General features: G+C 48.4%; 3 protein-coding genes, 1 long non-coding RNA gene and 2 pseudogenes across 13 annotated transcripts in view; 2 read left to right on the top strand and 4 right to left on the bottom strand.

Moving 5' to 3' along the window:
• The window catches only part of LOC117081758, a 10,641-nt gene extending 4,465 nt beyond the window's left edge, over positions 1–6,176 (top strand). Inside the window, exon 3 of the long non-coding RNA XR_004436268.1 lies at positions 5,538–6,176. This is a non-coding gene — a long non-coding RNA (uncharacterized LOC117081758). The remainder of the gene's footprint in view (positions 1–5,537) is intronic.
• Positions 6,177–7,901: 1,725 nt separating this feature from the next.
• NCR3LG1 (natural killer cell cytotoxicity receptor 3 ligand 1) lies at positions 7,902–34,572 on the top strand. The gene is given in 7 exon segments (XM_033205330.1): positions 7,902–8,231; positions 12,763–13,113; positions 24,368–24,706; positions 26,226–26,323; positions 29,338–29,346; positions 29,348–29,634; positions 29,636–34,572. Coding segments are annotated over 7 exon segments (1,374 nt in total). The 5' UTR covers positions 7,902–8,161; the 3' UTR covers positions 29,856–34,572.
• A 9,389-nt stretch (positions 34,573–43,961) lies between these two features.
• Positions 43,962–46,885, bottom strand: KCNJ11 (potassium inwardly rectifying channel subfamily J member 11). Its single transcript, XM_033205753.1, has one exon. It carries the CDS (start codon positions 45,648–45,650, stop codon positions 44,478–44,480), a length of 1,173 nt encoding a protein of 390 aa, XP_033061644.1. The 5' UTR covers positions 45,651–46,885; the 3' UTR covers positions 43,962–44,477.
• On the bottom strand, positions 46,139–48,391 carry LOC117081291 (annotated as a pseudogene).
• A 2,068-nt stretch (positions 48,392–50,459) lies between these two features.
• Positions 50,460–134,208, bottom strand: ABCC8 (ATP binding cassette subfamily C member 8). Of its 10 annotated transcripts, none has more exons than XR_004436249.1 (39): positions 133,963–134,164; positions 132,215–132,356; positions 127,425–127,546; positions 120,377–120,543; positions 118,509–118,751; positions 117,411–117,599; positions 110,055–110,219; positions 105,605–105,760; positions 100,273–100,407; positions 99,823–99,985; positions 89,299–89,339; positions 87,917–88,062; positions 85,665–85,770; positions 85,389–85,571; positions 85,006–85,081; positions 84,183–84,288; positions 74,010–74,045; positions 72,370–72,405; positions 71,566–71,664; positions 70,437–70,521; positions 69,715–69,795; positions 67,905–68,042; positions 65,765–65,890; positions 64,748–64,847; positions 64,280–64,521; positions 64,014–64,180; positions 62,892–62,961; positions 61,911–62,068; positions 60,053–60,145; positions 55,916–56,018; positions 55,252–55,365; positions 54,770–54,890; positions 54,493–54,623; positions 53,437–53,515; positions 53,195–53,303; positions 52,760–53,056; positions 51,849–51,982; positions 51,272–51,334; positions 50,460–50,703 (listed from the first exon to the last, which is right to left on the bottom strand). XR_004436249.1 is itself a non-coding variant. In XM_033208003.1 (39 exons), exons 1-39 carry the CDS (start codon positions 134,108–134,110, stop codon positions 50,566–50,568), a joined length of 4,815 nt encoding a protein of 1,604 aa, XP_033063894.1. In that variant the 5' UTR covers positions 134,111–134,208; the 3' UTR covers positions 50,460–50,565. The 10 variants fall into 10 exon arrangements, 8 of the variants coding, with proteins under 8 accessions (XP_033063894.1, XP_033063895.1, XP_033063897.1 ...); XM_033208003.1 differs by having other exon boundaries at positions 52,760–52,863; positions 133,963–134,208; XM_033208004.1 differs by having other exon boundaries at positions 52,760–52,863; positions 74,010–74,042.
• LOC117081716 lies at positions 92,725–93,587 on the bottom strand (annotated as a pseudogene).
• Positions 134,209–142,077: the final 7,869 nt, after the last annotated feature.

The following is a 142,077-nucleotide window of genomic DNA, read 5'->3' as shown; positions in this document are numbered from 1 at the left end:
CAAGTTCTTTCCTTTCTATATGCACTCCCCCATTTTCCCACTTTTGTATTGATTTTCCCACTATTGTATTTCTAATGCACCTTCTTAATCACTGGAGAAAGCTTTTGAGGCATGTAAGAGGTCCTAGCACCATTTTTAGTCTCAAAGTTTCATAGCCACTGGCTTTATGGGACTCTATTATCAGGCCTTGCAAACAAATTTGTCTCTTCCCTCACAATCCTAAGCTATTCATCTTTTCTCTAAGGGAGCCTTTTGTATTACTAATTAAGACTAGGAGACTATATTAAAACAGAGGTATCTTCTAAAAGATTTATATAAATGATAAAACAGAGGCTAAGTATTTTTGTAAGGACAGCAATTTGAAGTCAGTTAATGCCTAGAGTGACTGTTTCATTCTTCTGCTATGGCTCTGGTGACTTCCTGATAATTCTATCCGAGCCCCTGTATCCAGTTCCAGGACCTAAGAATGGAAGAGCTCTGGAGGCTGAAGGTAGAAGACAGAGCCCCCTTTCAGTGACAGTGAAAGGGGGGTTAATCTTTCCTGAAGCTGTTAGTCTGGTATCTATTAGCACACATGAAAATTAGAAACTTGCAGCTTTAGAAATAGTATCTGTGTAGTAAATGCTGTCTGTGTACCAATTTGTATAGCTTTTAATAGAAAGATCTTTTTGGATGGAAAATGTGTGTAAGCTTGTGACTAAAATAGTTCTGGATGGAAGACCATTCAGTATCTTCTGAAAAAAAAATTGTCCTCTGGAACTAAAACATGAAAAAAAAAAAAAAACCCTATCCATTATTGTTTTTTTTTTTTTTAATGAAGAAAACCAGTGCTGCATAATCCACATTTTACCAGTATTAATTATGTCTTAAAGCCATTTAACAATGATGGTTTACATATCCTATTTTAAAGTCAGGATTTTAAAGAGTTTTGTTATTACTAATTATTGGGAGAATATTGAAAAATTTTCAATTTAAATGTTGAATTAAAAATGTAACCTTTTGGCCGGGCGCGGTGGCTCAAGCCTGTAATCCCAGCACTTTGGGAGGCCGAGACGGGCGGATCACGAGGTCAGGAGATCGAGACCATCCTGGCTAATACGGTGAAACCCTGTCTCTACTTAAAAATACAAAAAACTAGCCGGGCGACGAGGCGGGCGCCTCTAGTCCCAGCCACTCGGGAGGCTGAGGCAGGAGAATGGCATAAACCCGGGAGGCGGAGCTTGCAGTGAGCTGAGATCCGGCCACTGCACTCCAGCCTGGGTGGCAGAGCAAGACTCCGTCTCAAAAAAAAAAAAAAAAAAAAATGTAACCTTTTCTGCTGGGCGTGATGGCTCACGCCTGTAATCCCAGCACTTTGGGAGGCCAAGATGGATGGATCACGAGGTCAGGAGTTCAAGACCAGCCTGGCCAAGATGGTGAAACCCCATCTCTACTAAAAATACAAAAATTAGCTGGGCATGGTGGTGGGCATCTGTAATCCCAGCTACTCAGGAGGCTGAGGCAGGAGAATCGCTTGAGGCCGGGAGGCAGAGGTTGCGGTGAGCCAATACTGTGCCACTGTACTATAGCCTGGGTGGCAGAGCGAGACTCCGTCTCAAAAAAAAGTAACTTTTTATAAATATGGGGCTAAAAACGTTGTTATTTTTAAATTTTGGAAAACGTTTTGCTAGCTTGAAGATTACTTAGATTTATTTTTTCTTATTTAGATATTTGGCCTATTTTTAAAACTATAAATAAATAATTGGACTTTGATAGAATCAGAAAAACAGGACTTTATACCATTTTCGTTACATTTGAATTCATTTTATAAATATATGTTGTAAAAATTCTTCCAGTGCAATATTTTTTGGAAAATATTGTTCTAGTCATTGTTTGTATAGGTTTATTTGTAATTATATTAAAAGTAAAATTAGAAAAATATGTAATATTTGTTGTAATTTTCGGGGGAAGAAGATTTGACAATGTTAATAGAATGGATTATTTGTAAAACACCAACATTAGACAGTCATAGAGCCTGAGTAAGGGCCTTAGATATTATCTTCCAATGAAGGAACTCGTTCTCCAGCATAGCTAGTAAGTGGTTATCCACCTCCTGCTTCAAGTCTTCCAGTGATAGCATTGAAGTGGAAAATCACAGTGGTTTCCAGGCTTGTCTGCATATTGAAATCACCTAAGAGATATAAAAAATATTGGTACCTGGGTCCCATCTCCAGGTGATTCTAATATGCAGACAAGTTTGGGAACCAGTGGTAAATCATGTAGAAAAGCACCTCACTCTTTTTCAACATTAGAGAATCCATAATGGAGAGGAAACCTGGCTGATGTTATGTAGAGTCTAATAAGCATTTAGATGTCATTGAGAGCATTTATAGCCACACTCCCTACCCTCCAGTGTTGTATGATAAATAAATATTTCCATTTAAATTCAAGAACCATTTAATAAGATAGCACATTGACAGAGTCCATGATGTTGGTACAGTGGAAAGTCCTGGACTGGGTGTTAGGAGTTTTAGCTGCCCAACTTTAAATAATTTTAGCCTTACAAAAAATTTGCAAAAATAGTATAAAGAATTCCCATATGCCCTTCACCTAGATTCCTTAAATATTAACATGTTATATAACTACAGTAAAGGTATTACAATCAGGAAATTAACATTCATACAATTCTATAAACTAATCTGCAAATTTTGCCAGTTACTCTACTATAAATTTTTTCTGGGCTAAGATTCAATCTGGGATCACACATTGCATTTATTTTTGTATGTGTTTGTTATTTTGAAAAAAATCATTGCAACAATAGTATAATGAATTTGTGAACCCCGAAAATTTGAAACAGGTCTCAGTTAATTTAGAAAGTTTATTTTGCCAAGGTTGAGGACATGGCCATGACACAGCCTCAGAAAGTCCTGACGACATGTGCCCAAGGTGGTCGGGGCACAGCTTGGTTTTATACATTTAGGGAGATCCGAGACATCAATCAATATATGTAAGAAGTACATTGGTTTGGCCTGGAAAGGCAAGACAACTTGAAGCAAAGGCAGGAAGGCTGTAAGTGCGGTGGGAGCTTCCAGGTCACGGGTGATACACAAAGAGTTACATTCTTTTGAGTTTCTGATTTAGAGTTTCTACCTTTCCAAAGGAGGCAAGTCAGATATGCATCTATCTCAGTGAGCAGAGGAGTGACTGAATAACAACAGGAAGCAGGTTTGCCCTAAGCAGTTTTTCAGCTTGAGTTTTCCTTAGTGATTTTGGGGGCCCAAAATATTTTCCTTTCACAAATTCTAGTATACCTCGCTTTCACTCTTTCTGTCCAATTCTTTGAAGCATTTCAGAATTAAGCTGCAAACATTGTGATCCCTTACCCTAAATATGTGAGTGAGCATCTCTTATGAACAAAGTTTTTTTTCTCATAACCATCATATAATTATCCAATTTGGGAAATTTAACAGTTACAATGCTATTAATCTAACATATAGTCCATATTCAAATTTTACCAATTGTCTCAATACTGTCCTTTATAATAATTTGTTCATGATCCAGGATTTGTGTGTTGGATTTTGTTGTCAGGTCTCTTTAATTTCCTTTGATCTGGAATGGCTCCTCAGTTTTATTTTGTCTTTCATGACATTGCCATTTTTTGAGTACAGGTCATTTGTTTTATAGAATGGCTCTCAATCTGCATTTGTCTAGACAGGTCTTTCTCACAGTGTGGTCTGTGACTGGTGCTGGTCTACGCCTGGCTGTTACCTAAGGGTGAGGAGGCCAACCGACATTACTCATGATATTGGAAACTTTTATAGCAATTCAAAAATAATTTTATGTCTGTTGAATCTAAGAATAAAAATTGAGGGCTTGTATTTTTATGTCTTTTTATTTCATTTCTCTAGTAATTCATTTTTATTTTACAAAATGACAGTTCTTCATGGGTTGGACACTTATTTTTTATTTGTATTTACTTTCATTTTTTAGAATTTGAAAAAAAAAAATAGAGACAGGATCTTGCTATGTTGGCCAGTTTGGTCTTGAACTGTTGCCCTCAAGCAGTCCTCCTGTCTCTGCCTCCCAAAGTGGATGAGCCACCATGCCTGGCCAGGTTGGACACTTTTAAAAAGAGTCCTTTAGCACAGCTACTTGGAACAACACTGGTCTAGAATGAGGTGTGTTTTGTTTTTGGTTTTTTGTTTTGTTTTGTTGTTGTTGTTGTTGTTGTTTTGAGACAGAGTCTCTGTCACTCAGGCTGGAGTGCAGTGGTGCAATCATGGCTTACTGCAGCCACAACCTCCTGGTCTCAAGCTATCCTCCCTCCCACCTCAGCCTCTCAAATACCTGGGACTACAGGTGACACCACCACACCCAGCTAATATCTTGATTTTTTTTTTTTTTTTTGTGGAGATGGGGTCTCACTATGTTGCCTAGGCTGATTTCAAACTCCTGAGCTCATGTAATCCTCCTGTCTTGGCTTCCCAAAGTGCTGGAATTACAGGCATGAGCCACCACACCTGGCCTAGACAGATTTTTGAAGCTAAGGACTGTGTTTTAGCCATCTCTGAGTTTGTCACTCCTAAATTGTGCCTGGCAGAGTTCAACAAATGGTTGCTGAGGGGCTACTTGAAATGCCCCATTCCGGCCGGGCGCGGTGGCTCAAGCCTGTAATTCCAGCACTTTGGGAGGCCGAGACGGGTGGATCACGAGGTCAGGAGATCGAGACCATGCTGGCTAACACGGTGAAACCCCGTCTCTACTAAAAAAAAAAAATACAAAAAACTAGCCGGGCGAGGTGGCAGGCGCCTGTAATCCCAGCTACTCAGGAGGCTGAGGCAGGAGAATGGTGTGAACCTGGGAGGCGGAGTTTGCAGTGAGCTGAGATCCGGCCACTGCGCTCCAGCCTGGGCGACAGAGCCAGACTCAGTCTCAAAAAAAAAAAAAAAAAAAAAGAAATGCCCCATTCCTTTACTAGAAAGGCTTTCCTTTTCTTTCTTTTTTTTTTTTTTTGAGACAGAGTCTTACTCTTGTCACTCAGGCTAGAGTGCAATGGCATTGATCTCGGCTCACTGCAACCTCTGCTTCCTGGGTTCAAGTGATTCTCCTGCTTCAGCCTCCCAAGTAGCTGGGATTACAGGCGTCGGCCACCACACCTGGCCAAGTTTTGTATTTTTAGTAGAGACGTGGTTTCACCATGTTGGCCAGGCTGGTCTCAAACTCCTGACCTCAGGTGATCCTTCTGCCTCAGCCTCCCAAAGTGCTGGGATTACAGGCATGAGCCACCACACCCAGCAGAAAGCTTTTCTTATACTGAGCCAAAATCTCTCTCCAACTTGCTTTTGCCTTCAAGAACATCACCTAACGTGTACTCACATATGTAGGTGTTTGCTTTTCAGACTTACAAGATTGGTACCATGTCTTAAACCCCCAGGCTTCTCCAAGCAAAACGGTCTCAGCTCCTTTACTCATTTGTAGTGATTAGGATTAGGTTCCGCTGAAAATGAGAACATTTTAAATAAGAGTAGCATACTGACTTTGCTTCTTATGTTCCACAGGTCCAGAAGTGTCATTCTAAAGCTGGTAGAGGTTTCACGAGTCATCAGGGACCCAGAACCCTTCTCTTTTGCTGTCCCCTTGTCCTAGTGCATGGTTTCCACATTGTGGTGCAAGATGTCTGCTCAAGCTCTAGGCATTACATCTGCTATCCTGCTGTCATAAAAAGGAAGGGGAAAAGAAGATCATTTTCCTTCCCTTTAAGGACATTTCCCAGAAGTCACACAGAACATTTCCATTTATATTACTTTGGCCAGAACTTGGTCATATGGCCACATTTAGCTCCAGAGTGGTTAGGAAATGCAGTCTTTTATTTTGGAGATCCCTGTGCCCAGGAAAACATTGGAGGCCTTTTTCAAGGAAAAAGGGGAAAACAGATATTGGTTGACAAATAGCAGTCTCTGCCATACTGTCCCTGGATACATGTCTTTGGGTGAATGTCCCTTATTTACCATTCTGATTGCTTGTTGGATATTTTCAATATGTGTTACAATATGGTTCCAAAATTGTATGTGATATTCCAACAGCAAGTTGGATGCAATGTGTCATATAAATCCTCAGTGTCAACCAGCATTTGAATACCGTGTCTCAATGCTATGCACCAATAAAGAACATAGAAAGTCAGAGGTTTCCATAAATAATTCCTGAGGATATATGCTTATTTTGTTTGAGAAGCATCGTGAGGCATCTGCTGTGTGCTTTAGGGTTGAATGAAAAGTTGGCAAAAGTATTAAAAGACATGTTCAGGCTGGGCATGGTGGCTCGTGTCTGTGATCCCAGCACTTTGGGAGGCCGAAGTGGGTGGATCACTTGAGGTCAGGAGTTCAAGACTAGCCTGGTCAACACGGTGAAACCCTGTCTCTACTAAAAATACAAAAATTAGCCGGGCGGGGTGCCTGTAATCCCTGCTACTTGGGAGGCTGAGGCACAAGAATCTCTTGAACCGGGGAGGCAGAGGTTGCAGTGAGCTAAGATCGCACCACTGCACTCCAGCCTGGGCAATAGAACGAGACTCTGTCACACACACACACACACACACACACACACACACACACACACACAGACATGTTCAGATAGATGTGATATTAGTAAAAACGAAAACACAGGTAATGACTTTTCATTCTAACGAAATATAAATGGAGAAACCTGCCAGTTTTACCCTTTAGAGTAAAAAAGGTACCAAAAAATTACTAAAACAGTAAAATTACCAAAAGAGTAATTTGATAATTTGATAATTACACATAATTTCGTGTATGTCTCACAACTTTGTGAATCACTATTCTGGGCATGTATAAGGAGTCATCATATACTTCCATTGGGAATGTTATTTAATGATGTCACTAATACCAGACAAGGATGTCTCCTCAGGTAAGGCTCCTTGGAGGAGGTAGAGGTTGAGAAGAGGTATAATTTAGGTTTTTAAAATTCAATAGCCAGACTTAACCTTGCACATCTCTACCTGTTACAACGGTGGTCCGGAAAGCTGCAATCTGAAGGCCCCTCAGCTAGTTGCTGCCACTGTGGGCACTCTGCGCATCTCTCACTTCTGGGCTCTTTATGCATGTACTCTGTTCTGCAGGTAAGTGAGGATGTGACTATTTGCTTAGTCAGTGACAGTATCTCTAACCCTGCAAAGGAAGCTTTTTCTCAGTTTTAGAGACGTGTAAACAGGCTGGGGATATGAGATCACTTACCCACTGTCCTATAATCAGCAGATGGCATGACTGGCATTGGAGTTTAGGTCTGTGCTTTTCTGTACATTACATCCTTTTTAATGATGCGAAGGAAAAATGCAGTAGGGTCAATGAGACAAACGGAATGTAGGTTGCTGGGGAAAGAATGCAGGTTGTGCGTTACAAATGCACACACATTTACAGTGCCACTTGGGTTCTGAACTTTGCGGTTAAATTGATTTACAAACTGGCTAGAGGTGGTAAAACTTAATCAGCGAATGAAAATATTTGGGTTTGCTTCAGGAGGTCGCAAACCACTTCTTGGTTAGTAGAAATGGGAAATTAAGGGCCACCTTCAGGCATTTAACTGAATTGTCCTGGGGATTTAATTTGGCTTTCGACTCAAGTAATGCTAAGGTTTTGTTGCTTTTGGTTTTTAAAGTAATGTAAGTTTATCGTGCCAACGGTAAGATATCTCTCTGGACGCGTGCACCTGCTCTCGCAATCACTGACTGCGGTCAGCATCCTCCTTAGAGCAGCGCCCCGGGCCACTTAGATCCCTGCCTCAATTTACTAAGCGAACTCAGAGGATGCCCAGAGTCCTGGACTGCAGAGCCGCTCGCGAGAAGCACCGGGGCTGTAACCGCGCAACCTCGTGCCGTGGGCGGGGACGAGGGAGGCTTCCCCGGCCGGTGCGCGCCCTGGCGCGAAAGAGCGGCGCGGGCGGGGCTGGTCACGCGCTTGGCTTCCTGCAGTGCGAACCCTGGAAATCCAGGCGACTTCGCATTTGCCGAAGGGACCCGAAGAAGTGGGATGTGCAAAAGCGCCGGCTGGAAATCCCGGCTGTGTCTCCGTCAACTCTTTACGCAACAGAGGGCTCCCTCGGCCCTTGGTTCTTACCGGGCCGCTTGCTCCCACTCGGCGAAAAAAATTCCAGAGCGGCTGCCGTGGCGATGGCGTGGAGGGCTGCCTCCAACGCGTGCGTGGCGCTCCTGCTTCCGTGGTGCGCACTGATGACAGCAGGTAGGGGGCAGCTGGGGTGGGCTGGGGTGGGGGCGGCTGGGGTGGGCTGGGGCGGAGACGCCTGGCGCCAGAGGGTCCTCGCGGTCGGCTCCCTAGCGCCCCTCCAGGGGACCGCGACGTCCTGGGGGCTCGGGGCTCTGTTTTCTTTCTTTTCTTTCTTTCTTTCTTTCTTTCTTTCTTTCTTTTTTTTTTTTTGAGACGGGGTGTTGCTCTCGCCCAGGCTGGAGTACGGTGGCGCGACCTCGGCTGACTGCAAGCTCCGCCTCCCGGGTTCACGCCATTCTCCTGCCTCAGCCTCCCGAGTAGCTGGGACTACGGGCGCCCGCTACCACGACCGGCTAATTTTTTGTAGTTTTAGTAGAGACGGGGTTTCACCGTGTTAGCCAAGATGGTCTCGATCTCCTTGACCTCGTGATCCACCCACGTCGGCCTTAAAAAGTGCTGGGATTACAGGCGGGAGCCACCGCGCCGGGCCTGGAGGCTCTATTTTCAAGCGCCCCTCCTTTGGGAGATGCGGAGTCCCAGATGCAACAGGTTTATATTGAAGGCCTGCCCTGTGCAGGGTCGGCACCTGTGCGAGCGGAAACGATGCTTCCTTGGATGTCGCGCGCTCGGTGCCTCGGTAATCCGCGCCTCTTTTGCATCATCCGAGGGGTCAGAGCAGAGAAGAAAATCAGGGAATGGGGAAAATAGGAAAATGATTCACCCGCGTATCAGTGGGTCCTCCTGGCTTTGCTAAGTAAGGTCTTTACTGAGAGAGGGAGGGGAGTGTTTTGATCTTGAGGTGACCTTCAAAAGTTCTCTTACTTTTTTGGGAACTCGTATGGGAGTGTTCTGCGTTAACTTAAACAGGAGACTAAAAGGCTGAAACGCGTATGTAGAGATATTTAAACTCATTTCTAGCTAGAAGAATGGCAATTAAACAACAAGATGCTGCTTGACCCTTACTAGGCTGGCCACAATAGGCTCCTGGGTGCCAGGTGCTGGAGGGGGAATGTAGGAATCCCGGAGGCGCGCTCTGGGCGCGTGTGGACCTCACCGTGGAGCGCTGGGCGGCAGCTTCACACCACGCCCTTGCTGCTTGCAGAGCAGCGTGAACGGATGTTGAAGGCAAAGAGCCAAGCAGTGGACATACAGTGTAATACTATTTCCACAGTTTGAGAAACAGAAGATACAGCCTTAAAGAGAACAAAAATGTATGTTAAACACCTTAGAATGGCTGCCCAATGGGAGAGGGAAATGAAAATAAAAACGAGTGAATAGCATTTCTATACATTTGCAATGAGCAATGTGAAAATAAGACATTTCCGAGTGAAGTGTGGGCGGCAACGAAAGCCAAATTTGCGCCGGACTCGGCGCTGGTGGCTGGAAGCGCTTCCACGCTCTCAATCTGGGTCTCCTCGAGCTCGAAGTGGCGCCTGGGGGCTCCCGCCGCGCCCACCCGGTCCTGGGCCTGGCGCCCCCTCCTCAGGAGCCTCGGGTCCCAGCCACTTTCGTCCGGTCCCCGTCCCCGCGGATGCTGGCGGTGGTGGAGAAGGGCCACGCGGTCTCTGGGAAGCGGAGAGGGAGGAACGCCGTTTGGCTGTGCGGCGGCGCTTTAGTGGCAGCAGCAGCAGCTCCTGGGAGGAAGCTAGTTAGGGCTCGTCCAGCCACGAGGAGCGAGGCGGCCGCTGCATGACGGTCGGACCCCAGAACCAGGCGTTGGTGCTGGACTTCGGCACCGGAAGAGACTGTGAAATTGAAAACCACCGGAAGCTTTCGCCTAACAAATCATTTCCGCCCACAAGAAATCCCTACACCTTAGAATGGAACATCTATTTCCCGGGCTGCTATTCTGTGTGGAAGCAAATTTAAAGTGGTACAAGAAAAAAAAAATCCAATCAGACAAAGGAATTCGTCAGATTTTAATGCAAGATATTCTAGCTCGTCTTTGTATGAGACTGTCTTTAAAGGTTGCTGATATAGAAAATGTTTTAAAGAACGTTAGGTTTTATTTCAGAAATGAAGTTCAAAAGAGCAATTTGTAAAGCTGTAGTTAACAATCCTCCCTGGTTGGAGGGCTCTAGAACGGGAGATTCTCTATGCAGGTTATACCACTAGTTGATTTGAAAAGATAAATGCATAGATGCTTTTCCTTGGAAACAAGACTGCAGAAAATTCCAAGGATCTAGTCCTTGAAAAAGGGGAATGCTCTTAAGCTGTTATTAAGGTACTAAACTCTGTACCTTTAAATGAAAATACATGGAGGTCTGGGGTGAGCACTTGGGCGCTCTGAAAATAGACGACTTTTCCCAAATTTGCCTTCTAAATTTTGATTTGTTGGTTTAAATCTTTTAAATTTATGTAGTCTGGCACTCAGGTTTGTATTCCTTTTAAGCACATGTTAGTGTTTTTGGTATTTTCCCTTCCCCCTCCGACCCCCCAATTCTTTTTTTTTTTTTTTTTTGGTAGTCTTTTTTCATTTATAAGAATGACCATAGAACTAGGTGGCCTGGCTGTTTCTCTCCTATCCTTGGCTCCTCCATTCTTTGGTTGGCCACCAGGGGGAAGCATACTGTTTTTTGGTTACAGTTGACCCTATCTTCATTTTGTAGGTCAAGTCTGTTTTTGCTTTGATACATAGAACATAAAGCTTGTCACCATGTTTCCCTAATGTATTATTTTTAAGAATAGACTTGCACAAATCTTTGAGTAAGTTGCAGGTTTTTGGATACATTTTTTGTTAACATTAATTTTGAAAACTTTATTTAGATATATTGGGTGTGACTAATGAAAGGACATGTTTGATGGCAACAAGGGGAATTCGGTTTCTGACATTTATCTAAATATTGATGTCTAGCTCTGCATTGTTAGTAATGAGTCTGACTTCTTTGGAGTTGCACTCTTCTTTGAAATAGCAAATGTAATATTTTGAACTGTCCTTGCACTTTTTGTTGGAATAGGTATAAGCGTAAACTTGCTAGCAACCTACTGTTCTAAAATAGAAAACATCTAGCCAGTCGCAGTGGCTCATACCTGTAATCCCAACACTTGAGGAGGCAATGGAAGGATTGCTTGAGCCCAGGAGTTGGAGACCAGCCTGGGCAACTTAGTAAGACTCCATCTCTACAAAAAATCAAAAAATTAGCTGAGCATGGTGGCATGTGCCTGTAGTCCCAACTAGCTGGGAGGCTGAGGCAGGAGGTTCACTTGAGCCCAGGAGGTGGAGGCTGCAATGAGCAGTGATAGCACCACTGCACTCCAGCCTGGGTGACACAGCAAGACCCTATCTCTAAATAAATAAATAGGAAAACATCAAAAAAAGAGAAAATTCTCTTTACAATAGCATCAAAAAGAGTAAAATACTTATGAGTAAATTTAACAAAAGAAACAGAAAGTATATACTCTGGAAACTGTAAAATATTGCTGAAAGAAATTTAAGATCTAAATAAATGAAATGGAAAAATGTCCTGTCTTAGTCTTGCCAGGCTACCATAATAGATATATACTGTGTGGCTTAAACAGAAATTTTTTTCTTGTGATTCTGGAGGCTGGGAAGTCCAAGATGAAGGTGTGGATGATCTGGTTTCTGGTGAGAGCCTCATTTCTGGTTTATAGAAGGATACCTTCTTGCTGTATCTTTACATGGTAGAGAGAGACATATCTCTCTGTCTTGTCTTCATTTATTTATTTATTTATTTTTCAGACAGAGTCTCACTCTGTCATCCAGGCTAGAGTGCAGTGGCATTATCACAACTGACTGCAGCCTTGAACTTCTCGGCACAAGGGATCCTCCTACCTCAGCCTCCCAAGTAGCTGGGACTACAGGTGCTAACCACCATGCTGGGCTAATTTATTTTTATTTTTCTGTAGAGACAAGGTCCCATTATATTGCCTAGTCTGGTCTAGAACTCCTGGGCTCAAGCAGTCCTCTGGCCTCAGACTCCCAAAGTGCTGGTGAACCACCAGGCCCATCCTCATGTCTTGTCTTTTTCTTTTCTTTTTCTCTCTTTCTTTCTTTTTCTTTTCTTTTTTTTTTTTTTTTTTTTTTTTTTTTGATACAGAATCTCACTCTGTCACCCAGGCTGGAGTGCAGTGGCACGATCTTCGCTTACTGCAACCTCTGCCTCCTGGGTTCAAGCAATTCTCCTGCCTCAGCCTCCTGAGTAGCTGGGATTACAGGCGCCTGCTACCACACCTGGGTAATTTTTTATATTTTTAGTAGAGATGGGACTTCACCATTTTAGCCAGGATAGTTTCAATCTCCTGACCTCACGATCCGCCTGCCTCAGCCTCCCAAAGTGCTGGGATTACAGGCGTGAGCCACCGTGCCCTGCCTCATGTCTTTTCTTGTAAGGGCACTAATCCCATTCATGAGGACTCTCCCCTTATGACCTAATCACTTCCCAAAGGCCCTGCCTCCAGATACCATCACACTGGGAGTCAGGCCTCAATATGAATTTTGGAGGACTCCAGCATTCAGTCCATAGCGCATCCCAAAAGCTTGTTCATAAATTGGAAAACTGAACATTGTGTTCTCTTATTGCCACAGGTGATCTGGAAGTGGAGATGATGGCAAGGGGGATTCAGATCAGACACCGGAATGACAATGTTACCATACCCTGCAAAGTCATTTATTCCCAACCCCTCAACATCACTTCTATGGGTATCACCTGGTTTCGGAAGAGTCTGACGTTAGACAAAGAAGTCAAGGTCTTTGAATTTTTTGGAGATCACCAAAAGGAATTCCGACCTGGAGCCATTGTGTCTCTATGGAGGCTGAAGAGTGGGGACGCCTCACTGCAGCTGCCTGGAGTCCAGCTGGAGGAAGCAGGAGAGTACCGATGTGAGGTGATTGTCACCCCTCTGAAGGCACAGGGAACAGTTCAACTTGAAGTTGTGGGTGAGTGTCTCGGGGCAGTGCCCTATAGTTCCCATGGTGTTGGGGTTAACAACAACAAAACCCAAACACCTCTTTGAGCTCCACTTTCCTGTATTATAAAATGGTCTGGTAATACGTGAATGAACTTGGTGGCTGTATTAGTTTGCTAAGGCTGCCATAACAAAATACCTTTGACTGGGTGGCTTTAAACAACAGATGTTTATTTCTCACACTTCTGGAGGCTAGAAGTCTGAGATGAAGATATCAGCAGGATTGGTTTTTTTCTGAAGCCTCTCTCCTCTGGCCATCTTCTCCCTGTGTCTTCACATGGTCTTTCCTTTATGCCAATATCTGTGCCCTAATTTCGTCTTCTTATAAGGATACCAATCATATTGGATCAGAGCCCACCCTAATAACCCCATTTTTAACTTAATTACCTCTTTAAAGAACCTATCTCTAAATACAATCACATTCAGAGATACTGGGAATTCTGGGAGGACATAAGAATTTTAGGAGGATGTAATTCAGTCCAGCATGGACCCTCCATAATTGTACATAAGACTTTGAATGTTTTGTCCATAGTAATTTTGGGAGTGAGAGGCATATTAATTAGGATTCACTTCCTCTGCAACTGACAAAGGAATAACAGCGACAGTGGCTATATATATAGCCAACTGATGGTGGCCATATATATAGCCACTGTTCTTCCGGGCTTTATATAGAAAAGGTCTACATAGGAGACAGGGTCTCGCTCTGTTTCCCAGGCTGGAGGGCATGGCACAATCATAGCTCACTTCAACTCCAGGGCTCAGGTGATCCTCCTGCCTCAGCCTCCTGAGTAGCCAGGACCTTGGGTGCATGCCACCACGCCTGGTTAATTTTTACACTTTTGTAGAGATGGGGCCTTGTGTTGCCCAGGCTGGTCTCCAACTTCTGACCTCAAGAGATCCTCCTGCCCTGGCCTCTCGATGTGCTGGCATTACAGGGATGAACTACCATGCCTGGCCAACAGTGGCTTTTAAAGACATTAATAGATTTTTTTTTTTAGGACAGTGTTAGATTTACAGAAACATTGCAAAAATAGTATGAGAGTTCTCATATCACTCTCACCCTGCATACCATTTCCCCTATTATTAATATCTTGCATTCGTTTGGTACCTTGATATAATTAATGAATCCATATTGACATTTTACTATAATTAAAGTCTGTAGTTTATTCCTATTTCCTTAGTTTTTACCTAATGTCCTTTTTCTGCTCTAGGATCCCATCAGAATACATTGCATTTAATTGTTATATGTTCTTAGGCTCCTTTTTGCTGTGACAGTTTCTTAGACCTTATTTTTGATGTCCTTAACAGTTTGGTGAGGGTATTGGTCAGGTATATTGCAGGATGTCACTCAATTAGGATTTGTCTGCTGTTTTCCTCATAATTGGACTTGGGGTTATGGGTTTTTGGAGGAACATTGCAGAGGTAAACTGCCATTTTCATCACATAAAATCACATGACTTATGACTGTTGATGTTGACCTTGACCATGTAGTTGAAGTAGTGTTTGTCTGGTTTCTCTACTGAAAAGTTACTCTTCCCCCTATTTTCATACTGTACTCTTTGAAAGGAAGTCACTCTGCGCAGCCCACACTTAAGGTGGAGGGTTACTTATGTTCTCCTCCTTGGGGGTGGAGTATCTACATAATTTTTTAAAGAATTCTTCTGCATGGGAGATTTATCTCTTTTCTCCTATTTATGAATTTACTCAATCATTGATATCAATAAGGACTCAAGGATATTTATTTTATACTTTGTGTTATAATGCAGCACTACTTTATTTTTTCTCAAATTGTTCCAGTTTTGGCCACTGGGAGCTCATTCACTTGGCTCTTGTGTCACATTGACATACCCCATTCATTGTAAGATTTTGTTTTATTTTATTATTTTATTTTTTGTTTTATTTAATTTTTGGCAAATGCATATCAAGGATTTTGTTTGATTTTAAGCACTTTTTACTTTTTGGCACTATAAGATGCTCCAGACTCATGTTGTATATTTCCTCTCTTGTATATTTCCTTGTTCTAGTCCTAGAACCAACCAATACTCCAAGAAACTTTGGTTCCTTTTATTGGAAAATGATACTAGAAACCAAGACCTGGACACTAAATGTAGTTTTTGCTACTGAGATATTGGATTCTAGATCCTCTCAGCCAACAGAGCAAAGAAATATATGTGTGTATACTAACCTCTGCATATATACATATCTATAAATATTTCTATGTGTAACCATCTGTACCTATATTAAATTAAACATTTGTTCTTACTGATGTCTCCAACTTTAATCCATTACCACATAGATCCTTCTCTGGCTTATCTGTAAACTCCCACTCCAACAGTGAGAAACCTGTACCCACCATACTCTGCTTATTTAATTGTTTAATTATTAACCTGTACTCCCATAAGAAACAACTTTATCTACTAGAGTACAGTGCTTCTTGGCAATTCCTTTTTTTTTTTTTTTTGGAGATTTATTTTTTTTTTTTTTTTTTTTTTGAGACGGAGTCTCGCTCTGTCACCCAGGCTGGAGTGCAGTGGCCGGATCTCAGCTCACTGCAAGCTCCGCCTCCCGGGTTCACGCCATTCTCCTGCCTCAGCCTCCCGAGTAGCTGGGACTACAGGCGCCCGCCACCTCGCCCGGCTAGATTTTTGTATTTTTTTGTAGAGACGGGGTTTCACCATGTTAGCCAGGATGGTCTCGATCTCCTGACCTCGTGATCCGCCCGTCTCGGCCTCCCAAAGTGCTGGGATTACAGGCTTGAGCCACCGCGCCCGGCCTGGAGATTTATTTTGAGACAGAGTCTCGCTCTTTTGCCCAGACTGGAGTGCAGTGGTGTGACCCTTGGCTCACTGCAACCTCCACCTCCCAGGTTTAAGTGATTCTCCTGCCTTAGCCTCCCAGGTAGCTGGGCTTACAGGTGCCTGCCACCATGCCTGGCTAATTTTTGTATTTTCAGTAGAGACAGAATCTCACCGTGTTGGCCAGGCTGGTCTTGGACTCCTGACCTCAGGTGATTTGCCCACCTCAGCTTCCCAAAGTACTGGGATTACATGCATGAGCCACCACACCCGGCCCAGATTTTAGCCATTCTAATAAGTATATAGTGGTATCTCATTTGTTGTTTTAATTAGCAGTTCCCTAATGACATAATGTTGGACATCTTTTCATATTCTTACTTGCCATTCGTATGTCTTGTTTTTGTGTGTGTTTATTGGTCGTCCAGGCTGGAGTGCAGTGGTGTGATTACAGCTCACTTCCCAGGCTCAGGTGATTCTCCTAGGTTTCAGCCTCCCAAGTAGCTAGGACTACAGGTGCACATCTCCATGCCTGGCTAATTTTTGTATTTTTTGTAGAGATAGGGTTTTGTCGTGTTGCCCAGGCTGGTCTTGAACTCCTGGGCTCAAATGATCTACCTGTCTCGGCCTCCCAAAGTACTGGGAATTGTATGTCTTCTTTGATGAGATGTTTGTTCAGATTGCCTATTTTTTAAATGGGCTCATTTTTAAAATTGTTATGTTTTAAGAGTCCCTGGTACATTCTGGATACAAGCCTTTATCAGATAGATGTCTCACAAATATTTTCTCACAGTCTGTGTCTTGTCTTTTCATTGTCTTAACAATGTCTTTTGTAGAGCAGAAGTTCTTAACTTTAAAAAGTTGAACTTACTACATTTTTCTTTCATGGATCATGCTCTTAACATTGTATCCTAAAGCTCATCACCAAACCCAAGGCTACCTAGATTTTCTCCTATGTTATCGTCTAGAAGGTTTATAGTTTTACCATTGACGTTTAGGTCTATGAGGCAGTTTACTTTAATTTTTGTGGAAAGTGTAAGGTTTGTGTCTATATTCTATATGCATTTTTATTTTTATTTTTCATATGGACACCTAATTGTTCCAGTATCGTTTGTTGAAAAGACTGTCCTTTCTCCATTGGATTGCCTTTGCTTCTTTGTCAAAGATCAGTTGAATATATTTGTATGGATCCATTTCTGGCTTTCTATTCAGTTTCTTTTTTTTTTTTTCTTTTAATACAGGCTGGAGTGCAGTGGCACAATCTTGGCTCACTGCAGCCTCTGCCTCCTGGGCCCAGGCAATCCTACCATCTCAGCCTTCCGAGTAGCTTGTACTACAGGCTCGTGCCACCACTCCCAGCAAATTTTTGTATTTTTGTAGAGATAGAGTTTTGCCGTGTAGCCCAGGCTGGTCTGGAACTTCTGAGCTCAAGTGATCTCACCTGCCTCAGTCTCCCGAAGTGTTGGGATTATAGGCGTGAGCCACCACGCCCTGCCCTATTCAGTTTCATTGATCTCTCTCTTCTTTCCCCCATACCACACTGTCTTGATTACTGTATTTTAGTAGTAAGTCTGGAAGTCAGGTAGTGTTAGTCCTTCATTTTTGTTGCCTTTCTTCAGTATAGTGTTGGCTCTCTGGGTTTTTTTCTTTCGATATAAAGTTGATAATCTATTGATATCTGCAAAATAGCTTTCTGGGATTTTGATTGGGATTGCGTTGAATCTAGAGATCAAGTTGGGAAAAATTGACTTTTTTTTTTTTTTGAGGCAGAGTCTTGCTATGCTGCCCAGGCTGGAGTGCAGTGGTACCATCTCAGCTCACTGCAACCTCTGCCTCCCAGGTTCAAGCAGTTCTCCTGCCTCAGCCTCCCAGGTAGCAGGGATTATGGGCATGCACCACCATGCCTGGCTAATTTTTGTATTTTTAGTAGAGACAGCATTTCACCAAGTTGGCCAGGCTGGTCTCAAACTCGTGACCTCAAATGATCCACCAGCTTCGGCCTCCCAAAGGGCTGGGATTGCAGGTGTGAGCCACCACACCTGGCCAGTGGTATTATATTTTTAATTTCAAATTCCAATTGCTCAATTGTTCATTCCTGTCAAGTAATTGATTTTTGCCTGTTAACTTTGTATCCTGCAACTTGCTTTAATCACTTATTCATTCCAGGGTTGTTTTTTTTTTTTTTTTTTTTTTTTGGCCAAGTCGTGAGATTTTTCTACATAAATCATGCTGTCTATGAAAAATACAGTTTTATTTCTTCCATTATATTATTTTTATTTTATTTTATTTTAATAGAGATGAGGTCTCACTATGTTGCCTAGACTGATTTCAAACTCCTAAGCTCAAGTCATCCCTCCGCCTTGGCCTCCCAAAGTGCTGGGATTACATTGTGTGAGCCACTGCACCCAGCCTCATTTCTTCCATTCTAACTTTATATCTTTTATTTTCTTTTCTTGTCCTGTTATTCTAGCTTAGACTTCCATTACAGTGTTGCATAGGACTGGTTAGAAGGGACATCTTGCCCATTTCTGATTTTACTTTCTAACCATGAAGTGTGCTATTAGCTATTTTTTGGTAGATATTCTTTAGCAAGTTGAGGAAATTTCCCTTTTATTCCTAGTTCGCTAAGAGTTTTTCATATGAGTCACTGTTGGGTCAAATACTTTTTCTGCATTATTGGTATGATCATATAATTTTATCTTTAGCCTGTTGATGTGATGACTTACATTAACTGATTTTTGAATGATAAGCCAGCCTTGCATATGTGTAATACACCTCTTTTGGTTTTGGTATATAATTTTTTTGTATTGTTGGATTAGATTTGCTAATATTTTCGTGAGGATTTTGTATGTGTTTTAATGAGTGATATTGATCTGTAGTTATCTTTTCTGGTATTATCTTTATGTGGTTTTGGCAGTAGGGTAATATTGGGCTAGCAGAATAAGGTAGAATGTGTTCCCTCTGTCTACTTCTACTTTCTGGAAGAAATTGTAAAAAACTGGCATTCTTTATTCCTTAAATGTTTAGTAGGATTAACCTGTGAAACCATCCGAAACTGATGCTTTCCTTTTTTGAAGGTGATTTTCTTCTTCTTCTTCTTTTTTTTTTTTTTTGTTAGTTATTGACTCAATTTCTTTCTTTCTTTCTTTCTTTCTTTCTTTCTTTCTTTCTTTTTTCTTTCTTTTCTTTCTCTTTCTTTCTTTCTTCTTTCTTTCTTTCTTTCTTTCTTTCTTTCCTTTCTCTCTTTCTCTCTCTCTCTCTCTCTCCCTCTTCCTTCCTTTCTTCCTTTACTTTCTTCCTTACTTTCTCCCCTCCCCTTCCCTCCCCTCCCTTCCCTTTCTTCCTGCAACATCTCTCTCTATTGTCCAGGCTGGAGTGCAGTGGTGCGATCATGGCTCACTGCAGCCTTGACCTCCTGGGCACTAGCGATACTCCCACCTTGGCCTCTGGAATAGCTGGGACCACAGGTGTGCACCACCATGCCCTGCTAATTTAAGGTTTTTTGTTTGTTTGTTTGTTTGTTTAAAGATATGGAGTCTATGTTGCCCAGACTGGTCTTGAACTCCCTGGGCTCAAGCGATCCTCCCACCTTGGTCTCCCAAAGTGCTGGGATTACAGGTATGAGCCACCATGCCTGGCCCGCTAAAGCACTTCTTTTTATGTTTCTCACACAGCAGGTCTGTTGGTGAAAGGTTTGTCTGAGAAAGTCTTTATTTATACTTCACCTTTGAAGGAAAATTGTTCTGGATATAAGATTCCATGTTGGTGTTTTCCTCTTTTTAAAGTTTCAATGCTTTAAATATTTCACTTCACTCTCTTCTTGCTTGCATTGTTTCTGACAAGAAGTCCAGTGCTGTTCTTGTTCCTCTATATGTAAGGTGTGTTTTTTTCCCTGTGACTTTTTTTTTTTCCTTCCTTCCTTCCTTCCTTCCTTCTTCCTTCCTTCCTTCTTCCTTCCTTCCTTCCTCCCTCCTCCCTCCCCCCATTCCTTTCTCTCTCTCTCTCTCTCTATCCTTTCTTTTCCCTTTTCTTTTCTTTCGTCTTTCAAGATGGGGTCCCACTCTGTTTCAAATGTTGGAGTGCAGTGGTGTGATCACGGCTCATTGCAGCCTTGACCTACTGAAATATGATATGGCTAGACGTGGATAGGCATATTTAGATATTTATCCTGCCTGGTATTCTCTAAGCTTCCTGGGTCTGTAGTTTGGTGTCTGTCATTAATTTTGGAAAATTCTCAGCCATTATTTCTTCAAAGTATTTCTTCTGCTCCTTTCTTTCTCTTCTTTCTTTCTTTTTTTTTTTTTTGTTAGTTATTGACTCAATTTCTTTCTTTCTTTCTCTTCTTCTTTCTTCCTTTCTTTCTTTCTTTCTTTCTTTTCTTTCTTTTCTTTCTTTTCTTTCTTTCTTTCTTCTCTTTCTTTCTTTCTTTTCTTTCTTCTTCTTTCTTTCTTTTCTTTCTTTCTCTCTTCTCTCTCTCTCTCTCTCTCCTCTTCCTTCCTTTCTTCCTTACTTTCTTCCTTACTTTCTCCCCTCCCTTCCCTCCCCTCCCTTCCCTTTCTTCCTGCAACATCTCTCTCTATTGTCCAGGCTGGAGTGCAGTGGTGCGATCATGGCTCACTGCAGCCTTGACCTCCTGGGCACTAGCGATACTCCCACCTTGGCCTCTGGAATAGCTGGGACCACAGGTGTGCACCACCATGCCCTGCTAATTTAAGGTTTTTTGTTTGTTTGTTTGTTTGTTTAAAGATATGGAGTCTATGTTGCCCAGACTGGTCTTGAACTCCCTGGGCTCAAGCGATCCTCCCACCTTGGTCTCCCAAAGTGCTGGGATTACAGGTATGAGCCACCATGCCTGGCCCGCTAAAGCACTTCTTTTTATGTTTCTCACACAGCAGGTCTGTTGGTGAAAGGTTTGTCTGAGAAAGTCTTTATTTATACTTCACCTTTGAAGGAAAATTGTTCTGGATATAAGATTCCATGTTGGTGTTTTCCTCTTTTTAAAGTTTCAATGCTTTAAATATTTCACTTCACTCTCTTCTTGCTTGCATTGTTTCTGACAAGAAGTCCAGTGCTGTTCTTGTTCCTCTATATGTAAGGTGTGTTTTTTTCCCTGTGACTTTTTTTTTTTCCTTCCTTCCTTCCTTCCTTCCTTCCTTCCTTCCTTCCTTCCTTCCTCCCTCCCTCCCCCCATTCCTTTCTCTCTCTCTCTCTCTCTCTCTCTATCCTTTCTTTTCCCTTTTCTTTTCTTTCGTCTTTCAAGATGGGGTCCCACTCTGTTTCAAATGTTGGAGTGCAGTGGTGTGATCACGGCTCATTGCAGCCTTGACCTACTGAAATATGATATGGCTAGACGTGGATAGGCATATTTAGATATTTATCCTGCCTGGTATTCTCTAAGCTTCCTGGGTCTGTAGTTTGGTGTCTGTCATTAATTTTGGAAAATTCTCAGCCATTATTTCTTCAAAGTATTTCTTCTGCTCCTTTCTTTCTCTTCTTCTTGTATTCCCATTATATATCTGTTACACCTTTTGTAGTATCCCACAGTTCTTGGATATTCTGTTTTTTTTAATTGTTTTTTCTCCTTGTATTTCAGTTTAGGAAGTTTCTTTTTTTAAAATTTTTGTTTGTGACAGGGTCTCACTCTGTCTCCCAGGCTGGAGTGCAATGGCAGGATCTCAGCTCACTGCAACCTCTGCTTCCCAGGTTCAAGCGATTCTTGTGCCTCAGACTCCTGAGTAGCTGGGACTACAAGCGTGCACAACCATGCCTGGCTAATTTTTGTTTTTTAAGTAGAGACGGGGTTTTGCCATGTTGGCCAGGGTTGTCGCCAGCTGCCCACTTTGACCTCCCAAAGTGCTGGGATTATAGGCGTGAGCCACCACACCGTTCTGAGTTTGGGAAGTTTCTATTAACATCTTCAAGCTCACTGATTCTTTCCTTGTCAGTTTCTTTCTTTTGTTTTGTTTTGTTTTTGAGACAGAGTTTTGCTCTTGTTGCCAGCAGTGGCGCGATCTCGGCTCACAGCAACCTCCGCCTCCCAGTTTCAAGTGATTCTCCTGCCTCAGCCTCCCAAGTAGCTGGGATTACAGGCATGCGCCACCATGCCTGGCTAATTTTGTATTTTTATTAGAAATGTGGTTTCTCCATGTTGGTCAGGCTGGTCTCGAACTCCTGACCTCAGGTGATCCACCCACCTCAGCCTCCCAAAGTGCTGAGATTATAGGTGTGAGCCACCACGCCCAGCCTCCTTGTCAGTTTCAAGTCTACTGATGAACCCACTCAAGGCATTCTTCATTTCTTTAATGATATTTTGAGTTCTAGCATTCACTTTTGGTTCTTTCTTAGCATCTCCATCACTCTGCTTATATTACCCATCTGTTTGTGCATGTTATCTGCTCTTTCTGTTAGTGCTGTTAACATTTTAATTATAATTTTTTAAAAGTCCCTGTATGATAATTCTAAAATCTGTGTCATACCTGAGTCTGGGTCTGATGTTTACTTTGTTTTTATGTACTTTTTAGCATGTCTTGTAATTTTTCAGTTGAAAGAGAGATATGTATCAGGTAATAGGCTTTTATTATGAAGCTTTATGTTAATTTGGCTAGGAGCTGGGTTGCGTTTAATGCTTATTATAGCTATAGGTGCCAGAGATTTCAGTTTCTTTAGTGCTTTTTTCTCTCCTTTCCTATTGTCTTTGAGTTTCCTTATGAACTCCTTAAATAGGGTCTGTGCCTTTTAGCTCTCTCACTTGTAATTTTCTGTTATTATACTGGATCCCTGTTGATGTGGTAGTAAAGTGTTGGAGGAGAATCTGTTTATACTTTTATAATTAAATCTTATTCTTTTAGTGGCCTGAGCCTCTAAAACACTTCAGAAGTGTTTCTTAGCCGTTTCTTTTTCTCTCTTCTTAAGTGATACAGAAAGGCTATAGACAGCTGGAGTTGGCTAATTTTCTTCTCCCAGGTCAGATAAGGCTCTGACATCTTCCCTTGAGATGGAGGGAATAATCTGGGTGTATTTTAAAATGATCACTTCTTTCCATCCCCCAGAAAGAAGAGGAGATTTTTCTTGGCTCTTTACTGTGAGAATCTGTTGGAGTTCCTGGAAGTAAAACTCATGACAGTGTGGTAGCATCCTCAAGACCGGGTCCTAGGGATGAAAACGCACGAAAGTATGGTAGCATCCCTAAGACCAGAACCTGAGGAGGTTTTTATTCTCAAGCTAGTCCACACTCATCCTTTACTAGTTTGTCGGAGTTACTGCTGAAGTGCTTCTACCAGTTTATGACTCCAGCAGCTTCTGTATGAGGCAATTTTGTCTTAGCTATAATTTTCTTAATCTCCTTCTTTCTCCAGTTTTCTGAGTCGCAGTTTGCCCTGTCACTTCAATTCTCCGAAGAATCTGAGAAAAGTGGTTGATTTTCAATTTGTTCAGCTTTTGTTCTTATTATAGGGTGGGAGCAATGACCTCTCATGTGACAGGGAAAACTGGAAGTCAATAGTGGTTTTGGAAATGGCAGTTTATTTTTCTTTCGGAACTGATGTAGCCAGCCGAGGGCAGATATGGCAGCTAGCTCTGTGATCATCTGGGACCCACGATCCTTTTATCTTGTCACTCTGCCATCTTCAGTATGTATCATCCACCTTGTGTTTGGAAATGGCCTATCCATCTCCAGTCATCACATAGTATTCCAAACATCCTGCAGGAAATATGAAGGAGACAGACAGAGAGAAAGAGACAGTCTTTTAAGACATCCTTTTAATTTAAGGATACTTCCTAGAAGTTGCTTTTGCCACTTTTGCTTAAATCCAGACCTACTAGACCCTGAGTTTGCATGGCCAAACATACCTGCAGTGGAGGTTGGGTGATACAGCTTTAATCTGGATATGTCACGGCCAGCTAAAAATGCATAGAATGGAAATTGAAGAGCAATTAGCAGTCTCTACCACAACAGTGTTCCAAGGCTTTCCTCAGATTATGAAAGGTGTCTGTGGCACAGCATAGCTTAAGAAAACTCTGCTTTACAAAATTGCTGTGAGAGTTGGGGTCACAACACCCAGTTGGCACTGGCACCGACATACCCAGAATATTTAGCCCAAGCTGACTTGCATTCAGTCACTCACGTGTGCTGAAGGCTTGCCATGGGTCAGATGTTAGGCTGATAATAAGCTAATCCCTCCCTACCCTTAAGGAGTGCCCAGTCTGATATTGTAAATCTCCAGCTCATTGCTGGACATGGTTACAGCATTGTCTATGCCTCAGAGTCCCCATCTTTTAAAAAGAGTAGGCATCCTGTGTTTTTTGTCTTATCTGGCTACAGGAGCAGTGATGCACAGGTGTGAAGAAGGTATGGTAGAAGCCAGTTAGCTTAAGGTGTGGCAGGGATAAAAGGCTGCTGGGCTCAACTCTGTATGACTTTTGTTTCCCTGGCAGCTTCCCCAGCCAGCAGATTGTTTCAGGATCAAGCGGTGGTGAAAGAGAATGAAGGCAAATATATGTGTGAGTTAAGTGGGTTCTACCCAAAGGATATTAATATAACATGGGAGAAGTGGACCCAGAAGTCTCCCCATCACGTAGTGATTTCTGAGGACATCATCACTGGTCCCACCATCAAGAATATGGATGGTACATTTAACATCACTAGCTGCTTGAAGCTGAACTCCTCTCAGGAAGACCCTGGGACTGTCTACCAATGTGTGATACGGCATGAGTCCTTGCATACTTCCTTGAGGATCAACTTTACCCTGACTGCTCCTCAGCAGAGTCTTTCTGGTAAGGGTCTTTCTAGACATTTCTTCTCTTCCTTGCCTTGAGGGACTATAACATAAGACTTATTCCCACACAGCCCGGGGTCTTAGCTGGGAACTGAAGGGGAAGAAGAGAAAGCTGGGACTGGAAGGACCAAGCTGGGATCTGGCCTAGCTCAGCCCCAGAGTCAGCAGTCCAGCCTAGGTCCCTACACCTGGGCAGAAGATGGTCTAGAGTGGTGACCATAGTCATCAGGTGGAGCAGGGCGACTTGTCAGCTTATGGCAGCTTCAGGGTTTTGGATGGTCCATATGGCTTGAAATAGGGAACCTGCCACTGCTAGGGGAATGGGGACAGTATCCTACCCGTGTTCCCTGAGGATAAGGGACTATCAGGGGCCAGGGACCAGTCCTGCTAGCAGCCCTTCTAGTCAGGCTCTAGGTTCACTGTAAACTGTTGGCTGGTAGGCTGGTAGAGGCTGAACCAGTAGTCTTGTCTTTTTTTTTTTTTTTTTTTTTTTGAGATGGAGTTTTGCTTTTGTTGCCCAGGCTGGAGTTCAATGGCGTGATCTCAGCTCACCACAACCTCTGCCTCCCATGTTCAAGCGATTCTCCTGCCTCAGCCTCCTGAGTAGGTGGGTCTACAAGCGTGCACCACCATGCACAGCTGATTTTGTATTTTTGGTAGAGACAGGGTTTCTCCATGTTGGTCAGGCTTGTCTCGAACTCCTGACCTCAGGTAATCCGCCTGCCTCGGCCTCCCAAAGTGCTGGGATTACAGGCATGAGCCACCGCGCCCGACCAGTAGTCTTGTTTTATGGGCTGTGTCCCAAGATGGGGAGGCTACAGTAGAGTGGTTCTGCAAATGCTCAGTGCCTTCCCCAGGCACACTGGATCCTTAAAACACAGTTCACAGCAGACCTACTCCTGCTGGTGGGGTGGGGCTTTTTGAGCTCATATGCCCTGGTCATAGCTCTGGTCTTGGGTAGGGGTAACTCTGCTGGTAAAATTCATCTCCCTGGGTCTGAGAGGAGTAAAGAAGGCAGGGAGTGACTGGAGGCACTGAATGTGGTCAGGCTATGTCAGATGGGGCCCAGGATGGTCCTGGGGAGAGAGGAATTATTCTTGGAAGTAAGGACTAGGAGTGTGTATGGGTGGTGCAGGGCTGCAGGGAGGGTATGTGTGTCCACTGGGAGTATGAAATGGAAATATACCTTGCATGTATGGTATGAGGTGTTGTCTGTGTGGTATGCACATAGGAGTAGAAGATGGTGTCCTATTACAGAAGGTTTGAAGATGAGGGTGGCACACTTATGTGGTATGTGGTGTTCATCTTCCATATTTTTGGCAAGCGCTACATACACTGTTCGGTGTGTGGAGGTATATGTGATAGGAATGGAGATGCTGAGACATGTGGTAGAGGGCTGGTGGTTAAATCTCTGACAAGGAGGATGACACAACCACACAGATCCCAGTAGCAGTTGTATGGTTTCTCTGGCCCTTGCCTGTAGGTTTCCTGTTAATGTTTTCCTTCTCTCTCTGCAGAACCTGAGAAGACAGATATCTTTCCCCCTTATTGGTGGTGGCTTACTTCATTAATTGCTGTTGGATTCGTTTTAATTTTTTTGATTCCTTGGAAAACGGTAAGGGGCTCCAAAGCAAAGTTCAACCCTGTGTCTTGGGCTAGTAAAAAGCTTTTAGGGCGGCTGCTGCCAACCTTACGAGACTCAAGGGACAGGCCTGCTGGAGAGGACTTTGTCAGTCCCTCTTCACCATCAGGTGTTGGGAATGTTGGCTCTGTTCCAATCCAGTTTCCTTTCACAGAGGACCTAGCTGTCACATGCCATCTGACCTTTGTATGGTGGTTTGTGACTCTGGAGTGATGTGTTGTAAAGTCTCCCTCTGTTTCTCCATACTGAGCAAGTATTATATCTCTGTGAATGAACCAGACTTGAGTGTTCAGACCAGGCCCTGAACTATGTGTGGGCTGCTTGTTTTTCTCACACATTTAGAAACTATGGCTCAGAGAGGGGAATTCCTCATACTTTATCTGATCAATAACTTACCATCAGATTTCACTAGTTTGACTAAGAATTTCTAACCCGCACTAGGTATTTCTAAACTAAAACATGTTTCTAAACATTTTTATCCCTGACTATGGCCCAAATAGTAAATAAAACAGCTCAAGCTTTAGAGGCCCAAGAGACCTGTGAAAATGTGTTGGTTAAAATAGTTTTAGATAATAAAAGGGCCCTCAATTATTTATGGGCCTATCAAGGCAAAATCTGCACAACAGCTAGTACATCTCATTATAAATACTTTAGGAGAAGTGGAATAATCAATTAAGAAAAATGGCTCTTTATCTAAACTTGGCCATTTAGATTCACAGGACTTATTCCTGTTGGATCTAAGCCAATGAGAAAACTGGATAAAAAGTGGTTTTCAAATGTTTCTTGTGATATTTGTGACTGTCGTCATATTTCTTGCCTTTCTTTGACTCTGACATTCAGGTGCCATTGAGAGAGGAGGAAGGAAGAAACTAGTTAGGCAGGCAGTTAGGGTGGACCCTCAGTAAAATTCCTTCAAACAAAAGAACAGCCTGAAAAATCAAACTGCAGATAAGGGAACTTGTACAGGGTGGCTTGCCTAAAACATGCCCAAAGCCACATAGATTTAAAAAAGGCTACACAGGAGACTTGCCTAGACATACCCACAATCGAAAATTCCATCCCCTGACACATGCACAGTAAGGGGAACAAAGCCACATGGAGTAACTTGAGCTAAGGGCTTGCATGCACACTACGAGGATGGGGTGGAGCTACCAGAAATGTGTGCTTTATGCCTTTGTATTCAGCTGTGAAATGGCAACCCTCTTTTGGGCCCCCTCTCTGCAGTGGAGAGCTTTCTTCTTTGGCTTATTAAACTTTCACTTCAACTTCATCCTTGGGGTCCACGCTCCTTAATTTTCTTGGTCATGAGACAAAGAACTTCAGGTGATGCCTCAGGCAACAAGAGACTGCTACATGGTGGTGCATTGACGAGACTAACATTTTGGTTCATTGGCTGGGAAACATTGGAAGGGTGAGTAGGAGCGGACCTCCAAACTCTTTACTTTCATTTCAGAGGCTTCTTGTCCTCAGATTTTTTCCTGAGGACTGAACAAAACACTGGGCCAGTTAAAAGCTTTTCGAGTGGCTGCCAACCTTATGAGACTCAAGGGACAGGTTTGCTGGAGAGGACTTTGTCAGTCCCCCTTCACCCTCAGGTGTTGGGAATGTTGGCTCTGTTCCAATCCAATTTCCTTTCACAGAGGATCTAGCTGTCACATGGGCTAGAAGGAGGCCCTGGGGCAACTGAAGGTTTCTGTTTGAGGCAACTCCTCAGTGTTACCTGAAGGCCCCTGGACTAACTCCAGGCCCCAACAGCCCATCAGGGTGTTGTCACCAGGACTTCCAGACTTTCCTACTACATTTTCTTCCTTGCTTTTCACAGCTACTATGTCTCCTATTCCTTATTTGTATGCAATGTTGTGGGTGTTTTTATAGCCTGGGGAGATAATCCTGTTAAGCAAAGTCAGCAAGTGCCTTAGTAACCAGGAATATAACTCAAATAATTGTTGTTTTTGTGATTTCCTTGAGACAGGGGGACTTCAAGATTTCAGCCTAAACCTTTACTTTGGCCCTTTTTCCCCCAGTGATAGACATTCATGGCACTGTATAGGGGGATGTTTCACCCCGAGTGAATATCCTTTTCTCCTTTGGGTTGTTTTTCCTCCATGTAAGAGCTCAGCATTGCCCAGTGAATTTAAGCCTAGTTTTTTTCTACTGGACAGCATATTATGGGGACAGCCTATTAACCCCAAGCCTGTCTTTCTGACCACTGCTTGGAAAGAATTTGTAGTCAGAGTTTTTTTCTAACATTTCAAACCGTACAGTGCCACCTAGTGGGATGGGATTTTTCTCTTGAGAAGCCTTGTCAGCCCTTTGCCCAAAACCTCTAGTTCCCTGATTCCTTTACCTCTTATGTCCCTCATTCAGTGATCAGGCCCCATGCCCTATTTGTAAGCAGAAAAACCCCCCTTTCAACAGCCAGGAGGAAGCCACCCTGGCAAGACAGATTTTAGCCTCAGTGTTATCCCCATCGGAGGGAGAACGGCCATTCAATTTTTACATTCTTTTGAGGCATCTGTTCTGCACACAGCTACATTGGCATCTAAGTGAGAAAGGGATCTTATGTTTAGAAATCAATTGGTCTCATTCTCTAGAAATTTGTAACTTTGCCCAGGTGGTAGTAAGAGGATGTAAGGATAGAGTTAAGATGTTCCCTTCCTTAAAGGGTCTTGCCCAAATTCAACTACTGCACAGTCTCTCCCAGGGTTCTAGGGAATCTCAGGAGCCTTATGGGCCAAGTAGGTCTAGGAAACCAGCAGGGCAGAGAGCTAGAGCCTTGTGCAGGTGACCGTAAGCTAGCTCCTCCGGATTCATGGGTGAAGGTCATACTTGGATCCATGGGCGGCACCTATAATGGTCACTAGGAATCTGAGGAAACAGGAGGAAAGAGGAGAAGGGGGATACCCCTTCTATTTTTCTCTCTGCCCTCAGTCACTTCAGAAGAACAAAGGAGACTAAGGGATGCCTTTTTTCTCCTCTTTTTCTAGATATGTAACAAAATCATCTTGAGCCTATACTCCTCTCAAGTGCATTCTGAAACACTGGAACTCCTTTGACATTCAGACTCTGAAGAAAGAGCGCCTCGTATTCTTTTGCACTCGGGCATGGCCATCTTACCAGCTGCAGGATGGGGAGGCCTGGCCTCCTGAGGGAAGTGTTAATATTAATACCATTCAACAACTAGATGTTTTCTGCAGACAGGAGGGCAAATGGTCCGAGGTTCCTTATGTGCAAACCTTCTTTGCCTTGCGAGACAACCCAAATCTTTGTGTGATATGGAATGTACCCTGATCTCCTAACAGATACATCAGGCAAGTCCACAGATGATAATTCCCCAAAGTCTGAGAAACAAACCCCTAGGGAACACTCGGATGCAGTTCCTGGATGCCCCAGTCCTTCCTCTCCCCACTCTCTGGGACCTCCTTCAGCCACATCATCAACACCTCCAGTTCTACCCTCCCAACCCCCAACTTTATTTACGGTTACCCCTGCAGTAAATGCCTGATGGACGTGGTGCCACTAGGGTCCAAGTTCCCTTTTCATTACAGGACCTTGTGCAAATAGAGGGGGACCTGGGCAAGTTCTCTGGTGACCCTGATAGATATATAGAGGCTTTCCAAAACCTAACTCAGGTGTTTGACCTTACTTGGAGTGATGTTATGTTGCTCTTAAACTCTAACTACTGCAGAGAAACAGGTAGCCCTGCAGGCAGCAGAAAAATTCAGAGATGAACAACATGTCTTCTATAGTTGCTCAATAAGGAAAGAAGGTGAGAAAGAACCAGCATTTACATACCCAATAGGAAAGGAGGCAGTGCCCCTTGAACAACATAATTGGGATCCCAGTGGTACCTTAGATGAGTGGCAAATAAAACATTTTCAAATGTGCTTATTAGAGGGCTTACAGAGGACCAGAGCCAAGCCTCTTAATTACCCCAAACTTTCCATGATAGATCAAAAACGAGATGAAATTCCCTCAGCCTTTTTGGAAAGGCTGAGAGAGGCTGTAGTGAAACATATGTTCCTGTCTCCTGTGAGGGATGTTTATACCTCACGTAAATAATTCAATTGAGGGACAGCTAATTTTGAAAGACAAGTGTATTACTCAAGACAGCCCCTGATATCAGAAGGAAGCTACAGAAACAGGCCATGGGACCAGATAGCACCTTAGAAAACCTCCTGAAGGTAACCACCTTAGTCTTTTATAATAGAGACCAGGAGGAGGCCCAGGAGAAGGAGAGGAAAAAGGCAGAGACTCTTGTGGGCACTTTGTATAAAATCCAGTATCCCCAAGGTGCACCTGCTAGTTGCTACCACTGTGGCAAACCCGGATACTTCAAAAGGGACCGCCCATGCAGCAAGAAGAAGCCACCTCAACCCTGTCCAGTATACAGTGGGGACCACTGGGAGGCAGCCTGTCCCAGGAGACATGGGTCACTGAGTCCAGAGCCAGTCTCACAAATGGTCCAGCAGGACTGATGGGTCCTGGGGCTTAACTCCCTGGCTCCAGCGGCTCAGACCGCGTTACTACCCAGGAGCCCCAGGTGATTCTGGAGTTTGAAGGGAGGAAGATAGACTTCTTTCGGGACGCTGGAGCTAGTCTCTCTGTTTTCCTCTCCGATTCAGGCCTTCGTTCCTCCCATAGCACAACCATAATGGGCATCTCAGGGAAGATTTTAACTTGATACTTTTCTCAACCTATTAGCTGCAGTTGGGGAGACCTACTGTTTACACAGTCCTTTTTAATCATGCCTGAAAGTCCCGCTCCTTTATTAGGTAGAGATATTCCAGCATGTATGGGGGCCACCATCCTTATGGCTCCAGGACAAACTCTGCCTCCCCTTAGTGGAAAACAGTATTAACCCAGAGGTTTGGGCAACTGAGGGAAGAAGTGGCTGGGCTATAACCAGTATACCAGTCTGGATCCACCTCAAGGATCCCACTTTTTTTCCTAACCAGAGACTATACCCCCTGAAGCCAGCAAGTAGAAAAGGGCTAGAAGCCAGCATTGATAATGTAAAGGCACAAGGCCTCCTTAGGCCTTGCAGTAGCCCTTGAAACACCCCAGTATTAGGGCTGCAAAAATCCAATGGGGAATGGAGACTAGTTCAGGAGCTCTGCCTCATTAATGAGGCTATGGTTCCGATTCATCTAGTAGATCCCTATCCCTACACTTTGCTAACTCAAATATCCAAGGGAACTAAATGGTTCCCAGTTCTGGACCTAAAGGATGCCTTTTTCTGTATACCTTTACACCCTGACTCCCAATACTTGTTTGCCTTTGAGGACTCCTCCCATCAAACAACCCAGTTAACCTGGATGGTACTGCCTCAGAGATTTAGAGATAGTCCCCACCTATTTGGGCAAGTATTGTCAAGAGATCACTTTGAATTCTCCCATCCTCAGGTTAAAGTTTTATAATATGTAGATGACATTATCCTCTGTGCCCCGACTGAGGAAGTTTCTTGAGAGGGCACTGAGGCTCTCCTTAATTTCTAGCTGGAAAGGGATATAAGGCTTCAAAATCTAAGACTCAGCCCTGTCAGACTTCAGTAAAGTACCTGGGTCTGGCCTTGTCAGAAGGGAACAAGAGCACTAGGCGAGGAGAGGATTAAGCCCATTTCTTCCCTTCCTCTCCCCAGAACCCTCAAACAGCTGAGGGATGCTTGGGCATTACGGGTTTTTGTAGGTTATGGATACCCAGGTATGATGAAATAGGTTGCCCTTTATATCACCTTATAAAATAAATTCAAGTGGCTAAAACTCACTTCCTGACCTGGGAACCTGAAGGTCAAAAGGCCTTTAATCAGTTAAAATAAGCCTTGCTTAAAGCACCAGCCCCTAGTCTTTCCATAGGGAAGGCTTTTAATCTTTATGTATCATAAAGGAAAGGAATGGCCCTGGGAGTTTTAATTCAAGTTCAAGGCCCAGCTCAACAGCCAGTAGGTTACTTAAGTAGAGAGTTTGACTTGGAGGCTAAAGGATAGCCAGCTTGCCTCTGAGCAGTTACAGTGGTGCCCCTGCTAGTCCCAAAGGCCATCAAATTAACCCTGGGGAATAACCTGTTCATACCTCACATAAATAATGTGGCAGGCTTGCTGTCCTCTAAAGCGAGTCTCTGGCTAACAGACAGCTGCCTCCTCAAGTATCAGGCTTTGCTGCTAGAGGGATCTGCAGTCTAGTTAAAAATCTGTCCTTGCCTGATCCCAGCCACTTTCCTCCCAGAGGAAACTGGAGAAAATGAACATAATTGTGAACAGATTGTAGTACAACCTATGCCGCTAGGGAGAATCTCAAAGAAATTCCCCTAGAAAATCCAGACTGGACCCACTTTATGGATGGGAGCTCTTTTGTAGGACAGGGAGTCTGTAAAGTGGGATATACAGTAGTCACTCTAAATAACATTATTGAAAATATGCCTCTCTTACCAGGGACAAGTGCTCAATCAGCTGAGCTAATCCCTCTCACAAGAGCACTTGAACTAAGCAAAGGAAAGACAGCTAACATTTATACTGACTTCAAGTGTACCTTTCTAGTTCTCCTTGCCCATGCTGCCATCTGGAAGGAAAGGCACTTCCTCACCACTAATGGGTCTTCCATTAAATACCCTCAAGACATCAACAGGCTATTATCCTCAGTATTCCTCCCATGAGAATTAGCAGTAAGACATTGCAGAGGGCATCAGAAGGGGGTAGATGAAATAACCATAGGAAACAGGCTATCATACCAAAGAGCAAAGTCAGCAGTAAGAAGGCCCCAAGGTCCCAATACACCTGAGACGCCTCTGATTTTCCTACATTTCCCTACATAAGGGAAATAAAGCCTCATTATTCCCCTACAGAGATAGAATGGGCCACCTCTCCAGGGTAGACTGCTCAACCCTCAGGATGGTTACAATCAGAAGATGGCAAAGTACGCTTGCCAGCCTCCAGCCAATGGAAGATTCTTAAAATCCTCCACTGAGCCTTTCACTTAGGAAAGCATAAGACATCAATGTGTCCAGAGATTGTTCTCAGGAGAAAATCTACTAAAAATTGTCAAATAGGTCGTTAATGCTTGTGAAACCCTCTTAAAAACAATCGCTTTAATCCCCACCACACTCAGAGTATGGAAAGTTACTCAGGGGAGGACTGGTAGATAGACTTCACCCATATGCCCAAAATAAATGGCATTCAATATCTTTTGGTGTGGGTGGATACCTTCATTAACTGGGTAGAGGCCTTCCCATGCCGAACAGAAAAGTCCTCTGAGGTGGTGAGAATACTAATTAGTTAAATAATTCCTTGCTTTGGGCTCCCTAAGTACTTCCAAAGTAACGATGGCCCCTCATTTAAAGCAGCCGCTACCCAGTGGGGCCGAGTCTGCTAGGACTTTTGATTGGGTTTGGTAATACGTCACACCCTTTAGCCTCTACGGTGTCAGTCATGGCCCATTTATACAGGACTAATTGCTGGGTCTGTCCTGAGCGGTTTGCTCAGTTCAGTAACACTAAGGAACCTCTTGATGACCTGGTATTTACTGTCTTAGGATTCCCTTTGTTAGCTTTACCTTTAGCCGTTAAAGGCTTGTCAGGCATAAATGGAACATGGTATGGGAACACTTTCAACTGAGTAACTAACTCCTCCCAGGAAAGCATTTCCTCCCTGGTACCAGAAAACACTTTCCCCAAAGATAAGCTTCACACCCTCAGGCTAGGAAAAGTTGGCTGGGTAATAGCAAATGCCTCCTCCTGTTTTAAAAGCAGAGGAAAAGGACCGTACCTGGGAGATCTCAAATATTATAACACCATACTCGTAATTGCTGAAAGCTCGGAGGTTTGGAGAAAAAGACATAATAAGGATGATCTAAGAAAATTGGAAGCCATATGGGGGGAGGCTTTCAGAATTCAGCCTCTCCTCCTGGTTGGAAGTCCTGCTGGAAATGGCCTTCCCAGACATGCACCCTCATGGAATTCCAGACCCCCTGTATGATGCTTAGTAGTAGTGGCCTACAAATCTGTGGGTAAACAGAACAGGAGACTTCTGGACTGACAGCTCCTGCCTCAAGGATTATCTGAGATATTGGCCAGGACGTATTGTGACCCTGGTATTGTGTCCCTGGTCTTTTGAAACTCCATTTGTCGGCCAGGTGCGGTGGCTTGCGCCTGTAATCCCAGCACTTTGGGAGGCCAACTTGGTAAATGACAAGGTCAGGAGTCCAAGACCAGCCTGGACAATATGGTGAAACCCCATCTGTACTAATAATACAAAAAAAAAAAAAAAAAAAAGCCAGGCGTGGTGGTGCATGCCTGTTGTCCCAGCTACTTGGGAGGCTGAGGCAGGAAAATTGCTTGAACCCAGGAGGCAGAGGGTGCAGTGAGCCAAGATTGTGCCACTGCACTCCAGCCTGGGTGACAGAGTAAGACTCTGTCTCAACAAAACAAAACAAAAAACTCAGTTTATCAGGTGGACTCTTCTCATTTAGCATGTAAAATTCCAAATGGCATCATGAGTGACTATCCTGAGTATGGATATCCCCATCCCAAAGATGCTCCTATTATATGCAAGAGGGGGAAGCTTCTAAGATATGAGAAAGATCTGCCTGTGTCTCTCACAAGCTACAACTTAGCACTGGCCCTTCAGGGGACAGGGCTTTCTTTCTTTTGTGGCTCCTGGCTACACTTAATCCTCCCTAGGCACTGGAAGGGAACCTGCACTATCATGGCAGCGGTTCCTGACCTATTATGTTTAAATTCCACTGATATGGCAGCATCATCTGGGGACATCCCTAACTTAGCCTCTTTTCTAGCGAGTGTGCTATCTCAGATGAGCGGAACAAAGAGGTCTATCATTTCCATGCCCTCGTATGGAGACTTAACTGAAAGAGAAGATTGGGTAGGACCTGCACATGACAATCTTACCTTAGAAAAACCAGGGATAGGGGATTCTATAGCCAGAGGCCTCTTCTGGTTTGCTGGTATTCGTGTCCTTGAAAGATCAGTACTTAATGTTTCTGTTATGATGCAACGAGGGCAGAAGCCAACAGTAGAAGCCATAGAAGCACAACAACAATCCATAAACTCTTTAGCCTCAGTAGTTATACAAAATAGATATCCTTATGGCCAAAGTAGGGAGTACCTGTGCAGTTTTAAAAAGAAGCATGTCACTTCTAGATCAACACCTCTAGTCAAGTGGAAGAGAATGTACAGGTGCTTAAGATCAAATTAGAACATTGACAGATTAAGAGAAAGTGCGGGCTCTAGTCCTAGTTGGCTACAATCCCTCCTGACTGGATTCCAATCTTCTTTGTGGAACTGGTTAGCTCCTTTATTAGGCCCCCTTTTGCTCGTGTGTTTTGCACTAATGTTTGGACTTTGTATATTCAATACTGTAACTCAAATTGTTTCCACTCACTTAGAGACTGTTAAACTCCAAATGGTGCTGCAGATGGAACCATGCATAGACACACCATTCTTCTGGGGACCCTTAGACTAATCTCAGGAGGAGCCCTAACTGCTGTAACCCCAACGACGCCCCCTTCCAGCAGGAAGCAGCCAGGAGTGGTCATCGTCCACTTTCCCCAACAGCAGTTGGGGTCTCCACTCCTGAAGCAGGAATGAGAGAGGAGGAAGGAAGAAACCAGTCAGGCAGGCAGTTAGGGTGGGTCCTCGGTAAAATGCTTCCAAACAAAAGAACAGCTTGAAAAATCAAACTGCAGGCACAGATACGAGAATTTGTACAGGGAGGCTTGTCTTAGACATGTCCACAACTGGCTAGGTAAGAAAGACTACACAGGAGACTTGCCCAGAGATGCCCACAATGGAAAATTCCTTCCCCTGAGACATGCGCAGTAAGGGGAACAAAGCCACATGGAGTAACTCAAGCTAAGGGCCTGCATGCACACTGGGAGGACAGGGTAGAACTACCATAAATTCATGCTTTATGCAAATGAGATGTCCAGCACTCATCAATTTCTTACAAAAGCCTCTGCATTCAAATGTGAAATGGCAACACTCTTTTGGGCCCCCTCTTGGCAGTGGGGAGCTTTCTTTTTTCACTTTTTAAACTTTTGCTCCAACCTCACCTTTGGGCTCCATGCTCCTTAATTTTCTTGGTTGTGAGACAAAAGAACTTCAGGTGATACCTTGGGCAATGAGAGACTGTTACACTGTGGTGCATTGGTGAGACTGTAAAACTATCAGTTTATTGCTGATAACCCCAACATCAGCAATGATGCTTATGGAAAAAGAAAACAAATCCTTTATGATCAGCTGGATTCTGTAGTTGTTTGAAAAGATGACTCCAGGCCGGGCGCGGTGGCTCAAGCCTGTAATCCCAGCACTTTGGGAGGCCGAGACGGGCGGATCACAAGGTCAGGAGATCGAGACCATCCTGGCTAATACGGTGAAACCCCGTCTCTACTAAAAATACAAAAACTAGCCGGGCGAGGTGGCGGGCGCCTGTAGTCCCAGCTACTTGGGAGGCTGAGGCAGGAGAATGGCGGAAACCCAGGAGGCGGAGCTTGCAGTGAGCTGAGATCTGGCCACTGCACTCCAGTCCGGGCGACAGAGCGAGACTCCGCCTCAAAAAAAAAAAAAAAAAAAAAAAAAAAAGAAAAGATGACTCCAGTCCTTCACCCTTCCCTGCATTCATGTCCATTGCTGTGTAACTTTGCAGTGCCTCCAACCATGTGACGTCTTTCAGCCAACATAAGGAGACAGCAGTGAAGGTGTGCCAGTTCCCAGTGTAAGCCCCAAGAGGCCTTGTGTGTCTTCATTTGCTTCCTTGTGTGCTTCTAATGGTGCTGAGAGAAGGACAGGTCCAGACTAGCCTGCTGGAGGGTGAGAGATGCTGGCTCCCACATCCTTGTTGCTCCAGTGGAGGCCAGGCTAGATTAGATGACAGCCACCTGACTCCATGTGAGCAAATCTGAGATCAGCAGAGCTGGCAGAGCCAACTCTCAAATACTTGGAAAATGCTTTTAATATGTAAAACATTTTAAATATTAATTTTTATTAATACATTAATATTTAAAGTGTTTTTTAAAGCCACTGTTTTATACTGGCTTTTTTAACACAGCATAAGCTAAGTGCTACAACTCCTCAGGAACCTGAGCTTTGACCAAAAGGAGTGCGGTAGCCACAGAGATGTGCGTCTGAGGCCCCCTTCAAGAGAGAGCCTGTGTGAAGAGTGCAGTCAGCTGACGGGCTCCAGCTGCAGATCTCAGGGATCTGCTTCAGTATTCCAGCTGGTGCCCTGCTCTCCTCAGACTGCTCCTGCCATTGACTGAGCAAGGCAGGAGCTCTGTGTTGGGAGCTGATGCTGGAATACTGAACTACATCCCGAGATCTCCAGCTGCTTATCTCGGGGATCTGAGGTGGCCACGATTTTCTCAGAGTTGTATATTAGGTGCTAGAATAACATCATTTTGTTTGATGTCATTTTGTTATCACATTGATGGAAAAAAAATCAATTCCCAACCTGAGCCACTGTCTGTGTGGAGTTTGCATGTTCTGCATGGGTTTTCTTCAGGTACTCTGGTTTCCTCTCAGATCCCAGAGATGAGCACTTTCAGTAAATTGGGGTGTCTAAATGGTGCCAGTCTGAGTGAGGGTGTGGGTGTGAGCATGCCTTACAGCTGGATGCCGTCCTCTCCAGGGTTGATGCCCACTTAGTGCTCTGAGCCACTGGGATAGGCTCTGGCCACCCACAACTCTAAACTGGAATCATTGGGTGAATAATTATTTGTTTTTAGTAATTTTTTTTTTTTCAAGACAAAGTCTCACACTCTGTCACCCAGGCCAGAGTGCAGTGGCACAGTCTTGGCCTACTGCAACCTCTACCTTCTGGGCTCAAGCAATACTCCCACCTCAGTTTCCTGAGTAGCTGGGACTACAGGCGCAGGTCACCATGCCTGGCTAATTTTTTTGGTGTTTTTGTAGAGATAAAACTCTCTACAAAATGTTGTCCAGGCTGGTCTCGAACTCCTGAGCTCAAGCTATCCTCCTGCCTTGGGCTCCCAAAGTGCGAGGATTACAGGCATGAGCCACCGTGCCTGGCCTAGTAATCATTCTTAAATGTATATGTAAACATTTATTTCAGTGTTAAATATTGAAGTGTTTGGTCTTTATTTAGAAGTTTGATGTGTTTTATGACCAGAAATATGCTGTGAACTTAATTCTTTCTTATAGCAATTAGCTTATGGGAAAATTGGTTTTGTTCCACATTATTTTATTTGAAGTCGTAGTTTCCTAGATCCTATCAACTCCATTAAATGAGGACTTAACTATACTGTAGCCTGAGGCTCATCTTAGTCCTCCCTCATTCCCCCTGCCTCTCCCTTCACAGTCAGCCTGCACTGTGGTCTGAGGCTTTCCCCGCTACAGTCTCTCTCCTTTATCTTTCATGGAACCACCCCTAATTACTCACTTGTACTTCTGACTTCATCTTGAAAGCTGCTTCCTGGAAGATCCAAACTGACACAAGGAGGGACTGAAGGATTCGAATGAGGGAAGTAACCCATTCACCGCTTATTTGAGATGGGGAACTGAAGGACTTTGGCAGTTCCTACACAGAGACAGATGGCAGACATGACAAAGTTTCTCAGAGAATGCGTGAGTAACTGGAATGACTTTTCCTGATGACCCAGACAGCCTGCTCAAGAGCACACTGTTGGAGCTGCCCTCTTTGGATGGAACTATGGAATGATTTTTATTCTTCTACTTCCCAGGTGAATGGGAAACCAAGGAGAGACAGTCGGCATTTAACAAAAAGGAATCTGCATCGCAGTCAGAACTGTGTTGCATTTGCTTCTCTCTGGATTACCTTGAAGTTACTCCCCTTCCCCCAATAATAATGGCATTATGAAAAAAATTGGAATTGATCAAATGAAGTCAAGAGTAAACAGAGGAAAGACTACCCAAAGTCTGGTTTGCTTCAGTTGGGGGCTGATGATCTGGGGAGGAGGAGATTGGGACATATTTGTGCTGCAGGGAACAGTATTTCATGAAGGGGAGCTGTGTGACTAACAAAAGGGTTAACTGGATCCTATAAGCTATAGACAGCTTCTAGGTAGTGCCAACCTGTGCTGCATACCCGAACATTGTTTCTTCCCCCACTGAAGGTAATAAGCTGTGGAGTTGCACAGGCACTTTGTATTACTCATTCCACTCATTGGCCTTGGTGGCTGCCAGGAACTGAGGTCAGGGGAAAGGGAGAAGGTCACACTCCTGGACCCAGGTTGGCCAGTCCAGGCAGCCTGCTCTTCACATCACTCCAGAGTTGGACCTGCCCAGAGTCGAACTAGAATAGGGTGTGGGTAGCACCTGCTTCCCCTCCCATAAAGAGTCAGTGCCCTAGGTGGGTAGATCTGGCAGGGGGGCTGCCAATGACCCAGAATCCAGCACAACAAAAGGCACTTCTGGTCCAGCTCCGACTAACCCCGCTGTTCTTCCTTTCCCCAGCTTCTTTCAAGCTGGAATCAATCTGTTGTTCTTTGGACCTGAGGTCAACATGACTTTGATGGACGGAATTCGTCTTCTTTCTAAAGTTATCTGGACACTTGGTACAACACAGAGTGTCTGATATCTGGGCCTGGGGAGACCTCAGAGGCCCTGGGGAGCCCAGAGACCTGTGGAGTGTCAGGGTGGCTCTCCTCCTGTGAATGCAAGCTCCCTGGGAAAGTTCTCCCTAGAAAAAGATGTGGGGAAGGAGCTCAGATGGACAGAGCCTCCTGCCCGTGGAGAGAGTATGGGCCCTGGAGAAGCTGCGTGAGTCCCCTCCAGCAGAAGGGCCAGAGGTGCACATTAGTGGGGCTTGGGTGGGTCTCATGGTGACATTGGCTGGAGATGCCAAATCCACAGGTGTTAGGCCTGGGCAGGTTCTAGTGTGCGAGTGGGCTAGTTTTTCTAGACTAGCACACAGGAAGAGGGTGGCCTGGCTCGCCTTCCCTCTGAAGCTCAGGACTGAGGCCCAGGACACATCTTACACCATTGATATGAGTTGGGGACAGATGGGTAGCAGATGTGCCCAATTGACTGGCTGGGAGAAGAGCCTGGAAGGCAAAGACCCCAGTGTTCCTGTAAGGAGGAGGAAGATGGAGGGCTTACCATGCACGTGGGCCAGAAAAAGTGCCAATGAGATTGTTGTGACTCCATAGGTGTTTTGGACATAATCTAGGCTGTCACAGAACGGCCAAGCCTGCTGCCAGTTTCCAATCTGGGATCTCAGGTAGGCCCAGGGGCTTGCTGAGTTCCACCTTCCCTCTTGCCCTTGGTCTGGAGACAGCTTTCTCCCTGTGGTGAATGTGACACAACAAGGTGCAGCCCTACTAAAAGCTGGAGCTTGGGTCACTGGGATTGTGTGCTGTGGGGAAGAGGGGGAGGGAAGAGCAGGGCTGTGGCATTAGACAGACTTTGACTGAAATCTTGGACCTGCCTCCTACTAGCTGTGAGATCTTGGCAAATTACCTCCTGCTATAGGCTAAATGTCTGTGTCCCCCTAAAATGCACATGTTAAATCCTAATGCCCAAGGTGATGGTATTTGGAAGTGGGACCTTTGGGAGGTGATTAGGTGATGAGGGTGGAGCCCTCGTGAATGGGATTGGTGCCCTTGCGTAACAAGGCCCCAGAGAGCTCCCTCACACCTTCCACCGTGTAAGGTTACAGGGGAAAGACAGCCATTTAAGAAGCAGGTCTTCAGCAGACACTGAATCCACGGGCACCTTGATCTTGGACTTCCCAGGTTCCAGACTGTAATAAACGTCTATTGTTTATAAGCCACCCAGTCTATGGTATTTTGTTATAGAAGCCTGAATGGTCAAAGACACCACGCTTTCTGATCCTGTTTCCTCATCTACAAACTCAAAGGAGAATGGTGCTTCTCTCATAGTCCTGCTGGGCCACAGTGACACGTGGTACTTCCCTTCTCCTTTTCAGGGGCCCTGTAGTCGAGCTAGCTCTGCACATAGCATGTGGATGGGCTGCACTGCTTCCTCTGCTGTCATGTGATGACTAATGAATGCAGTCCTGGAGGCTGAATATCACAAACAAAATTATCACAGAAGTTCCTGCTGGGCTGAGTAGCACTCAGGTGAACGTCTTTGTCCAGTTGAGGCTAGTGCCATAGAGAAAGGGTACCCCCAGATGGAGGTAGCACCATCAGTGGGCAAGAACACCTTCGCGGAGGAGGGAGGCTTGGTCGAACTGCCTCTCTATGCCTGGAGCTTTCCAGCCCCGCCCTGGGTTATGCCTTAAGGCTGGGGGTCTCCCTCAGGTTTGGTGGAAAACCTAGGATCAGTGGCCCCGATTTTCTCTGCTGAAGTAAGTCTTCTTTGTGGCCAGCAGGTGGCGCTAAGCCCTCAGTTCTGTGGGCTTCACACTCACCAGCAGTTTAAGGTCCCTGGCAGGTGGAGGAAGGTTACCCTGGATGGGGCTCCAAGGATGGTGCTGCCAGCAGGTCCTTATTAGTGAGTCTGGCCCTTCTCCTTGGCCTTAAGGGCAGCCAAGCTGAGTCGCAAGAGCCAGCCTCCTAGAATGCTAGGCTGACTCTGAGTAGCTTTCACCCCTTCACCCTCTAAACCAGAAATGGGTCAGCTCTGCAAGGAAGGGAATCAGCGCTGGGGACTGCATGGGTGCCAAGAGGGGGCAGCTTAGAGCTCAGACCAGCAGCGACAACTTCCTGGCCCCTTGGCCCTGCCTCTGGAGCCACCTGGGACAGACCCTCACTGATGCCCTGTCTGCAGGCCTCACACTGTAGCAATAACCCTGACTTTTTGTCCTGTATGCCATCCATCTGTTATTCATTCATTTAGCACCTACTCCATGTAAGCCAGCCACAGTGCTGAGTCCCAGTCCCTGACCTCAGGAAGCCATGGACTTGGGGATAGGGAGACAGACCCCTAACCGTAGGCAAAAGGAGAATGCCCATAGCACAGCGGAGGGAAGGGACCTTCCTTTCCAGAGAAATCAGGGAAGGTTTCAAGGAGGCATCATTCAGCCTGGATTTTTATGGATTTCAACAGACAGAGATGAGGCCTGGGCAGTCCAGGCCAAGGGAATAACATAAGCAAGGTCTGGGAGGTAGGAAGCTCAACATTACGTGCCAGGAGGGATAGGACAGCGAGGTACCCAGGGAAGTGGGTGGGCAAGTGCAGACCCCTAGCAAGAAAACAGTGGGCCATAAAGCCGGAGAGGCAGTCACAGCCCGAATTGGCTGGCTAAGAAGCTAGCCTTGACCCAGAGGTGATGGGGAACTACCGAAGGTATTTCATGGTGGGGGTGGGGGGTGACCCACCCTTCTAAGACCACCCTGGAGGCTGCGTGGCAGATGGATTGCAGCGGGTGAGATGGAGACAAGGAGACCAGGTCACAGGCATTGCCACAGCCCCTAAAATCATGGTCTCAGCTGGGAAGGGGGCACAGTGTGGAAAGAAAGACTCGGCAAATAAACATGACCAAGGGCAAAACAAAAGCACCGTCTCTCTTTAACACTTGTTTGGCCAGTTTTCTCATCATGTAGCTGATTCAGCAGCAATCACAATAGTTAACATTTATTGAGCACTTACTGTAGACCAGGCACTTCAGCATTTTACATGTTTTTCGTTTACTCCCAAAACAATTCTATGAGGTAGGTACTATTAGCATCCATGTTATAGATGAGGCAACTGAGACACAGAGAGGTTAAGTTACTTGACAAAAGTCATACAGCTAGAGCCAGGATTCGAACCCAGGCAGTTGGCTCGAGAGTTAGGGCTCCAATTACTACACTAATGCCTATGACACCTCTACCCCTCTCCCTGGGCACTCCACCCTTCCAGCAGGTCCCTGGGAGTAGAGACAGAGCCCAGGGCTGCAGAGCCTAGTGAGTGCCCAAAGGCTGAGTTGGCCAGACAGGCTGACAGGGCTGGGCCACCTGAGGCAGGAGGGGGAAAGTCCCCCTGAGCTGGGGGAAGAGGTGCCAGCCTTCCATCCCTCCCCTGGCCTCCGTGCTAGGGTCTGTGGCGCCTCTTGAAGGGGGTGGCACCTGCCAGTCCCTGCCTCCCTTCCCACCAGCATGCTTGCTGCTTCCCCAGCAAGAAAAGCCAGAGTTTAGGTCATGAGGGGGAGGCTTTATTGACAACGGAGAAGGCAGAGTTCTAAGGAAGTTCACACAACACTGCTCCAAGGGTCCAGGCGCAGGTCAAACCCGTCAGGACCAAGGGCCTCTTCACCTCAGGGACCTCACTCCCTCCCACCATCCTGAACCTTCCCACACCTTTTCCAGCAACCCAAAGACACCCAACTCCAAGCCACCCTCTGGACAAAGTGAGTGGCAGCCACTGTTGTACAGCCAGGACCAGAGTTGGGCCTGAGGCCTAATCATGTGTGGTGGGCACAGGACACCCTCTCCTCAGCCTCTGGGGACAGGTGGGAAGTAGGCAGGGGCAGTAGCCCCAGCCCACAGAGCCCTCATTGCAGGAGGCCGATGTGGCAAAAGGCAGGAGCACTGGCATCTCCTCCTCCCTGTGCCTGAGCAGGGCTCCGCAAAGCCAAGCCTCCTCAGGTCACCTTCCCGTGCTTCCTCCCCTTCCAGCCCTGAAATCGGCCCTCGGAGGGGAGCCCTGTCAGCCCCAGGCTGTCCCTGTCGGTGTAGGCTTCACAGCACCAATTCTCCAGTGGGAACACGCTCTCTCATCAACTGTAGGCTAGGCCCAACCCTTAGCCGGGTGCTTTTTCAGGGACCAAGGAGAGCTGGGGCCTGACCACAGACATTTCTTGAAGCCAAAGAAGCAAAGCAGCAGCCCTCAGGGGATTGTTCTTCCCCAGCCACCTGCCCAGTGTATGGCTGGTCAATCGTGGGGAGCCAGGACTGGCTGCACACACAGCTTTAGGGCCCAGCACCTCCCACAGCCTCTGCAGCCTTGGGCAGGGGAGAGGGGTGAGGCAGTCCTGAATTGGGTTGGGAGGAGCAAGGACAAAAATAACCCAGGACAGGTTCCTGCTGAGACCAGAAATAGCATAGTGACAAGCGCCTTGTAACACCCTGGATGAGCAGCAGGGGGAGGCTGAGCTGAGGCTGGCCCAGCCTCACACTAGGCCCTGGCTGGGCTACATACCATACCACACGGTCTGTGCATACGCACGCGTGTGGGGGGCCCGAGACACCATGGCTCAGGACAGGGAATCCGGAGAGATGCTGAACTTGGGCTTGGCCTTGGCCATGGCCACGCTACGCTTGCGCAGGGGCCCGCGGGCTGAGGCGAGGGTCAGAGCTTCCAGTAGGCTGTGGTCCTCATCAAGCTGGCGGGCCGTGCAGAGTGGTGTGGGCACTTTGATGGTGTTGCCAAACTTGGAGTAGTCCACAGAGTAACGTCCGTCCTCCTCAGCTACAATGGGGACAAAGCGCTGGCCCCACAGGATCTCATCGGCCAGGTAGGAGGTGCGGGCCTGGGTGGTGATGCCCGTGGTTTCCACCACGCCTTCCAGGATGACGATGATCTCGAGGTCCTGGTGGTGGTGCAGGTCACTGGGTGCCAGGTCATAGAGTGGGCTGTTGGCATCGATGACATGGTAGATGATCAGCGGGGCCACCAGGAAGATGCTGTTACCACCCACACCGTTCTCCATGGGGATGTCCACCTGGTGGAGGGGCACCACCTCACCCTCGGGGCTGGTGGTCTTGCGCACCACCTGCATGTGGATGGTGGCGCTGATGATCATGCTCTTGCGGAGGTCGCCCACACGCAGCATGAAGCAGAGGCGGCCATGGCGCAGGGCGATCACCGCGTGCTTGCTGAAGATGAGGGTCTCGGCCCTGCGGTGGGCCTGGGCAGTCTTCATGAAGATGCAGCCAAGCATGATGGCGTTGATCATGAGCCCCACGATGTTCTGCACGATGAGAATCAGGATGGCCAGCGGGCACTCCTCAGTCACCATGCGCCCGCCAAAGCCAATAGTCACTTGGACCTCAATGGAGAAAAGGAAGGCAGACGAAAAGGAGTGGATGCTGGTGACACAGGGCTCAGCAGTGCCCTCGTTGGGGGCCAGGTCGCCGTGGGCGAAGGCGATGAGCCACCACACCATGGCGAAGAGCAGCCAGCTGCACAGGAAGGACATGGTGAAGATGAGCAGCGTGTGTGGCCACTTGAGGTCCACCAGCGTGGTGAACACGTCCTGCAGGAAACGGCCCTGCTCCCGGATGTTCTTGTGGGCCACGTTGCAGTTGCCTTTCTTGGACACAAAGCGGGCCCTACGCTCGCGGGCGCGGTACCTGGGCTCGGCAGGGTCCTCCGCCAGGCGTGTCAGCACGTACTCCTCAGGGATGATGCCCTTGCGGGACAGCATGGCTCTGGTGACCCCCAAGGAGGGGCTTCCCCCATCGGAGGCACCCCTCGGTCGTGGCCTAGGGCCTCACTGCGGCGTCCTCTCCGTGGGCACCCTCTCACCCTTGGGCTGCGCTCAGCCTGTGCTGGCCTCACTTCTGAGATAACTCCCCACCAGACTCTTCCTCACCTCCACCTGCATCCCACTTCACTTCTTAATATCAGCCTCAGGCCGGGTGCGGTGGCTCATGCCTGTAATCCCAGTACTTTGGGAGGCTGAGGCGGGCAGATCACGACGTCAGGAGTTCGAGACCAGCCTGACCAACATGGTGAAACCCCATCTCTACTAAAAATAAAAAAGCCTGGCGTGGTGGTGTGCACCTGTAATCCCAGCTACTCAGGAGGCTGAGGCAGGAGAACCGCTTGAACCCGGGAGGCGGAGGTTGCAGTGAGCCCAGATCATGCCACTGCACTCCAGCCTGGGTGACAGAGCAAGACTCAGTCTCAAAAACAGAAAACAAACAACAAACAAACAAAAAAACAGCCTCACCCTTGAGCCTACCTGCCCGCCGCCTAGGGAGCCCCCAACCCTGCCGGCTCTCGACCTGGCCCTGGGTCCTCCCTCAGCTTACCCCGCCAGCTGACCACGCTGGGTCTCCCACTGAGAGCCTGTCTCCCCTCCCAGCCTACCTTCTCAGCCCAGCTCAGAACTTAACACCTCCGGATCTCTCCCACTAACCGGACCTCACCCCCACCTCCGGGTCTCCCGCCTCACCTGCCTGGCCTTCGGGCTCCCAGGCTCCAGCTCAGATCCTGGCCACCCCCGCCCGTCTCCCCGCCAGGTGTGCCCCCTATGTCCTACTCCACCCTTCTCGGAGCGCCTCCGCCGCTCTCCGGATCCCCCTCCAGCTCTCGTCCTCTCTGTCTCCTTGGGATCCTGCGTTCTCCGGAGTCACCACCCCACCCGGCTCAATTCCGGCTCCCCGGCACCGCGCGACACGGCGGGGCTGACTCCGAGTCGCGGCCTCCCGGTCCCTACCGCCCGCCCGTGCCGCGGCCCCCGCTCAGCGCCGGGTCCCGGCCCCGCCCGCCGCCGCCGCCGCTGCACCTGCTCCTGCTCCTCACGCCACGGCCGTCGCCTCCCTGCCCCCCTCCCGCCGCCCGGGCGCTCGCGGCTGGCCGTCCTCCCGTCCGTCTGTCCGTCCGTGGGTCCGCTGTGGGTCTGCAGAGACCCACCTGGGCTAGGCGGGGGTCTAGGACGGCGGGAGGGGTGCGCACGAGGAGAGGAGCGGGGCCGGGGACCGCCAGGGGGAGCCCGACCGGCTCCGGAGCTGAGGGGGCGGGGCCGGAGCAAGTCCCACCCCTCCCCGCCCCTCCCGCCCCCACCCTCCGCCTCCCTTCCCCGGACTCACAACCTGGCCTTCGGAGTTTTTCTGATCCGCGGGACCCAGAGGTTCCTCCTGCCCACGCTCTACGAAAGTTGGGGGCTGGGAGGAATCTGTGACCCGCCTTCCCAGTCTGGGGCCGCCGCCCTGTCGCCCTGGCTCCCCTCCCCCAATATCCCCATCTGTATTTGGGTCAATTATCCGCCTCTCGGCCGCTCCAGGTTTGCAGGTTCCCCGGGAAAGGAGGCACTGATGGGTGGCGCCACAAATCCCAGGGCTGGGGAAAATTAGGCGGTCCGAGGACTTCTCAACCCACAGCTTCTTTTCTTTGGGGGATGCTCTTAATTTTAGTCTTGAATCCTTTGACAATCTGATGGAAGCTCAGACTCCCTCCCATAAAAATTAAAAAAATAAAAAATAAAAAATAAAGGTCTCGGCAGGAAAGGAGCACAGTTTAACACCTGCTACTGCTGTGGGGCAGCCTGGGCGGTTCCATCTTCTCGACCATTCCGGCCCTCCTTTAAAGGTTTGAGCCGAGGGCACTTGCTTTACACTTTCTCACACCTGTCACCTGACTTCTTCCACGTTAGGCCATGAGTGGTATGCCTGAGCAGTGTGTTAGGGCTGCCTCGGGCACTGGGGGACCCAGGCTCTTGGTCCAGGCATGGTGGTGTTTCTGTTCAGGCATCAGCCTGAGGCTGCCCTGTGGCATGGACCCCGGTTCTCAGCTGGAAGGAAAGCCTGCTAGATCTCTGTTGTTGGGAGAGTAACGACTTTACCACTCTCTGCGGCTCAGATCCTTATGGAAGAGCCCCTGACCATCTGCGGCCCTTTTGTTGGAGTGGGGGCTTGAGACAGGGGCTGGAAAGGGCAGCGTGGGTGTGGGCCACAATAGAGGCAGGATATGCATTTTATGTTGGATTTTCCTTTCTCTCCCTACCCACCAGCAGGCAGAATGAACGCCACTACAAAGGATGAGTGTGATCATGGGCTGTATTAACAGAGATACAGTGTCTAGGAAGGGGAGGGTAAAATGAGATGAGCAGAGTGGGAAGCTCAAGGAGACAGGGTTACCTGGGAGAATCTCTGAGGCAACTACAACTGTCCAGCCATCAGAAAAGGAAAGTCCCCCGGGGGTTTGGGCACTATTGTAGAAACACCTGGCTTTGAAGGAGGATAAACTAGTAGTTTTTCGTGGCCCAAAGGGTAGAACAAAGGACACTAAGTGAAACAGAGGCAGGCTTTGGTTTCACATATGCAAGAGTCAGTTCTAATAACAATAACCAGAGATAAGCCACATCTGTGGGGTACCCAAGTCAAGCCCGTGGGCCATGAAGGATGTTATAGAGGGATTTTGGGCCAGGATGACCTTGGGCATCCCTGCAACACTTCACTGTGGGCCCAGCCCTGCCCCTGCTACTTCCCTTCAATCCATCGGGGTGGGATGGATTTGGAGTAGTGGTAGACATGTGGAGCCCTCTTTCTGCTCCCCGGCTCCACTCTTGGGAGATCTCACAGTGGGGGAAGCTGCTGGGCCCCTGGGGAAATCTCAGAGGTAGAAAGGTTGGGTTCTGCCTTGCAGTGCGGCCTTGAGGCCTCACCTCCCTGCTGCTCACCCTACTGGGAGGGTGAGTGCCCTATCTGAAGGGCTGAGCCTCCCCTTTTGCTCCATCCTGCACTTGCTTATAGTCATCTCCACCAAACACTGAACTTGTCAAGTCCCTTTCTTGCTCAAAACCCTTCTCCCTTTTGGTCCCTGGGCATACCCCACACTCCTTGCCCTGGCATTCAGGGCTCTCTGATATGATGCCCTCCCTACAGCTCTCATCTTTCTCCCACCTCCCTGATCAACCAACACTCCTAACACACTTCCACCATCACTCCTTACCTCCTGCTGTCCCCACCTGCCACCCCAGCCTTTTTGCTGACTTTCTCCCTATCCAATCCCTATCCCCCACACTGTTTAACTCAAATTTTGTCTTTTCCATGCAGCCTGCCAGGCTTTACAGAGCTCTTCCTTTCTGAGCTTCTCTGGCTCCTGGAACATCCACAGGGGTCTGCACTGGACCTACCTCCAATAACTGGTGGGCTTTTCTTATATTGTGCCTCTCTGATCTTGCAGCCAAGGGGATGCAGGTTCGAGATTCTTAGGTCTGCACCCCAGGGCTTGGTGTAGCCAGTACTGCAGATGATATGCAAATGGTCATAAAATGAGATGCAAATGAGCACCTGCCATTTCTTGGCCGAGGGCAGATGTGCAGCCTTGTTTCGTGATGCAGAGGAAGTCAGGACAGCTGCTGTTTCAGTCTCCCTGGTGTCTGGGCTTCAGTGTCTCCCAGACACCACCTGGCTGGCCTGTGGCTCATGCGCTGTGCTTTCCCTCTGAAGGACCACCCTTCCACTTCTGAATGCCCCTGCTTGGGGGATGGAGATGGAGACATGATCCAGGCCTAGCCAGCCAGTGTATGCCACTCCTCTGATCACAGTGGGGTAGGGATGGGAATGTGACCCAAGTTGATTCATTGAGATTTGCTCCCAGGCTTTTGCTGGAACTATTGGGAAGGAGTATCTGTTTTGCCTCTTGGGTTGCCTTGGGGCAGGATGTAAGCTAGAGCTGCTAGGGGCTATCTGTCATAAGGGAGGGAGAGGAAAATGGAACCCAGAAAGGAAGACGCATCCTGTAAGGATGTCAAACACCTGGATCCAGCCATGCTTGAAGTAGTATACCTCTTAGCCTTGTCAGTCACACACTGCAATAACTTCAGTTTCTGCTTAGGTGACTTTGAATTGGGTTCCTGTCATTTTCAATTGAAATAGTGTTAATCCAGATTTTAATTCAAGAATGAAAGTGAGAAGAAAGGAGACCAAGCTGTATGGAGATCTGTTACCTTATCTGATAAACTCATTGCAGAAATGCTATCACCCTTGCTATGGACATAATTGTGTCCCACCAAATTCACAGGGTGAAGCCTAATCCTACAATGTAACTATTTGGAAATAGGGCCTATGAGGAGATAATTAAGGTTTAATGAGGTCTTAGGGGTAGGGCCCTAATCCAATATGACTAGTGTCCTTTTAAGACAGAGAGAGAGAGCAGGGATGCATGTGCACAGAGCAAAGGCTGTGTGAGCACACAGCCAGAATGTGGCCCTCCGCAAGCCAAGGAGGGAGGCCTCAGGAGAAACCAAACCTGCCAACACCTTGATCCCAGGCTTCAGCCCTCAGAACTGTGAGAAAAAAATGTCTGTTGTTAAAGCCACCCAGTCTGTGATATGTTGCTGTGGCAGCCTGGCTGACTAATAGAGACCTCATTTCACAGGTAAGGAAGCAAGCTTTTGCCCACGCTCACACAGCTTCTGAAGGTCTGCCTGATGCCAAAGCCAGGCTGGTTCTACTGAACCCACCATCCACTGCCAGCCCCTGCCCACCAGACTCACGGCCTCTAGTAGGAAATAATCAAATCTCTTTATTTACAAGTGATTTACAGTTAGAAAACTCAGGCAAGGGTATGGGCAGGGTCGGAGTGTGGGATGGCACTTGGGTTCTGGCAGGTCACTTGTCTGCACGGACGAAGGAGGCGAAGACGCTGTCCTTCCGGCTGAGCAGCTTCTCTGGCTTATCAAACTCAAGGATGGCGCCCCGCTTCAGGACGATCACCAGGTCTGCGCTCAGGATGGTGTGCACTCGATGCTGGGCAGGGCAGGAGGGGACAGGTCAGGATGGTGGGAACACCTCCCGCGGTGGGAGCCACAGCAGAGGGTGGCCCTCCTGTAGCTTGGAGGAGGAGGATGAGGAATGTGGCCAGAATGTCCTGTCTCTGTGGGGACTGCACTTTCCTGGGGTGGATGTGACTACAAGCCCTCCATCGATTAATACCACCCTTTTCTCCTCTCCAAGACCCAACTCTACCCCACCTCCAGGCTTCAAGGCTCAGAGACCCTCCACAACCCCTCCCCCACTTCTTATGGAGAAGTAACCCCAGCCTAACATACAAGGCCTTGGGACAGGGGCAGACCTTGGAACCTGGAGAAGGAGGGAGGAGGTCTGAGGGAAGTACAGGGGCAAAACTCCCCGCCCCAAATCCTGCAACCCAGGCACCCTGCATGTCCTCCAGACCCCTTGCCCTGAACTGCCTGCTTCAGGGTCCTTTCTTGATTACTGGGACCAGGCAAGCCCAGGAACAGTGCACTGATGACAGGCACAAGAGGCCAGTCCTGTCCCTGGGTGTCCCTCTGCACCCCATCAATGGGCCCCTTACCGCGATGGTGACTACGGTGCGGTCTGCGAAGGCTGTCATCACCACCTTTTGGAGGATGTTTTCCTGCCAAGTGGGGACAACAGCTTTTGGCTCACCTGCCCAGTGGATGGGGTCTGGCCTGGCTTGGGGGATGTGGAGCCCAGGTTTGTGGTTCAGCTCCCATCTCATCCTGATCCTAATCCCACCCCCACCCCACAGGACTGAACAGGTTCCCAGCACTCAGGGACTGGACTCAGCCTGTTGGGGACTCAGCTGTGTGTGTATGTGTGTGTGTATGTAGGTTGTGGTTGTGGCTGTGTGTGCTGTTGTGATAGGTGACAGTGGGAAGTCTGTGTGGGTCTGTGGGCAGCTTATGTTTGTGTTTGCGTAGTGTTTTTGTGTGTGCGTGTGTGTGTGTGTAACATTCCCTAAGGCTAGACAGAGTCAGGGTCCCCCCAGCTCTTTTCACTTTCTGTGACACATAGCATTTGATGTTAAAGGCAACTTGAGCCTCAGGGCTACTTTGTGCAAATTTCTGCCTAGCATCCCACTAAACCCTCTCTAAGGCCACCGTCCCATGGAGGTGCCCAGGACCAACCGTGGCCATGTCAATGGAAGCCGTGGCCTCGTCCATGATGAAGATGCTGGTCTTCCTCACGAAGGCCCGAGCCAGGCAGAACAGCTGCCTCTGTCCCTGGCTGAAATTCTCCCCACCTTCTGTGATGATGGCATCTGAAAACAGCCCGGGGAGAGGAAGTAGGACTGAGTTAATCTTGTGCTGTGAGTGGAGCAGATGGGATGGCTTGGGGGGGCTGTTGGAAAATGTGTGTATGAGGGCAAATAGGTGGGTGTGTGTCTGAGAGCACAGGCGTGTGCAGGGCTGGTGTACCTGACACAACAATGTGGAGGCCGTCTGCAGGGACTGCAACGAGAAGGGCACCCCTGGAGATGTGTGCTGCTGTGGGCCTGGGCAGTGCTGGGAGGGGGCGTGGGCACTGAGTAGTGCACTGAGTGTGTATGTAGTGTGGGCCTTGGTAGGGTGATTCACTGAAACCAAGGCTTAGCCACCCCCAATGCTCCAGGAGCTGCAGCAAATATACCAAGGCTTTGCCAATCACCAGTGGACTTGATGAGTGACCTGTGTCTATGATTGCCCAGTCCCTCTTCTCCTCCCCTAAGGCAGAACTGGGCAGGCAGGTAGATGGGGCAGGGCAGGGCTGAAGATACCCCTGTGGCATGGGGAACTTGCAATCTCTGTCTCACAAGGGTCCCTGACTCTACCCACTGTACCCTGCAGGAGGAGCCAGACCCTGAACTGACCAGTTGTGTGACCTGGGGCAAGACACCTGTCCTCTTTGGGCCCCTGAATAGTGAGAAGTAGGTCTAAATGGTCCTGCTGGGCTTCAGACTCCAAACTTGGGGCAAACCTGAGACACGGGCTTCTGTCTCCCTTCCTTACAGGGTCCTTGAGTGCCCAACCAACCTGGCTACACAGCCAGGAGTATTTACCAAGGCCTCCTGGCAGGGCCTTCACCACCAGCTTCAGCTGGGCAATTTCCAGGGCCTCCCACAGCGTGCTGTCTGAGCACTTCCTCTCCGGGTCCAGGTTAAATCTGGAAGTGGCACAGAAAGCCCCAGTAGGGAGGGAGCAGGGTCCTGCCTGCATCCCCAGGAGGCAGAGGGCAGTGAGTGAGAGTGGACTGAGTTGGAGGTCTGGCTGGGAGAAACACCGAGGTGGTGGCAGTAGGTGGAGGACAGCATCTTAGATCCATGGGTGGGGGATCCCCTTCCAGAGCCTGCCTGGGCCTGATGGGATAGAGAAGGGCATGAGCAGGAAATGCCTCTGGGATCCTGGTCTCCCCCAGCCCCCTCCTCTTTGTGCTCCAGATCTGATGGAACTAAGCTGGCCTGGGCTGGGTGGGCCTGAAGGGTGGTAGGGCTCACCGGATGGTGCCGCTGAAGAGGACCGGGTCCTGCAGGATGATGGAGAGGCGTGAGCGCAGGGTGTGCAGCGGCAGTTTGGCGATGTCAATGCCATCAATGATGATGCGCCCTGTATGGGTCCCAATGAGGGTGCAGGGGAGGGTGGTGACTGCTGGGCCTCCTGTCATGTCTGACCATGTGCCAGGGCTGAGGCCTCATCTGGTGGCTGTGGGTACACATGGGGTACCCGCCTTACAACTCACCTTCGAATGTGTCCACCATGCGGAAGAAGGCAAGAGAGAAGGAGGACTTCCCACTGCCTGTGCGGCCGCAGATCCCAATCTGGAAAGAGAAGCAGGCACCGCCGCTGGGGGTCTGGGGCTGCTGGGAGTAGCCTCTAGTGCTAGCTCTGGGTGTGTGTGCAGGTGTGGGAGGTCACAGGGTTTCTTTTTGTCCTGGTTTTCTGATCAGCTTTTCTTTGGACACCACAGGTTTGGGCTTGTTTCCTGCAGTGGGTCCAGAGAGGGCTCACACAGGGACCGGCATGCAAGCACGGGCATGGATGTCCATTTGCCTGGGCCTTGGTGTGGGTCTGGGTGTGCCGGGTACTTGGCTGCAGGAGAACTGGGGGCACTGGTGTGTCTCTATGGGTGTGAGTGTGGCAGGAGGACACAGGGGCAGCTGAGAGTGGTATGCAGGGTTGCGTCTGTGTGCACTGCCTTACCCTGGAGCCACCTCTGATCCCATTGCTTCCTGGCCCTTGGGTACCAACATAAATTACAATACGGACACAGAGATAGTGACATAGATGGATGAGAGAGGCAGGGACAGAGGTACATCCCAAGGTCAGAGAATGACATGGACAGTCACAGCAAAGTGAGACAGAGACAGAGGGGGAAAGGAGAGGAGAGCTGGGCCAGGGCCATAGGCAGGGGCTCTCCCCCAGTACAAGGGCGGCCTCACTGTCTGCCCCCAGGTCTCTGCCCTGAAGCTCAGGGGCAGTGCCCTAGGGAAAGCTCCTGACCAGTCACAGAGAGGGAGGCCCTGACAAAGACCGTGCGAGCCGGGGGAGTCCAAAGTGTTGTCTCCTTGGTGGATGAGTGAGGAGACAAGGTCTGAGGGCAACACTGGGGGAAGGGAATAGAGGGAGAGGAAAGATGGGCCCCCACAGGCCCAGGGCAGGAGACTGTGATGTCTGAATAGTGAGAGGCCTTGGCCCTGGAAGACCATGAGGTGACTGCGAAGCCATCCAGCTCCGTGCATGCCCCATCCCCTGTTCACGCCTGTCCTGCAGCATTGGGTTGGGCCTGCGCTCTGACCTTCTGTCCCGGGGAGATGAGGGCGTTGACGTGCTTCAGCACTGGCTTCAGGGAGCTGTCGTAGCGCACACTCAGGTTCTGGATCTGGATCTTCCCTTGGTCTGGCCAGTTCTTTGGGATCAGCGATGGTGCTGGGGGCCAGGCTGGGCTCAGCCACCAGGCGTGGGCCACAGCTAGTATCCAAAAGTGCCACCCCATCCCCAGGCTGTCTTGTGGTCCCAAACCCAGACACACTCCTCCTTGGGCTCTTCCCTACCCCTCTCCCTGAGCCCCTCACCCAGGAGCCCCTCGTAGCTCTCTGCCTCAGTTTTCAGGAGCCCGTGGATGCGCTTCACGGCGCCCAGCTGGAGCTCCATGTCTGCCAGGTTCCTCACCATCCAGTTGAGGTAGTTGGAAACCTATGGGGAGCAAGCCAGTGGCACATACTCTGTGGTCACTTAGTTCTGTTCTCAGCCACCAGGATGGCTCTTCTTAAGGCTGGAGAGGGGCCAGGGCCCCAGATTCCTTTTGCTGCCATCAGCTGCCTGCTCAGAGCAGCACTCCCTGGAGGCATGGGGAGAGTCAGTCATGTGGCTCCCCACCCTCCACCTGTCTGGGGCCTGGGGCTGGCCGGTCAGCCTTCCTGCCCACTGTCCCTCTGGCATCAGATGCAAATGAGCTTGGGGTAAGGCCTGGGGGTGTCTCATGTCTCCAGTGGGGAAGATGCTCCAGGAGTGCTGGCGTCTGATCCCTCCTCTGCCCTAGCCCACTGCCGCTCACCATTAGGGCATAGGTGAGGCCCAGGCCCACCAGGCCAGCAGAGAGCTCCCGGTGCAGGGAGTTGGAGATGGAGGTCACAGCCGCGATGAGCACCACACATGCACCGATGTACTCCTGCAGAGGGAGAGGAGCTGGCCTGGGCATTTGGGGGTTGGAGCCACAGGCCCCTGTTCCACCTCACCCCCTTTTGGAGCAGAGAGCAGCTCAGCAAGACCTCTGCTCCAACCCTGCAACTCACGCACACATCATCAGACACACACAAGGGCTGCAAAGACTGGAGCCCCAGGAGCCAACATGTCCCACAAGCTCATGCTCCCCCACCCCCAGCCCCTGCACACCCTTTAACACGCATGCCTCAGCTGGCCCACAAACACACACAATGTGGATGTCATATGACCCATTGCAGATACACATTCACAATTATTCTAGCCACTGGCACACACCTCAGATACACAAGCCTCCAGGCAGTGATATGGGGAAAAGGAGCACAGGCTAGACACTAGGAGGACCACCAGGGCTGGAGGAAGCAGAAAGGCTTAGTGTCCACACGATCTGGTATCCTATCCTCTCTTTCATTCCCAGGTCCCTGTGTGCTCTTGCTCTGGCCCCACCCTGCTATCAGAAGCCCTCTGCAGGGGCCAGGGTAGGGGGCAATAGCACTTGCCATTCGGACTTCCAGCCATCTGTTGGCAGCCGTGAGGAAGAGGGAAGCAATGTTGTTGGAGTCTGTGTATTCGAGAAGCTTCTGCTGGAACCGGGCCTCGTACCTGGAGGGAGAATGAGAAATTCCTAAGGGAACAGTGTTGGTCCACATAGCTCCTAGGAGTCTCCCTACCTGCAGAGGGAGACACCAGGGCCTCTCCAGTCCCCAGACATGCCACCGTGGCCACTTCATCCCCTCTGGAATGCCCGCCCTGCTCTTTTCTGCTTATTCAAACCTGACCAGAGTCCCTACCTCCTCCAAACTCTTGTTTTCACCCCAAGACCCATTTTCTTTAGGTCTTTCCCGTTATAATAAGGAGAACCTCCCTTTAACCGGTTTCTCACCCAGGAATCACCTGGATTCACATTCAGCCCCTTGGCAAGTCCTCTTATGTCTATCTCCGAAAGAGTCCTTGCCTCCCTCCCCCTCTATCCTGCTTCCCGCCCACCATAAACTCTCACCTGGACTACTGCATGAGCTTCCTGAATACGTCTACCTGCTGTCTCCCTACAGTTCACGCTCCACACAGTGGCTGGCTTAATCTACGTAAATCGCAAACCGTGTCCTCTCCCCACTGCTTAGAATATTAATGACCTCTGACCAGACGCGGTGGCTCACCCCTGTAATCCCAGCCCTTTGGGAGGCTGAGGCGGGCAGATCACCTGAGGTCAAGAGTTCAAGACCAGCCTGGCCAACATGGTGAAACTCTGTCTCTAGTAATAACACAAAAATTAGCTGAGTATGGTGGTGCACACCTGTAATCCCAGCTACTTGGGAGGCTGAGGTAGGATAATCGCTTGAACCCGGGAGGTGGAGGTTGCAGTGAGCCGAGATCACCCCACTGCACTCCAGCCTGGGTGACAGAGTGAGACTCTGCCTCAAAAAAAATAAAAGGCCCCAGGGCCTTTGCATACACTATTCCCTTTGCCTGGAAGGCTTTCACCCTTGCTCTTCATAAGGCTGGCTCAACTCAAGCTTCAGGCCTTACCTTAAATGCTGCCTCCTCAGAGAGGCTCTTCCTGGCCACTACCTTATTATAAAGTAGGTTTCCTCTATTATTCTCTGCAACCTGTTTGCTCCACAATATCTGTTGTACATGCATTTCTCTAGCTGTTTATAATCATCTCCCTCAATAGACTGCAAATTCCATGAAGATGGAGGCCGTGTCTATTTGATTCACCAATGTATCCCAGCGCCTGGCACTATCAATAAATATTTGTTGGATGAATGCATGGCACTCCCCCGACCCTCTGAAATAGATGAAATCTCTCTGTACAGGGAACTCTGGAGGCTTCTTTCTCATCCTTGGGTCCTCATCATGTTTTCCCTGAGTTGCTGTGCATGGACCTGCCTCCTCCCTCTGACCAGCCTGGGCTGCGGTCATCACTCTCCTTGGCCGCTTCCCTCAGACCTTGCTGACATAGGAGATGCAGGAGCACTTGTTTGATGATGGAGGAAGGAATGAAAGAAAAACTGTCTCATCATCGTTGGTTTGATAGGATCAAACTTAGGGGACACAAAGGCACCCAAGACGTATCTTACTGGGCATTTGCTTTTCACTCCTGGAAGGTGTTTGTTCAGCTTTGATTGTCTCTGGGTGGAGAGAGGGCATGTGTCTGAGGGGAGTGAAGGGAGGCTCTGAGGTGGGAGAGAGCATTGCTCCTGCATACCTCCAGGGTGGAGATGTGTGGGAGGGTGACCTGTCTGAGGTGAGTGTGAAACCATGCCTGAAGGGTTTGAGTAAGTGCGCGTTGAAGATGTGTGTGCATCAGGGCACGTGCACGTTATAGGAGTGTGAGGCACTCAACATATGTGGGTCTCGGGACTGTGTGAGTTGAGGGTCGGCAAGTATGAGATGGGAGCTTCTGCCACAGGCGTGTGACAGTGTGTCCGAGGACTGGAAAAGACCCCAGCCTTGCAGCCATGTAAACCCAGGTTGGAGCCTGAATGTCACAACTTCCTGGCTGTGTGTCAGGATTGAGACTCAGTTTTCTCATGAATAAAATGGGGAAGTGAAAGTTCCTATATGAACGAAAATAACCTCCGAGCCCACCACTGAGCCCAGTGCTGGGCACTCTTGAAACTCTTTTGGGAAAAAATGAGGTCTCTTAGGAAAGCCCAGAAGGTCAGGCAAACCTGAGTTCCAAGCTCAGCGCCAGCCCCTGCAGTCTGTGTGACCTTGGATTGATTACCCAGCTTCTCTGGGTTTCTGCATTTGGAGAATGTGGTGACTCGTACCTATGTTATGCAGTTCTTGTGAGGATTAAATGTAATAACGCACATACAACACTTAGCACGGTGCCTGGCACGCAGTAAGTGGGCAATCAATAAATGGTAATAGCTCTCAACAGGCTGCTGGGTTAAAGCCAATGCATTAAACGTGCACAGGGTTGATTAAAAAGCCTTTCATTCAAATTTAAAAATCATTCACCATGTCAGTAGGGTGTGGAAGACCTCACTGGGTAGCAGTGGCTCTGGCTGACCACAGGTTTGGCCTGATAAGAGGCTGCTTACAGGAAGCTGGGATCTGCATACAAGGGGATCTGGCCCACTTTAGAAGAGACACCATCTCTCTACCCCAGGGCCCTCTGAGACACCAATTTAGAGAGGAAAATCATCAAAACTTAGAGCAAAGGCTAGGCTCAGTAATGTCGAGGGACCTGGAAGTGAAGGAATGGGAGAAGTTCAGGCTTGAGAAGAGGAGACTGAGAGGAGACTATAGAGTCATAATCCAGTCCCCAGGGAGCTTCTTTGTGGAAGACACAGCACGGTCTTGTCCAGGGGCAAGGGATGTCCAGGGAGCAGTGCCAAGGCCAGGGAAGAGCTTTGTTCTGCTCTTCTTTACCTAGACAAGATCCCTAAGAGGTGGCCTTCCACTGGCCCTAGGTGCTTCAGGGAGTGGGCAGAGGGGCCTGGGTACCTCTCCAGGGCTGAAGCTGGACTTCAGGGGTTGGGGGAGGAGATGTAAGCCTCTCTGGGCTCTTGGCTGGTCCTTGTGCCTTAGGGTTACTCCTGGACACAGGGCTTGATGTCTCATGGTTACTGTCACACTTTGTGCAGCTGTGCCACCCTAAAAATAACCTATTATCACTCTCTGGGTGAAGATGAGAAAAGAGCCCAACTATGTGTGTCAGGGGTCTCTGGCCTGCCTCACTGAAAGAGAGATGCCCCAGGAGATCAGACAGACCCTTGGGGAGTGGGGAACAACAGCTTCCTCCACTTGCCAGGCAGCCTCAGATGCTCCTGTCCACCTCAACATTACCACTCAGGATAGCGAGAGGATGGTTGGGGCACTGAAGTTTTCAGGAATTCCTCCAGCCTGGTGAACTCCTGCCCGTCCTTTGAGTCCTAGTTCTGATGACACCTCCTCTACAAAAACCTTCCCTGACTGTCTCTCTTCTATGCTCCCACAGCCCTTAAATCAGCTTTTTTCAGAGTACTTGTCACATGGGTTTATCCTGGCCTGCCCAAAGTCTGGGCTGTAAATGCCTGCAGGGCAGTGGCTCATTTGACTCATCTTTTTAGTGCTTGGCATGGGGCTTTGCACATGGTTGGGGCTCAGTAAATGTTTGTTGCATGAGCAAATACGTTCAAGTCTGGGCTTTGTGGTACCTTACACAGAAAGGGTAGAGAACATCTCTGCGCCTCAGTTTCCTTATCTGTGCAGTGGAAATGACCATTCTCAGCACCGAGGGTTGCAGTGCAGAATGAGTGGGATTGGCCTGTACAGTATTGATCATAGTGTTTTGCACACAGGAGCTCCTTAATAAAAGAAGGGCTCATGGTGGCCTGTACCTAAGGCCCTTTCCAGTATTGATACATGAAGACTTGTCCGAGCTTTGTTTCTTTTCATGCTCTGCCTCATAGAGGCCCTGGGCTTGTCTACAGAGCTGGAATTTTTCTCTCTAGAACATTCAGTGGGAGCCCACCTGGCCTGTCCCTGCTGGTGGATATCCCTTGGGCCTTGGGGCCTGAGGTGGCTTGAGAGAGACGTGTCCTTGGCCTTCCTAAGTGGAGCCCTGAGAATCAAATCTCATGGCCTGTGCCCCTGGCCCCACCCCTGTTCCACTCCTACCTTGGGGGAATGTGGACTTGTACCTGAAGGCCCGGATGGTGGTGAGCCCTTCCACGGTTTCAGCAAAGTGCGAGAGCAGTGGAAGCTGGGTGGTGTCATCCAGCTGCTGCAGGTCCCTATGGTGGGGAGCAGAGTGGAATAGTTAAGAGGGTAGGCTCAGGACTCGGACTGGACTTGAAGCTTAGCTCCACCTGCTACTGCTGTGTGGATGAACGGCCTCACCTCTCCAGGCCTTAGCTTCTTACCTGTGAAGGGAGAAGACAGTGACTCCAGCCCATCAAGCTGTTGTGAGCACTGAATGAGATCATTTATGTACAATGCTTACACACAACCTGAAGTGGGGCATAGTTACTGCTTTCCTGAGTATTGTCCACCCCAGGTGGCCATCTGTCCCTGTACTTCTGTGCACAGCCTCAAGCTGAGCTAAGGCTGGGCAGGCAGTGTTAGTTCCATTTTACAGGTGAACAAGCTGAACCTTGAGACAGCTGGCCAAAGGACAGAAGACCAAACTCAAAGCATTCAACCCCATCTTCCACTTACCCCATCAAGGAGCTCTTTAGACCCTGGCCAGGGATGTGATGAAATGATAGGTTTCATCTTGGGGTAAGGCTAGAGGTTTCCATAGCAGCAGAATTGCCTCCTGCTCCCCAAAGCTGCACTTTGACAAGCACATCAGTGACAGGGAGGCCAATTTGGGATGCAGGAAGTTGATTTCCCTGATAAACCGTCTCCAGGGTCAGAGTGGGTGCCAGAGAGACCGGGCTATTTCTCTGGCAGAAGAAATGAACTTTGTAGAACAGCTTGTGCAGCACTTTGAAAGCCACTGTAATTTTATGAGTGTCAACAAGCTATGTTGCTCGTGTGGGTGTTGGGCCATTCTGGATCATCCAAGCAAAAAGCCATTTATACAAATGTTGATCCTTTGGGACAGGTAATTGTGGCCAAAATGCATCTAAATTTTATTATTTATTATTGCTTATAAGTATCTCGACTCTAGTTTCTAGCCAACTATGTGCCCTTGGGAAAGGTACTTAACCTTTCTGACCACAACCTGCAGTCAGAAATATATTTTATCTCACAAGTCAGTACTCACACACCTACATGACCAAAACAAAGGTTTCATGAGACAAAGTTTGCTGTTACTCTATGAATACAGCCTGATGTTTTCTGTTCTATTTCATTTTTTTAAAAATGCTGGTTGTGATCCATGATACTGATTTCATGACCCACTGATGGATTGTAATTGGCAGTTTGAGAAACACTGGCCTAGAGGTTCTTTAATTTTTTTTCCCACAATTCTTTGAATCTATGACTTTAGCAGAATCACTCTCAGAAAGAACTCCCTAGAGAACATTCTTAGAAAATTTTGATGAGGAAAGACGTGTGAATGGATCCAAAGCTCATGAGGGCAAATGTGATCCATGAGAATGGCTGTGAGAGGCTCCCTCAAGTCAAGGCTTACAGCTACACTCTGGACTCACATGCGCTGGGAGATGTTATCGTAACAGTGCTTCAATCAGGTGCCCTCCGATTTCATGCACTGGCAATCAGCCTGACCACTAGAATGATGCAACCCTCCTGGGAAGCACATTGGCAAAATGAATGAAGGGCATAAAATGTGCATTTATCATGACCTAGCAATTCCAGTCCTGACTATATCTCCCAAGGAAATAATTCAGATGTCAACCTCAGTGTGTGAGTGTGTTGGCGGACTATTATACTAGGGTAGTGGAATAAAATGTGGATATTTCTATTTCCTTCATTTCTGTTTTTTTGCTTTTATTTTTTGGAGGGAACATGACCCTACTACTTTTATAACGATGAGTCTAGCAAACTGCACATTGCAAAGCACCTCCCACCCATCACCCCTGAGGCCATCACCTGGACGCCACCCGGAAGTACTTCTGGATGAAGTAGCACACGATGGCCAGGGGCAAGAGGGCCACGAGGAACACAGGTGTGACATAGGAGATGACGGCCAGGGCTGAGACACAGAGCAGGGTGGAGCGGCTCAGGCACTCCAGCGTGGATGGGATGTGCTGAGGGAGACAAGGGGGAGAGAGTGAGGTGAGTTTTGGTATTAACTGTGTTTAGAGTGCTACCGGCCGCCATGTTTTGCTCTCACTTTATTTTTTGATCCTTTATTTTTCTGAGACCGAGTCTCACTGTTGCCCAGACTAGATGTAGCAGCATAATCTCAGCTCACTGCAGCCTCTGCCTCTCGGGTTCAAATGATTCTCCTGCCTCAGCTTCCCAAGTAGTTGGGATTACAGGCGCCTACCAACACACCTGACTAATATTTTTGTATTTTTAGTAGAGAAGGGATTTCATCATGTTGGCCAGGCTGGTCTTGAACACCTGGCCTCAAGTGATCCGCCTGCCTCCGCCTACCAAAGTGTTGGGGTTACAGGAGTGAGGCACTGAGCCCGGACTTGCTCTCACTTTATTATAGGCACACATCTTATCTTTCCAGCTACAAGGTAGACTCCCTGAGGCAGGAATCAAGATTTTGTTTTCACACCATCTAGTACGATGGTAAATAAAGAACACAGGCTGAATCAAAAATGAATATTCTCCATACAGTCAGCGACCTTGGTTCAGAATACGTTGGAACTTTACTAGAGAGAGCCAGTGAGATCTCTGGTGGAAGATAAAGGGATCTGGTTTCCCTCAGCCTTATTATGAGGCTCCCACTGGGGAGGCCCCAGCCCCGAGGCAGCATTATAATCAGATCAGGGACACTGGCTTCCTCCCGGAGGGCTGTGATCACCTGATCTGGGGAACCCAGCCTCAGACAGGAGAAGCCCCCAGGGGTCCAGGGTGTCTCTGGACAGGGAGAAAGTGTGGCACCGTCCTCTGTACCTGGTCGATGGTGTTACAGTCGGATGAAAATCTGTTCAGGATGCTCCCAAGGGGCGTGGTCTCAAAAAACCTAAGAGGCAGTCAGAGGAAGAGTTACTCATTTGTCCATTGATTTACTTCCTGTTTACTGAATGAGCTAGTTACTTGTTTCATGTAAGTGTCTTTGGAGTCATTCATGGGTCTGGCGTCCTCTGCCAATCTGTAGACATCTGGCCTGTATCCCCGTGAATTCCTGCAGCTGCCCAAAGGGGCGCTGGCCTTTCATTAGCCTCTCAGGTTCTCAAGCCCATCTGACCACTGCCGCCTTTCTCAGCTGCCGGCTCGGCCTGATTCAGCAGCTGTCCTCCTGGGACACAGAGTCCTCTCCAGAGGGACAACCTGCCAAGGGGAACAGGGCCCTGGGGACAGCCTGCTGGCTGGCTGACCCAGAGTCAGCCCAACCCCAACCACGGAGTTTCAGAATTACAGAGCTGGGGCAAACAGAGTCAATAAACTCGGTGGCCATATCTGTGGGCCACGAAAAACTCATGAGGCTGGAAAGTGAAAAGTGCAGTTAGACAGTGAGGTCTAGCTTTGACAAGGGGCCAGAAAACCTGTTGGCCTGTTGTGTTTTTAAACCAAGTTGGCCAACCAATTGGGCAGTGACAACTTTAAACCTCTTTGACATCAAGTGGACTTTGAGATTTTTATCCATCCCATTACAGGAAATTATTAATAGAACAGCTACCTGTTCCCCCAGTGTCAAAACCTGAGGCTGGCTGAGGGAGAGAGAGGGAGGGGAGGGTAAGGAGCTGAACTCATGGGTGGGGATGGGCAAATTACACCTGCTTAGGGAGGGGAAACCAATCTTTACCTGGACGTGCAGACGCTCTCTTTAAAGGGCCATGGTGACAATTAGATGAGCTAACCACACACAATGCCTATCACAGTATCTGGCTGAGTAAATGCCAGTTTCTCCCTGCTTCTTGCACAAGTAGGGCACTTTTACACACACTGTCTCCTTGAGTCACCTCCACAAGCTTGTGACAGAGGTTGTATATCCCCATTTTATAGATGGGAAGACTAAGGCTCAGAAAACAGTGACTTGCTCACAGCCTCAGCCTGGCCAGGGGAGAGGGGTACCTCATAGGGGCTAGGATGATCCGGTTCAGCAGGCTGCGGTGCAGCCTCTTGGCCACCTTCAGCCCTGTCCACTCCACAGTGACAGACGTGACGAGGCACAGCACGATGCCCAGGCTGCAGAGCACCGTGAACACCATGGCGTAGACAGTCTGGTCGAGGGAGCACTCCTTCACAGGCAGAGAGTGAGCTGGGGTTCTGGGGTGCCCATGGGCTCAGCCCTTCCCCCACCCCCACTCCCAGCCTCTGCCACGGGCCACCGGTCACACCTGGCTGAGGGAGCAGTTCCTGGCTGCAGGGGTCAGGGTCAGGGCGCTGTCGGTCCACTTGGCCAGCCAGTAGTCAATGGCCACCAGGACCATGTGCTTGAGCAGCTGTGAGAAGACCAGCAGCGACAGCAGCAGGATGCCGGCAGAGGACAGGTACTTTGCGCAGGCTCGCCATGGGATCTCGGCACGCTGGTGCAGCACAGACGACAAGTTGTCGTCCTCATCACTCTCAGCTGCCTCCTCTGCAGGCCACAAGAACCCACTCTGTGGCTACACATTTCCATCCCTCTGAGGGTGAATCAGGGGGCATTTTATCCCCACTTACAGAGGGGACAACGGAGGCACACAGAGGGAAGCCACTTAATCAAAGGCACACTACTGCACCACACCCAGAACCCCAAACCTTAGCCTCTCTGCGGCTGATCAGACCTCAGGCCGTAATTTCACTCCCAGTCCCATCGCCTGTACCTTCCTCCTCTTCCTCATCCTGCAGAAGGCCATCCCTCGAGGACATGGTACGAGATAGACCCTGGGGTGGCTCTGTGGCTTTTCTCTCTGTGACAGTCTCCTATAAGACAGATGTGGCCTGGCCAATGTCTTCAGGGTATATGGTTGGTGGGGGAAGGGGAAATTAAGGGATAACTACCCTAGTGATGACCAATGTCAGGTTTCCACATTGTCCCTGCCTGAGGGAGGAGCAGACAGACACACATTCATCTTGCCAGGATTTAGTCCTTCCCCTTCATGAGATAATAGCACCCCCATATCCCTGTGGGGAACCACTCTTCCCCTATTTTTAGTCTCTGTGATTCAGGTGGGTCTGGCTCCCAAAGTGGGCACATGACCCAGGACAGGCCAATCCTCATATTCCACATCCCTGGCCACAGTGATTTGTTCAGGGGTGGGCACATGAGCAAATTGGACAAATGAGACTCAGCCCTGGAACTTTTGCTGAACTATGGTGAGAGAGGTGCTTTTTTTCTGGCAGAGTTGTTGAGCTGGGAGATGTAAACCTAAGACTGCTGCTGGCCCTCACTGATACCATGAGAATGGAGCCAATTTGAGGGCAGCAGAGCCAAGAGGTGGGAGAAACAGATTTCTGATGACACTGACGACCTGGCTCCAGCACACTTAAAGCTATGACACACCTGGATTTTTTATTTCATGGATCAAAAAATCCTTAACTCCCTCTTGTTTTCTTTGCTTAGTTTTCTTTGCCAGTTTGAGTTGATTTTCCGAAACTTTGCAACTAAATAGTATCTGACTATCTCAGGATAAGGCAAAGATGCCCACCTGATTCTGCCCTGGGTACCTGGCACAGGTACTGTCTCTTCTCTGGAAGGAGCAAGTTCATGCCCAGCTCCCACATCTGCCCTTTAGGAGGCTTCCTGGGGCAGTAAGGACAGGAAGACCTTTATGAGTTCCGGTTCTAGCAGAACCTTCGCATCCAGGGGTGGCTGCTTGGCCACCCCTGGATATACCCACCTTCTCCAGCTCTTGGTCCTGCCGGTTCATGAGGGTCTTCCAGTGCTCAAAGAGCTGGCACTCAGACCTCTGGAAGTCCTTGAGGGTACCCTCCCTCTGGATGGTGCCATCCTTCATGGCAATGATCTGGAAAGGCAGAAACAAACCTAGTTTGGGGGCTGGCTGGGGAGGAACGGTGGCCACATCCCTCAAATGTGGAGTCTGAGAGGGAGGTGGACACATCCCTTTCCTCACTACAAATGGCCCCCAGCTCATCCACTGCAAGTGGGCTGGTATTGATAACCTAGACCCACCAACATACTCCTAGGACCTAGAGTTCGGTACATCTGAGGGGCAATTCTCAATGGCTGGGTTTGCAGAGCAAATTAGTGCATCCTGCTCAGGCAGGCTTATTACCCACAAGGACTCCATGCATGGCAGCAGCTGTCATATGCTATGCGGGCTCATTGTACACTACCCTTAGCTCCTCTTGACGGGGGGTCTGGCAGCCTCCATCAGGGCTTAGCAAAGCACCTGCTGGTCTAAGTGTGTGTGGCCATGCCTCTTTGAATCAATACATCTTTTTTTTTTTTTTTTTTAGACAGGGTCTCACTCTGTTGCCCAGGCTGGGGTGCAGTGACACCATCTCAGCTCACGGCAATCTCTGCTTCCTGGCTCAAGCCATCCTCCTGCCTCAGCTTCCTGAGTAGCTGGGACCACAGGTGCCCGCCACCATACCTGGCTAATTTTTTGATTTTTTTTTTTTTTGTAGGGACAGGGTTTTACCATGTTACGCCAAGCTGATCTTGAACTCCTGGGCTCAAGCATTCCACCCACCTTGGCCTCACAAGGTGCTGGAATTACAGGCATGAGCCACCGCACCCGGCTCAATAAAACTTTTTATTTGGAACACTCGATGACACCATCATGTAGACCTGCCATTTATTCAGACCCCCACCCCTGCTGCCCTCACCCCCTCCCACCCTATGCTGGGATTCAAGGGGCTCGAGAGTCCTGGTCACTGATTCCTTAAGGAACCTAGCACTTCTGTGTTCCTCAGGATTGTCCTGAACTACAAGGTATTGCCAGGGTCACTATAGAAACTCAGAAACAAACCTTCTGTATCTGTATATATATATTTAAATCTTTGGGTCTTTTTTCTTTGGGTGATTTTGGTTCTTTTTTATACTGGAGGGGTCTCGTTATACGTGGAAGGAAGATTTCTCTTGGAGAAAATGAGCAGAGCCATTCGGCACGGGCCTGAAGCTCAGAGAGGGCCTCAATTTTGCCTAACGTTCAGAGGAAAATTTATATAGGTGTAGGCAGGACCTAGATTTCAAAAGTCACATGATCTCCCTCTTAAAAATTAAATGTTTTCTAATAATCAAAAAGTAATTATTTTCTACCTACTGATGAGTATGGGAATTTAGTTAATGAGGAGTTTTACAACATTGGACTCTATTGATAATATTGAAGTTTCTTTCTTTCTTTTTTTTCTTCTTTCTTTCTTTCTTTCTTTCTTTCTTCTTTTTTGTTTTCAAGTTTTCAGAGACAAGGTCTCGCTCCGTCGCTCAGGCTGGAGTGGAGTGCAGTGGCGTAATCATGGTTGACCGCAGCCTTAAACTCCTGGGCTCAAGTGAACCTCTTGCCTTGGCCTCCCAAAGTGCTGGATACAGGTATGAGCCACTGCGCCCAGCCTGAAGTTTCTATTACTACTGCTATTGTTTGGTTCCATATTTCCCATATGATTCCCGGGGTGGTGCATCCATCCACCCCGGGAAGGTCATAGGGTGGGAAGATGGCTTTTCCATCCAAATGGGCACTCCCAGTGGCCGGGGGGATGGGTCATCAAAAGGGCAGGAATCAGAAGGTGAGAAGTGAGCACGTGATTATTCCTGAGACTTCTTGGTGCCAGCCTTGAGTGTACCATGGGGGCCCAGGCCAGGATGGGGAGTGCCTGTGGGTCTGGGTGACACCAAACCCCTGGCCTGTACAGGGTCTCCCTGAGATGCCCAGCATGCATAAAGTCATCCAGTGCTGGTCTCTTATGCTTTGTGGCCCTCAGCAATTGCTACCAAGACAACTGATTGGTTCCTGCCAAGATGCTTGACAGCCTCCCCAGCCCTGCCCCCTGTAGCCTGACCCCCTTGTTCCCCCTCACCCAGTCTGCATGGGGCAGGTACTGTAGCTTGTGGGTCACTAGGACCACTGTCCTCTTGTCGTCCCGGAGAAGCTCAAGGATGCCGGCCTGCATCAAGTGGTCACTCAGATGGATATCCAGAGCTGAGAAGGGGTCATCCTGGGCAGAAGGGAGAGAAGGAGAGTAGAGGGTAGGGACAGGTATGGCGGGGAGGGGTGACAATGAGTATAAAATCCATTAGAGTTCTATCAACTTTGGTCTAGGGACTGAAGTTAGTTAGCTGTGTGGCTTTGGACAACTCACCCAACTTCTCTGGGCCTTGGTTACCTCATCTTAAAATGGGGCAGTTGTCAGCTATCACTCTCAAACCGATCTAATCACTTCACTGCCTGACTCCTGGACCTTCAACAGCTCCCCATCATCTCTAAAGTCAAACCCTGTGGGCTGGTGTTCCAAGTGCTTTATAACCTCTCACTTTCCCTTCTAGACTCGTGTGCCATCTGTGCTTTCTCGGCACTCTGCATTCCAGGTTCCCAGGAAGCCTGCCGTCTGGGCCCTCTCCTGAGCTGCTCCTCTGCCTGGAGCACTGTTCTGCTTTTTGTCCGCCTTGTGAACGCCTACCCATCCTTCGCTCACCTAAGTACCAGCTCCTCCGTGTCCTGTCCTGACCCCCATGCCTGCCCTTCCTTCCTCTCTCTTCCCGTGACACTGGCGCGAAGCCAGATCTCATCGTTGTTTGTCCATTGCTGACTATGGCACTCCCAAGAACTGAGACTTCTTGTGCTTGTGGCTGGCACAGAGTAGACGCTTCATCAACATTTGCTGAAATAAAATGTCCGCCTCATTTTTCTCTAGCAGGGTTGTTTAAATCTCACAAGAGATCGCGAATACACCAAAGCTTTGTAAAATGCTGTGCATGTGTCAGATGGTAACAGACACTAAGAATCTTCCCACTGTGAAGTGTCTTTAGTAAAGGAGTGCTTGTGCGTGTGGTGTAGGGAGAGGGGAGGAAATAAAGCTGGAATCAGAGACTTGGGCTTCCTTCTTCCAACTCCCTGTGCAAATGGCCTCCCTCTTTCCTTCCGTTTAATCAGCTTTCCCTTTGAGGCTCTCCTCCAGGAAGCCCTCCCTGATTACTCCAGCCCTCACAGTTGATTCCCTGGACAAGTCCCCCTCATAGTTCACGCCGCACAGTTTGGTTTTGAACTGGGCTGGACCTCTTGAACTGGGTGAGCTCTGTCTCTCTTATCAGATTCTAAATCTTCGAGGCCAAGGACTGGGTCTTAGAATTCTTCAGTGTCAGTCAAGAAACCTGACACAATAGAGCTTGACACGAAGTAGCGTAAAGATAGCGAATAAGTTTTATCTCATGTTTGATAGCTAGTGGTTACCTGGAGTGCTGTGGTGAGAAGGATTCTGAGGATGAGTTAAGGTCTATGGGAAATAATGCTGTGAACAATTAGCAAAGTCTGTCCTGGGCATAAGATGGGAAGTGGCAGCACACATTCCGTGTATTAGCCATTCTTATAGTTGGACTGCATAAGTGTTGAGGGATTGGGCTGTCCCACAGACAGGCCGCCTGTAACTACAGCTTGCCTCTCCTCATTGGCTACTGCAGAGCTCAATCTGAAGTCTGCAATGGGTCATTCGTGCTATCCTTGCCTGCCTCAGTTTCCCTATCACTAGGATAATTAGGCAATATATCTGGCAGGAGGGGTTTACTCCTGGAGAGGGAGATTTTTGGATGATGGTGCGGTTGGGGGGAGGTGGAGGTGGGCAGTTAGGCCTAGGAGGCAGCCAGAGACCAGGACCCCACAGCTGGTGCACTCACCAAGAAGACGACGTTTGCATGCTGGTAGAGGGCTCGGGCCACACTGATTCGCTGGCGCTGACCACCAGACAGGTTGATGCCCTGTCACCAAAGAGGAGGAACAGATCATGCTCTCAGCCATTCAGGGGACACTGTCCTGGCCCCTACTGGACTGTGAGCTCTTTGGGACAGAGGCCTGGCTCTATCCACATCTTTGCCCGCTTCCCGCCTTGCAGAGAGAAGGAACTTGCGTGTTTACTGAATTCAATTGGAAAAGGGGAACATGAGCCCCAAGTCTTTAAAGATTCATCCTGTAGGTGCTAAGGACCATCTGACCAATGCAAACAAAGACAGAGGCAGTAGGGATTTAAATCACACAAAGGGAGGACAGTCACAGGAGAATTCTATTCCTCTAAGCTTGTGGAAGGGACCCCATCCGGAGGATGAACAGGAACAATACCACCCAGGCTGAGCAGTGCTGCGTGGGCTCTCAGTATATACCTGGGGCACAAATGAAGAAGATCCCAGCCTGGGAGGGCGCTAAGCTGACCTTGCCCTCCAAGCAGGACTGAAAACCTGTCAAAGGACATCATCAAGGACATCATGTTTGACCTCACTGCAGGCAACTCTTCAGCCTTCAACGTCTCCTATTTCCTAGTTACCCACTCTCCCGAGTAGTGTCTCAGGGCATGATAGGTTGGGGGTCCTGGCTTTGAAAAAACCCCTCAGAGGCTGCTACTAACCCGTTCCCCAATCTGGGTCTGGTCTCCATGGGGCAGGATGTCGATGTCTGGCTGCAGAGAGCAGGCCTCAATGACCATCTTGTACCTGGCATGGGTAGAGGCAGGGGATGCACCTGGTCAGCCTGGTCAGAGTTGGCCTGAGCACTTGCAGAGGGTCATTAGTCTCTGGGTAGCTGTGCCCAGAGTAAGCAATGGCTTTAATGGGCCTCCCGCTTGGGTGCAAGCAAACACCATGTGAGCTTGAAAAGAGCTGAGGTCAGCACTTCACACAGCATTTGGGCAGGTTAAATACTAGAAGGATGGAATTGGTTGGGAGCAAACATGCAGAGTAAGTGATGAAAAGGTACGCATGGTCTCTATGCAGTGGGAAAAGCTGCAGCCGGAGCCCATGCTTGGGGCACTGCTAGGGAAAATCACTGCTGGTTGATTTAGGCAGTAATGATGATGGCTGGTCAAATATTTGCCCAGATTGTTCCTCTCATACTTCCCCAGCCAGCCCTTGGCCTGGGCAGGTGCCAGCCAGAGTTCATGGAGGCATCAGAGTATCTTGGTGAAAAACATGTATTTAGGTGTTAGGCAGCTTTGGATTTGAGACCCATCTTGGTCACTTACTGGCTGGGTGGCCTTGGGTAAGTTATCTAACCTTTCTGAGACTTGGTTCTTCATCTGTAGAGTGGGAATAATAATAGTACCTACCTACTGAGGTTGTTGTAAGCATGAGAGGAAATTCCATGTACAAAGAGCTCGGCACTGGGCCTGGTATGTGATAAGAGCTCAATCGATGCTAGCCCTAACTATTATCATTGGAGGGAAAATAGTGCAGAAGCCAGGCGAATGGAGACTCACAGAGAGCTGGCTAGCCCTCCCACCAGCTAGAGAAAAGGCAGCAGGCCTCTCTCCCTTCCCTCCGCACCTGCCCTCTTCCCTCCGGGAGCTGGATTGCCCCGATGCTCAGGCACACCTGGCCCCTCTCCAGGTGCACCATATGGAGAGGCTGGAGTGCAGATAAGCGCCTGGTGAGTGAGATGGCTGGGTGTGGGTGATCGATGGAGGGGCCCGGAACTGGGGTAGGCTGGCCAGAGACAGTTCCTCCCTTCCCCCATCCTGCCTCCCTCCAACAGGCTTTTACCGTTGTTTGTTGAAGGGACTCTCAAAGATGATGTTCTCCTCCACAGTGGCATTTAGCAGCCATGGTTTCTGAGAAGCATAGGCCACAGGGCCTCTCTTCCTGGAAGAAGCAGGGTGGGAGTAGGGGTGCGGGAGGCATTCTCAGGGTCTTGTTCTCAGAGGTAGTTGTCAAGCTGATTGCTCAAACGGGGGCAAGGGGATGGGGAGGTGCAGCTGGTAGAAATCTGCTTAGGGTAGCCTTCGGTGGCCTTGCCTTTCCCCAGGCAGGTTTGAGAGGTCTGGGTCTCAGCTGACTGGGGCAGCAGGACCTCATCCCCTCCCTGCCCTACACCCAGCCTGCCCCAGCCCTGCAGTCTGTTGTTCCTTAGTCAGGGAGGAGCCCAAAAGTATGACCAAACCAAGGGAACACTCAACTTTCGGCTTCCTCCCTCTTTGGGTAGCCCTCAAGTCACTGAACTTAGCAGGTAATTCTCCAAATGGAAGAACTTTTTTTTTTTTTAAAGCAGAGCCAAGGAAGCCACATTTTGTGTGATGTGGTTTTTGAAGACAAAAAGAAAAAAAAAAAAAGAGAGATCCCAGATAAAAATGATCTTGTGTGAAGGGAGTAAATGAATGCATAGAAACAGCAGCAGCTCCCAAGCCACCTGGTGGAGCACAGGGGCCCTCCTTGGCCTCCCCCAGATGCTGGGGCTGGGGCTGGGGCTGGGGCCTGGGGGCTGCTCTGTGGAGTGATGTGGCTCCCTTGGGCCTGAGAGCGCCTTGGAGGGGGCTGACCCTGGAGGGCAATGTTCCCAGGATGTGGTACCTGATATCCGAGCCGGTCGCTGTCTCCCGCTCTGGGCTGCAGCAGGGGAGGAAAGGCACACTGAGCTCTCATGGGAGTGAACCGTGTCCTCCAGGAAGATGCTGAGCTCCCTCTAACCCAACATGAGCATCCCTTTACAATCCCTGGGACCCAGTCTACAGCTACAAATGCTGCATAGAGAGGTGTGGAGAGTGGGGTGTGGCCATCTTGGGGAAGCCTCTGCTGCCTGACCACGTGGGTGTGTGAGGAGGGCCCTGGAGGACCCAGTTAAGAGGGAGAATGGGGAGAGGGGCCATTGGTGCAGGCTCTGGGGGGAAAACTTGCCAGGTCAGGGAGTATGAAGCTCACTATGTGGCTCCTCCAGACCCAGCCTCTGTATTCAGGTTGTAATGAACAGGCTGAGGTCTGAGGCTGATACAGCTGCACAAATAGCTGGGGCAGGGAGCGCTCTGGACAAAGCCAGGCCAGGCCAGGCCAGTCCAGGCAGGCTGACACCAGCACCTGCGCTCTGGGGGTGGGAACCCATGGCCATAGAGCTGCAAGGGCTCCAGGCATGATCTGCAGCACATGTGGCCCCATCAGAAGACAACCATGGAATGTGGGGGATCTGCCAGGGAAGATGTCAGGTGCAGTGCCAGGTGCCCTGGACTGCCCAAGCTGCTCCCGTGTCAAATATTCTGCCACTCTGTTCTCATCCACACACGCACACTTGTCACACGCCATGAGGTCTGATTTTTGGCTCAAGAAATACGGTCACTACCGTTACAGAGGCTGAGCCTGTCATCACATACTGACACTTGGGGACAAAGAGGGAGAAAGGGCAGAGAAAATACAGCAAAGTGAAGACTCTTTGGTGTTGGAAAGCAAAGGCCGGAGGCTTAAACTTATTTACAAAGCTGAGCCAACCTTCCCATCCTGACTTCATACCACCTCTAGGGTGTCTCAAATGTTCTTGGGAGAGGTGAGGGGAGGGAAAGTTTTGAGGGACTCAGAGCCTCATCAATCTATTTCACTCGGATTTTTTAGATTTGCACATTGAACACAGAGCAACAAGACTGAATTTTCTGCCGGGCCTGAGGGACACCCATCTCCTTTTCTTAAGCCATATTTCTCAACTTTCTTTTCCATTGTCACTCCTAGAGCCTTTTAAGATATATTTTTTTTCTGTCTTTCCTGTCACTTAAAAAAAAATCAGAGGTTTAGAATACCTCTGAAACTAAAAGTACATTCACAAGGTTGTGTAACTATCACCACTATCTAATTCCAAAACATTTTTATCTTCCCCAAAAGAAATCCCATACACATTGGCAGTCCCTTCCCTCTCTCTCCCACCAGCCCCTCACAACCACTAATCTATTTTCTGACTCCATCCACCATGAAATTTTAGCACCACAGATACACTGCTATCTGTTTGGTACTTTGGACAGTCACAAAGTATTGCAATGTCTAAGTGTTTTCTGCCCCCAAGAACCAAATTTTGCCCTCATTGAGAATGCAGGCCTTAGCCCCATGTCTCTGAAAATATGTAGGCTGCACACCCCTGAATCCACACTCAGCATTCCCCACCCACAAGTCCCCCGCCCCCACTCTGCCCCTTCCCTTTGTTGGGACCCACTTCTGACCCAGTCCCAAGGCTGTACCTGGGGTCCTCTCCCGTTTCGCTGTCAGGAAGGCTGCTGGGACACAAATGGGAAAGACCAACACCAGTTAGTTCCCGCCCCATTGCTGTTCCATCACGTTGGGTCTTAGGGGTGAAGGAATCCCTACCCCTCTCATCCTCCCACCCATTCCCAGGGTTTCCAAATGGCCTCTGTGGGGTCAGAAAGCACCCTTCTCAGTCTCTGTCCCTCCCACAGCACCTGGATGAGCACCCTCCAAATAACATGTGCTAAATCAGCATTCCTGGCATTGACTCGGAGCAGCAGTGAGGCTGGCTGGGCATCAGGAGCATTTTATAGTTGGAAAACTAAATCTTAAACAGGGAAAGTGAGAGGACAAAATCATTTCTTACAGTGTTTTCTAAACTGTGGATAGGGACCCAATCACTGGGTCTGGAATAAGTAGGCGGCAAGTGCATTAGAAGAAAAAGAAAACAAAAAAAAGGGATAGATGAAATCAGTGTGTACTGCATGTGGTACTATATTTTTCGTGATTTTTTCTCTTGTTTATAAATGTATAAATATAGTGGATTATAATGTCAAATGCTTTTCATACTGTGGATTATGATAACTTAAAAAACAGAGTGAGGTAACTTGAATTGTGATGGCAATTTTGCCAGTGCTGTATGCCTTCCCCTAGGACACCTCTCAACCTTCCAGAAGCAGCCACTTGCCAATGAAATATATACTTCTGACATGAACATTTGGGGGAAAAAATCTTTATTTTCACACAGATCTTACTTTAATAATACTAAAAACAGCTAAAATTTATTAAACTTTTATAAGCACCGTAGTACTATTCTCTCTCTCTCTCTCTCTCCCCCTCCCTCCCTTTCTCTTTTAAACAGGGTTTCACTCCCGTTGCCCAGGCTGGAGTACAACGGCATGATCTCAGCTCACTGCAGCCTCCACCTCCTGGGCTCAAGTGATCCTCCTGCCTTAGCCTCCTGGGTAGCTGGGATTACAGGCACGCACCACCATGCCTGACTAATTTTTGTATATTTTTTTGTAGAGACAGGAATCTCCCTATGTTGCCCAGGCTGGTCTCGAACTCCTGGGCTCAAGCAATCCTCCAGCTTTGGCCTCCCAAAGTGTTGGGATTACAGGGCAGTGAGCCACCATGCTCAGTCACTACTGTCTCTTTATAAAGCTCAAAATAACCATACGAAGGAGGTTTGTTTTGTTCGCCCTCACTTTACAGATAAAGAAAGTGAGGCTCAGAGAAAGGCTAAGTAACTTGCCCAAAGTCACACAGCCAGTAAGTAATGGAGAAATAGTTCTGACTCCAAAGTTCATACTCGTAAATGTCGTGGTACATTACACCCCTGTGATTTCCCATGCCATAGCTCTGATAAATGCCCCTTGTTAGGAGAACCAGGATGGACGAAATTAAGGATGGAAATGAGCCTGATGAAATTCCCCTCCTGCTGAGGGTTAGGTGACTGAATGGAGATTCTGATGGGTATGTAGTCCTCAGTCCCCTCTTTTCCTGTTCTCTAATCTTTGTGGTCTCATTTTATTATCTTAACCCAACCAAACTTCGCATTCCCTAACCATCAGATTGTTGTAATTTACAATTTACAGACAAGCTGGTAACATGAGACATAAAAACCCAAAGCTTACAAATTCCAACTCTGCTGCCACAGACCAGATAAGCTTACCTCTGGAGTCTTCCTGATGTGACTACTTCCAGAGTAGCAGAGGTGGTTATTTATGCATCTGTAGCATCCCTGAGGACCCCAGCACACAATAAGCTCTCCCTGCTCTAACTCAGTTTGCAACATTGTCTGCACTGCTCAATTAGCCCTCATAATGGAGTACCTTCCTTTCTAATCAGCTCCTGTGTAATTCGTTCATCCCCAGTGGGATTTTAAGGCAGGAAGAACATCTTTTCCAGCCCCCATGGTGCTTAGCACATGACAGAGCTATATAACGAATGGTGGTTGGTAACAGATACATTAATCATTTGGGAAGAAGAAAGGGAGGGACTGGGTCTCATTACTGGCCTTCCCTGCGCACTGTGAGAAGTTGTTTGCAAACAACTCATCATCTCATCCTTACAACCCTATAAACCCTATCCCCATTTTACACATGAGGAAACTGAGACTCAGAGTTTGCAAATGTGATGGAGCTGGGAAGAGGAGAAGCCATGGTGTGAATCCAAGTTCTTCTCTTTCCAGTGTAGCCCCAAGCCTCCTCCAATGAGCCTCCCCAAAGCTTTGTATGTTTTAAGCTGAAAAGTAAAGAATGGTATGTCTGGCAGGCACCCTCTCACACTGATTGCTGGGGTCCTTACAAGAGTGCTGAGAGCATTTGATTCCTGCTCTGCCTGCACTCTAGGGATGAAGCACACAGCTGAAAGCATGAGTCTCCAAGTTCCCCAACCACATGTCCTTCCCTCCAGCTCACTAGGAGCCGGCATATGTGTGGCAGCCTGAATCAGGGCACAGAGGCTGCCTTCCAGGGGCTCACACTCTGGTAGGGCAAATCAGACAGGTACCGAAGTCAGGAAGTTATAAGGGCCAAAAGAAAAGTAGGACAAAGTATCAGAGAAATTTTGGGGAAAAGTATACACAAATGCATATGCAAATGCATAAAGAAAAAACTGGAAGCTTCTGGGTGATGGGATATTAGGTGGTTTTTATGTTCTATATGCTTGTGTATCTTTTCTAATGTAATGTGCATTCTTTTACAGTCAGAGAAAAAACATAATTTTTAAAAGAAATTTAGAGGAGGAAGAAATCTGAGAAAATGAGTAGAGCCTCACAGAAGAAGTCATAACTGAACTGAACCTTAAAGAGTGGGAAGGATTGAGACACTGGAGGTGAAGGGAGGGAACTGTAGGTTAAAGGAAGAAGCAGCATTTGATAACAGGTGCGAGAAGTAGGAAAAATATGGGCTCTGACATTTGAATCCCAGAGGCTTTTTCCACTCACTGGCTGTGAAATCTGAGGCAAGCCCTTTTACTTGGAGGAGCCTCTGTTTCCTGATCTATAAAATGGCGGTGAAGGCACAAACTTCACAGTGACACTGGAGAATGTATTACAGCTCACAGCTGGTTAGGGGGCAGGTTGTAGGCTTGAAGAACTAGGAGGAATTGTCTTTTCAGCTCAGTGCTTGGCCACAAAAGTACGGGGAGAGGGGGAATCGAATACCCCCAACACTCATTTAAGACCCGGTAAATAAAAAGGGAAAAAGTGGAAACTGAGGTTCAAAGAGGGAGCTAGGATATACAGGGCTCCACAGCCCATTCATCCTGCGCAGACAGGCTTGTCGCTGTCCTGAAAAGTTACCTTTCACCCACGGGGTCCTTTCCAGTTGATATCATTGGGTCCCAAAGCCAAATCTCTGAGAGAGGAAAGTTAGAATTTTACTCATTGTCCAGACAGTGAGTCTGTCTCAGAGAGGTGGAGTAACCTGCTCAAGGTCACAGAGCTAGCAAGTGGCAGCATCAGGACTACAGCCAGGGGCCATCTGGTTCCCATGCCTGGATGGTCACTTCCACAGAGCATCCCTTCTCCTGTCTGTCAGCTGTCTCACCACACCTGCCTCTTCCAGGAAACCCAGGGGCACTTGAGCTCCTGACTTCAGCTCCCCAAAGGCTCCATGAATTGTACAGGCAGATGAGACCGGGGTCGTCCTGAGAGAAGACTTTTTCTCTCTTCCTGGGGAATCAGGGCTCTTGGCAGGCAGCATCCACACCAACCACCACAGGCAACAGCATTGCAGCAGCGAGCTCCAGTGAGACTGCATGTGCAGCTCCTCACAGGGAAGTGGGAGCTTCTTCCCCACCCTGATCCTTTCCTCATGGCCCTGGTTCCTGCTGATCCCTGGGGACATTTAAAGTCACTCTACTGTGGATATTAATGACTCTATTCTTTATTTCCAGGGAAAGAATTTCACCCAAGTGTATCTGCTAATATTGACTTTTTACCAAAACATTTTCCTCTTAAGGATTAAAGAGAGAGTTTGCAAATTCCCAGGTTGACAGTTCCCTCAGGCAGAGAGCCAGGGAGGGGCAGGTAATTCTTCCTAAAGCAAATGCTTGGGAACCACACAGTTCTCTCTGAGACCAGGAACCAGGCTGCTGACACGAGGGACCAGCTCAGGGCTGCATCTGCAGGACTTCAGCAGATGGACCCTTCATGCCCACCCTATGGCTCTGTCTGCACACCTCTGTCCACTCTGGGTGGGTGAGCCCCTAAGGGCAGGTGCCAGGCCTTTTCCTTTGTAGCCTACACAGAACGGTTCACAAAGCACACATCTGCATGGGGCACCTGGGGTACAACATGGAATAATCCCTCAAGGATCTCAGAGTCATGGAGGAGACAGACGCATTAGCAAATAATTATAATACCATGTGAGGTATGCATTAATGGTATTTGCTCATTCCAAATATTGATGGAGAAGAGGGATAGTGAAATACGGGGTTAGGAAACAGCTCAGACAAAGGCATGTGGAAAGGAGAGAGATGTCAAGATCCATTATAATGGCAGCCTCTCGAAGGTCTTAAGTTGTTCCTGGTTCATTCATTTAGCAAATCAATTCGTTTAGCAAAAACCACTATGGATATAGTGAGACAAATAAAATATGGTCCCTGTCCCCAGGGAGCTCACAAGAATCTTTCCCAGGAGACAGACTGGAGTACATTTAAAGAGGAATAGGGGAATTTTGTTCCTGGCAAAGAAGTACACTGTTGAATAATAATATTTATAGGATATTTACTACATGCTAGGTTAATCCTCACATCAATCTCACGGGTAATAAGGGAAACTGGTAGAGAAAGTTTATGAAATTTTCCAAAGCACAGAGACCAAATGTGAGCCCAGGCAGCTTGGCTCCAGAGCCTGTGTGTGCAGCCATACTGCTCACGTGGTCACTGGAGGAATAAATGAACAGTCGCACCAACAAAGCACCCATCTCCCCAGAGCATTCTCCATTCTGTGCCTCCTAATCCCCCAACTTCCTTCCTTGTGCCTCCTGGAACTCCTTATGGCTGCCTGGTCACTAGGTCTTGGCCTGGCTATGGCTGAAAAGCATCTGAGCAGCAGCCTGGCATCACCCTCATCTCTGGCTGCAGGCGTGCAGACTCGGGAGGGCTTGCCAGGTGAAAGGTTGTTTTGCTTTTAGCTCACTTTGCAAGTACGTCTTCTCCCTGCAGACCTGGGGCTCAATGTCTGAGGTATGGAGTTCCTGCCAGTAATGGAGGGGGACTCTCAACACACAGTCCCCACACTTAACTCAATGCCCAGGATAGGTGGGCCAGCCAGAACGGTGCACATGTCTAGATTTTGAGAGACAAACAGCAGATGAAGCCAATTGAGTCGTATCTGCCTAGACTCCTCCTCCTAGCCACTATAAGGAGCTCCAGACTGGCCTTCCTTCCTATAGTCTATCTGTCTGTTTCTTTTTCTCTCCCCAGTCCATCATCCTTTGTCACAAGCATGATCCTTCTGCAGCATTTGGGCTAAATCTTACTTCCTAAAGGTAAGCACTGTATCCATAGTGCTTTTGCTAAATGAATTCATTTGCGAAATGAGTGAACCAGAAACAACTTAAAACCTTCAAGAGGCTGCCATTATAATGCATCTTGACATGTCTCTCATTTCCAAATGCATTTGCCCAAGCTATTTCCCAGCCCAGTACCTACCTCTCTTCTCCATCAATACTTGGAATGAGCAAATAGTATTAATGCACACCTCACGCTGTGTTATGATTATTTGCTAACGCCTCCCTTCCTATAGTCTGTCTGTCTGCCTTTTTCTCTGTTTCCCCAGTTCATCATCCTTTATCACAGCATAGTTATTTTGCAAACTTTGGGCTAAATCTTACTTCTCAGACCTAGTACATGGGATCTAAGCCAAGTTCACTTCTTCAGTCCCATCTTTCATAATGCCCCCTATGCATCCAGTACTCGAGGTGCACAGAACTATGTTCTTTAATATCAGCAAGCCTTTGCCCACACCATCACCCCTGCCTGGAACACCTCCCTCTCCCACCCCTGCCTTTTCTACCTGATGAAACCACACTCATCCTTCAAGGCTCAAATACCACATCCACAGTGAGCCTCCTCTCCTTAACTGCAGAGTCAATTGTTCCTCTGTGCTCTTCTAAGGCCCAGGTCTCCTCTCCCTTCCCTTAAAAGCAGAGCTGGCCAGGCGCGGTGGCTCATGCCTGTAATCCCAGCACTTTGGGAGGCCTAGGTGGGCGGATCATGAGGTCAGGAGTTCAAGACTAGCCTGGCCAACATAGTGAAACCCCATCTCTACTAAAAATATAAAAAATTAGCCGGCATGGTGTTGCACACCTGTAGTCCCAGCTACTCAGGAGGTTGAAGCAGGAGAATCGCTTGAACCTAGGAGGTGGAGCTTGTGGTGAGCTGAGATCATGCCACTGCACTCTAGCCTGGGCAACAGAGTGAGACTCCGTCTCAGGAAAAAAAAAAAAAAAAAGGCAGGGGCCATGTCTTAGTTACCTTTGCACTCCTGTTGCTGTCACAGGGTCTAGCACACACTAGGCACTCAACCGGACGAGTGAATATGTCACTGTGGAAGCTGGAGCGTAAGTTGACTTGGGAACAAATTCTCATGATTTCCCAGGGTTGGCTGCAAGCTAACAAATGTACTTCACTATGCTTGAGAGGGAAGCTGGACCGGGACTGGGCAGGAGAGGAAAGAGGATCCTGGAGAAAGGAGACCCCTTTCACTGCCGCCCCTCTGTGAGCCTTGAACAGAGCCGGGAGCTGGGGCCTAGGCTGCCTGTTAAGGAGAGTAAGTGTTGATAAGGACAGAGCCGTGAGGTCCCATGTGGTGGCTCTGGGAGGAGGCAAGTGTGTATGAGTCATGGCCACAGTGGCTGCTGGCCTTTGGACTAGCAGCAGCAGTCAGGCTAGCTATGTTTTCTTCATGATGCTCTTGTGCCCCTTTTCTTTGAGCACATAGTGGACGACCCACGCACTTGAGCACCTAGGTGCAAATCCCACTTCTGCAATTTAACAGCTGGGTGGCCTTGGGCAATTTGCTTCACCTCAGTTTCCTCATCTGATAAATGAAGATATAATAATATCTATTGCACTGAGGTTTTTGCAGACTGACTGAGGTGATGAGGTGCCTGCACAGCACAACGCCTGGCCTATAAGAAGGGCTTAGGCAGGAACAGAAAACCAACACCACATGTGCTCACTATAAGTGGGAGTTGAACAATGAGAACACATGGACACAGGGAGGGGAACATCACACACCGAGCCTGTCAGGGGGTGGGAGGCAAGGGGAGGGAGAGCATTAGGACAAATACCTAATGCATGTGGGGCTTAAAACCTAGATGACAGGTTGATAGGTGCAGCAAACCACCATGGCACATGTTTACCTATGTAACAAATCTGCACACTCTACACATGTATCCTGGAACCTAAAATAAAAAAAAATTAAAAAAAAAAAGAAGTGCTTAGGGTCCTTTGCCTTGGAGAGGCTCCTTGTGTTCCCCAGGCTGGGGCAGAGGTTTCCTAAGAGAGAAGGGCGGCAGTCAGACCCTGAGGGTTGGCACAGCTTGGAGAAGAGGTGGGGACCGAGGCAGGGCAGAGCTGACCCCTGCCAATCATGCCTGCTGCATCTACAGAGGACAACGAGAGGTGCTGAGGCTGGCACGATGCCACATGAGGGCATGAGGGTGGGGGAGGAGAAGAAAGCAGGGCAAAGGGACCAGGTTCAGAGTGGGTTTTGACATCCATGCTGAGCAGGTCAAGCCTGGGGCAGCTCAGTGTCTGAGCCCCACAATCCTTCTGGAAAAGCCACGCCCTGGAGGAGGGCCCGGATCCAGCCTGAACACTACATGGAGCTTGGACAATAACCCTTAGGACTAGGCCCTGGGGGCCCCAGTAGTGACCAGGTTTGAGGGAAAGAACATGGGCAGAGTCTCTGCTCCACACACTGACCAGTAAGTCACCCAACCTCTCTGAGCCTCAGTTTCTGCTTCTGTGAAATGAGGTAACAACACTCCCCTCCTAAACTTAGTAGGAGGCTTGATGAGATCATGTTGACAATGCACTTAGCAAAGGGCATGGCCCATAGGAGGTGCCCAATAAATATCGGTTACTTTCTTCAGCTCACAGTGCACTGGGGACTCTTGTCTTCTTGCTGCAGACACGCAGTTGGACATCAGAAAAGGGCTCCTCCCTCCAAAGGCTGCAGAGGCAGTCGAAATAAAGCAATAAGATCTCAAACCGAATACCTAGGCCTTCCCAGTCAGGCTATGTTGAGAAATCTCCCAAGTAAGATGGCGAATGGAGGCAAAGACCCCTCTGCCCCCAAAGACATCACAACTCCTGATGGGAGGTGATGGGAAACCCAATGGGCTCATCTGCCAGCCCACAGCCCCACTGCTAAGGGAAATTTGCCATCTTTTGGGTACACCTTTCAAGGACATCTTGGAAATGCAGGAAATGGGGGTGCATGCTGATATTCAGACACTGGGCCCAAAGTCTTTCCCCCTGCTGGGTTCTGTACTCACGCTTATGAATAACCTGACACCTTGAATAATTTTCCCCTAGAAATGATTGGTAGGGAAATCTTGCCCTTCTGCTGATTGACTGCAACTTCTATTCCTAAATGAGTGTTCCAAAGCCCAGAGATCCCTCTTTCCCTTGGCTACCAGAGGGTGCAGAACCAGAGTTTATGTTGATGGCTGTAGCTGTCCTCTGCCCAGGTTGCTGAACATCTTTTTACCTTTTTCATTTCTCAGCTCCTATTTTTTTACCTTTTTAAAGGGTTTTGTTTTACATGCATCTTTTTTTTTTTTTTTAATATACTTTAAGTTCTGGGATACATGTGCAGAACGTGTAGGTTTGTTACATAGGTATACACATGCCATGGTGGTTTGTTGCACCCATCAACCTGTCATCTACATTAGGTATTTCTCCTAATGCTATCCCTCCCCTTGCCCCCCACCCCTCTACAGGCCCCAGTGTGTGATGTTCCCCTCCCTGTGTCCATGTGTTCTCATTGTTCAACTCCCACTCATGAGTGAGAACATGCAGTTTGGTTTTCTGTTCCTGTGTGAGTTTGCTGAGAATGATGGTTTCCAGCTTCATCCATGCCCCTGCAAAGGACAAGAACTTGACCTTTTTTATGGCTGCATAGTATTCCATGGTGTATATGTGCCACATTTTCTTTATCCAGTCTATCATTGATGAGCATTTGTGTTGGTTCCAAGTCTTTGCTATTGTGAATAGTGCTGCAATAAACATACATGTGCATGTGTCTTTATAGTAGAATGATTTATAATCATTTGGGTATATACCCAGTAATAGGTTTAATAGGTTTGCTGGGTCAAATGGTATTTCTGGTTCTAGATCCTTGAGGAATTGTCACACTGTCTTCCACAACGGTTGAACTAATTTACACTCCCACCAACAGTGTAAAAGCGTTCCTATTTCTCCATATCCTCTCCAGTATCTGTTGTTTCCTGACTCTTTAATGATCACCATTCTAACTGGTGTGAAATAGTATCTCATTGTGGTTTTGATTTTTAAATGCATCTTTTATCAACTAGTTTTAAGTGCTTCTTGGAAGTACGTGGGTATAAATAATAGATTCGTGATTGACTCAGCCTGGGGTTCTGGCTCTTTAATTAAGACAGTGATCTTTGCCCAGAAATCAACATCTATTGGTTACATCTGGATCCTCAGGACACCCACCGATGGTGTGTATGTCAGTGCAGCTCGTGACCAAGCTGGAAACCAATGTTGGTGTTGCAATTTCCCACACTGGGAAATTACTACTGTGCATCTGAGTAACCATGGGATTCTTACTCTGACAGAACTGAGTTTCAATTCCAGCTCTGCCACGTATTAGCTGTGTGAATTAGGGCAAGAAGTTTAACCTTCCTCTATAAATGAGAATTGAGAACAGTATGGACCTTGCTAGTTATCATAAAAATTAAATGAAATAATGCATGCAAAGGACTTAGCAAAGAACATGTGCATAGTAAGAGTTGAATACATACTAGCAATGATGATGAGAATAACAATTAGCAGCATTTATTGAGTCCTCACTGAACAGAGTGGGCCCTCCAATAAATGTGTGTGCATCCTCAACTAAGGAGGATGGTTGAAAGCAGGTTTCCCCTCCACTAACTGAGCCCTGAGGATACATCTATTACCTGCTCCAGAAGACAGCCCCTGAGACCTTCTGCATCTCCCCCAGGGCGGCTAGAAGGAGCGAGGACTTGCCGCAGCCCACCTGTCCCACAATCATGGTCAGCTGGCCTGCAGGGAGGGAGGGTGGCAGACAGGAGTGGGGCCGGGGGGAGTCTGAACAACCATCACCCAGAAAGACAGACAGACAGATGCACCCAAACCTGGGGCCCCTGTTTTCTTTCTTCCCACCTAGAATCCCCAACAAGTCCTCTTCCTCCTTAAGCCTTTCCTTCTGGAAATCAACATCCTCCTCTGGCTCCCCAGGTCCTTCCCCCTCTCTGATTTCCTGCCCCGCCACCCTTCCTAAGCACCTGCTTCTCCTTTCCCATGCTCCTAGTGTGAGCCCAGGCTCCTTGTGGTCCCAAGAAACGCCATCCTGGGTCCCACCTCCAACCCACCCCCATACTTTGCTCATGGCTGCCTCTGCCAGAAAGTCCTCCTGCCTCATGGTCTCAGAGACTTTGTCCATTCTCAGAAACCCCACTTCTTCCACTTGCGTTCATTCCTTGGCTACCCACATCTGATCTTTTTGTGCATTACCTATACTGTCTGCAATGGATGATTTGACATTAAGGCTGGCAATTTTACCCTGTCCTTAGTGCTGCACTCCTATCCAGCACACGGAAGCCTCTAGAATGTAGTCTACCCCTTCTCTAGTATACCCAAGGCACCCACCAAGAATGAGCAGAGAGCAGGTACTCAATAAATGCAGCTTTGTCTTTTTATCTCCATGTTATTCAGTGGGACATGGGGAGGGGCATGCTGGAGGGGTGGACTGGGCCATACCTCGGGGGATACGAATGGTGATGTTGGACAGTGTGGGGATTCCATCTGGGGTCCACGTGAAGTAGCCTCCCATGATCTTCATTAGGCGTGTCCCACCGCCCAGGAGAGAACAGAAATGCAGCCATTTCCCAGTGTGAATAGTCTCTGGCCTCCCCTCCTCCAGGAAAGCCAAAAGACACTGATTCCAGTCCCTGGATCACTTCCAGAGCAGGGGAGTGGGACACTGGCCTTCTCATGCTTGGTTGTCCCTGGTTTCTGGACTCCTATGGACCCTATAGGCAGGCAGGGTGACCTCTGCAGAGGACTAAACATGCAGCTCTCCGGCTCCCTCTGGGAGCTGGTGCTGGGTGGCCGGGCATGGGGCAGCAGGATCTTGGACTCACCTGGACACAGCAGTTGTCAGCATTGCCCTCTGCACTGGGGACCAGGCTCTGCAGCGGGCTGGTGAGGCCCCAACAATCCTCCCGGGCTGGACGCTTGCGGTTCACCACCTTGAGGGGCTGGGGGTGGTTTGGAGGTAAGGACCCACTGGGCTGGGAGCTGTGTAGGGAAGGGAGCCCCTCTTCCTGGGAAAAAAGGCAGATGTCTGACACAGCAGGCCCGAGTTTTGGGCCTTAGAGGACCATGCTGGGAGTAGCAAGGGGAGGCCAGGCACTCACCACCGCCTGGTACTTGCTGGCTGGACCCTGGGGCGTGGGCTCACGGGGGGCACACTGCTCCTCACGGATCTCTGCACTGGACAGGAACTCGCTCAGCTTTTGCACACTGCTTGGGAAACACAGAGACACCCCTCACCCTTGCCAGGGGCAGAGGGGAGGGGAGAGGGCGCAGCCTGAGAGAGAGCTCTGAGAAGGTTCTCAGGCCTGAAGTATAGTCCCACAAAGCCCACACTGAAGGGGGCAGACCAGTGGGCATGGGGGCAGGTAATTGGTGTTACCAGGATTTGCTAGGGTTGATCAGTCAGCTGGAGTAGGTTGGGGTCTGGATTGGCACTGGGATTGGTTAGTTTTAGGGTTAATTTAATGTTGAAGTTGGTTAGTCTGGGTTATTAGACTGAAGGATGGTTGGTGTTGGGTTGGTCAGGGTTAAGGTTAGTTAGGACTAGGATTGGTGAAGAATCAATAGCTAGTATTTTGTGAGCATATACTATATGCCAGACACCATGTTAACTGCTTTGCAGCATTATGTAATTGGATCCCCCTAACAACCTGCTCGGGGAGGTATCATTACTCATGGGGGGGCGGCTGTTCCTACCCTCTCCCCTGTCCAGATTTCCCTATGGACCTGAGGAGGCACTGGAAGCGTCACTCTTCCAGTTCATTGTCTCCCATTCTGGAGGTGTGAAAACTTTCTGGGAGGCTCAGGATTGTTTGTATTCCCCTTTCTTCTCTTTTGCTAAATATCCAACAGGCCTGGGGCAGACAAGCCATCCGCCCTCAAGGCAAGGTTATTCTGGGGCTGTAAGTGAGCCTGTGGCCTGGAGTCACCCTTTCTGTGTGCCACCCCCTAGATGGGAGGGGCAGACCGCCAGACTCTGCCTTCGTCCCCTGTCCAGTCTCCCTCCCCTGCAGGCAGTGACTGGGAAGGATGGAGCTGGCCCTCATCTCTTGGGGTGAAGCTTCAGGTAGTATCCTGAGCCCACCTTCAGCCAGAGCCTGAGCTCCCTCACTGAAAAGGCCTCTGCTACTCTGGTGTTCCATTCCTGGAAACAGTGGGATCCAGAGTGTTTGAAAATGTGAATGCTTTGGGATCAGTGCAACGGTTTTTGGGCAGGTGCAGCGTTCTTAAATCTGTGGTTTCTACACAGACTTATAGGGCTGGAGAGTGGGTGGTGGGAGGAGGGGTGATCATCAGACCCCACAACACCATGGCCAAGAAACTGAGTCAGCACAGCCAACCATGGAAATGGGAGCTAATCCCTGTTTAACCAGCTACTCCCTGGTCAGATACTCCTTAGAGCATAATTTTGCTGAGTTATGCCCCATTCCGTCTTTGAACCCATGCTAGAGCCTCCTCCTGCAAGCTACCCTCTCTATCAGCTACTTCATTCCAACAGCTACTCCTTCCTTTCAGCTTCCCAGGATCTGCCAGGGTCCCATGACACAGGGGTGTCACCTTCCTCCCTTCCTCAAGGCTGAAGACACAGAGGACATTTGTTACTGACTGGTTCTCTGGCCATGGGTAAGGACAAGCCAGCCCTCCACAGAGGCATGACAGGCTCTTGCTTTCAAGGAGCCAGAGCTATTTCAGAGGCTCAAGGATGTCTTCACACTCCAGATATGGCATTTCCCAGCCAGAGTCTCAGCCGTCTACCTTCAGGCTTTCATTCCCAAGACGGCGATGCCTCTGGGACAGTGGCAGAGGCTCTAGAGCCCAGAAGTGGGAGCCTCTAAGAGCTGTGGCCCAATCAGAGCAGGACCCAACGCCTGGGGGAAGCTGTTTCACTGGCTGAGGCTGTGAGGGCTCAGGGGCTGTGGAAAGGGTAGGGGATACTTGGCCTGGGAAGGACAGACACAGTGGATGCCTTCTGATATCCGAGGGGCTGCCACATGGGGAAGGGATAGCCTCATTCTGGGTGGCTCTCGAGGGCAAAGTTAGGACCAGTGGGTAGAATTTAGGAGGATTTCACGTTTGGCGCAACATTGATTTTTTTTTTTTTAAAGTTGTCGTGGAAGTGACAGTGAGTCCCTTCTCCTGGGAGGTATGTAAGCAAGTCCTTGCTTCGGGATAGCTAGCTGGGAAACCATACAGGCTAATGTCCCTCTGACCAACCAGGACCAGCTACAGCGAGGCCCAGCAATGGGGGTGTGTCCCGGGACCAAACAGCTGTGGTTTGGCCATCACTCAAGCAAGCCCTGAGGCTGACACAGGACCTGCCTGCCCAGTGCCCTCGCCCGGACCCTCCCCTCACCTCACTAGAGCTTTGACGGTAGATCGGACCACACTGGACAGCAGGAACAGCGGTGTGACCAAGATATGGAAGAGGGAGAGGGAGGCAAAGGCCACGGAGGGCGAGAAGTCGGCCTCTTTGAAGAAGCTGACATGGCCCACGAAGGTCTGTGGACAGAGGCACAAGTGAGGCCAGGGTGACCCAGGGTGTGGGTCCCTCCCACACTGGAAACGCTCGGCACTGGAAGGGAAACAAGACGACTGGCAGGGAGCGGGCTCCTAAGGGGGCCTTTCAGTTGGAGACACCTTCATCATCCCCACAGTCATCTCATGGAAACGTCCCCAACAAGCTCAGGACTTCAAGCTGGAGAGCAGGGGCTGCTCCCTCCCTGTCCTACCCAGTCTTGGCCGGGAATGAGCAGGGAGGAAACCTTGGGTTAGGTTAGCACTGCCCCCTCCGCAGATAGCAGGTGGGGTGCTCATCTCCCCAGTCCTCATCGGAATAACATAAACACAGTGATTACAAAACCATTGCCTCGTCATGCAGTGCTTTGCCTCAGCCACCTGGCTGGCTCAGTGGCCTCTGTTACCCACAGTTCTGCCAAGAGCCAGGCCAGGAACCAGCTCAATAAATCACATTGGAAGTGAATTCCCAAGCGTACCCGACAGGCTGTGAACTCTACACAGCTCAGGGACACCGGCCCTGGGGGAAATAAGTAGATCTTTTTAAGGAACTGCAGCCATCACAGAAGACGGGGATGGGAGGCTGAGTGAGGGGGCTGCAGGCTCATAGGGGCCCAGGCCTTTCTGTAGGAGCACGCTGCCTGCCCCCCATGGCTGAGCTCCCACACAGCTTTTATCGAAACTGCTTTAGAAAGCCACCATCGTAATATTTAATGGCATGGAGAATTGTGTGTGGCATATTCTTAAATTTAAAAGAGCAGGTTACAAAATTGCATGCACAGCACATTCCTATTTTTGTAGAAAATGACATATCATAGGCCTTAAAAAAAGACTGGAAAGAAACACATTAAAAATGTTACCAGTGGGATTACGGGTGATTTTAATTCTCTTTGCACTTTCTGTTCTGGATTTCCCATCATTTCTACAATACACATGTTTCACTTTAAAAATGAAAAATTTGTATAGCTATTTTTTAAAAGAAAGTTTAATTTCTCTAAATGCTAACCCTCCGGTCTTCCAGGCCTGGAGGCAGAGGCCCCTGTCCGGCTGGAGTTGGGGAGGGGCCGCACCCTCTATAAACTTTCTATCCTATTTTCAGTCTGGCTGCGGAGCCTGTCTTCTGAGGCCCCTGTGCAGAAAGGCCAAACCTGGGCAGCCTGTCACTGCAGATGCCCTCCCCCTCCACCCTACCCCCAAGAGATGGAGAGAGGATCCACTTACTATGAGGACAGCTGCAATGGGGATGGCCGTGTTCATGAAAACTGCAGAGGAAGCACAGGGATGAGTTCAGCGGGAGGAGTGTGACAGCTACACATGGAGATGCCCTGGGTGGCTGGAGGCAGCACAGCCCAGTGGGGCCAGCCTGTGGGGCACAGCTCCGGTAGGCTAGAGGCAGAATTCTAGCCCTGTGGCACTTACAGTTCCTCACCTTGTTTCCCTCAGGACTCTTGTCCCAGGTATCCCAGCCCCCAAATCTGGGGCTTAAGCTGTTAAGTCACTCTGTGTGGACAGGGTGAAGTTAGCCCCATGGGAAAGTGGTGGGAGAAGGATGGGAGAGTTGGCTGTCTGTGGCCAACTGTGAGGTCAGGAGCACGTGTTTCTGGGGGCACCAAGCTGCCACTTCTTCCTCTGCCTTTGGCTCCTGTGTCCCCCCAAGCCAGGCTCTCTATGAAGCTTAGAGGCTTCCTAATCTCCCATGGCTCTTGAGAAAATCTCAAAGTCATTCGCACTAAGGTATGAGTAACTAAGGACAGCTTAAAGCAGAATGTCCCTTAGAGTCTGTGTGCAGGTGGGGCAACTGGTTTGTGGCAACAGAGCCCCGCTCCTTATTCTGTTAAACTTGCAGCCTTTAGATCAGTCACAGGGACTTCAGGAAGGAAAGAGAGTGGGACTTGGTGTGAGAGAAGGGCAGAATCCCTGTTACTCATAAGCTGTGTAACCTAGGGCATGTCATTTACCTTGCCCGTGCCTCAGTTTCCTCATCTGATTTTTGTAAATTTATAAATACTTGTTTATACACCCCAGCTCTTTCCAAGGTCAGAGGAGATAACATGGGTAACAGGCTCTGTGAGCCCCGGGTGCTGCCTACACATCATACCTCATGGGCTACTAGCTGAGCCCTGCTCCACACTCACCCCTCCTCTGGCCTGGGGTGTGAAATGCTCAACAGTGCCCTGAACCCAGGCCTAAATTTCCAGAGAGAGCAGCCCCCCATGGCATAAGAGGCAACCATGCCAGCTGCCACCTTCCCATCCTATCCTCCTTCATTCAAGGATCTTCTTCCAGGGCAGCCCAGAAAGGAGTCTGGTTCTGCCATTAGCCAAATTAAAGCACGGGGACCAGGAGTCAGGAGCCAGAAGCCAGAGCCCAGGGCTCTGCCTGTGCATATGGCCCTTGCCTAATGAATGGCGAAGTCTTGGACAATCTGATGAAGTCCAGATGGTCAACACCATTCCAAGAGGTTGACTGCCCATTTACTCCAAGAATCCTGCAGCAGTCAATACATACAAAGCATTGCACTTCAGAGATGTGGCCCCCAACTTCAGGGAACCCCAAGTGGGTAGAAGGACATGGCCTCTGCCCTAAGGGGGTTTCCAGTCTGAGGAAGCAGACAGGAGCTATGCTCCCAGGAAGTTCCAGATACAATGGGGAGACAGAGAACATGCCCCTTAGGAGTTCTCAAGTAGATGGGAAGGACATTGTCCCCATCCTTGGATAATTCCTGATCTGATGGGGAAGGCAAGGCTCCTGCAATTGGAGAGGTCCCAGTCTCCTGGAGGATGTATGGCTGGAGCCCTTACATGGCTGGGGCCCTGGCAGATGGCGAATTTCTCTGCCCATAATGCTTTTAATCAATACCAACATCATACATGGCTGTGCTTTAACTGCTCTTCCTCATGAAAGCTGGATGGTTTCCAGGGCCCACTACCATGCCACAGCCCTCCTGCACCGTTTCTGGCAGGAGACAGTGTAAATATGATTGGTGTTCCCATAGCATAAGGGACTCAGATCTGGGACATAGGACATAGTGTAGCTATTACTGGCTGAGGAGGAGAGGGAGAAGGATGCCCATTAGACCTAGGACCTTGAACATCAACAACTATATAGCTCTAAATGTGACGTAGCTTTGCCCCTCCCCTATAGGGCCAGTCACTCCAAGGAGCAACTGGGAGGGCAGGGGCCTCTCTTCTGCTCCTCCCGGCCCATCCCCATAAATAACCAATAAGGAGGGGTCCTGTGCACCCATCCCTCAGCCCCCGCTCCAGGCCAAGACCCCTCCTTCGCATTCTGGGACTTGACTCCCAGCCAAAAAATAGGCTGAGTGTTGGATTATAAATTGCTACAATGCTCTTGGAAAGCAGTCCGGTGCTTTGTAGCTAGAGCCACACGGAAGTTCAGACCTTCTGATCCTATAATCTGTCTCCAGGGAATTTATATTGAGTAATCATTCAAGAGCAGCACAAAGCCATCAGCTAGATGGTATTAGCTGCAGCTAACACAAAATTCAATAAAACAAAACCACAACCACAGCAACAGCAACAAACTACCCCAAACGAAATGAACTGGAAATGTCCAACAAGACGGGCTGTTTTAGTAAATGATGGTGCATCAGCTTGGAGGAGATTTTGCAGTCAGAAAATGTGATAATTGACACTTCATTCTACTGCACATTTTCCCTGGTCATGATTTTTTTAATTTAATTTTTTTTTCAATTTTATTGTCTTTATTTTTGTAGCTGCCTGAACTCCTTTGAGGAACGAGACAAGCTATAAATAAATTTAAAAATGAACATCCCAAAGCTGATGCAGCAACATGGAGTGTGCTTCTGATATAATTAGCTTCCGCCCAGTTCTGGCTGTTGTATGGAGACGCTAAAGAATGAAAATGTGATTTTCCATTTCTTTCACCCTCCCCTTGAAGGATGGCCTTTGTGCAGAGAGTTCTGGGTCCCCTTCAGGGCCGGGGCTGGGAAAGTGGAATCATCAGCTGCGTGCGTGTGTGCGTGTGTGTGTGTGTGTGTGTGTGTGTGCGTGTGTTTTATAAGAAAAAGAAATAACCTTTAATATGTTCAATGATAATTTACTGGATCTTCCTCTTGTATCAAAAGCTATACATTTTCTCCTCAAAGCAGTTGCTCCAAGAACTAACTAGCCCTCTTTATCTCCCTCTAGCTGGGATAGACTAACTCTCCTCCACCTCTGCCTCTCTTTTTTCAAAAACACTGCGTAGGTGTTAATGGCCTGGTCTCACCAATGAACAGAATTGTCCTTTAAGCCAGCAACCCACAGGCAGTGGCACCCAAAGCCTCACCCCCAGCCCCCATGGCAGAAGCCACAGAGCTGGCATTGTTTCCACTGTCTCAGGAGGAAGGAGCCAAAAGCTGACCCTCAGCACAAATCAAAGCCCAATATGGAGAGAGAATAACTGCTTCTAGGCCCAGAGGAGGCAAGCTGTGGGCAAGAAAGGGGAATTTTTTCCGCCACCCCATCTTTAGAAACAAGGGAACAACTAGGCCCTTTTCCACTGTTATGCTCTACAAGGAGCTCTACTGCTCCAAGGGGATCTGAAAGTGCAAAAGGATCTAAACAAATAAGGAGAACTTTTCCCACGCTGGAGATAAGAGTGACAAACAGAAAGATGGGTGAATGTAATAATGTGTAAGAAGATGATGCTCAGAGCCTCTGTTCTTCACGTGGCTGCCAGCCCTACAGCCTTACACAGTAAGAACCAGGACAACCACTCCAGACTGGTATAGCTGGGGAATCTTCAGGCCTTTTCCTAGGTCCCACATCAAGTGTCAGATCCCATTCCAGGGATGATACATGAGAGGGAAGACGAGTGTAAACTTAGCTGTGTGGATCAGTGCTGGCCCCAGACACAGGGACTTCATGCATTCCAAATAAGACTCAAAGTTCCCAGGGAGTAACAGGGCCGACATGCCAAAAAGAAAGACCCCTGCACTCAAAGCAATACCAGTGCTGTGGTGGCAGATGGACATCGCCATGGGAAGAGACCAACTGTAGATAGTGATGTGGGGAGATATGGGGCAGTTCGAATCTGTGTTCTTATTCCAGAACCGCTCCATCTCTTCTTTGGCTGTGGTTCCCAAAGGAACAGCATTTCTGATACAGAGCTGAGGGCTAAAGTGGGCTTGGAGGCAATGACGACCAACATGTCTCAGCAAGACCACAGCCATCTTGGGTTCCGGTCAGGAAGGAAGTGACCAGCTTTTGTGTTTTAAAGGTCTCTCTGAAGATCATCTTTTGGGGCTCTGGGGTGGATGTGGCTGGACCTGGGAAGTCTGGGGGTGTTACAGACTCTGGCACCTCTCTGAGCACAGTAGTCGGTCCTGTGCCCTAGCTGGGGGTGAGACAGGAAGGCAGGGAGCTGGGCATACAACTGTCATGGGCTGAAGATCTGAGGCCTTGCCCTTATTTTCCTGAACCACAAAAAGTTCTATAAGGTTCCAAGGCAGTGGAGGGGTGGGGAATAAAGCCAAGAATAGATTTCTGTCCAACTTTGGCCCAAGGTGAGGTGACTCACTTCAATTTGATTTAGGAAAAAAACAAAAACAAAAAGAAGAACATGATCGTGCTCAGATCTTGAATGTTAAGGAGGAAGAACTATGTTAAATAACGGCAAGTGAAACAGGATTATAAAACCTTCTTCTTGTGTAAGTGTGATGCTGTTATGGAAAAGTTTAGTTGCATGTAGGCTGGCCTGAAAGGCTGCCATCAAAACTGAAAGCCCTTCTGCAATAGTGTAGAGACATGGGTATTTTTTAGAAAATCCTTTCCAAAAATAGCCCTTAAGATTTATCCATTCAAGGCCGGGAGCGGTGGCTCACGCCTGTAATCCCAGCACTCTGGGAGGCCAAGGCAGGTGGATCACCTGAGGTCAGGAGTTTGAGACCAGCCTGGTCAACATGGTGAAACCCCATCTCTACTAAAAATACCAAAATATTAGCCAGGCGTGGTGGTGCATGCCTGTAATCCTAGCTACTCGGGAGGTTGAGGCAGGAGAATCGCTTGAACCCAGGAGGCAGAGGTTGCAGTGAGCTGAGATCACGCCACTGCACTCCAGCCTGGGCAATAAGAGTGAAACTCTGTCTCAGAAAAAAAAAAAAGACTTATTTATTTAAAAAGGGTCTCCTTGTTCCAGGCCTTGTGCTGGGTCTGGGGGCTACAGTAATAAATAATTGTGTAAGTTTTTCATACCCCCAACCCCTGCTCCAAACAAAACAAAACAACAAATCAACAAACTAGAGTTGGGATCAGATCACCCATTCCCCCTGGCTTTGCCCAAGGAATGTTGTCTGGGCCTTATGGGCACCAGCCTGGCATTGCAACACTAGGAGCTTTTCATTTCCAAAGCATTGATGCATGTTTCAGAAGCTATGTGTCAGAGAGGCACAGCCAGCCATTTGTACCTCTGATTAACTTCAGCTTTGCTGCCTGTGCAGGGCCAGGGGAGCAGCGTGTAGGCTCATAGCTTGGGCCTAACTGCAAGATGCAACTGCAGGAGGGGAAATGTATTTTGAAGTGCACGGGGCTATTTCCCATTCAGTCCAATAGTCAGTGCAGTCAACAGAGGGGGGAAGGAAATCAGGTTAACAGTGTCAGTTGCTGGCAGCTGAGGAAGTGTGGCAGGAGGCATTTCAGTCAGACTGATCCTTACCTCCTTAATTGATGGGCGCCCCGACTCTCTCTCAGCCATGCTCCCCACCAAGCCAGGCCAGGATATGCATAAACAGCCCACTGTGGCTGCACCAGCTGGCAGAAGGGCGGGTAGATATTGAAGAATTTCAGGCCAGGCACAGTGGCTCAAGCTTGTAATCCCAGCATTTTGGGAGGCCAAGGCAGGTGGATCACCTGAAGTCAGGAGTTTGAGGCCAGGCTGGCCAATATGGTGAAACCCTGTCTCTACTAAAAATAAAAAAATTAAAAAAATTAGCTGGGCATGGCAGTGGGTGTCTGTAATCCCAGCTGCTTGGGAGGCTGAGGCAGGGAGAATTGCTTGAACCCGGGAGGCAGAGGTTGCAGTGAGTTGAGATCGCGCCACTGCACTCTAGCCTGATAGCACAGTGAGACTCCGTCTCAAAACAACCACCACCACCACCACCACCACCACCACCACCACCTAAAGAATTTCAGAGATGCTGGGGAAGGAAGGGGGACCAGGTCTCCAGGTCATGTTGTTTTTTCCACTGCCTGTTCTGAGTTAGGGCCTCCACTGAGGAGGACAGAGGCTTCACCCACTGCATCCCCAGGCCTGGCACACAGAAGGTGGGCAGGAAATGTTTGTTTTAAAAAAATGAATGGAAGAAACGAAAGACCCAGGTTCAAGTGAGTAACACAAAAGAGAAAGAAGGGTATTTGGAACTGACTCTGTGGCTCTGACCACATGCACAGTCACTATTCATGGACATGATCAATCTCGCACAAGACTGGGAGGGCCAGGGCTATGCCTGCTTCCTTTTTAACATCCAGGACCTCCATAGAGCCTGGCACAGAGGAAGGGCTCTGGAATGGGTGCCTCACAATGGACAGAACAAACTGGCAGCATATGGAGTGTTCTAGGACCTGGGACCCCTTTGTCACCTCTACAAAGCTTGTCCTCAGATACAGAGGAACCACCTAGAGTTATGCTGCTTCTGCAAGGAAAAAAGGATTGAACTGACTTCTAAAGGAAGAGACCATAGCCCTTGTCTCCAGCTTCCTCCCACTTTGTCTTCTACTCATTGAAATCCCACTGTCTTGCAAGGTACAGCCCACATCGCCCCTACATGAATCTCTGGGTGAACCCCCAGCCCACATGGACATCCTTCTCTGTGTTTTGCCTTTTGCTGTGGAAGACCTCACTGAGACATTTCAATTCACTGAGAGTCAATCCTCTCTGCTGTACAATGGGACAATAGAGCTACACACCTCACCAAGTTGTTATGAGGATGAAGTGCAATCACTCTTGCTAGGCGGCCAGCATGGAGCTGGCCACTTGGTTCTGCTCTCGCTGCCACACTGTTCTGTGCATGTTTGCTCTGACTTCTCAGTGGAGCATAAATTCCTTGAGAATGGGGAGCACATCTTAAAGTTTTCCCTTACCTCCTTCCCAGTGCTAGGCACAGGGTGGGGCACATGAATAGGGCTCACTCAACATCCACTGAGCAACTTACATTTCTATTTTTATTCAAGAGGAAATACCAATTCTGGATGTCACTTTTGATGCCAGAGAAACTGTGCCCATTCCCTTTTCAGCCCCCTGTTTTATCCTGTACCAGTTCAGGACTCCATACACAGCTGCTCTCAGTGATATTGATGGCGAGACACTCAGACAGAGTCACAGGTAATCTTGCCTGCCCAGAAGTCTGACGGTGCTGTGTATGAGCTGCCAGACTGAAAGCTTGGTATCACCAGGATGGGCCCCAACAGGAAATGTGATTCTGGGGCTCCTCTGCAGCGCCAGGACTCCAAGACTGGCGCCAGGGGTCAGAACAAGAGATGCCCCATTATCTCACACCTAATGACCTGTGTCTTGATCCTTGGTAACAGAAGACAGGAAGTCCAGAGGAGGTAAATGAACACGCACTCAAAGCATATGCCTGCAGCCAGGAGGTACCCTGCACCCTACCACCCGTCTCTCTCCCCGTCCAACTGCTGACTAATGGAGGGAAAAAAAAAACACACATCCTGAGAAAGGCAAACACACTGAGCAAACAGCACTTGACTTTCAAAGCTCTCCCCAAGGGCTCTCCCCTTTCCCCTCTTCTGCTGCTCTCTTCCAGGGACCAACCTGGGCTGCTCTGTTTCTCTAGGTGACTTGGACAGGTGAGGAGTCCTGGGCGGGCTCCCGCTTGACTCCAGAGCCCCTTACTTTTTTCCAGAGTCATCTCAGCTCTTGACAACATGTCCCTAGGTCCTCCTGGCCCCAGGCCCATCACAAAGCCATGGCTTGTCTTCTGGGGGCCCTGGGGGACAATGAGTACCCACTAGGTAGGCTTTGGTGGGCTAGCCTAGGAACTCAAGCATCTTTTGATGCTATTTATATAAGAAAACGTGTCCCAGGCTGCAGTTGGGAATGCAGGAAATGAATACATATCTCTTAGGAGCAGTCAAAGCAGATGTCACCTGCCCCCACTACATGACCTGAGGCTGTCCCAACTTCATTGCTTGCTGTGCCAGGAACCTTGGGGACCCGGTGCCCCCACTTTCCTTGATGCTTCCCTCCCCTCTCTCTATCTCAGCAATGGAAAGTCTGCTCTACCCCACCCTGTTGTTGCTGGGAGAGGAAGTCCCCCAGCTATCGGGAGAAGCCCTCTCCCACCTCAGCAGCTGTTCCTACTGCTAGGAACTGTCTCTAAACCTGTACAAAACTGGGAGGCTGTACACAAGCAGGGGGTTACTCTTCATATAACCAGCCACCAGGGGCAGGCAGAACTGACAGAGAGAAGGTTGAAGTGGGCCTAGGGCTGGGGACATTGGCTTTTCTGAGCTCCCCAGATGTTCCTTCCAAATTTCCCCTGTCTATGGAGTGCTTAGCCTGAGTGTGTTTGGAGGCTCTGAGCACCACAGGGTCAGGATATCAGGGAGAGACCAGGAACCTGGGGTGTCTTGGTGAGGAATCTGGGAAACAGTGACTGGCTGCTATGCTCACAGCTCCATTCTGAGAAAATCAAATGCTAGCAGGACTTTCTGCATAAAACGCCATGGCTTGTGCCATGTATGGTAGAAGGTCTAGCCACTGATGACTGGACCACGTTCCCTGCCTGAGGCATAGGACACCATGGTCTGGCTGGACACAGGGAAGCTGGACACCTGGGGTATTCATGACAAGCTCCATCCTGTGAGAACACTGCTGTGGGATGTTTCCTCAGTCCCCTAGAAAGGGACATGCCTTGGTGCCCATATTTCCAAATTGTCTTGGGGACTGGGACAGCTTGGTGGCTACCTAGCTCCCTCTCTCTAGGCAGCAAGAATGCCAAGAATACACAGACGACCTGAGTGACCGTCTCATTCTCCATGAGACTTGCTCTACGGGTCTATCTGGGAGACACTACCAGCACCCCCTTCATTACCACCTTCCACCACAGGGTGTATCTCTTCCTGGCACCAAAAGAACCAATTTTAGTTGGAGGAGGTGGTCAGTAGCCCCTCTTAATTTCCTTCCCTAATTCTACTCCTTTCAGAGCCCAGAGATTTTTTTCTCCTAAGAGAAAATAGCCTTATAGTCATGCCCCATGGTGTCCCAAGTCTTCTTCATCCCACAGAGGTCCCCAGCATTTTGTGGAAAATAGCCTGAGGCCAGAAGTTAAGAGACTTTGGAGGATCTAGTCCGAGCCATGCTACTAACCTCAGGAGAGATCTCAGGAACACACTCCCCTCTGGCCTTAATTTCCCATCTGTAAAATGGTTCTACCAACTTACTCTCCTTGCCACATTCTGTGTAATCCCCACCCATCTGTCTTCTAATTCAAAAATTCTCTCTTCAGCCATACTCATTCATATAACCTGTGCACTGAGTAGGTTTTGGTTTCTTTTTTGTTTTCTTCTCTCCAGGGGCTTCCACTTGGCCATAATGACTCTTAGACTGGACAGGTCAGGGAACTATTGTGAAGTCAGCTGGTTGCTAAATATCTACATCCCAATTATGCACTTGGGAAGTAACCACCATGGGATGGGTCCACGGAGCCACGAGACCAACTGTGAGATAAACTTGGGCCAAGACTCCATGGATCACCTCATCTCCATAAGCTCTCACTCTGGCCAGGGGACCATTGTTCACTGAATTAATTTCAATAACTAAAATTTCAATTTCTAAAAAATCTTTTGGGCCGGGCACAGTGGCTCATGCATGTAATCCCAGCACTTTAGGAGGCTGAGGCGGGTGGATCACGAGGTCAGGAGTTCAAGACCAGCCTGGCCAATATGGTGAAACCCCATCTCTATTAAAATACAAAAATTAGCTTGATGTGGTGGCATGTGCCTGTAGTCCCAGCTACTTGGGAGGCTGAGGCAGGAGAATCACTTGAACCTGGGATGTGAAGGTTGCAGTGAGCCGAGATTGTGCCACTGCACTCCAGCCTGGGTGATGGAGTGAGACTCCGTCTCAAAAAAAGAAAAAAAAGTTTTATATTCTCAGTAAAATGGTTTCAAGTATATGGGACTCTAGGACTTTTACCAGTTTTGGTCTTTTTCTTCTTCCTTGGCTTGGGGTTCCCAAACCACTTAGTTAATATAAATTCAGTCCCTACACCTATGAGTACCTTCAGCTTGGGCTTCTGATATTTAAGGATAACTAGTCTTTTTCTTTTGTATGGCCCCAAGTGGATTGAAGCTTTCTTATAGCTTCCCTAGGGCAATGATAGCTCAGTCTGACTTATTAAAAAGTCTTAATTCTCAGGAGAGTTCGAAACTGTGGTCATTTACTCACTTGCTGCTGTCTGTCAATAACATATCAGTTCCATAAGGAATGAGACCTCATCTCTCTTTCTCATCACGGTATCCTGAGGGCCAGCACAGTGTCCAGCACATAGCAGACTTTTCATGCATATTTGTTGGATAAATGAATGAAGAGTACTTTGATTTCTGGGAGCTCAGCTATCAGAGCCAGTTTGAGGCTCCCCCACTGAGTCAGATAATCTCAAATCCTCCTGCTTCTGTCCCTGCACAGCCTCTCACCCGAGCTCTGACGCCCTCTCCTTGCATGTAGGCAGCAGCACCCAGGGCTGGCTGCAGGGGGTGAACTCACTGGAGATGGAGGTATAGATGGCAAAGGCCCTGAGGCTGGTCATCTCCTTCCTGCGGGTCATCTCCACCCGCGTGCGGAAGATGTTCTCCCAGGCGTACAGCTTCAGCAGCTTGATGCCGCGGAGCATCTCGTTGGTCTGCTTCAGCCGCTCATTGGAATACTCCTGCAGGGGTCCCCAAGTCAGAGGGGAGAGGCTTCTGCTCCATCCCCCACCCAAGAGGAAGGCCTGAGTGTCAACACTGTCACCACTGTGCCTGGCTCCTGTCCCCACCGGGAGGCAGCCTCTGCCCCCATTAACTCCATTTCCCAGACGAAGAAGCTGAGGCCTGGACAGGTGAAGTGGCCTACTCAAAATCAAAGTCAGTGACTGTGGGTGTGTGGGAGGAGACCTGCTGCTGTAGGTGAAAGGAGGGGAAGAGGGACACAGCACAAACACCTTTGGGCACTCACCAGTGTGCTCCGCTGGGCCTGAGACAGCTTGGTGGCCACGAAGTACTGGACAGGAGCCAGTAGAATGATGACAGCTGCTCCAATTAAGGCACTGACTCCGAGGATGTAGTAGAGGAGAATCACACCCACAATGATCTGAAGAAGAGGTCATGGGATGAGTTTCCTTTGACCTGATGGTTGCCCTGCCAGGGGGTGCTGGCAAAATCCCTGTTTCCCCAGTCCCCTAGAGTGGGACACACCTTGGTGCCCAGGTTTCCAAATTGTCTGGGGGAGTGGGGTGCAGGGAAGGAGGAGAAACAAAGCAATTTCAAAAGGAGGTTAGCATAATGGGCTCTCACACAAGCAGAAGGTTGCTGGGCTGGTAACTAACTGCATTTATCTGCAAGGTTGGTTGAAGCCTTAACTCTCTCCAGTCTATTTTCCAGATAGAAATCTCTGAGCTGAGATTGCACAATGTTTGTGACAGCATTTTTGTTCTGTTTGCTGGCTCTCATGGCTTATGGTTCACTGTCACTGGAAGAAAGTGATACCTGAGCAAAGAGGCAAAGTTGCTGCACCCATGCCAGACAAAACCAGCCTGGGGTCCTAGAATTTGCTTTTCATTCTTATGCTCTTGGTTTCTTTAAATTTTTTTAATGAATCTGCCAGGTATTCTCTGAAAAGAGAATTCCTTCTGCATCTAGCTTTACGTAAATGACTGCCTACTTCTGAATATTTATGAGAAGTGTAAATTGCCAGTCCCCAAAGTGCCAAGATGACAGTTTTTCAGGTTGCCTTCAAAGGCAAACACCTCTAAATACAGGGCTTTTTCTCGAGGAACAGATGTGTTGGCTTCCTTAGCTAAAAAAAGAGAAAGAGAGAGAAAGGACTGCTTGCCTTGGTCCTGTAGTCCCAGAGCCCTACACCAGATTGGCATTAAGCTCCCAGCACTGCCTCAAGGATAAAGGAGTAAGTGGGAGGCCCTGTAATTTAATCACAGAATGTCTCCTGGCTTAGCAGGTATCTTAGAGGCTGGGAAGTGGCCCCTTTACCACCAGCCTCCCAGTGTTTAACAGGTGTTAGATGCTGGCACAGATGGGCAGAGGACCATGTTAGGAGATGAAGTAGCCTCTTCCCCAGCCTGCCCTGCAGCATCACCCTCCTGGACCTATCTCTGGCATCCAGTCCTTCATTAGCTGTGCTCAAAGGGAGGCCATCAGGGTGTTCTTCAGCCAGTTTGGGTTAGGTAAGACAACAAGAAGGCTCCCGTGGCATCCCAAGCTCACTAACAGGGCACCTTATGAGCTGGTGTCTGCACCCACACCAACTCCAAGGGACTGGCAGTGACTGGGGTGGGAGCTGGGGCTGCAGCTGCTGCTATTCCCTGGCTCCTCCTCGTGCTCCCTCATCCCCTCCTCATTGATGCTCCCAAGACTTCTTGGTCCATTCCTCTCTTCTGGACAGGTCTGAATGGCCCTCATGGGGAAGAAATCATGGATTCTGAGTGTGCAAAGCAACTGTGAGAAATAAAAGGATTATTTTGTCTCCTATTCACAGGTTAGGAAAACAATCTAGTGTAGCGGGGAAGACATAGTCTTTAGAGTCTGTGGCCCTGAGTTTGAAGGCCCCAGCCCTTTGCTGTGCAGTCTTGGGTGAGTTACTTAACCTCTCTGATTTTTCGGTTTCTTCATCTTTAAAATGGTGATTATAATGCCCACTCTGAAGGACTCTGTCCATTCTGCAGGACTATTGTGAAGATTAAATGAATCTCTATGATAAGCACCTAGAATTGTGGCTGGCATATAGTTGGAGATCAATACAAGGTGGCTTACCCTCCTCTCAGAAAATAAACGAAAAAGCTTCATGGGCACTCTGTCACAGGGGAACCGCAGAAGGGAGATATGTGAGTATGGCGCCACACAGCTTACACTGGTTCACTGTGTGGTCCAGGGTAAGGCCCCTGCCCTCTCTGGGCCTCTGATACCCAGGAGATGGGGAAACACAGAGGCCTCCCATATAGCTAAATTCCTTAACCTGGTGTTCTTGATCAATGTCAGGGGGCACCCATGAAGCCCCTGAAATTATAGCCAAAATGTTTGAGCAAGCATTTATTCTTCTGAGAAAGTTTCACTAGCCTTTCAAAGGTATGTGGAGACTAACGGTGGCCAAGGGCTGGGGGTGAAAATGAGAAGTGACTGCCAATGGGTATGGGTTTCTTTGGGGGAAATGAAAACTTCCGCATTTGTGATGATGGCTGCACGACTCCGTGAATATAGTATACTAAAACTCACTGAGTTGTATGCTTTAAATGAGCGAGTTATATCTCAATAAAGCTGTGTGCATGTGACCAAAAAAAGATTATGAAGCAACAAGAGCCCTCAGGGCTTACATGGAAACGGGGTTTCTGCACTAATGTCAATGTTATAAAAAGCCTTGTGTGCCCTGTGGCTAACCAGGCTGCACACAGAATCCTAACCACATGAGTTTCTTTGCCATGGGGCTGGGATTGTATCAACTCCCAGGAGTAACACTGGTTCTTGAGTGCTGGTCAAATCCGTAAGTGGTAAACGTATATACAAAAACAGAAAACCAAAGGACACTTCATGATAAATGAACAAAGGTAAGAAATCAGTAGAGATAAAAATCCCTACCCGCAATGCAAGGATTAAATTACATAAGGGAGAGGGGCTGGGACAGGGCCAGACATAGGGCAAAGGCTGTTAATATTAGTTAGCACTCTTAGCAATGATACATGTGCAACAAACACTGTAAATACTAGTAATGGTAACCATGTGGCAGGTTTAGTAGACAAAATCTGATTTTTCTTTTTTTAGACAGAGTCTCACTCTGTCACCCAGGTTGGAACACAGTGATGCGATCTCAGCTCACTGCAACCTCCGCCTCCCGGGCTCAAGCAATTCTCCTGTCTCAGCCTCCGGAGTAGCTGGGACTACAGGTGCACGCCGTCATGCCCGGCTAATTTTTGTATGTTTAGTAGAGATGAGGTTTCATCATATTGGTCAGGCTGGTCTTGAACTCCTGACCTCAGGTGAACCACCCGCCTCGGCCTCCCAAAGTGCTGGGATTACAGGAGTGAGCCACCGTGCCCAGCCAACAAAATCTTACAAACTGCTTGTTCAGGGGGACACAACAGAAAGTGTCGTGTAGCCTTTTGAGTTCTGTGTACATGTTAGGATCCTCCCAGGCTGTGTCTTTCTGCACGAGGCCCTCACAGCCCAAAGTGTTAACTAATGAGAGAACCATGGTCAGAAATCTTCATTTTTCATGTTTCAAAAAAAAATTGTATTAGAGATGAGGTCTCTCTATGTTGCCCAGGCTGTACTTGAACTCTTGGACTCAAGCCATCCTCCTACCTCAGCCTTTTGAGTGACTGAGACTGCAGGCATGAGCCACCTCACCCAGCTTAGAGTCTTGTGCATAAAAGGTTGGTTGGTAACTGAACTAGATGAGATCTCCAGGCCCTTTTGTAGCTTTTATAGTCATTGATCTGTCTTGGCAGAATGGAGCGGGGGCAGTCTGGGCGTGGGTAGGTGGTGATGGGGCATGGCGTATACGACTGTTCCCATAAAAAAGAACATCAGATTCCCTGCATCCCATCTTGTCTAGCTGTGTCCCTGTGGGAGCCTCTCCCCTTTTTTTTCTTTTAATATTTTTTAACTCTAAGCTTTGCAAGTGAGGAGGACCAATACAAATCACTGGAGATGGAGGTTTATGGAATCTTTATCCCAAGAAGCAATGGATTCTGGATTGGTAACGTCTCACTCACACCAAACGTGCAAGTTAGAGGGATCTGATATTTACCAAGTGAAGACTCCGCGGGGCACTCTGCGTGGTGTGTTACTTACATTATCTAACTGAATTGCCATAGCAACTCCAGAGGGTAGGCATCCTTCCCATTTCATAGATGAAGAAACCAAGGCTCAGAGAGGTTAAGTATTTGAATCAGCCTGTCTCACCCAAGTCAGACACTTTCTGCCACATCAAGCTCTCCTGGTAGAACCTGCTCGCCCTCTGGGAATGCGTCTGGGATTTAGGTTTCTGGTCTGAACACCAGCATGTAGATTTACTCCCAGGTATAGGACAGGATCAGACACTGGTGGAAGAGCTCCAGATGGGAGATGGGGCACATGAAGCCCGAGGTCAGATCAACCACGCTGACGATTCTCCTCTGATTATTGGGGGTAATGTACCTCTTCCTGAGCCAGCACCAAAGGTTGTCTTGCTTTAAAAAAAATACCACATTTTAAAGTTTTTATTATTTTTTTTAAGAGACAGGAGTCTCTCTCTGTCGTCCAGCCTGAAGTGCAGGGGCATGATCACTGCTCACTGCAGCCTTGAACTCCTGGGGTCAAGCAGTCCTCCCATCTCGGACTCCCAGGTAGCTGGGACTAAAGGGGCGCACCACCACATCTGGTTAAAAAACACCAGGCTTTGTTTGTTTGTTTTTGAGACAAGGTGTCACTCTGTCACCCAGGCTGGAGTGCAGTGGTGTGGTTGTAGCTCACTGCAACGTCCACCTCCTGGACTTTAGGTAATCGTCCCACCTCAGCTGGGGCTATAGTTGTGAGCCACCACCCCCAGCTAATTTTTTGTACAGACAAGGTCTTACTTTGTTGCCTAGGCTAAAAATATCATGTTGTTGATTTTCAAAACCAATACATGCTTATTAGAGAATTTAGAAACACATAAAGAAAATAAAAATCACTTATAATCCCACATGTGGTTTTCCAATTCTTTTTCATGTGTGAATATGTACAAATGTATACATAACATATATTCCAGTTTAGTAGTAAGCATATAACATATACTATTTGTAACTTACTTTTTTTGCTTAAAAATACATCATTAACACTTTTCAATGTAATTAAGTATTTTGCTACAACATAGCTTTTAAGATCTCTGAGCACTCCACATATAATTTTTATTTTCTTTCTTCTTTTTTTTCTGTGTAGATGGGGGTCTCACTGTGTTGCCCGGGCCGGTCTTGAACTCCTGTGCTCACGTGATCCTCCTGCCTCAGCCTCCCAAAGTGCTGGGATTACAGGTGTGAGCCACTGTACCTGGCTTGATTTTTCTATAGTTTATAAAGTTGGCTCCATTTTTAAAGTCTTAACGATACTGACTTCTCCGGTCATTAAGAGAGATGGTCAGTACTTGCAGAGTATGGGGCATGAGGGACCCAGAGGTACAGCCTGTGGTACAGCCAGGTGTGTGAAAGGTACAGGCAAGCATGGAGTGGAAGACAGTGCACTGCTAGTCACTGGCCATGAACCAGCAGATTCTGGTTGTGTGTCCTGCTGTCCCCTTCCCTTCCCCTCAGCCCATCAGGTACCTGTACTGGCATAGCCCAGAGGTTTGGGCACAAGAAGAAAAACCACATGAGCTGATTGGTGTCGATGGCAACCAGATTACAGATCTGCCCAGCAGTCATTTCTCCCATGGACAGGTTGGAGGTGGACAGGTGCATAATTTTACTGTAAATCTTGGTCTAGAAATGAGAGCAGAGTGTTTCACATTCATCATCATTCTTGTCATCATCACCACCCCAGATGCCATCTGTTACAGTGTGCCAGGGCCTTCTCAGACAGTCCCTATGGTGCCCTAGAGCAGCTCTGTAAGGTAGTACTGTATCACCGTTCCAACTTACAAGTCTACTCCAGCACAGCCAGTGACTTCCCCAGTAAGTAAGGCCTTTTCCTGTGGACAGGACTTAATTGGCTAGAGACAGAGTCTTGCTCTGTCACCCAGGCTAGAGTGCAGTGGCATGCTCTCAGCTCACTACAGCCTCCACCTTCCGGGTTCAAACAATTCTCGTGCCTCAGCCTCCAGAGTAGCTGGAATTACAGGCACGTGCCTACCATGCCCAGCTAATTTTTGTATTTTTAGTAGAGACGGGGTTTCGCCACGTTTGCCAGTCTGGTCTCGAACTCCTGACCTCAGGTGATTCACCCACCTCGGCCTCCCAAGTGCTGAGATTACAGGCATGAGCCACCGCACTCGGTCTGTTCTTTATTTTTAAAAGCAGATATTCAAGTCCAGTTGTATTCTTGATTCACCAGAGGCCAGTGGAGAACACAGATCAGAGCCATAAAAATGATGAAGTGGGGCAGGCCATCTGTTTTAAAGTGGCCATCTCCAGCCTGGGGAGGAGACGTGCTCTGAGACCAAGTCCTGTCATAATTCAGCCTTGAAACTAAACAAGGGTTCGACTTTGGAAGGTCTGATGTGTTACACGACCGTGTGAGTCAGTCAGCCCCAGCACGATCCCCAGAGTGCAGCCACCCCAAGGACCCTCACAGGGCAGATGGACCCTCACACAGCAGCTGTGGTAATGGCCTCCCCGAGCTCTGAACCTAAAAGCTTTATGTGCAGAGTGATCATGCCTCCCAGAAAGACTGCAATTTTTGGATATGTGCTCTTAAATAAGGAAAAATGCATCTGGGTCTTAAATGTCCTCAGGATGCTTGCTCTTGGATAAAATTCTATTGTACATTCTGTTGTAAGGTGGGCTCCCCGCCCTTAAGTCCCCTTGTGCAAACCCAGGTTTTTTTGCAGGTCAGGTTTTCTTAAGGCAGGAACCTATTCTATGTCTTTCTGTGAGCTAATATTCACCATGGGCAAGATTTAAAATAATGAACCCATTCTATGTCTTTCTGTGAGTTTATATATACTGTGGGTAAGGTTTAAAACAATGGCAATTACATTTTTAAACAAATCTATATACCTCCTAGGTTATGTGAAATGAGACTTTAAAAGATAATCACTTAGTTTCAGTGAAGTAGGGACTTAGTTTCAGTGAAGTCGGGACACCAGGTGATCTGTGAAATAAAGCCTTACTAAGTGAAGACTAGCATACATAGAAATGCACAACTGACTCATAGCTAGTAATTATGTATAATTCAGGAATTGTGCTTAATAACTTTTTACGCACAAAGTGTGGTTATTCTCTAACCCATGAAGACACAGACTCTCATCTGTAAGGGTACATTTTCTGCAAATCTCCAAAAGAAAGAAAGAAAGGTTTTTCTTTTCTCCTTAATTTGTTTCTTTTTCTTTCTTCCTTTCTTTTTTTTTTTTTTTTTTTTTTGAGACGGAGTCTTGCTCTGTCACCCAGGCTTGAGTGTGGTGGCGCTATCTTGGCTCACTGCAAGCTCCTCCTCCTGGGTTCAGGCCATTCCCCTGCCTCAGCCTCACAAGTAGCTGGGACTACAGGCACCCCCCACCACGCCCAGATAATTTTTTTGTATTTTTAGTAGAGATGGGGTTTCACTGTATTAGCCAAGATGGTCTCGATCTCCTGACCTCATGATCTGCCCACCTCGGCCTCCCAAAGTGCTGGGATTACAGGCAAGAGCCACTCTTTTTTTTTTTGAGATGAAGTCTCACTGTGTTGCCCAAGCTGGAGTACAGTGGCATGATCTCGGCTCACTGCAACCTCCACCTGCTGGGTTCAAGAGATTCTCCTGCCTCAGCCTCCCGAGTAGCTGGGACTACAGGTGCATGCCAACATGCCTGGCTAATTTTTGTATTTTCAGTAGAGATGGGGTTTCACTATGTTGGTCAGGCTGGTCTCAAACTCCTAACTTCGTGATCCACCCTCCTCGGCCTCCCAAAGTGCTGGGATTACAGTCATGAGCCATTGCGCTCCGCCCCTCTAATTTGTTTCTATAATTAAAACCCGTCTTTCCTTTCTGTGGCATAGTAATGAATCTCTCTTATTAACATGAAAGATTCAAACAATTTGATGAAAACGATTATATGCTAACACATTAAAAAACCATTTTTGGATCTTTTGGTGTAATTGGAAAATGTAATTTATGACATACACACAGTAAGTATAATTAATTACAAAACTGTCCAACCACAAAAGTGGCTGTTTTGTGGTGGTGCAAGTCTGCCTGTCACTGGAGGGGTCTGAGGAGAGGCTGGGATTTCTAGAGAGGTTTTCTGAACTGAGCAACAGTTTGGTTTCTCCCAGCTCTGGGACCCCATGAGTCTTAGAAGGTCTTAGATTTTCCTGGGCTCTTTCCACTATTGTCACATAATGACATCCCTGACGAAATACTCTGCTTTCCCAGTGAGAAACCACCGGGGATGGGCAGTGTTGCCATATACAGCTGCACAAGGTTGTGTACTGCACAATTTGGGAGGGCACCATTCACACAGACTATTCTAAGACAGCCAGAGTTGGGACTCTGGCATTGTCCCCAGCCCAAGCTATATCCTTGTCCTCTCGGTCCCTTTTCTGCAGAGCTTCTTATCCTGGCTTCCACATGACCAATGTTAATGATTCTGAGGAACATTTCTGAAGAATGAGGTAGCTTCAGGATTTTACCACAACTTCATGGACATCACTAGGCATAGCTGAATCTAGTTATTCCCAATGCCCATTCTCCTCTTTGCACAGAGAATTTCTAGCAGTGCATATATAGCTGTCAAGAATAAAGACCAAGCTCTTTCTAGCCTCTCTAGATATGGCCATTTGGCCAATTTCTCACCAATGGGATGCAAGAGGGTATGTGCAAATTAAGCATTATGATTTTAAAAGGAAGATGGGTTCCCTCCTCTTATCCCTTCTTCTGGCTGGTTTAAATGTAAATATAGTGGCAGTTTCAATAGCCACCATGGTTATTGAGACGGAAGTCACAAAAGAAGGCTGGCAGAGCAACATGACAGAAGAAGCCAGGTCTCTGATCATCGAGTAGCTCCTGTGTCAGCCGTGACTCTATCTGAAGAATAAACAAACTTCTATCCCATTTAAACTATTCTCAAACAGGATGTCGCTCTAGTCTGATAGCTGAACCAAAATCCTAGTGAAGACTCTGGGACTTGGACAACTCTCATCATCACCTTCTTCAAAGGGGCCCTGAATACTCCCTGGCTTTGATTATCTTTCCAAGAATCTCTAACAGGGAAGCCACAGAAGGCAGGACCAAGAGCCTAGAATTAAGTGACCCAACAGCCCAAATAGGTCACTCTCAGTGGGCAAGATTTCAGAGTTCAAATAGAACTTAGAGCAGTTGTCCTCAACCTTTTTGGCACCAGCGACTGGTTTTGTGGAAGACAATTTTTCCATGGACCTGGGGGAGAGGGATGGTTTCAGGATGAAACTGTTCCACTTCAGATCATCAGGCATTAGACTCTCATAAGGAACACACAACCTAGACCCTTGCCTGCACAGTTCACAATAGGGTTCGTACTCCTATGAGAGTCTAATGTAGCTGCTGATCTGACAGGAGGCAGAGCTCAGGTAGCAATGCTTGCTTCCACTGCTTACCTCCTGCTGTGTGGCTCAGTTCCTAACAGGCCATGGACTAATACCTCATCTTAGAGGGCACCCTGTCTTAGAGGCTATCTAGACCTGGTATGTCAAGCACATTCCTTTTTTCACACCCAAAGAAGATGGTCTAGTAGCAGAACTCTGGAATAGCCATGTAGAGAGGATTTCAAGGTTGCATTTACCCTTGGTCAGAAAGAGTGCTGTGATCAATTGGTGATGTCTGCCACTTTCAAGCCAAGGGCTGAGCAGTTGACTTTTCAGATCTAGTCCAAGGCAGAACCACAGCCAGAGCTACTCTGCCTCCCAAGTTCAGCCCAAGACATTTTCCACTATCCCACACTGCCTTGTCAATGGTTACTGTTTTAAAACATTGTTAATGGGCAACAAAAAATAAATTCACAGCAGAATTATTCTTGAGTGTCCATGAGGATGAATAACACTCGTGGACATTATTCCTAATAATAGTTCTTATGGTGAAGTGAAAAAATAATCATCCAAGTACCTGTATTGCTCCTCTCAAGTTAATTCCAGTTTCAATGGCCACATAGTAGGATGCTTGCAGAAATGTCCTTTGCAGTAGGAGGGCAAGGAACAGAAGCACGGCTAAGACGTAGGCATTGGCAAGGAACTCTTGGGATGAGACAAAGTAAACTCCGAGAAATTGTGTCTGTTGGAAAGAGAATTTCAGAGGTGACTGTCACTGCCAGCAAAATGACCACCGTAGAATACATCACTGTGCCATAATGGACCATGGCCATGATTATTACAAGACCCTCCGTGCCTGCAAAGTCTTATTCAATTGTTTATGAGTGAAAAATCAGACTGATAAATCCAACTAAACATTCTTCTAACTACAGGGAAAGTTGCTTACACCCTGTTCATTTTTCCACTTGAGGGAACAGAATGGGGCCCAATTATAACCGCAGGCCCATAAATATGACTCTCAACATTGTGGCCACAGGCCCAGGGGACAGCATTCTGAATGGGGCAAGAATAAATAGAGCAGCTAAAACCTGAACTGGTATAGCAAGTCTCACGGTGCATGTTCTCTGCTACAGAAATGGAATCAGCAGCTCCCTTGTTCCAAACTCACCAACAGCTTGTACTGTAGCAATTACGGAGCAGAAAAGGCCACTGGAAAACATGGCACCGTAGAGCTCTCGGGAGAGAATGGGAGCTCATCACTTATAAGAGACTGAAAAGATTTCAGACCCAAGCCCACCAGCCTCATGGGCTCCCAGGGCCTCCTGTTAAATTTAAGGTTCTCTTGTGTACTTCTAGCAAGATCTCAGATAGCAACCAGTGAAGAAAAACAAACATTTTAACTTTGTTGCTAAAGATACCAGGGAACAACAGTGTGTCTATTTCCAAATTAAGCATCAATAACTCCCAGGAAAACTTTGATCTTGATAAATCCATTGCTCCCCAGCAGAGCCACATCAATATTTCCATGAAGACAGAACTCTGCTCTTTCTCAAGACACTGCCCTGGACTGTGCGTGCTATTTGGCAGGGTGTGGGAGCTGCTGCAGGGTAAAGAGGGATGGGAACAAAGTGATGAAAAGGAGTTTGAGGGCACATCCACAACCAGGATCAGGCAGAGAGGGCCCAGGCTCTCAGGAGGCCTTTCCCTAGAGTCAGGAATTCCTGGATCTTGGATCAGAGCTTCCTGAGGGTGGCCTCTCAGTTTAACAGAGGTTCTCTAAGCCAGCCCTCACTGCTCCCTGGAGCTGTCTGGTCCTGCTCACCATTGTCTCTCCTGTGCTGTGTGCGCCAGGGGTCTATATCTGTTGGGGGCAGCAGGAAGCAGCCACAGGGAGACCACTGAGGGATGCATGCAAGACTCTAAGAGGAAGGCTCTACCCAGGGTCTCTGTCTCATTTGCCAGTGTACCAGAGGGAGACGTAGAGGGACTAAGTTGAAGGTAGAAGGGCGGGGGTGGGCTGGAAGCAGAAAAATCGGCCTTAAAATTAGGCTGCAGGGAGAGACCTGATCTTCTGGGGAGGAAGGGGCAGGAGACAACATTTATCAGTTGCAAAACTCTATCCTTACAATACCCTACTGAGGAGGGTACCATTATTAGCCCCATTTCATACATGAAAAAAGGAGTTTCAGTAGGGTTAGTGGCTGGCCCAAGGTCACACGCTGGTAAGGGGACAACATATGAACATGAACCTGGATGATGTCCAAAACACTACCCCAGACCCAGTGTCTAGGCCTCGTCCAGGCCTTTGACCTTAAGTGTCCTAGTGTCCTTTACAGGCTTGTGACTTGTGACTTGTGGGGGACCCTGGCTGGTACTGGGTCAGAAATATAGAAATATGGGGGTTAGGAAGACCCGGTCCTGTTTAACATGGCCTGGGATTCTTCTGTCTCACTGTCCTCTGCAGGGACGCAGCTCTGGAGACTGGAGTCCATGATTTTAAAGCAACAACACATCATGAGAATTTATCCCAAAGAAAATAATTTCACATAAGGTAATGGCTGTATGAAAACAGACATTTATTTTGGGGCCAGAGCAAGAGGAGAATGCAAAAACCCACATAAACATCCAACCACAGGGAATGATTATGTAATTATGATACTCCTGGGAACACTATGCACCCAAGACCACTAATTCTCATGAAAGCTCTGGAGAAACATGGACTGCCACACACATGCTGTGTTACAATGAGCAGAAACACACAGGCTAGAGAATGATGGCTGGAAAAGCCAACTGATCATGTTTGTTCATTAGACTGTGGGTGTTACTTAAATATACTAGTCAGTATTTGTGCATTTTTAACAAAACAACAAATTCTAGTTTTGCAGCTCTAAAGGCAAAACTTTGACTCTCTCCCTGCCCCCAACAAACATACCCTAGGGTCAGAAAACGATTTTTGTAGATTGAGAATTTTGTGACCTGTTAAAATAAAAATCTCACTGCAGCTATAAGTCATTGGGTCATTATTAGATCGCTCTTCAAAGAGTTGGTTTAAAAGGGATGGAAACTGGAATAGCTAAGTTTCAGTTAAGAAGTGGGTACCTGGCTAGGCGTGGTGGGTCATGCCTGTAATCCCAGTACTTTGGGAGGCTGAGGTAGGTGGATCACCTGAGGCTGGGAGTTTGAGACCAGCCTGGCCAACATGCTGAAACCGTGTTTCTACTAAAAATACAAAAAAATAGCCGGGAATGGTGATGCATGCCTGTAATCCCAACTACTCGGGAGGCTGGGCCAGGAGAATCGCTTGAACCCAGGAGGCAGAGGTTGCAGTGAGCTGAGATTGCGCCAGTGCACTCCAGCCTGGGAGACAGAGTGAGACTCCACCCTCCACCAAACAAAAAAGAAAAAAAAATTAGTGGGTACTAGACTAGCCAAGAGGCCTGCCGTGCTGCCCAAGGAAGGCAGGCCCTGGTGGAGTCTACCTAGAAGAGAGTCCTGGGTATGATAGCACTGGCCAGCACCCTGCAGGTACCAAGGCAAGACAGAAAAGACTAAGGACCTACAACCTGACACTCAGTGGAAGAAAATGCTTTGGAAAATCATAGGTCCTAGTCTTGCACTTTCACAAGCTCTCAGGGAAGAATTGTGTTTGTTTCCAGGGATTTCCCCAGTAGTCCTCAATATACATTTTTTAAAAGTAATCAAGCCAATGATCTTCATGCCCCCATGTACTTTCTACAGAAATTATTACACATTTTGTAGTTGAGGCTTGCAAAATGTGACTGCTGAGGAGGATAAAGAGAGTTAGCTGCAGAGGTAGGACTAGAACCCAGCACTCCCAACTCTACAGTTTGGACCCCCATTGTCTCTGCCAGGCCGGAGGTGTGATTGGAAAGGTTCCCTTCACATATTCTCTGGTGCTTAAAGGAGAGAGGATCACTTGGGCTCTTGCTTCTTATTTTGGCAGGTGCCAAAAGGTGAGTTGTCCATAGGTCCCAGCCCTGGGAGGCCCTGGGTAAAGAATAAAACTATCTTTGGCCACCCAGAGACCAACACACCTACCCATTCATCCAAGACTGTTTGACATGGTGGTTAAGAGCCTGAACTTAGAGGTCCTGACTCATAATATATTAGCCACTGTGTCCTTAGGTAAGTTCCTCAACCTCTCTTAGCTTCAATTTCCTCATCTGTAAGATGAGGCTACGAAGGGACTTCAGAGAGTTGTTATAAGAAGTCAATGCAACAGTGCACAGGAAAAACAGTAAGTGTAAGCACTCAATGTATAGTAACTGCTGCATTATTCCTTCATTGCAGAACCATTTCCCATGCATTTCCTGGGTGTCAGGCAGGGAGGGGGCTGAGTGCTGGGCACACAGAGGTCAGATAATGGGGGACAGAGGATCAAGTCAGGGAAAGAGACAGAGCACTTTGATAGGATGTTATGTGAGCACAGAGAAGGGGCATCTAATTCAACCAGGTGAAATTTTCCTGGCAGATGACATTTGAGCAGAGTCTTGGTGGCTAAGAAGGAGCTAGTGAATTGAAGGCAGGTACTCCAGGACAGACCAGTTGCATGGACATGGTTATGAAGAGGCCAGCCCACACACTAAAACCACAAAGTCACAGAAACACCAAGGCATACACACTCATTAAGTCACTCATAATGATAGCCACAAATATGGCCATCCAAACAGGGGCACACATATGCACACACACACGCACACACACACGCACACACACGCAGAAAGACACACCAAAAGACACAGGGACAAACAGAATACACATACAGAACCATAAGCAGTTCTCAGGGGAACTCATTCAGAAACACACACATTACCAAACCTACACGTTTTCCTACTGAGATTTAAAGGCTGTTTGAAGCTTTAGCCCTTCGATCAAACCCAGACTGTTCCTTCTTCCTTTGGCTCAGCTGATAGCCCAGTGCAGTGCTGGCAGGTTTCAGACACCAGCAGCTCATTATGAATCCAATTCTCTTGCCCTCCAGACAGATCTGTAGCATCTATGGCAGGTGACAGATTGGGAGTAGGGGTTGGGCTGGAGAGGAGGAGGCGGGAAAGAGTTATAGATCATAGGCAGAGCCCAAACTGGGTCCCAGCTTTCCCTGGGGAGTGGCAGTGGGGTGACAGGAGCATCAAAGATCTGGCAAGTCACAGACACTTTCAGTAACTAAAGAAGACATCAGAAATGTTTGTCCTTGTGGATACCAAGGATGATATGTTTCTTGCCAACTCTGAGAATCTTAGGAAGGAAGAGTAATGATGAATAAACCATAGGTGCCCCGCTGTGCCGACTGCTGCAGGATGGATTAAGGCTGGGCAGAAAAAAGGGCTTCCTCTCCCAGATTGTGAAACATTGCAACATGTAGCTAGGGAGCTTCCTTCTTTGTCATTCATAAAGACCAGAATAGCACTCAGTTCTCTCTGGATTAGAATGGCTTGGGGGCTGGGAGATGAACCAAATGATCTCAGTAAATGATCCCTTTCCCCCATTTTCTCTGAGCTCAGAAGCCCAAATGAGAATTAAGCCACATCCCCGGCAACCACATGATGGAGAGTTCTTTGTTGCGGACACTGGAGACTATATTTACTTTCAACTCTCGTTTCTGTGTCGGAAATTTGCTGATTGTGTTTGGGCTGCAGGGAACAAATATTAAATCTGATAAGGCCCACTGCCACTGAGGCAGGGCCATCTGTCTCCGGGATTTGTGTGCTCAGTAACTGGGACAAGAGCATTCCAATGAGAGGGTAATAAACCCCAGGGTTTGTGTATAAACAAAGAGGAAAAAAATGGCAATGATAAAGTTCAGATGAACTAAAGTTCTAAGTGTTCTCACCATCTCTTTGGCACATCCTGCCTCAGAGTTCTCTCCTTAGCAGAATCCCAGAAGGGTTTTGGGAAACACAGGAAGAAGAGAGTGGTGTGGACACTCTGATAAGGGCTCTGGCTTGTGTCATTTCCCCCTAATATTAACAACTGGCTCCATGCTGCTTCAGGATTGCCAACGGAGGGTATTCTGGGGTAGCCTATGGTCAGGCTAGCGTTGAAGGTGACACTCCTGTAGATAAGAGAAGCAGTCACTTCCCCTCTCTTTTATGGGCCAGATAAAGTAGAGAGGCTCAAAAAACCAGAGATGGCTTCAAAAACTATCAAAGTTTAAGTAAGCAAAAGTGGTCCTTGCATTCTTGATTGAGCAAGAAATCTTCCCATGGCAGCCTGGCAAATTGCTACTTGTCCGTCCATTCAAACATCCCCTCCTCTATGAAGCTGTTCATGACCACTGGCTAAGTTAATCACTCTCTTTTCCCACAATTCCCTGAATATACCTCCTAAGAGTCATAAGTAACACGTAGCATAGAAGTAATTTATTTCGATTTCTCTCCTCACCATTGGGTTTCATAATCCTTGGAGCCTGAGGTGATGGCTGGATAATAATAGTAAATTTAGCTTCCTGGTTGTAAATGCCCAGACTGTGGAGTGAAAGAGTCTTATATTCAAATTCTGCCTCTCTTACTAACTAGCTAAGAGACCCTGGGGAAAGTTACTTAACCTTTCTAAGCCTCAACTTTCTCATCTGTAAAATGTGGATAAGAATACCTATCATCTCGTAAACTGTACAATATCTGAGGTATATCACAGTAAAGCTGTTGCAAAATATACTCACACCAAAGGGTAGTTTTAGGGATTAAATCACATATGGATAACTTGTGCACCTAGCCAGGTATGTATTATGTGGTCAATAAGTGGCTGTTAATATTGTTAATCATCCTCGTCATAACTATTGCTTTCATATTCCCACAGCCCAACCCAGGCCTGGCACACAGCAGTGTTCAATAAACGTTTGCTGCATAAATCAGATTCGACATATCTCATATCTGTGGCCAACACTGTCCAGCTGACTAATTATATCTCCAGAAAAATGAACATAAACCTCCTGAGGATTAACTGCTAGCTGCGATTTTAGAGCTCATGAGATGAACAAATGTTACACATAGGGTGTCATAAATTATTAAAAACCCTAATTCCCAATTCTCTGCATTATTTTCAGACTGTCTGTGATTAAAATGTTATAAAGGCATCCTCACTTGGAAACTAAAACTCTGAAACTTATTAGGGGTAAAAAGTTTTTCATTTTGTGGCCATTTAAACCTAAACAGCCACAAAGAAACAGACTATAGAACACAGTCTCCCCAGCCCCCGAAGTGGATGCTATGGCCCCACGTGGGGAAAATAACCCCCAGGAAGGGTTTTCTAGCTCCAACAAATTTCAGTTTGTAGAATCTTTACAACTGGAAAGGCCATTGGATATAATCAAGTCTAAGAAGTTTCCAGTGTTTTTAAGCCATGGAAACTTTCATTAAAAAAGAAATTTTAATAGAAAAGTCTAACATATTAATAAAACTCGGGCAGCTTTGAATGAAATTTGGAGTGGTGAGAGACAAAACTCCACTCATGAGGGTTTCCCACTTCTCTGTCCTCTGACAGCAGCTCCCAAGTTGCCCCTGCAGAAGCTCAAGTGCCAGCATTTACAGGACTGAAGAAGACAGATGTTCAAAATTTTTAAAGTTTACTAAGATGACATAAACTGAAAGCCAACAAATCCAAGCCACAGAAGCTCTAGACACTGGACAAACAAAAGCACCTCCTGCAGTTTTCGGACTGACCTGACTACCGGGAGAGGTATTATGGTAGTGATGGTGAGAGGAGAGTAGGACACCCTTGGGGCACAGGCTCGCCCCCAGCATTTCTGTTGACCAGATGCAGAGTATTTGGTGGTGGGGATACTGCTATAGGCTTTGCGCATGTGTGAGGAGCCACTCCAGTGTGGCCATGGCTCACACGCATTGGCCTGTTGCACTCTCAGAAACAACTGAAAACCATCTAGAGGGTGCCTTACCCTACTGCTGGGGCTGCCTACCTTGGGCTGGAAGACGTCGTTTTCCTTCCCAAGGTGGTCCACGATCCCAAAGATGCACAGTGGCCCGGCGAAGCCCAGCAGGTCGGCCAAGATGCGGAAAGTGCTGCTGAGGACCAGGCGCCTCCCGAAGGCATGGCTGAGTGCCTGCCAGATGGCCCGGGCACCTTGAGTGCCCTGCACGTCCTTCCTCTGCCCAGAGAGACCATGGCCAGGTCAGGGTGGCTGAGGGCTCATTCAGGGCTGGGCCTAGCCTCCCAGGATGCCCCTAGCTCCTGTTGCCTGGGGAAACCCAGTGGCCACATCCTCTGCAAGCAGGTGAACTCCAGGAAGAGATCATGGAATCAGCAAGTGCACAATTGGGAGGGCCCTATCAATGCCAACATGGTCTAGATGGGCAAACTGAGGCCAGATGATTGCTCGAGGTCACACAGCTGGTCAGGGACTATGTGATGAGCACAGCATTGGAATGAGGAAGTGGCCATGTGGCACACTCACTCATTACCACCTGCCACTGTGTCTGCCTCAGCAACTGCCCTGGTGCGAGGACAGAGGCAGTGAAGGAGCACTGGACTGGGAGTCAGGAGACTGGCTCTGCTGCCTGCCAGCTGTGGGCCAGCTCTGGGCAGGTCACAGCCTTTCTCAGGGCCTCAATTTGCTCCTCAGTGACACGGGGAGATTCCTGTCTGGCTCAATTCATAGAGTTACCATAAGGATCAGACCACTAATACTCCTGCTCTCCAAATCAAGTGAACATTCCAACCTTTATAGTCAGTAAGCTCCAGAGGAAAGAGCACAGGGGCGTTAGAGTCCAGTGGGGTCACTTCCCTTCTCAGAGCCTCAGTTTCCCCACCTGGATGAGGACATTGGACTAGATGACCTAAACGGTAAGGGCCATTCCAATTATGCCTGTCCTATGACTCTTCAGCCCTGCAACTGTCCCTGGTTCACTGTGTGACTTAAGGCAAGCTTCTTCCCCTCAACAGCCTCAGTTTCCCCGCTTGTCCCACCACGATTTTGACCTAATGCCCTTTGAGGTCCCTCTCTGTGACCCTAAATCAGAAGGCAAGGAATAGATGGTGTGGCTGTGCCCCCACTGACCACCTGGGCGTCAAAGGCCTCACGGAGCCGCTGGTAGTTGGTGAGGGCCCTCATGGCGATGGGCAGCTTCCCAATGGCTCGCAAGTCGATGGGCTTCTTGTGGGCAGTCTTGATGAAGGTGTTCATCCACCAGTAGGTACCTTTGGACAGCAGATTCACGAAGGGCTGCAGGAAGCGCACCCCCAGGTCCTGCAGGTCCTCGGGCGGCTTCACCTCCCTCGGTGTCTTGAAGAAGATGTATCTCTGTGGGGCACATGGGCCATGGGGATGGGTAAATGCAACTTCTCACCACTCCCTACCTTGCCCCAGCAAGGATCTGGGGTTGTGATATTCCACACTTGATCTCTAACAGATGGGGCCATCTTTCACCTGTAATTATTACCAGGAAAAGGATTCCCCAACACTTCCTGGCCACCAATGTTAGAGCCTCCTGACTTTGTAACTGCTCATTGAGGTTGACTTTGAATCCCCCATGGCTAGGCTGGGTTGGGTTTAGGTTGGGCTGGGGAGGAGCAGGAATCTCTCACGTACTATCTTCTTCACAGATCTAAGATACCACCATGTTTCATATACAGTTCACAGACCTCCAAGTCATGTAGACCTGGTTTCGAATCCTGGCTTCTCCACTTACCAGCAAGGTGTTTTTGGACAAGCCTCATCTAAAAGGTTTCCTCATCTACAAAGGGGATGGTGCTTGCATCACAGGGTTCCTGTGAGGGTCACTGGAGGGTGGAGGGACACATAAGGAGCCTTGTGCCCTTCAGATCACCAACTAAAAGCAGAAGAGTCAGAGAAATGCAAGCAGTCCAAGTTTGAAAGGGCTATAGCCCTCACTGCTGGCTGGAAGGCAGGGAAAGGGTTTTCTCACTTATTGCTGGCAGATGACAATCTTTCTGGAGGGCAATATGTAACACTGATCAAAATTTAAAATACACAGACCCTTTGACCCAGCAACGCCATTCCTTGGACTCTCTCCCATAGAAATAAAAGCAGCAATACATAAATATAAGTATGCTCGATACACCATTATTCATGAAGGCAAGAACTTTGCAACAAAGTGAATGCCCATCCATAGAGAAATAGCTGAATATATTATGGCTCATCCATACGATGGAAAATTATGCAGCCATTAAGAAAATAGAATTAGCCATATCAGATGGCTTGGAGGGAGTCCCAAGAGATATTTGTTGGGTGAGAAAAGCACAGTGCAGAAAACAGTGCATAATATGATCCCATTCTTACAAGATAAATACTGAGGGGGAAACCTACATATTCACTTGTGTTGAGAGGAAAAAAACCTGAATAGATATTTATTTAGATAGACACATATGGTTTTATACTAATAAAAACAAAGCATGGGAAAGACAAATGAGTTCATTAGTCTGTGCTACCTGGGGAGGTAGGGATAGGGGCAGGGGAAGGTTGGAGTCTGGGGTGGGAAAGAGAGAGGGAGGCGGGAGCAAACAGAAAGGAAAACAAAACACTCATTCATGTGTGCGTGTGATGATATGAATACATTAAAGCAAAGACAAGTCCCCCACCACCGAAGAAAGAAAGGAGAGGCCAGTGCCTGATGCTTATCTTCCCTCTCTATGGAAAGTCAATCGCCAACCTCAGCAAACACACCTGTCAACCCCTCTCCCTCTGGGAGCCTGGGGTAGAGCGCATGTGGGCCAGATGCAGTGTCTCTCCTGAAACTTCCCCTGCCATGGCCCCACTCCTCTTTACAGGGGCAGGTAAAACAAGTTGACCCCTTCTCAGCTTGGCTGAGAAGCAGGCTGGGGGGTCGAACCCAGGGCAGGACAGAGGCCACAGCCTCTGCTCCCCACCCTGCCCTGGCCCAGGTGCATCCTCAGTGGCCTGCTTACCCTCACCCTGATGACATTGACCTCCACAAGGAGCAGCATCCCATAGAGGATCACCAGCAGCCCCGTGAGGCAGAAGCGTAGCTGCGAGAAGCCGATGGCGTGGTCCAAGAACTTGACAAACTTGATGGTCTTGGTGATGAAGGCCAGGGTCCAGTACACCAGCAGGGCTGCCGAGGAGAGATGGAAGATCACGGAGACGTGTGTGCATCATGTGTGTACACTCACGTAATATGTGCAAGTATGTGGCAGAGAAGGAGACAGAATGAGCATGCCCGGGTGTGTACACTTCCGAGTAAAGGGATGTGCACGTGTGAATATATCAGAGTGTGTGACTCTAAGATGACGCACATTCGTCTTAACATTCATGAAAAACACCAATAATCTCATAAATCAAACTGGTCAGACAAATGTCCCTTAACAAGAAGTGATCATGGGAAGAATAAGAAATTTATTTCTTGAATTTAACTAAGTTATAGGCACTGTGCCAAATAAGCACTTTAAATACAAGAGCTCATTTATTCCTCACCATCACTTTTCAAAGAAAGTGCACTGCCGTCACCCCCAATTGCTCAGACAAAGGAAATGAGGCTCAGAAAGATGAGATAACTGATCCAAGGCCACACACCCATTAACTGGCAGAGCTGGGCTGGCCTGACGCTGGAGCCCATGCATGCAAGCTCCATGCTATAATGACTTCCTTGTGGAATTTCCAAGTGAGAGAGATCTTAAAGGTCATTCAATCCAGCCTTTCATTTGACAGATGAGGAAACTGAGGCCCAGAGACAGGATGCGACCTTGCCCAAGTGCACTGGCAGCTAGGGACAGAGAGAGGGTGAAAGCCTGGGTCCCTGTCCTCACAGTCCAGAGCCCACCACAGCAGGATGATGGAGCAGGGCCATGGGGGACATGGAAAAAGCCAGCCACAGTTCCGTGAGGCAGTGTTACACAGGGGTTAGTGGTGGTGGCCCCGCAGCCAGATACACCTGGGCTCAGAGCCTGTGAGATAATGGCTGTGTGAGCTTGGATTAGTCATTTAGCCCTCTAGAGCTTAGTTTCCTCATCCGTTAAGTGGGAATCATAATAGTGCTACCTAGAAGGTTCTTGTGAGAAACGTATGGAGAGCATTTAGTGCAGTGAGCCTCACACGCTCTTTGGACATTAGCTGTTATTTTTTTATTATCTCTAGATTTAAGACCTGGGGCAGGTAAACCTCAGAAGCTATCAGTAGATTCTATCCTGAATTCTCGCACACATGCCCACTTCAATCTGCCAGTAAATCACTGTCAGCGTCCAACAACCAAAACCAGCAATAACCTGTGAAGTCCCCCTTTGAGGGTGGGGGACATTTTAGCACTGGCAGCTCTTTCCTCCCCCCTCTTAGACCAAATGCGGATAAGGTCAGCCTCATGCCACAGAGCCCCTCTCCAGAGGACTTGAGTGAGGGAGAGACACTTTCACTCTGCCCTCTATCCCTATGTGGGCCTGGGCATGAAAGCCAGAGCATCGCTTGGGGACAAATCTGGATCTGTCCTGCCTGGCCCGGGATTAGGAAACAGGTTGAGATGTTGGGCCCCACCCTGTGCCCAGGGCTGAGCTCACCCAGGGGATCAATGCCATCCACCTTGGGTCCCTGCATGAGGACATTAGGATGGGGGGCAGAAGCATCTGCCTTCTGGTCCCATGCCTCAGGACTGGAATAATGTCCCCCAGCTCAGGCTGGTCTCTAGGTCTCAAGGAATTCCACAGCTGAAGGCTGTCCCCGTGCCTCCACTCCACTCTTGGACAGATTCTATCCCAGGCCTCAGAAGCCCTTTAGCCCTTAGTGAGAGCTGCCTACTGGAGCTGACTTGAAAACATGCCTCATGCCTGTCTTGTCCCTAACACTTAACAGATATGGTCTGATTTGCTCTTCATTACAACCTTATGACTTAGGTAGGGACTTTTTCTTCTTCCTGCCCAGGTGGGGAATCCGAGGCTCAGAGAACTTGGATGTCTTGTGCAAGGTCACACAGGGAATTAGCGGTGGACCCAGGACTAGGCCCAGAGGTTTTTTGCACAGTCCTGTCCTGCAGTGCTGAGTGCTCAGCCTGTTGCCAGACACAGCAGCACTCAGCAAAAGCTGAATGCCTGATGAGAGAAGAGGGAAAAGGAAGGAAAGAGGCATAACATGGGGACTGCCGGTAAGCTCCCATTACTCCTCCTTCTCCCTCCAATCTTCTCCCTTACCCCACACCTCTCCCATTAACAAATGCTATCTATTTCACCTCCTAAATATCTTGAATCTATCTACTTCTCTCCACCCCTGTGGTGTACCACCTAAGTCCAGGCATCATCATGTCTCCTCTGGATTCCTGCTCCACCCTGAGAGCCTTCTTATTGGTTTCCCCACTTCCTCCCCATCTTGTTCTCCTCCAAGCTGGTCTCCATAAAGCAATTATTATGATTATGTTGAAAACCCCTCAATGCACCCATGTTCATAGCAGTGCTATTTACAAGAGTCAAGAGGTGAAAGCAACCCACTGACAGATGAATAAACAAGATGTGGCATATCCATACAGTGGAATATTAGCGGAATATCCATACAGTGGAATATTAGCCTTAAAAAGGAAGGAAAAAAATTTTCAATACATGCTACAACACGGATGAACCTTGAGGACATTATGCTCAGTGAAATAAGCAAGTCATAAAAAGACAAATAGGCCGGGCATGGTGGCTCACACCTGTAATCCCAGCACTTTGGGAGGCTGAGGTGGGCGGATCACAAGATCAGGAGTTCAAGACCAGCCTGGCCAATATGGTGAAACCCCATCTCTACTAAAAATACAAAAATTAGCCAGGCATGGTGGTGAGCGCCTGTAATCCCAGTTCCTCAGGAGGCTGAGGCAGGAGAATTGCTTGAACCAGGGAAGCAGAGGTTGCAGTGAGTCAAGATCACACCACTGCACTCTAATCTAGGCAACAGAGCAAGACTGTCTCAAAAAAAAAAAAAAAAAAGACAAATAGTGTATGATGCTGCTTAGATGAGGTACCTAGAGTGCTCTAATTCATAGATAGAAGGTAGAATGGTGGTTGCCAGGGGCTGTAAGGAGGGAGAAGTGGGAAGTTATCATTTAATAGGTACAGAGTTTCAACTTGGGAAGTTGAAAAAGTTCTGGAGATGGATAGTGGTGATGGCTACACAGCAATGTGAATATACTTTTTTTTTCTTTTTTTGAGACAGGGTCTCACTCTGTTGTCTAGGCTGAAGTGCAGTGGCACAATCTTGGCTCATTGTAGCCTCCACTTCCCAGTCTCAAGTGATCCTCCCTCTTCAGCCTCCCACGATCCTCCCACCTCCGCCTCCCAAGTAGCTGGGACTACAGGTGTACATGGCCATGCCCAGCTAATTTTTATGTTTTTTGTAGAGATGGGGTTTTGTCACGTTGGCCGGGCTGGTCTCGAACTTCTGAGCTCAAGCAATCTACCTGCCTTGGCCTCCCAAGGTGCTGGGATTATAGGCATGAGGCATCATGCCTGGCTGTGAATATACTTAATGCCACAGAACACTATACTTAAAAATGGTTAAGATGATAAATTTTATGTTACACCACACAGACACACACACACAAACTTCCCATTGCTGTTGGGATAAAGGCCAACACCTGTGGTGCGACCTTTCAGCTGGGTGCAGTGGCTCACGGCAGTAATCCCAACACTTCGGAAAGTTGAGACTTGATCATTTAAGGCCAGGAGTTCAAGACCAGCCTGGTCAACAGGGCAAAATCCCAACTCTTTTAAAAACACAAAAAATTATCCGAGTGTAGTGGTGCATGCCTGTATTCCCAGCTACTCAGCAGGCTGAGGCACGAGAATCTGCTTGAACCTAGGAGGTGGAGGTTGTAGTGACCCAAGGTGGTGCCACTGCACTCCAGCCTGGGCACAAGCAAACAAAACCCAAAGTCCAGCTCCCCTCCACTTTGCACCCCTGCCACTCTTTTTCTTCTGAATTTTCTTTTCTTTTCTTTTCTTTTTTTTTGAGATGGAGTCTCACTCTATCGCCCAGGCTGGAGTGCAGTGGCCGGATCTCAGCTCACTGCAAGCTCTGCCTCCTGGGTTCACACCATTCTCCTGCCTCAGCCTCCTGAGTAGCTGGGACTACAGGCGCCCGCCACCTCGCCCAGCTAGTTTTTTGTATTTTTTTTAGTAGAGACGGGGTTTCACTGTGTTAGCCAGGATGGTCTCGATCTGCTGACCTCGTGATCCGCCTGCCTCGGCCTCCCAAAGTGCTGGGATTACAGGCTTGAGCCACCGCGCCCGGCCTCTTCTGAATTTTCTAATGTGTTTTGTTCCTTCTGCCTTGGGGCCTCGCACATGCTGTTCCCTCTACCTGAAGCACTCTTTCCTCCCTTCTTCCAGTTAGTTTCTTCAGTTCTCAGCTCAAATATGACTTTCAGAGAACATTTCCTTGGCTTCATCTGGGTTCCAGGATCATGGTTCCTTCATGGAAAAATGTAAGTTGCACCACAGGTCCCCTTTCTGTGGGACTCCATAGCCAGGTCAGACATCAGCCTCCTCGGAGGGCCAGCCATTCTCCCAATACGCATTGCCCTCTGTCCCTGCAGCTCACAGGCGCGTCCCCTCCACTTTTCCCTGTTCTAGAATTTCTGGCTCTGTGGAGCCTCCTTTCAAGGGAAGATAACTCCAACAAGGGGAAAGGAGTGAGTTAGTCTTTGTTCCTTAGAAAAGGACAAATCCATCCATGGGTGATAACTTGTGCTTTAAAGAGAGAACATTATGTGTTTACTGGAGAATGAGAAAGTGAACTCCTCGGATGTCCACACAGGGTGTTTCCAGAGGGCACTGGTCAGCCAGGCCCTGGTGGTTAGTGAAGGATTCTCTACAGACGAGCAGCTGCTTCAGAAATGGAAGCAGGGTGGCTCTCTGAAGCCTGTATTTAACATCTCCCCTCTCAACCTGCTTCCCCTAGCTCCCATGCATACTCACGTGGGGGCCCCTGGGTTAGGGGTTGGGGGATCACCTGGATAATCCTGATGGAGCTCAGATCCCACCTTCTACAGAAAGGCAGACCTGTGATTAGTGCAAGAAACACCCTGTACTCGCTGAACACAACAATGTCACTGGCTTAGCACAGACCGTGCCAGACTCCAAATGTCAATTCGATGCTGTGATTCCTAAAAATCAGTCCGACTTAATGACACAGTGTGAACACAGTCTAACTGCCAGATGTACAGCCCCAGCCTTAGACACACAGGCTGAACCCCAATACAGAGGCAGACCTGCAGATTGATACCTTTGCCCCAAGGACAGAGTCTGTGGGCCCTTAGACACACAGTGTCAGAAATGATTAGGAGATTGCACAGATGCTAGATTCCCGGCTGTGCCCCTTGACAAGCTAGATTAGTGCTAGTTATTTAACCGCTGAGCCTCAGTTTTCTGACACGTAAAGGGAAAATAATAAAGGTACCTACCTCATAGAGTTGTTGAAAGGATTAAATGAGTTAATATACATCACATAGGTAGGATGGGGCCTGGCATACAGTAAGTACAAAGTGAGTATTTGCCGTTATTATTTTTAACCTCTCAGTTTCAGGGTTCACATTGGAAAATGGGGATATCAACAACACCAGTAAGGAGGCTGGGGGAATTAGCCTGTGGGACAATGAATATAAGGAACATGGCACGGAGCCTGCCCCACAGCACATGCTCAGTAAACATCAACCATCATCCTGTTGCTTCTGCCTGGGACCCCAGTCCTGCAGTATTTAACATTTCAGAAGCTCTAAGTGGGCACTCCTTCCCGAGTCTCTCTAAATGTTAGCAAACCTGAAGTTCTGGTCCCAGAGCCTTTCTCTTCTCTCCCCAGGTGACCTCTTCCAGTCTCAAGCTTTCTTTCTCCCTTTCTTTTTTCTTTTCTTTTCTTTGCTTTTTTCTTCTCTTCTCTTTCCTTCCTTCCTTCCTTCCTTCCTTCCTTCCTTCCTTCCTTCCTTCCTTCCTTCCTTTCTTTCTTTCTTTCTTTTCATTCTTCTCTCTCTCTCTCTCTTTCTTTCTTGACGGAGTCTTGCTCTGTCATCCAGGCTGGACTGCAGTGGCGCGATCTCAGCTCACTACAACCTCTGCCTCCTGGATTCAAGCGATTCACCTGCCTCAGCCTCCTGAGTAGCTGGGACCACCAGTGTGTGCCACCACGCCAAGCTAATTTTTGTATTTTTAGTAGAGGTGGGGGTTTCTCATGTTGGCCAGGCTGGTCTCAAACTCCTGACCTCAGGTGATCCGCCCACCTCGGCCTCCCAAAGTGCTGGGATTACAGGTGTGAGCCAGGGCACCCGGCCCCAGGCTCAGCCTTTAGATGCCATCTATAAGGCTCACCTCCTGAAAGTGTAGTTCTTACCCTGCCTGACCTCCCCATGAAAGCCCAACTTGACACTTGAGTTGGCTGTCTCTGTGACATCTCAAGCTCGATATGCCCCCAATAGAAAACTTGATCCCACCACAGCCCACCTTCCCCTCCTCTGCCACATCAGTTATTGATGCCACAGTTCACCCAGGTGCTCAGGCCCAGAGCCTGTGACTCTTCCTTGCTCCTCTCCTGGCGCCTGCCCTCACCTCCCACTCTTCCCCTTGCTCATTTGGCTTTGCCCACAGTGACATCTTTGCCAAATCTAACCCTATCAGAGGCCTTTGCACTTGTCACTCCCCTTGCAGGGAACACTTTCCCCCAAATACCTGCACACCCACATTTACCAAAGCCCTTCCCTGACCATCCTGTGTAGATAGCAACATGGCCATTGCCCCTACCCCTTACTCAGCTTGATTGTCTTCATAGCATCACCACCACCTATTTGTTTGTTTGTTTATTCACTGTATTTGCCCATCTGTCCTCCTTCACCAGACTGTAAGCTCCATGAAGACAGAGATTTTTTTCTTCTATTCCGAATCTCTACTGTCTAGAGCAGTACCTGGCACATAGTGAGTCCTCAGTAAACATTATCTGAAGAAATGAATGAAACATTATCTGAAGAAATGCCCCTCTCTCCTATACCTCACTTACCAATTAGCAGCTTGGGGAAGTTGGAAGTCTCGATGTTGTGATAGTAGACCACAGAGGTGACAGCAGCCATGAACGCCATCCCGGCTGGCATGTACAGGTGGAGGTGGCGGGATTCGGTCACCCTGAGATGGGAGAGAGAAATAGACAGGATGGGGACGTTCTAAGTACTGCAACAGAGCAGCCCAGGCCTTGAATTCCGAAGGCCGAACACTGAACCTTTATAGCATCACTGTATAGGCTGCAGGGCCCTTTAGTTAATGGGCATATTTGGAGTATAGGCTGGGCAGAGCTGCCAGTACATGGAGTAGAGCTGGATATTTGATCTGGAGGTCTTACTGTATGCTGAGCCCTAAGCACAAGGGTCGCTGGGATCTCTTGAGCAGTGCAGGGGCCTGTATGCCACAACTCACCCAGTGACAGTCCCATTTAACATGAACAGCATAAGTCAGCATTGGCACCCTCCCCAGGGGCTGTGATAACAAACTGATGAGAGTCAATATTTATGGAACATTTACCCTGTGCCAGGCACTGTTCTAAGCATGTGATATATATTAACCCACTTAATCTTCATTAAACCCCATCAAGTGGGTACTCTTAGTCTCCCATTTTATGGTTGAGGAAACTGAGGCACGAAGAGGCATTTCCAAGGTCCTGATTTTGGAATCTCAGGATGGGGAATGGGGCAGTCAATGCCAGCTCATATTCTTTTCACTTTAACTCACAGAGGCCTCTAGGTGGGCGGACCCTGGCCTGGGGGTAAGACCCAGAGGCAGCCAGAGCCTCCTCCCAGGCCTCAGTCTTCCCCCTGCTTGGTGAAGAGGGTCACCTTACTTAGTCATGATCATGCCCTTCCACAGCTCTCTCCTGCAGACAGCAAAACCCACTCTGCTCAGCCTGGAACGAAAGGCCCAGGCTATGTGGCCTCCAGCCACTTTACCAGAGCTGCCCAGCCTACCCTTTCTGCTCCACCCTGTGGGACTCACTCCATTCCCAGATGGCCTGCTACAGCCTGATGCCTCAGTGCTGCTGTTGCCCACCAGGCTACTCCTATCCAGTGTGCCAAGGGTCCCTGCCCTTGAGAAGCTGATGGTAGGGAGGGGGCTGCCATGCTCAGAGCTAACTCTTGAAGTCAGTAGGCTAGGGAAGTGATACCGCCAATGGACACAGGCTGAGAGAGGACAAAGGAGGGGGTGGGCAATCAAGGACAGCTTCCTAGAGGAGGTGGCACCAGGTTGGACTTTGAAGGATACATAAGAGTTCAACAGAGAAAGAGGAAGGACATGAGGAGAGCCATCCTGTGACCCCAGTGGGTCTGGTGGGACCGAGGTGCAAGTGTAAAGGCAATGTGGGCTCTCCACCAAAGAGCATCTTCCCCTTATTCTGTGCCAGGAGAACCACAGGTTTGCTCCAGCAGCAATGTACCCAGCCCCAGGGGGAATGGATGGCGATTGGTTTAAGCAGTCATGCAATTCCATACCCCTTTGCCGGTGTTGGTCCACATATTCTGGCCAGTGAGATGTCAAGGAAAGAATAATCTCCCTCATAAAGGAGAGGCATGTCAGGAGCATGCCCTCTCTGCTCATGCTAAGCAATTCCCGGAGCTAGGCAGCCACCTTGTGACCATGGGGAAGATAGGCTGACACACAGAGGATGGTGTGGAAAGACGGGAAGAGGCTGTGTCCCTGAAAACATCAATGAGCACCAAACCAACTTGAAAAGGCAAACTCCACATTTCTTGTTTAATGAAATGGTAAATATTGATATTCTTTAGTGGATATTCTCCACAAAAGGTCTTCAAACTAATACAGAAGGTACAAGAGAGACAAGGCTAGAGAGCAGTCATGAATGGCAACACTGGGCACAGCCAACGCCCTTCCCGGGGACCTTCAGACCTCTTGCCTCTTTACTCCTTGAAATAATTTTGAAACACCCTCTACTCTCTCACACATTTTTAAGCTGACGTCTAACCATGTTTTATCATATGTTGATATAAGTGCTTTTGTTTTTGCAATAGGAGGGAGAAATGTTAAAATTTCATAAGACAAAATAAGATGAAGATTAACCGTCATTGAACTAAATATTTCATGGCACGGCTTCATAGAATAGTTTTTAGCTGCTTTGTTAAATAATACACACTGAATTAGTTAAGAAATTAGGTAAAGTTTTATATACGGGCTTTATCTAGTGTATGGTGGTCTGGGAAAATATTGTAGTTATTTTCAAAAATCTTCTTCACTAATTTATCCTGCTTTGATTGTTCTGAATTCAGAGCATCACGCATAGAAATAATACCCAAAGGAAGAGGAGAAGCGCTACAGGTTTAAGATGGCTTAATTATTCACTAAATGAGGCTCACTCTAAATCAAATCAGGGCAGCCTTAATCAGCCCCCACTCCCACCTACCCCCTAAATTTCCAGATAGCTCTGAAAACCCAGGCTGGATTAGACTAGGGGTATCACAAGGGTCCGTGACTTCTCCTGTCTGCTCTTTTCCTGCCCTCACTGAGGTTTGCCAGCCCCGGGGGTAGGAGCTCACAAAGACCAAATGACAATTACTCAGCTCAAGCTGATCTGTGCCCTGGGAGGAGATGGCCCTTTGCACTGAGCTAAAGCAGAGCAGCCACACACAGGAGGGGCTGCTGACAGCCAGCAGGAGGGCGTCCCTGGAATCATTCATTCCAGTTTCTCACATCCTGGGAATACACAGTCTGCCCAGTGCTCTGCCACTCCCAGCTCTGCACCCTGTCCGTGCTCAAGGTTCATCCTCCACAGCCCCATGAAGCAGCCAAGCCAGGGACTATGATGCCTGTTTCACAAGGCTAGAGAGCAGTCACAAATGGTCACACTGCGAACAGCCAACACTCTGCCCAGGGGTCTTCAAAACGCTTGCCTCTTTACTCCTTGAAATAATTTTGAAACACCTTATACTTTCTCACACATTTTTAAGTTGGCATCTAAAATGTTTTATCATACATTTTACAAATGCTTATGAGGCCCAGAAAGCCCGAATGACTTGTCCAAAGTCCCATAGCTGGTACATAGCAGAAGTGCTTTCTAAAGACCCACGTCTTCCTTCTCCAAGGGCAGGGTGTCTTCCCCTGTCACCATCTGGTGAGTATTTAACATCTGAGGGCTCCCTGTGGCATTTGTGCTACTTTGGAAGGGGTGTAGGGGTGGGGGTGGAGGCGGACTTGTCACCTGCTTGTGTAGCAGTATGCCTTCGGGTCTTCTTGCTGGTCTGGGGACTTTGATAAGCAGAGAGAGCTGCTGCCTCCAAGGCAAGCAGGTATTACAGAGATCACTGCTGAAGCCAGGATGCAGGGACACTGGGGGAGGGAAGGTGGGGAACGGGAGGGAGGATGAGGGAGCCTATCCCCTGCCATCCAACTACAGGAACCAGGCAGTGCTGCAGGAGTGCAGTCTGGATAGTCTGATTCCAGCTCAGGGGGCGCTGGACCTCAGATACTCAAGCCAAATATCCCTCTCCTCCATCACTCCCTCTCCTGGCAGTCTCTCATTCTGGCTGCTTACTGGATTCTTCCTTAGTGAGATGGCTGCTCCAGCTCCTCTTCTGTCCTCGACTGCTGACACACCATTTCTGTCTGCAGTTATCGCTCACCTAGACTACTGCAATCGATGCTAAGTGCCACTTCTGTTATACCTCTAGCTTCTCCCTGCCTCCAGCCTGCACTGAACACCTCCTCAGGTTCTCACCTAAAAGTGTTATGCTGATGACATCCCTCTTCTTTTCCAAACTGCTGACCAAATCCAACCCAAACATGCAGTCTAGGATTCACAGTCCTCCTGAGATGCCCCAACCTGGGTTCCCAGCCTCAGCCTCCATCGCTCCCCAGCCTGTGTTTAATGTCCCAGCCCCTGCGCTGCTCCTAGCCCTACCTGCTTTTCTCTTTGGTGCCTTTTCTCTTCCCTCAGGCACCACAAGCTCTCTCTCTTCTTCTTCCTCTGTGTGTCAGAAACCTAGTCACCCTTCCAGACTCCGCTCCAAAGCCCTCTCAACCACAGAACTTGCCCAACTCTGCTTTCCTCTTGCCTCCCAGAGTACTTATTTGTAACACAGTTTCATTTATTCTCCTAAGGACCCAATAAATGTTTATGGACTGAATAATGTTTATGTTTATTACATGCCTTGCACTGTGAATACAAAGATGAACAAGACTCAGATTCTAACTCTTAGGCCTTTCTGACTCAGAAGACAGTTTTGCAAATAGACATAAACTTTAACATACAGTATGATCTGTGCTGTACCAGAGGTGGGAGGAGTGTGCTGTGAGACCCAAAGAGAAGGTGGGCATAGGGAATGAGGCCAGAGACAGGTGGGGCTGACTGTGAAGACCTTGGATGGTGGGCTGAGGATCTGAGACCACATCTTCGAAACAGCTGAGAATCAAGGAAAGGTCTTATGCAAGAGTGGGTGGCATGCTTAGATTTTTTTTTTTTTTTTCCAAGAAGTTAACTCCGGCAGCTTGTAGAAGAGACCTGGCATTTTCCACTGCAATTGTGACATTCTAATAGGCTCTAGCATTATTTCACTGGGACTTAGCATGCAGATCCATGCTCCCTCCACTCTCCTGGACTGATGGCAGGGCCTGGGACTCACTTGTGTCCAATGCCCAGCTCAGAGAGGTTGGCACATAGGAGACATTGAGTTGCTGGATGTAGTAACAAAAGATATGGGCTTGTGGAATGCAGGTGAGCTAGCGTCTCCTTCAGCCTTTCAGGAAGTACCCTGTAGCAGATTCACTTTCCTGAGTCCTCAGACAGTCACTCACCCATCAGACAGGATGCCCTCCGCAATCTCACACACCAGGACGAAGAGCAGCATGAAAGTCAGGATCCACCGCAGGTTGTGCCCAGGGAAATGAAGCCACGTGCTGTGATGGATGTGCACCTTGGAGCTCTGACTGCCCCATCCTGCAGGGAAAGACAGTCAGAGGCAGGATGCCTGCCCACTTGGAGGAGGAGGAGGGTGCATGAACCCCAGAAGGTTGCTTGGGCATTGGGTCCATGGTGTGAGTGACACCTACACATGAGAATCCCCAAGGCTGGTGCACACAAACTAAACGTCCAACTCATTCAGCCTAGTCCTGTGCTGGTACCTCCCCCCACCACACCTTTTTTTTTTGAGAGAGGGTCTTGCTCTGTTGCCTCTGCTGGAGTGCAGTGCCAGGATCCCTGCTCACTGCAGCCTTGATCTCCTAGGCTAAAGTGATCCTCCCGCCTCCTGAGTAGCTGGGACTACAGGCGCACATCACCATGTTCAGCTAATTTTTAATTTTTTGTAGAAAGAGGGGGGTCTCACTATGTTGCCCAAGCTGGTCTCAAACTCCTGGACTCAAGCAATCTTCCTGTCACAGCCCACCAAAGTGCGGGAATTACAGCCGTGAGCCACTGTGCCCTGCCAAGGTACCCCATTATATACGCTAACTTCTTGTGTGACAAGTCATCAGGTTAATAAACCATTTGGTTGAGAACAGAAGTGAAAATGCTGTTCTTTTTTTATTTTTGATGCACATAGGAGCACATATTTTTTATGTTTTCTTTCTATTTCTGGCTAACTGTCTTTGTTAATAACTAGCAACTCTGCTTCTGCAGCAACCTCTTGTAAATCTAATTTTGTGACAATCTTTCCTTTCTTCCCCAAAGCTGTACATGAATTTTAAGATTTGCTTTTTTTCTTAAAGTGAATGAACACGTTTTGGGGAGGCAGGGGACACCCTATGAGTTGATAGACTTGACTGGTCTGGAAGAGCCAAGGTCTTGGAGAGAGATGGGGGCGGCGGGACCTCAGTGGAGAGGCACGCACGATTGTCCCGGCCGTGGCCCCCAACTTTGCAAGCAAGGGCGCCGGGGTCGCTGAGTCGGCGAGTCTGAGCTACTTTGCGCAGAGCCTGAGAAGTTGCGCTCTGGAGACACATGCCCGGGTGGGGTGGCGGGCGGAAGGGAATCCAAATCCCTAGCTCTCGCCTCTCCTCGCCCTCTCCTCGCCCGGTCGCGGGCCCGGGACTGTCAAAGACCACCGACCATTGCGCGGCTCAGGCCCATGAAAGCATAGGGGTTAGCGGGGCCTCCATTCCAGGCTCCGAAGCACAGGCTTCCCTCCTCCCTAGGCCCAGCTGCGGCTGACTGGGAGGGTGCCTTGCGGGAGGGGTGACCCGGCTCCCTAAGCTGCGCCACGGAGGATGAGGCCCGACCCCTCTCTACTTCCCCACCGCGTGCAGAGACCTCCTCTTTCCCTTTCCCCCATCCTAGCTCTTGGCCCTGCAGAAGCAAAACTTGGCGATCCCGTGGGTCACAAACGTCAGCTGTGTTTGGCGCGGGATCGGGGGCACCGGGGGAGTGAAGGGATGAGCTGGTGTGCGAATGCAGGGACCGGCGGGCAGGACACAGGACAGGAGACCCCGGGAACGAGGCTGTCGTGGGCCGGAAGGGGACGCCGAGCGGTGCGGCGCGCAGCGCCTCCTCCTCCTCCCTCCCTGCTCTCCCGTCCCCTCCTCCGCTGCTCGCCGCGCGCACTCACCGATGAAGAGGATGGGGAAGGTGATGAAGAGTAGGAAAACGTGCGGCACCACGTTGAGCGCGTCCACAAAGCAGCCGTTGTTGAGGACGCCCTGGTCCACCCGGTAGGCGGCCGAGTGGTTCTCGCTGCCGCAGAAGGCCAGGGGCATGGCGGCGCGGGCGCGGGCTGGGCTCGGGCTCCGCAGGCTCCGCGCGCCTCCCGAGCCTCTGTCCCTCGCAGCTCCGCCGCCCGGCCCGGCCGTCAGGCCCCAGCCCTCCCGGGCCCCGCCCCGCCGGCCTCCCTCTCCCGCACCCCGCCCTGCACCACCACCTGCGGGACCAAGGGGACCGCGAGGAACCCGACTCGCCCTGCCACGCCTGCGCCCGCCTTCCAGATATGGAGGCGCGTGCTCCCAGATGTTGCCGGGGTCGCTTCGTGAGTGCCCCGATGCGCGCGTGCGCTGGGGGCGAGGGGAAGGGCAGGCGGAGATGGGGAGTAGGGTGTGGGCACACTGGAGTCTGGTTGGGAAAGGAGAGTGGGGCGTGCAGAAGAGGAGAGAAGGGTCCACATGGCCTGGAGTGGGCGGGTTCCGGGTTCGGAGCGTGAGTTCACCTGGACGTGGTGCGGATGGATGTAGAGAGCCGAGGGAAGAGGGCAGAGTGGCGGAAGTCTCCACCCCACATGGATGAGAAAAGTGGGGCAGAACGTTACCTTGTGTTGGTGGTGGGGTGGGGGTGGGGCTTGGGCGTTTTCAAAAGTGGTCCCAGGTGGGGCAATCCTAGGTACTACTTTACAGCTTATCTGGCACTTGCACACGAGGATCTCCCAGCATTCTTGCTAAGTACAGGTTCTAATCACTTCCATTCTTCTGATGAGGAAAACCAAGCTGCAAGGAAGCTGAAGGGAGGCCAGTAACATGACTCCCCCAGGGTCTCAGTTCCAGCAAGCAGGGAAGCATAGCTTGAACCCAGCTGCTCAGGTCCCCCGTCCCCACCCCCATCATTTGTACTCATGCCTCTGGTACATGACAACCCTACAGCGACTGGCAGACCAGTGGGTAGAATGGGTGACGGCCCTAGGCTGAAAAAGAGGTGCTTTAGAAACGCATCTGAGGCCGGGCGCGGTGGCTCAAGCCTGTAATCCCAGCACTTTGGGAGGCCGAGACGGGCGGATCACGAGGTCAGAAGATCGAGACCATCCTGGCTAACATGGTGAAACCCCATCTCTACTAAAAAATACAAAAAACTAGCCGGGCGAGGTGGCAGGCGCCTGTAGTCCCAGCTTACTCGGGAGGCTGAGGCAGGAGAATGGCGTAAACCCGGGAGGCGGAGCTTGCAGTGAGCTGAGATCCGGCCACTACACTCCAGCCTGGGCGACAGAGCGAGACTCTGTCTCAAAAAAAAAAAGAAACGCATCTGGCCAGAGGGATGCGAGGCAGTGGAGGGGGACTGAAATTCTTAACCTGACCTGGAACAGGCTTAACATTTGGAGGACACTGTGAAATTGTACAGACAACGTTATGCCTTCCTATACGTTCTGGAGAGATTCTCATGAGACTGTGCCCCAAAGAAGTTTATATCGTATGTAGAAAGAACAGAAAATGGGATTTCGGGGTTAGATTGAAGAAGAACTTTCCTAGATAGGGTATGAAGCATAAATGAGCATGTTCTCAGGAAGGGTCAGGGGAACACCAAAGGAAGACCCCTTCAGCTCCTTTGCCTACAAGCTTCGCTGAGACTGCCCTGAGGCTGCTGAACCTGGTGAGCCTCTCCAGCACGCTGTCAGCAAGGCCGAGGCTCTGCCCAGGCCCTGAGGCAGAGGGCAGATGGGGTTAGGTGAACAGCCTTGAGAGAGCAGGGTCCAGGGTCTGAAAGCCTCAGTCTCTGACTTTGGAGAATTTCTCTGAAGCCAAAAGATGTTTCTTGCAGCATCAGCCAAAATAGTGAAAACTTGGTGGCAGTAAATATCCTGCACCAGGGACAGGGGTTAATTAACTTGGGAAAATGCAGCTGCTGGAATGGTGCTAGCTGAGTCTGTGTAGTCAATAGAAAAAATTTACGAGATAGTGTCAGGTGAAAAACGGCAAACAAAATTGTGCTTCCCATGATTATAGCCATATGAAATATGTATGGTTGCGTGAAGCCTGCAGGGAAAGGTCGGACTTGGAAATACGGTAAGGCAGTGCTCCGTATGTATTAGCTGCCATCGCTGTGCTTATCATCATTCCTTTTCTTTAAAAATGAGACAGCTGAGGTTCAGAGAGACGAGAAGACAGGCCCATGGTCACCCAGCAAGATTTTTTCTTTTAGTTTATTTTTCTTGCTTTCAAGGTTTTTTAAAAATATATTTTCTGCAAAGTTGTTATTTTGTTTGGTAGTTACAATATCAGTTTTTCACACTTTCAGCAATGCTATCTTTCTTTTTAGCAGTAATAATATATTCACTTTCAAAGAACAGGGTTCCTAGTCCTGGCTCTACCACTACTAGTTGTGTGATTTGGGGGCAAGTTACCATTCTGCACTTCAGTTTCCTTATTTCTAAGTGGAAAAGATAATAATATGGACCCCAGAGGATTAAGATGAGATCATGGGTGTGAATGTGCTTTGCAAGTTGGGGAGATGGTCCCAGCTGCTTCATCCCCTGGGTGACCACACACGACAGCCCCTCGATCAATCAGGGTTATTTAATGGTCTCTCCCTCACCCCACATTGCCTGGTGCAACCCTCACACTTGCTTATTCCTGGTCATTTAAAATAAACAACAAGTCTGGTATTAAAGGAGCATCACCTGGGACTAAGAAAGTGTTAAGTCTGGAGTCACGGGGACCCGTGTTTGCCATCTCCAGCACAAACTTACTTGTAACTGTGGACAAATTCCATCTTTCCCTGCACCTAGCTCTACATTGAGGGCATGCACCACACTGCCCACTGTGTGGGTGGGAGAATTACTCTGAAAAGTGTGGAGTCAGGTGCGCACGGGGGCATGAAAGGACTTCCTTTGTAGTATATGGGTTGTAATCCTGGAATCAGCCCAAATGCTCATCAATATGGGGCTGGTTCAAACAGACAAAACCCAAACAGACAAAAACCAGATATTGTCTGTACTGTGGGATACTATGGAGCAAGGGCAGAGAATAGAGTTATGCTTACTGGCAGGGGAAGATGTCCAAGACACAGACGCAGAGCAGTGTGTGGCATACAAAATCATTTATGTCTGTAACAGGGTTACGCCTGCCTCTGTGGGGGAGGTGCTGGGTGTCTGGTGCTTCCCCACCTCCAGCGATGCCTCCTGCTTCTCTTGCTAGGGGCTGGAAGAAGGTCAGACTCTGGGAGCTTGCTTTGAGCAAGGGTACCCCCCTCTGAGAATTCCCAGCCATTTTCCTGGCAAAATGAAAACTAGGGCTGGATTTCCAGGATTGGATTCTCACACTCACGGGCTACTGGGTGGGTGTGGCCTCAGGCAGGGTGTAGCAAAGGGACTGGCGCAGAGCTTCAGAAAAGTCCTTTCCAGATCCCTTGAGCCAGGGGGGTTAAGGCTGCAATGAGACATGATCAGGCCACTGCACTCCAGCCTGGGCAACAGAGCGAGACCCTGTCTCAAAAAAAAAAAAAAAAAAGTCCCTTCCAGCTCTGATGTTGTTCTGGCCTTAGTGCCTTTGTTTCTGTCTGGCTGACTAGGTGTGCCAGTGTTCCAGGGACCTTGGCAGAGAGGGTCATTATAATGACAATGGTGACATAACGGAGTGGGGTGATAGTTTAAGAAATGAACCCTTTCAAAAACCACAATCAACAGTGGGCTGGTTAAAAACAGACAAAAGCAAAACTCATGGTGTGATCGATACTATGGAATAGTGGGGAACGAGTACAGAGCCTAAGTTCAGGCGACCATCACTGACTGGGAAAGATGCGTCCTTTTCCATCTCCTTCAGGTGCTCAAAGCCTGTGTCCACAGGGGAACATGGAAAACTGTAGAACCAGTAAAAGAGAGGACTGATGTAGAGATAAAATGTCTTAACTGGAACCTGGGAGGGAGAAGTGATCTCCTGTCTCATCTCCATCCTGCCCCATGTCAGGAGGAGGGAAGTAGAAAGAGAAGTTCTTTTGAGAGGGAGCTTGTGCCCAGCCTCCCTGCCTGTCTGTTGTAGGGGTGGCTGGGGGACAGCCACCAGAAAGGACAGGCTGTGTGTAGACTGTGTCAGAAAATCCATACAGGGGCTTTTTAGGTTTTTAAGAATTACTTTTCTGTAGAGATGGGGGTCTTACTGTGTTGCCCAGGCTGGTCTCGAGCTCCTGGCCTCAAGGGATCCCCTCCCCTGCACCTTGGCCTCTCAGAGTGTTGGGATTACAAGTGTGAGCCACTGTGCCTGGCTCACATACAAGGGTTGTTTTGAAGAAAAGTCTTCTTGTCCCAGGGCAGGGCCTCTAGATGACAGAGGCAGGGTACCCTTAGCCATATTTGAATGGGAAGGGTAAGGCAGGAACAAGATGAACCCTCCCCAGTCTCTTGGCACCACATAATTGGGGAGGTGGGGAAGGAAATCCAAAAGGCCCAAGGTTAATGTTTTCTGCCAGCCTAGTGGGATGGAGACTTGATATAGAAATTAAATAACATTCTTGTTCTTGCCCTCTTAAGTTTTGGTCCAAGATCACCCTCACGACAGTAACATAACTCAGAAGGATAACTCCCACGGATGTCCTGGTTGCTCTATACCCTTGAGGCCACTTAAGGTCAAACTCAGCATCTCCTTGCATCCTCTAAAAGAGCCAACTCCCAGTCCATTGATTATAAAAAATGAAATCTTTACTGAGCTCTTTACAGAGAGCTGGAAGAGGTGTAATTCACACAACTCACAGCAGAAACTTAGTAAAATCCCCCATTTCTCCTGTACCCCCAGTGGTCTTCTCCTTTGTGTGCATCTCATATCTTCTCTTCCTTTCTTCTACAGTGTCTTTTTTAAAAAAACATGCCCCTTGTGACCCAGAGCAAGTCAGTATTTGCCTTCAGCTTGCTTACCCACTTAGGGCTTCTCAAGCAAGCCTCGCTCCCTTCCCAAGCTGCTGGTCATCCCCAAACCTGCTCTCTTTCTGGGAAGATTATTGAGGGGGCAGGGGGATAAGATTTTCTCCTTTTTGTTTCACCAACAGTTGTTGAGTGCTTAGTATATGCCAACCACTTTACGTGTTTTAAATCTTACAGTAACCCTGCCTAGTAGTTACATCGGGAGAACTGAGGCTCAGAGAGGTTAAGTCCCATTCCCTAGTCACACAGCTGGGGGAGTTGGTGGAGAAAAGAACCAAACTCAGTGAGGCCTGGCTTCAAAGCCTGTGCTGTTAACCACTTCCCAAAAGGATCCTGGGGGTACCAAGGATTTTTCTGCCTCTGAGACTTTGACTCCTGAGGAGGGAGTGCAAGGCCCAAAGAACAGACCTTTGGGGAAACCTGTGTATCTGTGCCTTTTGCCTATTCTCTGTGTTAGAACCCGAAAGAAAGGCCTAGTTCTGTCACTCGCATCAGTCGGGGATCAGATGAGAAGACTCGAGGGTGAGGGGGCCCTGCTTCCTGGGGCCTTACCCCCGTGGGTGAAGCAGGCACACAAATGACCCTCCAGTGATTTGCTTTGGAGACAGCTGCCATTGCTGACGGAAGCATATGTGTGTGAACAGCATGGGGACAGCTCTGGGTCTGACCCAATGCTGTGAAATCCCATAAGGTGTGCTGACTGAACCCGCTCCCTGCCCAGGGCCACACTGCTGCAGACTGTCCCTCAGGGTTCAGCCAAAGAGGACTCTGCGCTCTGGCCCAGCCAGGACCTTGACAGATGCCTCTGGCTGGCACAGCATGGCCTCAGCTGTCTGGGCCTGGAGGGTCCTGCTAGGGCTGGGGCTGAGGCCAGGTGATGTGAGGGCACTGCTCAATAACTTCCCATTTCCTGTATGTTCCTCCCCTCTCCACAGAGGGACTTCAGCTCCTGTCCCCTGAGCAGAGCCTGCCTAAACCCAAACTCTGTGGTGGGGAAGTTTAGGTCCTGGCGTTATCCCTGACCAGCTGTGTGACCTTGGGCCAGTCAGCCTCCCTGAGCCTCAGCTGTCAAATAGGAAGAATAACCTCTCTCTTATGGATTGTGTGTGTGAGAAAACCTGGCACACAGGAGACACTTGAGTCAAGCTTTTCCACTTTCAGGTCAGCCGAGGGCTTCTTGTCTGAAATCCCAAGACACTCACTGATTTTTTTAAAAAAATAATTGAGTTCCTGCCTAGTGCCAAGTCATTTATTACATTGTCTGGTTTAGTCACCATCTCTCTTTAAAGTAGGTAGTATGCTTGCTATTACCAAGTTGAGAATAAGGCAGAGAGAAAACCTTGGTTGCCCAAGGTCATCCAGCAAAGAAGGTGGCAGAGTCCAGGTTCCTATAGAGGCAGCCTTCTGAGTTACAGTGATGGGCTTAGGCAGGGGTAGGATAAATGAAGAAGACAAAAGCGGGAGTGGAAACTATCCATTTGGAAGGGGGTGTGATGTGGTGGGAGGCAGGACTTGTCTGGATGCAGTGTCTGCAGAGCAAGCCCCCTGTTCTTATTTATTTATTTATTTATTTATTATTATTTTAATCTTTGTGCATACAGAGTAGGTGGATATATTTATGAGGTACATGAGATCTTTTGATAATGTGTAATAATCACATCAGAATAAAGGGGGTATCTATCACCTCAAGCATTTATCTTTTCTTTGTGTTATAAATAATCCAGTTATACTCTTTGAATTATTTTATTTTATTTTTTGAGATGGAGTCTCACTCGGTCACCCAGGCTGGAGCGCAGTGGCATGATCTCAGCTCATTGCAACTTTCGCCTCCTGGGTTCAAGTGATTCTCCTGTCTTAGGCTCCCGAGTAGCTGGGATTATAGGCCCACACCACCACATTCGGCTAATTTTTTTGTATTTTTAGTAGAGATGGGGTTTCACCATGTTGGCCAGGCTGGTCTTGAACTCTGACCTCAGGTGATCCATCCACCTCGGCCTCCCAAAGTGCTGGGATTACAGGTGTGAACCACTGTGCCTGGCCCTCTTTGAGTTATTTTAAAATGTACCAATAAATTATTGCTGACTGTAGTCACCCTGTTGTGCTATCTAAATACTAGATCCTACTCATTCTATCTAACTATAATTTTGTACCCATTAACCATTCCTCCCTTACGCCCCTCCTCCACCCTTCCTAGCTTCTGGTACTTCTACTCTCTATCTTGATGACTTCAATTGTTTCCATTTTTAGCTCTCACAAATAAGTGAGAGCAAGTGAAATTTGTTTTTCTGTGCCTGGCTTATTTTGCTTAAAATAATGATCTCCAGTTCCACCCATGTTGTTGCAAATGACGGGATCTCATTTTTTATGGCTGTATAGTACTCCACTGTGTATAAGTACCACATTTTCTTTATCCGTTCATCTGTGGATGGACACTTAGGTTGCTTCCATATCTTGGCTACTGTGAACAGTGCTGCAACAAACATGGGAGTGCAGATATCTCTTCAATATACTGATGTCCTTTCTTTTGGGTATATACACAGCAGTGAAATTGCTGGACCATAGGGTAGCTCTAGTTTTAGTTTTTTGAGGAACCTTCAAACTGTTCAAACCACCATAGTGGTTGTACGAATGTACATTCCCACCAACAGTGTCCGAGGGTTCCTTTTTCTCCATGTCCTCTCCAGCATTTGTTATTGCCTGTCTTTTGGATATAAGCCATTTTAACTGGGGTAAGATAATATCTCATTGTAGTTTTGATTTGCATTTCTCTGACGATCAATCCCCTGTTCTTAGACTTGGCTGGCTGAGTGCATGTCCATACATAATGTATATAGTTGACTTCCTTGTTGCAATGGACTGTTTATGTACCCCCCCCACTCCCAAATCCTAATCCCCAAGGTGATGATGTTAGGGGGTGGGGCCATCCAGAGATGATTACATCATGAGGGCAGAGTCCTCATGAATGGGATTAGTACCCTTATGAAAGAGGCCCTAGAGACCTCATTTGCCCCTTCCACCACGTGAGTTTACAGTGAGAAGACGGCCACCTATGAGGAGGCGGGTTCTTACCAGACACCAATTCTGTTAGTGCCTTAATCTTGAACTTCCCAGCCTCCA

The sequence above is a fragment of the Trachypithecus francoisi genome, unplaced genomic scaffold (assembly GCF_009764315.1).
Source record: "Trachypithecus francoisi isolate TF-2019V2 unplaced genomic scaffold, Tfra_2.0 Lachesis_group8, whole genome shotgun sequence".
In the NCBI taxonomy this organism is placed as follows: Eukaryota; Metazoa; Chordata; class Mammalia; order Primates; family Cercopithecidae; genus Trachypithecus; species Trachypithecus francoisi.
Note: the sequence above shows the minus strand (reverse complement) of the source record. Positions and strands in the feature narration are given on the sequence as shown.

What these genes read in the sequence shown, in the direction of transcription:
- KCNJ11 (XM_033205753.1), bottom strand. Translation starts at nt 45,650, where the DNA reads ATGCTGTCCCGCAAGGGCATCATCCCTGAGGAGTACGTGCTGACACGC.
- ABCC8 (XM_033208003.1), bottom strand. Translation starts at nt 134,110, where the DNA reads ATGCCCCTGGCCTTCTGCGGCAGCGAGAACCACTCGGCCGCCTACCGG. An exon ending in CTTCCCCATCCTCTTCATCG is followed by an intron (nt 132,357 to 133,962) that starts GTGAGTGCGCGC and finishes CTTTCCCTGCAG; the next exon opens with GATGGGGCAGTCAGAGCTCC. An exon ending in GGCCCTGCCAGGAGGCCTTG is followed by an intron (nt 51,983 to 52,759) that starts GTAAATACTCCT and finishes GGCTGTTTTCAG; the next exon opens with ATGCCATCATCACAGAAGGT.